General features: G+C 48.8%; 3 protein-coding genes across 4 annotated transcripts in view; all 3 read right to left on the bottom strand.

The window, feature by feature from the left end:
* Positions 1–53795: 53795 nt before the first annotated feature.
* Positions 53796–56574, bottom strand: TTC32 (tetratricopeptide repeat domain 32). The gene is made up of 3 exons (XM_036748211.1): positions 56345–56574; positions 55037–55203; positions 53796–54540 (listed from the first exon to the last, which is right to left on the bottom strand). The coding sequence occupies exons 1-3, from the start codon at positions 56491–56493 to the stop codon at positions 54413–54415; spliced, it is 444 nt and encodes a 147-aa protein (XP_036604106.1). The 5' UTR covers positions 56494–56574; the 3' UTR covers positions 53796–54412.
* A 1761-nt stretch (positions 56575–58335) lies between these two features.
* On the bottom strand, positions 58336–121786 carry WDR35 (WD repeat domain 35). Of its 2 annotated transcripts, XM_036751346.1 has the most exons (28): positions 121629–121786; positions 114427–114544; positions 112521–112592; positions 106951–107043; positions 104978–105106; positions 103861–103994; positions 99185–99350; positions 97054–97199; positions 93358–93483; positions 90851–91036; positions 89745–89805; positions 81820–81964; positions 79876–79945; positions 78817–78870; positions 76164–76273; positions 75409–75619; positions 71285–71365; positions 70625–70761; positions 70044–70247; positions 69369–69578; positions 68064–68210; positions 67304–67436; positions 66229–66339; positions 64575–64739; positions 64120–64260; positions 62773–62929; positions 59170–59410; positions 58336–58986 (listed from the first exon to the last, which is right to left on the bottom strand). In XM_036751346.1, the coding sequence occupies exons 1-28, from the start codon at positions 121650–121652 to the stop codon at positions 58836–58838; spliced, it is 3723 nt and encodes a 1240-aa protein (XP_036607241.1). In that variant the 5' UTR covers positions 121653–121786; the 3' UTR covers positions 58336–58835. The 2 variants fall into 2 exon arrangements, with proteins under 2 accessions (XP_036607241.1, XP_036607242.1); XM_036751347.1 differs by lacking the exon at positions 69369–69578.
* A 6052-nt stretch (positions 121787–127838) lies between these two features.
* Positions 127839–143034, bottom strand: part of MATN3 (matrilin 3) — a 16276-nt gene continuing 1080 nt past the window's right edge. Inside the window, exons 2-8 of the mRNA XM_036750121.1 lie at positions 141536–142102; positions 135544–135669; positions 134772–134897; positions 133216–133341; positions 131684–131809; positions 130547–130657; positions 127839–128337 (exon numbers count right to left, since the gene is read on the bottom strand). Coding sequence (XP_036606016.1) covers positions 128282–128337; positions 130547–130657; positions 131684–131809; positions 133216–133341; positions 134772–134897; positions 135544–135669; positions 141536–142102 — 1238 coding nt within the window. The 3' untranslated portion in view covers positions 127839–128281. The remainder of the gene's footprint in view (positions 128338–130546; positions 130658–131683; positions 131810–133215; positions 133342–134771; positions 134898–135543; positions 135670–141535; positions 142103–143034) is intronic.

The following is a 143034-nucleotide window of genomic DNA, read 5'->3' as shown; positions in this document are numbered from 1 at the left end:
CAGAAAAAGAAGTCTGCGAGCGCATTAAGACCACAGACCTTAGAGCTGGCCTTCAGTTTCTTCCTTTGTACAAGAAACTAATCATGAAGATTTAAAATTCACCATTTCAAGCAATTTTGAATCCATCTAACTATATATCTGGCCCCCTATCATATCACCATCTGACCCAGTCAGCCAAGCAATATGCTACTAATTCTAGGCACCATGACAAGTGTTACAGATACAAAGAAAGGCAAAAGACCTGCTCTCAGGGAGCTCACAGTCTAACAGTGGGAGATGACATGCAAAAACTATTTACATACAAGATGCATACAGAGTAGATTGAGGGTGATCTCAGAGAGAAGCAGTAATAGCCAGAGGAAGGCAGGGTGGGGTGGAGGGAGATGACCAGAAAAGCCTCCTGCAAAATAAAACATTGAAGGAAGCTAAGAGAGCAAAGTATAGAGAGAGAAAGGCTTCTAGGCATGGGAAAGGGGGGCAGCTGGAAATGAAGTGATGCGTATGAGAAACAACAAAGGAGACATGGAGTACATGGAGAGAAATAAAGTCTAAGAAAACTGGAAAGGTAGGAAGGGCTTTAAAGGCCAAACTAAGCATTTCATATTTGGTCCTGGAGGCTGTAGGGAGCCACTGGAGTTTATTGAGCAGGGAATGATATGGTCAGACTCCAGAGTTAGAAAAATCACTTTGGTGGCAGGATGGAGGATGGACTAGAGTGGGGAGAGACCAGAGGCAGGTAGATCCCCACTCCCAGCATCTGCTGCCATAGTCTAGGCCTGAGGTGATGAGGGCCTGCAGCAGGGTGGGAGCCATGTTGGAGGAGAAGAGGGTGTTGCAGAGGTGAAGGCAGCAAGAAAATGCTGCAAAGGTGAAATCAACAAGAGATGCTGCAAGAGGTGAAAATCAACAAGAGGTGGTGAAAAAGTGAAATCAACTCGCAAATGCCAGCAGAGGTGAAATCAACAAGATATGTTGCATGGGTGAAATCAGCAGGTCCTGGCACCATATTGGATGTGGTAGGGTGAGAGAGAATGAGAAGCTCAGTATTCCTCCTAGGTTGAGAGTCTGGAGGACCAGGAGAATGCTGGTACCCTCAACAGTAATAGGGAAAATCAGTAGAGGAGAGGGTTTGAGGGAACAAGAAGCCTCAGATACTGTGAGATACTTTGCTAAAATGTAAGTATGCAATGCCTGACAGCATCCCTTTGACATACCAGGTGAATAATCTCATTTCACTTCCATTCTACAAATGGAGATCAAGTGAAAACTGTCTTGCCAAATACTGTACAGCTTGGAGGTGGTGGGTTTTGAGGGGGGAGAGAAAATACAAAGAGGAAGCCGTTCACGGCTGGCTCTCAAGAATCTTTTCTATTCTGGGATACAATATGAACACAGGCAAGGAGGATGGAATGCTGTGACCTAAGCTTAAAGGAGGGGGCCAGTCAGGGGTTCTGAGGAGCTGTGGTGGGAGTCACCTGAGGAAAGGGAAAGTCAGGGAACATTTCCTAGAGGAGGCAGCCCTGGAGTTGAGCCCCAGGGGGAAGGGGTGAGAACAGCCCAGGGGAGTCTTCTCTTAGTGTGAAAGTCAGTGTGAGGACAAGCCTGGAGCTGGGAGAAGGAGGGAGAGTAGTCCAGGTTGGCTGAAATCCAGACAACATAAATCCAGAGATCTCTGAGGCTTCTCCTCCCACCCAGCAAATGGACAAAAATGACAGAAGATGAGAATGGTCAGTAAGGATGGGGCTGCAGGAGAGCTCCTTTCCTCCCTCTCTTCCTTGAGGCAGCTCTGCCCTGCCCCATAGGCTGGCTGGTCTAAGCCTGGGACACAGTGAAATACTTAAGCATTTGAGCAATCTGTTCCCACTTTTAGGGCTCTGTTTGGCCTTGTTTTGTTGGCTCGGAGACCAGAGGGCAACTGACCAAGACAGGGATGTAATGGGGACCCAGCCACCAGCAGGGGCTGGGCTTCCAAGGACACATTCTTAGCCTTTGGAAAGCCTGGTGGGATTTCTCCAAAGTGAGTGACCAAAGACACCTGGACAGACTATAGTGAGGGCAGTTTGGGGAGTTGCCCCTTCAGGTACTGAACCAACCTTCAAAGAGGGACCCAGGAGCAGCTGGTTTGCATTGGGGTGCCTACAGATGCTTAGGACCCTGACAAAGTATGTCAGTTATTCATTCCACTAACTAGATTGCCTAATCCTGGAAAGAGGCAGGAGACAGGTCCAACTTCAGACTCTCCAGTAATTTGTGTGTGACCTTGGACCAGTCATTTCTCCCCTTGTGGCCTCAGTTCCCTCATCTTTAAATAAGGAGCCTGAACAAAATGATGCCTCTGTGCCTTCCAACTCTGCCAGCCAGAGGGCCAAGGTGTCTGGAGCACTTCAGGGAGTTTAGCTGGGGAAGAGAAGACTGGGGGTGGGGGCGAGGAGGTGAGGCATGAGAGCTATGGTCACATACCTGAAGGGACATCATGCTAAGGAGGGGGATTAGCCTTGGTCTGCCTGGCCCTGGGAGCAGAACCAGGAAGAACAGTTGCAAATTATAAAGAGACTGATTTAGACTCAGTGTCAAAGGATCTCAGCCACAGCCTCAGTCTGCTCAATCCTCCCTCCCCATCTGGTGGTGGAACCATTCCTCCCCCACACAGCTGGCACACGCAGAGCCACAAGAGCTTCCTACTGGGTCCAGCACCATCCATTCTCTGGTCTTCAATCCCTCCACTCCACAGAGTGGTATTCCCAAAGCACAGGTCCAGCTGTGTCCCTCTCCAGCTTCCTATTAAGGTGTGGTATCAACTCAAAACACCTGCTTGGCCATTACAGCCTGTACAACCTGCACCCCTCCTAGCCTTCTAACTCCCTTAGCTGTGACTGGCCTCTGTGCAATTCCCCACCCACAACGCTCCATCTCCCATCTACACCCAATTCTCTGAATCCACACCCTCCTCACCTGTCATCTTAAAATCCCTGATTCTCTTCAAGGCTCTCCTCAGACCCCACTTCCTCAAGCCACATGGGCCTCTTCTAGAAAAGCGGTCTTGGGTCTGCTGCCTATGTATCTTGCATCTTCCTGTTTCATAGATTGTGGATGCCTATACGTGCATGTGTAAATTCCACAAAGGCAGGAAGTTTCATCTTTGTCCTTGCCTACCCACATCGGCCCAGAGCTGGCCCTTCCTACAAGTGTGTGAGGTAATTTACTGACCTATTGATTGGGCATTGGAGTGAAGCCCATTCTCACATGGAGACTCTGAAATGATCACTTTAGACTGCAAAATGGGCTGAATTGTAACCCAAGTCTTCCTGACTCCAGGTCCACAGCTCTATTCCCAGGGCCTCTTCATTCCCTTCAGATTGGGCCATCATACTATGACCTCTATGGGAGGAATGGCAGGATTCTTTTGTTGTTCCAGTAAGCTAATTATCTCAGCTAATTACCAGGATGATGACATTGCCAGACAGTCTTTATCTGGATAAAGTCTTTGGAATGCTTCCATCCATGTTACCAGCTTCCCTGGCCTGCCCGGGACTCCCTGGTCCCCCAAGAGGTAGTCACCAGGTGAAGGAGGGAGGAGTAGTCTCAGAATGTGCAGTCCAGGCTCCAAAGATGGGGACAGGGCATTAGATGAAATAATCCATTGCATCCTTTGCCAAAGAAAAAGGAAGAAAATGGTTTTCAGCAGGAAGGCCAGGCCCAGGCCCTCTGGAGGTGCCGTGTTTCCCCAGTATTTGGCTTGTCCAGGAGTGTTTTGTCTGCAAAAGGCCTTGGCCCCATAAACATGCATAGATGAGGTAACCAGAAGAGACCTGGGGGGCTGCAGCCCCAGGCCTCTAAGGCAGCCAGGCAGTCCATCCCTCCCATCCCAGCCATGGGAGGAGAGCCTGGGCCAGACAGGCCAGGGCCCCGCCAGCCAGCAGGCCGAGCTGGAACCTGGAGAGTCTCAGCAGGGTGGACCGCCAAGTCCCACATCTAGCTGGCTCCAGGATGGAGACCCTCCAGGGCTGGTGGAGAAGGAGAGTCATGGTGTCCGGGGAAGCATAGAACAGAGGGGAGCCTTCCACTGGGGATGGTGTTGGAGTGCTACCTGCTCTTGGGCAACCTTGGGCACATCCTTGAGCTGCTATCAGATGGGGCTGGGCGTCCTCAAGCCACCTGCCTCCCAGGACTGTGCAAAAGAAAATGTTCTACAAACTCTCAAGTGTCCCAGAAACAGCAGCTGCTTCTACGGAAGGGACAGAATTATCCCCAAGATCCTTGAGTCCAAACCCCCTCCCCAGCCAGAGGGGGAAATGACACTGAAGTATTCTTCTGATCAAGGACTCGGTATCCAGGCCCCCATCCAAAGGTGCTTCAGGGAACCCTCAAGCCTGATCTGTCGTATAGGACACAAACACCTCTCCCCAAGAGTCCTTGGGGGAAGAGCATAAAGTCCTGCCAGAGCTCCCTGGGAGGCTCTGGCATGAGGCTGCAGCCCAGGAGGTCACCCAGAGACCCAGGCCACTGTGCCCTCTCAAATATTCCACTGTCCCAGCCCAGGGACCCATCATTTATCTGCCAGGTGCTTCACAATCTGACATTCCTGCAAATGTCCCAAGCCAGGGCTCAGCTAAGAACCCTGTGAAAAGCTCTCTTCAGAGGATCTGACCACAGAAGAGGTAGATTGTAGGGAGCGTGGTGGACATTACCAAGGACCCTGGGGTAGCCACACACCATGGAGTGCCAAGAGAAAGAAAAGACAGAACCACAGAGAGAAAAGAGAACTCAGAATAGGCAATGTCTGAGCCAGGAGGGCCTTTAGAAGGCAGAGGGTATGGTGATTGTGCCAGTGAGATTTTGTGAGCCACCTTCAGGACCCAAGGCTGGCACCTGTTCCTCAGCCTCCCCCACCAGTCAGCCAGCCTCAGTTTCCACATCTATAAAATGTGTGAAGTGCTGTCCATGGTTCTGGAAGCAGTCCCTGAAGAGCCCATCAGGGGTTCACATTCTAATTGGAGACACAACCTGTGCAGGTTGTGGAGCCATGTAAGATAGACAGACCAAACATGATGATTTCACTGGCTTAGAGAATTCTCAGATGAGGACATTCAATCCCTCTGTAGCTTCTAGTCTTAGGGAGCTGCGGGCACACCTAGTGGTGCAGTGTTTACCCAGGGTCAACCTACCAACCATGTGTCAGAGGTGAGACTTGAACTCAGACCTTCCTCATCTAAGGTTAGACTTCCTCTCAGCCTACAAAAGACACACACAAATCAAGCACAAGGAATCCTTGGAGGGGAAGGCAATAATTAGTACAGGGGTGTCCTTGGGTAAGTCATTTCCCCAAATCCAGACCTTAGTTAACTCACTCATAAAATGAGCCAGATGGGTCAAATCAGATGGGAATCTTCACTATTCTTGTGTCCTGGAACCCTTCAGCCCTGTCTGGGGGAGCCTATGGGCCCCTTCCCAGAATATTGTTTAAATAAATAAAATACCTAGGATTACAAAAGAAAAATTTTATAAAATAGTTATCAAAATTTTTTTTTAAAAAAAAGCTAAGTTCTCAGATACCCATTTAAGAGCCCTGGACTAGACATCTCTGGAATCCTATGGTCCTCTGAATTTGCCCCAAGAAAACACCAGCTCTCAATTGTTCTCAGCCCCTGACAACTCAGTGCGAATGAAGCCTAGAGCTCCCCATGAGATCTATTTCTAACTGGGAAGGGGAAATGAGGAGGACTCTAAGGGGCACAGCCAGGGACCCTGAGGGGGCAAACTGGAGACCCTAAGGGGCACAAGCCAGAGCTATTGGTGACCCAGCATCCACCCAGCATTCACAAATCTATCAACCTCCCTGTGACTTTCTGAGGCTTTCTCTCTCTCTCCCCTGTGACCAGATTGTGTGCACTCACTTCCCATTCTTGGATGGGCTCTCATGGCAGAGAATAGAAAGAAACACACCCTCCATCCAGCCAACAAGTCCTGTGGGAACTCTCAAGAAGGTGGTGGGTAAATAGCCCATAAAACACTTTGTGGGTCCCCACCCTTTGCTCGTATAAGACTTTACAGCACCCAAATGGAAAGATTTCATCCAGCACCACACACTGGAAGGAAAGACCCCCACTTAATTGTCCCCCAAGACACATCTCCAGCACCCACAGGCTAGAGCACAGACATGTTCACAGCTCTCCCTCCCCAAAACAAATGAGTCACCAATGTAGAAATGGCCCCAAGCACCAGAGCCAACATTTCCTTCTCAGTCTTGGTGCAGAGGGGCCTCATCCGGGCTCCCAGGCAGGCTCCACATGGAGCGAAATAAAGGGGAGAAAGGCCCACACACAGGCACCAGAAAGCTCACCAGGACCCCCCCTAACACTCCCTGTTCACTCAGGCACATCCCTGCACAGGTGTGCTCCCAAGTATGGCCATCTTGTCTCCACAAAGGTAACAGGTGCCGAGATGGGATCATTGATTCAGAGCTGGAAAGGACTTTGGAGGTGTTCATCTAGTCAGAACCCTTTATGGAGGAGGAAACTGAGGCAGTCCCATAGGCTGTGAGTAGCAAAGCAATTAATTCAGGTCCTCTCAATCCAAGTCCAGACCCTTATTCCACAACCCCATGATGCCTCCTAAGGGACTTTGGGTCATTTCTATGCGGCCAGTGGAATCCTGGGGGCTACAGAGGAAGACAAGAGGACAAGTAGTGTTTTGTTCTATCTACAAGAGAATCTCCTTGGGCATTCCCACCATGAGGAGGTCCTGAGAAGCAAAAGCAGAGCAGGCCATCTCCCGAAGCACCTAAGGGTGCAGGTCATGAATGCTGGAGTCCCTTAGATCAGCTTGCTAGAGAGTGACAAGGGATCCAGGCAAAAGGCCAATGTGGCTCCAGGGCCCACCATGGTCAGTTCTGTATTTTCTCCCCTCAAATCATCAAGAGTGGTGCATAGAGGTGTTTACAGACACAGTCTCTGTCCATCTGAGGTCTCCATCTGCTCCATAGCCCAGGCATGGTGGGAGCCACCACAGTAGAAGAGGACAGTGATAGCCCAGGGAAGATATGACCTGAGCTAGCCAGCCAAGGAAAGGAGAGACTCGTCCATCAATAACATCACACTCATTGTAGTTATTGTACCCATCATGCCCATCATGCCCATCATACTCATCATAGCCATCATACCCAACATACCCAACCTGGGTAGGCAAAAGGGAAAAAAAGGATTCCCTGGGCCAGGAGGGGAGAGGTCTTTTTTGGTCCCATGTGTTCTCAGCAACATGTGCCCGAGTACTTTCATTCTTAAGCCCAAGTTCACTCTCCACAGCGACCAGACCAGCGTGTGCAGAGGGAAGATTGTGCTCCTGGTGGGGGGTGTTTCTGTTACCTCTGACTTTGCTATACCTCTTCAGGAAATGTCCCTTTGCCAAAGCTCATTGATAACAATGGGCTAATTGATTTCAGGGGGAGCATGCCAAATGGGGGCTCATAAGCTTTTTGGAAGTCACAACCCTTCAGGGCTACCCCAAGAACCATGATAGGGGGAGCAGTCATTGCTTTCCAGGAACCCAATCTTCCAGTTTGAGGGGGGAGTGGCTAGGAGAATGGACAGGAGGAAAAGGAGGCCTAGGAGAGAGGAGGGGTGTGGCACCTTGAGAACCTGTTCCAGAGTAAGGTGACCCTTGGCATCAGGAAACACCTCCTAGCACCTAACCTTATGTTTTGAGCAGGAGCCCCACAGAGGAGGACCTCTAGGCTTAAAGATGGCCTTCAGACACCTCTTTGTCGTCAATCATGCCCTTATCTGGGTCATCAACAAGCATTTGTGGAATGGGTTCTCCATCCAGCCCTGGGGTACAGAGATAAAAGTGAAAACAGCCCCTGCCCCAAGAAAAGAAGCTCATTGGACAGCTACTGGGTACAATTGATAGGTGGTGGTGGTGTTGTCTCTCCTTCATTCTCAAAGAGGACCATTTAATCAGGGAGGTGATGCCATGACATGCAAGTGAATTGGATCTAAGTGAGGGAGGGCTGTGCAAAATCACCAGCCTCATTCTCTCCTCTGGAGCCATCTGGGTCCAGTGGCCAGATATCCATCAGGACAACTAGAGATGGCCCAGGATGCAGTGGGTACCTGAAATGAATGAAAGGTGATTTAGGGAGGAAGGCACTGGCAATCAGGGGAAGGAGGGGAAAGGCTGAAAGGCCTCTTTAAAAGATAGTTTCACCTTGAAGAAAACTAGGGATTCTGAGAGATGCAGGGAAGGAGAGAGTGTGCACCAAGCAGGGGATACAAGCAGAGCAAAGGCTTGGAGGTGGTAGACAAGCAAAAGCCATGGAGGAGGAGCAAGGACAGACTGATTGGACTCCAGCAGAGGGGAGCCATGGGTAATAAACTGGAAAGGTAGGTCAGGTCCATGTTGGGAAGGGCTTTAAAGGCTAAACAGAAGCATTTCTGTTTGATCCTGGAGGTAAGAGTGGGGCACCAAAGTTTATTGGGTAGAGGAGAGACTTGCGCACCTCTTTCTGAACACTTCTCAACCTTTCAGCCCAGGACTTTCACCACTGGGAAGCTGCTCTGGTCCATTAGCTGAAAGTATCCTCTCCCTCCTCAGATTTTCCTGGAGAGCTTAGTCCTCTCTCCCCTTTGCCACACACCCCTCCAGTCTCCCCTGGATTTACTCATCTGTGTACATGTTGTCTCTTCCCACTCCAACTAGAATGTCGGCTCCTTGAGGTCAGGCTTTATCTCCTCTTGGTCTCTAGCAGCTAGTGTCACAGCACATAGAGCGCCAGACCTACAGTCAGGAAGCCCCAAGTGTGAGTCCTTCCCCAGATATCTACTCACAGTGTGACTCTGGGCGAGACCTCACTGCATGCCTCAGTTTCCTTATCTGTCAAATGAGGAAGATAACAGGTGTGAGGATCCAAAAAGGCCATGTTTGTAAAGCACTTTGCACACCTCAAAGCCCTGTAGACAGGCTTGCTCTGGTGGCTGCGCTGATTACTGTCCATCAGTGTACAGACCAGAACCGGTGACTAATGCCTGGAGAACTCTCATTTGCTAAGCTGCCTGTGTCCTTCAAGGCTCCGCTCAAAGGCAGGAGAAGCTACAAGAAGCCTTTGGTGATTAGCCACATAATATCAATGAATCAACAGATAAATAAATGAACAAACAAACGAATGAATAAGTAAATGGATGAAAAAATAAGTAAATGAATGAGCGAAGCTTAATTACTTAATGCAACAGTATCCACTTAAATAATACTATGGAATTCTGCTTTGTTCATTCACACACATACCCATCACCTTAGATTTATTTTATTGATATGTGACATTTACTTCTCTGGGAACACAGTGCTTCTCCAGGAGAATGTCAGCTCCTTGAAAGTAGGGCTGTTCCATTTTAATTGTTATCCCCAAGACCTCAAACACTGTTTGGCACATAGTAGGTACTTAATAAATGCTTGCTGAGTAGGATCGAAGAGGGTTTCTTGGGTATCCAAAGGAGTCACCTGGCAGCCTGACAATTTGCAGGGGGTTGAGGGCCCTCAAATTCTCACTGCAGTTGCCCCCAGGGCAAGGAAGGCAAACTTTCACCTTCCAGGAAGGAGAGAGGGCCTGGACCATGTAGCCCAGAACCTCCTAGAAGGCTGGATTTGGGAATACAGCAGGTATGGACAGTGGACCTCAAATCCCCAAAGGTCCCATTCAGAAAGGTCCTTCTGACTCTTCTAATGCAACTTCCCACATCCTAAAGGAGGCCCCTCTATAGTCAACCTGGCTCATCCCTGCTCTGAATATTCTCTGGGATGGAGAGCTCACTATGTGACAAGGCATTCTATCCCATTACTGGGCAGCAGCTGTGATGATTTTCAAAATCTTAATCACTCAAACACAGACGCTCAGAGCTGGGAGGACCCTAAGAACCTAGAACAGAGAACAGCAAAGCTAAGAAGAGAGATCTTAGAACATAGACATGGAATATCAGAGCTGGGAGGACTCTGAGAACCTAGAACAGAGAACAGCAGATCTGAAAAGAGTTCTTAGAACATAGACATGAAATGTCAGAACTGGGAGGACCCTAAGAACCTAGAACAGAGAGAAGCAAAACTGAAGAGATATCTTAGAACATAGACATGAAATGTCAGAGCTGAGAGGACTCTAAGAACCTAGAACAGAGAGGACAGCAGAGCTGAGGAGAGATCTTAGAACATAGACATGGAATGTCAGAGCCGGGAGGAACCTAAGAACTTAGAACAGAGAGGACAGCAGAGCTGAGGAGAGATATTAAGACATCGACATGGAATGTCAGAGCCAGGAGGACTTTAGAACCTAGAACATGGAATATTAGAAACAGGAGGCCCCTCAGAACACCTGAGATTTCCTAATAACAATAACTTAGCTAGCACTTCCTATGTACCAGGCACTGTGCCAAACATCGGACTGCTATTGTCTCATTTGCGCCTCTGCTCAGGTCCCTTCCTACTCCTTGATCTCACAATTCTATGTCTTTGTTTTATAGACACTGGGGGCCACAGGAGAACAAGGTCAGACCTGTGCCTTAAGGAGATTGATCTGGCGATGTGCCACGGTCTTTTCTCCCTAAAGTAGGAGCCAGTGGTCATTTGCTGGGATGAAGGATGCAATCGAGGAACACAAGAAACATCTGGAATACAGGAGCTTTGGAGAATGTGGGAGTAGGAGGGATTAAGAAGAGAAAGATAAAAGAAACACTCGGTCGTAGTGAAGGTCCAGGTGAGGCTGGGTAACAGCAGCGACGAGTTTTATACAGTACTTTTATACAGTACTTTTTTCCTGACTCAGCCTGGAGTCAGGAATCCTGAATTCAAATCTGGCCTCAGACACTAGCTGTGGGACCCTGGGCAAGTCACTTAACCCTGTTTGCCTGTTTCCTCATCTGCAAAGTGAGTTGGAGACAGAAATGGCAAATCACTCCAGTATCTCTGCCAAGAAGATGCCAAATGGGGTCATGGAGAGTCAGACACGACTGAAACAACTGAACAAAAAAAAGCGTGGGAGGGAAGCAAGAGGATGATGGTGGCTTGCTGGGGGTGGGGATCTACAAGGCAAGTGGGGGGGAGCAAAAGGCCCTAGGTACTAAAAGAGCATCATTGAAATGACACTCCTCCCCAGTAGCTGGTACCCTCTCCTCCCCCCCCCCAAAAAAAGGTTTCTTTGTCCGTCTTTCATCCTCACTTGTCTGTGTCCTATGGTCCCCCCCACCCCCAGTTCTGTGAGGGTAGGGATCATGTTTCTGCCTTTCTTTATGTCCCTAGTGTTTAGCTCACTGGCTACACAGAGTAGGTTTTTAATAATGCTTATTGATTGTCCTGTACATACCAATATATACATAATCTCTCCTGATAGGATATGGGGAAGGAAAAGAGAGAAGCATTTATTAAGTGCTTGCTGTATGAAGGGCTAAGTGCTTTACAAAGATGATCTCTGATTCTCACGACCCTGGAAGGTAGGTGCTACTACAGACGATAAAATTGAGGAAAACTGAGGTTAACTGACTTGCCCAGAGCGACACAGCTAGGAAGCATCTGAGGCCAAATTTGAACTCGGGTCTTCCAGACTCCAGCTGCCAAGAAGTGTAAGCACCTTGAGGTCAGGGATTGTTTCATTTGTTGTCTTTGCATCCCTAGCACCTAGTACTATGCCTTGTATACAGTAAGTGCTTAATAAGTATTTGTTAAAGGAAGGAATGAGTAACCACCGGGTGTGGGTGGTAAGTTCTGAAGAACAAGGACAATAGGACTGATGGATGGAGAGTGGTAGGCCAGTACAGGGAGAGACAAAGGCCAGAGAGAGAGGGTCAGGGTTCAAGATCCTTCCAAAGGAGAGCTGTCCCTTCTCTGAGCTTCCTCCACTCTAGTTCTGCCCCCAGAGCAACATGGCATCCATAACCCAAGCCCTTCCTCCCCCTGAAGGGCCTCTTTCAAAACTGGAGGGCACCATGGCCCAGGAAGTCCTCTTGGCCAGCTCCACATCCAACCAGGTCTCCAGTCCCACCCGATCCTAGGGGCTCCTCTGGACCTGCTCCAGGTTGTCAAACCCAATTGATTTTCTCACCATTTTTTCTTAAAGATCATGACATTGAAAGATTAAGGAAAGGTGTGGCTCAAACAGAAACAAGCTTCCTTAGCCAAGACAGCTGACCTCCCAGGGCAAGCTCACTGCCTGGCCCCTCTCTCCTTCACAGTCGGGTCACCCTTCATTCCACTAACATGAATGGCCTAGGTCGCTTTAAAAAAAAAAGTTACCAGGGAAATCTGTATTTAATTTATGGGCAATTTATAAGGAACTCAACCATAGAAAATGTATACAAGTGCATGAGCCTGCGTGTCGGACCAGGGGAGACAGGCGAGCTCAGCAATAATTAACATGGACTGTCTCGTCCTTTGCCAGGTAGACATTTCGATGGCCCAGACTTTCATTAACGTCGACCCCAAAAGGGATCGAGGCACGGGGCCAAACATTCTTCAATTCTACAGAGTATGTCAGGGCGCTGGCCGATGACAGTGGATTTCGCCCCAGATTGCCAAAAACTTGTTTAAGTTTGGATGACGCCTGGGTTTCATTACTCGGACACCCCAGGCCAGCCGCCCAGCATGGGCAAGCCTGTCCCTTTCATTTACCCTGACCTGTCCCGCCACTCCCCACTTCGTTTGTAAAGCTGGGGATCAACGGGACACCTTTGTCTCCCAACCCCTCCATCCCAGCCTCCCCCCCAAACCAACTGCCTTCCCCCAGGTCCCCATCAGTGCCTGGAGCCAAGGAAGAGTTAGGGAACCTGAGCCCAGCCAAAAGCTATTTCCAGGGGACTTTGATCAAGTGATGCTGTAATCTCTGAAGGGAAGCATACTTCATTCCGAAGGTATTCTCTGGTGTTATTCCCAAGGAGGAGGCAGGCTTGTTTTCTGAATAGCAGACCTTTTTGCTGCTATTAGCTGTGTCGTTGGGATAGTTCCCCATTACCCCATTCAGCCCGGCCAGGGAACACGCTGGTGCTTGGATGAGGGAGGGGGCTTTACACAATAGTCACGTATGTGCTTCCAGACCCTTGATCCTGGATGAGGGTCTGGCCTTGGGACCAGAGAGCCAGCCCCACAGCTGTCCTTCCCGCCTAGTCTGCTGGCTCTAGGGTCCCTGACCTCGCTGAGGTTGCTTCTCTCCCACCTCAGCCCCGAGGGGAGCTGCAGACAAGCCCGGACAATGGGGGAGTTTTGTTTTCCTGAACTCCCCAACCAAGGGCACGTTGAAACATGTTTTTTCCTGGCATATTTTGACATGGTTCAGGTCAATTACCTCATTTTTCAACAATGGCGTGATTAAGCTGTTGTGCGGGTTATAAAATGATTTAATATGTTATTAACTGAAGATATAAACTATCAAAGTTTCAGTTTCCAGAGAGGGACTTAAAATATCAATTATGCTCAAGTCCAATTTGTATCCAGACCAGGGCCTCCCCCCACCAAAAGAAAACAAAAGGCCGGACGGTCAGCCTTGTTCCCAGGACTCCGGGAGAGCGCCCAGTCAGGCAGCCAGCTCACAAATTTCCTTTCTTTTGGCCAGTGGATTGAGTGGATTTGCCATCGCCAGAAAAACCAGACTCGGCCGGCTCGGGGACTGCCCCCCTCCCCTAAAAATGGAGAACAAACCCAAAGTGGAGACCGAGGCTGGCCTTCATGTTGAACGATGAGGAGTGCACCCTCTGAAACTAGAAAGGATGCCAACCCTTCCTGCTTCCGGCTTGTCTGCCGCTGGACCCATGCAGAGGGCAGCCCTGAGAAGGCAGCCAGACAGGGCTCGCCATTCGAGACAAAATGGAAAGAAGAAAAAGGCAGAAAAGATCATCTTTCGAAGTCCCCTGCCTCCACACCTATGACTGACTGTGAAAAACATTGGTTCCTCAGTCTCCCCTTAAGCCCTAAACAACTCAGGCTGGCAAACTCAACTCTCCATCCCTGGTGTGTACGTTGCCCATGAATCGCAGAAAACCCCGTATCGCGCACATGTTTGGTCACCCCTCAGTAGCCTCCTCCCCACCCCCAATGTCCAGCATCCAGGGGCAGCCTGTCCTGGCCAGCCATGGAGAAGGACACACACTGGGAGAATGGGCCTCCACTCGGGTCATGACACAGTCCTATCCTCCAGCGAGGCCACCCCTGCTATACCCCCTCTGGCTGCAGAAGAGCCGGAGGGGATGGATAGAGTTGGGGTCGGGACAGGTTTGTGTAAACCTCCCCAGACTTAGAGGATCTCTGCTCCAAAGCTGGCTAGGCAGGTCTGGAGGGCTTTCCAAGGCAGGCATCCATCTGTCACGACAGCAGGGTTGGCCCTCTGAGATGCTGAGCTCAGAGACCTAAGCCTGTCTGGCCCCTCCAAGAGCCCCTGCTCCAACCCTCCCATTTATACAGATGAGGAAACTGAGGCCCAGGGAAGAGAGGTGGCATGTCCAAGGCAACACAGGTAGCAGAGCCAGAACTCTAACCCCCACCACATCTCACACCCCCACCCCCCCATCCCCGCCCAGTCTAGATCATGAGAGAACAGAGAGGAAAAAAACCTCTCAAAGGAGCCAGCAGCACAAGCGAATTCAAACCCGGCTCTTTTGGCTCCTTCAGCCGTGGCCCACCCCAAGCCCCTGCTTTCTTGTCCTCATTCCTGAAGAGGGCTTTGACATCCCAGTGACCGCTGGGGCCATAGTGGGATCCCCTGTGCTGACAGGTGGGAAAGCCAAGGGAGTTCAGCCTGGTGGAGCAGGGGAGCCCTAGACTCAAGCCAAGTTTTAGGGCAGCCTTGCTGTGTGACCCCAGGCAGGTCCCTTAACCTCTCAGAGGTCCAGGCAACTCTCTAAGACTCCTGAGGCTCCGAGAAGGTATTAACCTGCTTCTGCAGAGGAAATTTCCTCCCCAGGAGTCCTCATAACAGAGAAATCATATGCCTAGTCCTGCACCCCATCTGGCGCCAAGTCCTCTGGTGGGCTTTTCAGCCCTTTCCCAGTCTGGTTCCTCCCTACCTTTCCTGTCCTATGCATTCTCCCCTCCATGCGCCCTAAGGTCCAGTTACCGTGGCCTACTCCCTGGCTTCCTGCAAGACCCAGCACAGGGTGACCTTCGAGAGAAGGCCTCTGCACCACTCCCCTTTGGAAAGGTGCCTGGTGCCTGCCTATCCTAGCTTACTTTGTTCATGTGTGGTTTGTATCATGCATAGACCCATACATGTACATGGATCATGCATGTACTCACATGTACATGTGTATCGTGTGTGCCCGTATATGTCTATGTGCATTACCATGTCTATGCATGTGCATTGTGTGTCCATATATGTATGTTGTGTGTGCCCATGTGCACATGTAACGTGTGTGCCCACGTTTGTTCTTATATGCCCACAGGTGCGTGTGTGCATCATGCCTGTGCCCACATGTGTATGCATATTTCCCCCTTAGAACAGAAGCTCTTGAGGGCACTTTTTCCCTGTCTCTCCACAGTTTGGTACAGTCCTAGTCCCTGTCAGACACATAACAAATGCTTATTAATTGACTGGGCATGTTGGTATGTGTGTGTATAATGGCTGCACGGAAATGTATATGCACCCCAACATAACGGTGCTATTGTCGTCAGTTAGGAAAGGTGCCGAGTCTAGATGTTTTCAAAGAGCTTTATTAGGTATTATCTCATGTGGACCTCACAATGCCCTGAGGGTAAGGGTCATCATTATCCCCTTTTCATAGAGAAAAAACTGAGACTGGGAAAAGTAAATCAACTTGCCCACCACCAGTAAGGGCTCTCTCAGCTGCCTGCAGCACAAAGTGACCAGTAGGACCACCTGGGCATCAGGGACCCAGACCCCAGGCACGAGCCGACTCCATCGGCAACTTACATAATAGGACCAGGCAATCGTACACACACATGCACACACGCACGCACGCACACACACACATGCACAAATGTGCACACACAGAGATATGCACACACAGACACACATACAGGCACACACATATGCACGCACACACATGCACAAGCGTGCACACGTGCACATGCGCACAAACATGCACACACAGACACACAGAGATATGCACACACATACACTCAGGCACACACATGCACATGTGTACGAACACGCATGCACATACACATAGACAGAGGCATGCACACACAGACACACATGCACACGCATGTGCATATATGCATACACACGCACACATGTACACACATGAACACATGCACATACATACACATGCACAGCATGCACATACACTCCTACCTAGTGTGACCAGTGCAGCATTTGGGCAGGCTATAAACAGCCCCAGACTACCTGCCAGTAAAACCATCTTTGTTGCTGCCAGCCCTCTTGGCCAAAAGCACCTGTTTCAAACAAAGCTGCCTGACACTCAGAGGGGCCAGGACAGGCAGGCTTAGGGCATCTGGGACTTCTGGCATGGCTCCGGCTGAGGTCTTCCTAGCGGGGCACGTAGGGTTTGGGCACAGGACTAATGTTACACTTGATCTTAGTTTTTTATTTCAATGTGCTCATTTCACATCTGTAAGAGTGATAGGGCTTTGAATGGCAGATGCAGCTTGCCAGACACCCCCAGGGCAGTGTTGTCCTGGTCTAAAGCTGAGGAACCGCTCCAGAGAGAAGGGGAGAATGTGGTCCATCCTATGAGGGTGGAGATGATGCCTCAGGGGCCAGAAGCTCAGAGGATTGAATCCCAGCTCTGTCTCTTCCCTGCCTCGAGCAGGTTGAATAAAGAGGGGACCAAAGCTCGACCCAATCCAGCTCTGCCTTGGGCAGGTTTCAAGGACAGGCCCCTGAGTTTGCCCCAGGCTCAGCTCCCCAACGGCAGGGAGGTGACAATGTAGAATTCTCAACCACAGAATTAAAAATTCAGAGACTTGATTTGGGTGTTTTTTTCCTTTATAGAGGAAAAAAGCAGAATTTCTGGCATTTCCAAGCAAAGCTGGTAGGAGGCACAGCCTAATCCTTCATTTCTGCTGCTTTGTGACCACACTGGCCTGGGAGCCGAAGGTGGGGGGGGGGGGGGGGGGCGGCGCGCAACGCCAAGTTCTCAAATCTCAATGCTCTGGAGCCTAATTCTGAGTGGAAGGAGAACCAGTCCCCACCAAACCATGCTCCTTATTCCGAGGTGTTTTGTCTTATTTAAGGAACCAACAATCTCTGATAGACGGGCCCCAGTTTTAAAGGTTCTCCCTCCAAAGCAAGGTGGCCCAGCATAGGGGAAGCTGGATTGAGCATCTTCATGGTGGCTCCTGGCCCAGGGTTACTTCTGGAGTCTCCCCTGTGAGCTACGAGGGCCATGTCCTGGTTGCCTGGTTGCCTGATCAGGCCACTGGGTTGGGCTGGGGCGGGGGGTTGGCACCTGGGCCCGGGTTCTGGGGGGCAGCTTTTCAATAGAGGTTTGTTGTAAAGAAAAGAAGAGAAAGGCAACTCAGAGAGGTTCTTTGTTCCTCCAGCTGCTTATTTTATGGTCCCGAAAGATTCTGGGGAAAGCCGTCAAGACAAAAATGTTTTGTCTGGTGAGCAGAGCTCCAAGTTGCTCAGGAAGGGCCCAGGGGTTTCCTCCTGGTTGGAGCAGAGCCGTTCCTGGGGTCACGGGGGCCCGGAGCTGGCCAAGGATTCCCAAGGGGCCCCCCAGCCCCAGCCTGGAGACCCTCAAGAATGGCAGGCCCACACCTCGCCTAGCCTGAAGCTGGCTAAGGAGCCCCGAATGACCCCCCAGCCCCAGCCCGGAGACCCCCAAGGACAGCAGGCCCACCCCTCTCCAAGCCGGGAGCTGCTTCTTGGAAACTCCCTACTAGCCCTGCTCCTGACTCTGCATTCTGGGGCCAAAGAGGACAGGTCTGGTGGCTCTCCTCCAGGCATCCCTTTGCAGACCCAAAGGCAGTTCTCAGGACCCCAGCCTTCCCTTGTCACTTCTCAATGTCCCCAGCACCTTTGGCAGATTCTCCAAGGACACGAACTCAGGGCCCTTCTTCCTCCCTTTCCTCTCCCCGGGATGCCCCCAGCCATTGATGACCTTCCAGAACTCTGTCAGCCAGGCTTGAAAATGCTGCCCCAGGGGAGAACTGGGGGACTGGAGGGCTTTTGATGGCCCCCACAGAAGGCTGTGTCTTAGGCTAATCTGAGGGTCTCCACCGTTTTAGTATCATGGACCTATTGCACAGTCTAGTGTATCCTATTCTATTTAAAAACAATCACACAGGATTCTAAAGGAAAACAATGGTATTTACATATAGTTATCCAAATGCCAGACTAAAGCCCCGACCTAGAGACAGTGAGGCTCAGAAGTTTCCTGACCCACAAAACAATCCACAAGCATTTATTAGGCACCTATTGTGTGCTGGGCAGGTCCTAAGCTACTACAATCCAATATCCATTTGACTGCTGTTTGGAGAATTGATGAAAGAGGAGAGCCGGCTGGTGCTGAGCTGGGGGGCCCTCGAGGTCCCTCCCAACGCCTGGTTCTGGGATCTCCAAGGACCCTCCCAGCTCTAATGCCTAACACCCCTCCTCTGGGCAGACACAGAGACAGGAAACTCCCACCCCAAATTCTTCTGTGACTCCTCATCACCTACCAAATCAAATTCTTGGCATTCAAGGCTCTTCCCAGATTGGCCCCAATCTGCTCCATCCTCCTGTACTTTGTGGAAATGGGCTCAATGGAAGTGGCTGCCCAGGTGGGCTGAGCTGGGAGAGATTGTGGGGACGAACCTGGCCCTCAATGGAGGCCAATTATTCAGTGGGCCAACAAGCATTGTGAAGTGCTTACTAGGTGTTGAATGGGATGGATAATTGTGAAGACTTCACAGGGTATGTCTAAGGAAGTAGGAGGGGTTTGGGATTTGGCCTTGTGATTCTGGAAGGTCAGGGCCTGGAGCTGTGGGCATGCCCTTCCCCCTCTCTCTCTCAGATGTTAGAAGATAGTGAACTTCCTGTGAGCTATCTGTTCTCTGCTCCAGGAAGGTCTCTCCTCCCCCCCCCCCCACCCCATCTCTTCTCCTAGACTTTCAGGCGCCACCCTGGCAGTTGAGTTCTGATAGGGAAAAACCTGAATGGACCAGATCAACCTTGGTCCTCTGCCTAGTTTTCGGGCCTAGACTGTAAGCCCACCTTTCAGCCAATGGTGAGAAGGGATAGAGGTGGGTAAGGATCTTTTTCATTAAGAGTATAAATTAAGTCAGGTTCCCTTTTACCTAGACTCCTCCATTATGGAGGTGTGCCCAAATCTTGCAAGGTTTGTAAAATAAATTTACTTTATTTCTTCTAAAGATGTCTCTCCTATTATTTAAAAATCCTGTCCCAAACAGTGTCAATCTCCCTTCTGGTCTCCCAAACCCCTAGGCCTAATTTCCTGCCACCAAGCCACTGCTGACACTGTCCTGTTGCCTGGAGCACCCGCCCTACTCCTTTCCACCATGCACCACTTCTCCCACCCCCAAGGCCCAAACCAAATCCCACCAGCTCCTTGAAGGACTCTCTGACTCCCCCAGCATGAGGGACGCCCCTTCTTCTGACAGACAGTACTTCTGAAGTGTCTTCAATGTGAATGAACATGTGACCGTAGAGAAAGTATCAGTCAAGGACCCCGATGCGTGCCAGCCACTGGGGGAGGGGCTGGGGGTACAAAGACAAAAATGGCACCCGAATTCTACAGCCCCAGGATCTTCTGTTTGTGACTTATTGTCCAGGACCCAGCAGGACCTTGAGGAATGCTCGCTGAATGGGTTTGATTTGCAGAAGGCTCTCCAGAGTCTTTCCAAGTGCCCTCAGCTCACAGGGCAGACACCAGACCTTGGCACCGGCCATACTTCCATCCAAGAGGCCTACCCGGCCTCCAGAGGGACAGCCCTGCATCCTTCCTCCATAAAAAAGAAAGAGCTGGAGCCAGGTAACAACCAATGCTCCATCTAATGCTAAAGTCCTTGACCCCACTTGGTGTGAGAAGGATGCCCAGTGGGTACTACCCTCCCTCCACCCCAAACACTCTCTGAAACCCGAGGGTCCACTTCCCCCTGTAAGAGCTGGTGGTGCAGCAGACAGAACCCTGGGCCTAGAGTCAGGAAGACCTGAGCTCAAATCTGGCCTTGGACACTGGCCAGCTGTGGAATTACTTAACTGCTCTCAGCCTCAGTTTCCACATCTGTAAGATGGGGAAAATAACAGCCCCCACATCCCAGGGTTATTGTGAGGAATAAATGAGATAATGATTGTAAAGTGATTAGCACGAAGCCTGGCACACAGTAGGTGCTGTATGAAAGCTGGTTGCTGCTGCTGCTGCTCCCCTCCAGGACCATGAGTGTGACTCCTCCTCCCACCCCTCCCAGGGAGAGGGGCCTCTTTATCTCAATCTCCCTCCTGAACCCCACAGGCTGCCCAGAGGTAAAATCTCAAAGTAGCATCTGGGGTGAGGGGGGCAGAAGGGGCAGTCACAGAGCAGCACCTGGGGGGGGGGCAGGAGGGGATCCCAGAGCAGCACTGGGGGGGGGGGGTAGGAGGAGGTCCCAGAGAAGCCCCTGGAGGGGCAGTCCCAGAGCAGCACCTGGGGTGGGGGGGCAGGAGGGACAGTTACAGAGCAGCACCTGGGGGGCAGGAGGGGATCCCAGAGCAGCACTGGGGGGGGGGGGTAGGAGGAGGTCCCAGAGAAGCCCCTGGAGGGGCAGTCCCAGAGCAGCACCTGGGGTGGGGGGGGGGCAGGAGGGACAGTTACAGAGCAGCACCTGGGGGGCCAGGAGGGGATCCCAAAGCAGCCCCTGAGGGAGGACGTGGGTAGGAAGGATAGTCCCATTCTGGGGTTCCCAGACTCCCCGAGTCTCAGCAAGATCTAGGGCAACCCCAGGTCCTCTAGCTCACAGAGAGAGAGGTCCAGGCTCTCCCTCCCTAAGTTTGATTCAAAAGGATTTTTTTAAACTTGCAGAGCAGATAATCTGGGGTACAGCTTCCTATTCCAGGAACATCCTCCTTTCACACAGGGTTCTCAGCAGCTGGATCCCTTTCAGCAGCAAATTCCTGGGACAGAACTTCCCCAGCTCTGCCCTGGGGAGCCCCGGCATTCCAAGAGATCCGGCAGAACACAAGGGAAGAGGCCCCCAGCTCTGTAGTCAGAAGACCTGGGTTCAAAACCCACATCTGAGGCAGACTGCTTACATACTCTTGGGCAAGCTACCCTGTGTGGGCCTTGGTTTCTTGTCTGTGAAATTAGGGAGTTGGATTCTGACCTCTAAACAATCACAACCACGATGACGATAGCTAGCATGGGTATATGGCTTTAAGGTGGCAAGGCACTTTACACAGAGTGTGTCATTTGGATCCTCACAACCACCCTGGGAAATAGGTGCCATGATCATCCCTGTTTTACAGATGAGAAAGCTGAGGCAGACAGAAATTAAGTGACTCACCCAAGGTCACACAGCTTGTTAATGACCTTGGCCAGATCTTAAATCAGAGCTCCCTGACTACATCCAGCCTTAGAAAGGAAATTAAACTATCTCCATATTCAAGTAAAATGATCCTGAACCTAGAAAAAACAAGAGAATCAACAAATAAGTTGCCAATGGTGATAAATGATTTCAGTAAAACAGCAGGACACAAGATAAAAATTATAAAATCATCTTTCTGTGTAGCACCACCAAGAAATGAGAGTCTGGAAGAGAGAGAACCTTTCCTAATGAGAGCCGAATAGCAGGGTATCGACTTAGCCAGCCGTCCAGTCAGTCCAGGCCCAGGCCCTTCTGAATGACTGAGGCAGAAATCCAGGCCCAATGGGCCAAATGGAAAGACGTCCTCAGCGGGGGCTGACGTCAAGCAAGTGACCTATTCAAATGTCCACAAAGCCCAGCTCAGCTCACAGACTTCACAGAAATGAATCCAAAAGCAAATAGGAGATTTCAGGAGATTGAAGTCATTGTCAAGGATCAAGAAATCCTGAGAGGGATGAAGAAGAAAGCTGCCACAGGTCCTAGCAAATGCCCCCTAGAACAACTGGGACACATTTCGTTCCTTCTCACTTAAATCTGTCTCCCCCGGGTCTGAGCAAACAGCCCAGGGGAAGACAGCCAGGAGGGCTCCCAGAGTCTGATGTTGACTAACCACCTACTGTGTAAGAGGCCGTGTGGTACCCTGGATAGTGAGCCAGCCTTGGAATCACCAAGATCCGGGTTCCAGTCCTACCCTGACACAGGGGTGTCCTGGAGCCAGAGCCTTTGGCCAGGCTGTTAGATTGTCAATGGGAACATTGACACCTCAGAAATACACACAGACACACACACATTCACACAAACACACATACACATACACACACATTCACATAAACACACACATCTACTCACACACTCATTCAAACACATATTCACACACACGCACACGCCCCTAGGCTTTCTCCTGCTTAGAACAGGTGTGCTCCAAGGCCCTCCCAGCAGTCAAGCCCACATTCCTAAGGGGTCAGACAGACCATCCCTAAGGCCCTGCCTGGCTCTCATGACCCACAATCTCTGTTTCTCTCCTCCACACCGATATTTAGTTATTTTTTACTTAGAGGACCATTGTCTAATAAAAAATAAAAATAAAGATAACCTATATTCTAAGCAGAAACGAAAAGCCTTGGACCTGACTGCTCTTGTTGAGACAAAGGAGGGCTCCGGGAACAAGGCCATGCCCAGGCCCACAGCCTTTGGCAGCTCTCTCTGCTGCTGGCCTTTCCCACTGACCAGGAAACAAACTCCTAGGAAAGCTCTCCCCACTCACAGAGGAAGAGAGACACCCACTGGACAAGTCAGAAAGTATAGCTCCAGGACTGAGCAGCTTCACTGCCCCACACTCCAGAAACCATAGGGCCAGATCCTGGTATGTAGGGGAAGGGGCATGTCAGGGTGAAACCAGTGACATCTGCCTCCCGGGACCAACCCCAATCAGAAGCCAAGCCATGGGTCACAGAGCCCTCATGTGAAAAGTCAGAGCTACCAAACCCCCTCATTGGACATGTGGGGAAACTGAGACTCAGAGGGGTGAAGAGATTTAGCTATAGTCACACAGCAAGTCAGCAGCAGGCCTGAGATTGGACCCCAGTCCTCCCGACCCCCAATCCCACGGCCAACACAAGAGATCAATCAGCAGAAATGAATGACCCAGGGAGGGAGGAAGGGTCAGAGCACATAGTCCTGACTATGCATGCTAGACTTCCCAACAAAGCAAGACAAGCTCACCTGCCAACACTTGCTTGTTAAGACCTGTCAGTGGACTTGACCACTGTTTGGTTATAACTTGCATTTTGTGCATTTATTTGGAAAAATAACTCTGTTCTGTTACACAACAGATGAAATACATACAAATGGTTTTTCAGAATTTTCTTCTCCTCTCCTTATGCTTCCACTGCCCTCTTATTTTTATTCAGTGGCCCACAATTGCACTCAAGGCTACTACCACCCACTGGATCATTACAGCATCCCCCAGGGGGCAGTGTTGCCTACTCTGGGAACCTGTGCAATACTCTGATGTCCCACCCAGATCTAGCTGTCAGTGATTCAGGCTTCCCTCAGAGCACTCTCGGAAACTCTATGACATGGCAGAGAGAGCCCTGAGCTGTGCATCCAGTCTGGTTTATAATCCTAGCTCTGACAGTGTGACCCTGGGCAAGTCTTTTTCCCTTCTAAGTCTCAGTCTTATCCTAAATCCCGTAAGAGGCTAAACAAGACAATCTCAAAGATCCCTCCCAATTCTAACAACCCATGTTCTTATATCCTTCCAGCTCCAACATTCTGTGTCCTCTGTTTTAAAGTCCCTCCCAGCCCTGACACTCTCTGTTCTAAGGACCTGACATCCCAGGTTCTGTGTTCTAAGGCCCCTCCCAGCCCTGACACTCTCTGCTCTAAGGACCTGACATCCCAGGTTCTGTGTTCTAAGGTCCCTCCCGGCTCTGACATTCTCTGTTCTAAGGACCTGACATCCCAGGTTCTGTGTTCTAAGGTCCCTCCTGGCTCTGACATTCTCTGTTCTAAGGACCTGACATCCCAGGTTCTGTGTTCTAAGGTCCCTCCCGGCTCTGACATTCTCTGTTCTATAGCCTAAAATCCTTCCCACTTGTAGTTCTGTGACCACTTTCCAATCTCTCTCCGAGAGAGATCACTACACTGGCAGGGAAAGACAGGCTGTCATGTTCCATCGCCCTGCTGCCTCCCCTAGACACTGACTGCGCAGGTGGTCCACATGATTACTACAGGCAGTCTCTGGGGATCCTCCAAACCGCCCCCCCACAACAGCCCAGGTGAGATGGAGGCCGCTGGACTGGGTGGGAGGAAGTATAGAATGCAGTTCTGGTCAATGTAGGAGCTCAGGAGGCCAGTGCCATCTGGTTGGGGTGTGCAGGCGACTCCTCAGCCCCTCCCAGTCTGGCCTCACCTCTCTTATCTGCAGGAATTTGTCACCACTCCCTAGCATCTTAGGTGGAGCTGCTGCTTTGGGGTGAATGCCTGCCTGAGTGCCACTGATGTGCTGTGTGACCCTCAGCAAGGCCCTTCCCCTCTCTGGGCCCAGTTTGCCTCTCCATGATGTAAAAGGGCTGGATGACACCATCCCAAGGTCCCCCCCAAGTCTCAGACATGACAATTCTACAATGATTCTAACCCCAGTCTGTCCTCTGCTCCCCCATCCCCAGAACCCCAGTGCAGAATTCAGAAGCCCGGGGTCCCAGGATGCCTGGAAGCCACCATACCCTCTCCACCCTACTTGAGCACAAGAAGAAGGGAACCTTGCCACCCATAGGGCACAGAGGTTTTCCTGCTGCTGCTTGCCAGCCTTCTAAGATACAGCAAATGAAGCAGCAAGGGCAGAGCCTGGGAGGTCTCCACGCCAGCCCCAGGGGGACTGTGGGGCAGGCCAGCCCAGAGGAGTGCAGGGCCTCATCTGGAAATCCTGTCACATTGGTGGGCACTGCTTGGGACCAACCCCAAGAGCAGCGGGTCTGAGGATGAAGCGTGATGTTCTGTGACTGCAATATGCTCTCTCCCTAGGATTCCCCCAGATCTCAACAATCAGTGGCTGCCAAGAGGGGCCCAGACAGAAGGCACCAGCTGCAGGTGCTAGCCAAGGCCAGACACTAATACCCAGGACCAGAGAGACCCCACTCATGCCTCCTAGGGGCTCCAACCAGCTCATTGCAAAGAGACAAACATTTCAGATCAACAGCACAGATGGTTCTCATTTTCACAAAAGTACAAATAAGCCTGATTGTTTAGATTGAATGCAAACAAATTTTCAGAAATTCCCCATTAATAGAATGATGGAATCATGGAATGTCAGAGCTGGAAGAAGAGAGCTGAGAGCAGAGAACAGGGAATATAAAAGCCAGGAGGGTTCTTAGAACATGGAAAAGAGATCATCAGCACCGGAAGGAACCTTAGAACACGAAAGAGAATGTGCAAACTGGGAGGGAGGGAGGGACCTCAGAACAGAGAACATGAGAGATCAGAGCTGGCATGGACCTGGGATTCATTCAATTCCACAATCCAACAAGGACTTTTAAGTGTCTAAAATGTGTCGATGCCTGGGCTACAAAGACAAAAGCCAGATGGCTCATCCTCCCTCCCTCTAGTCTTTACGGACCTTGTCTGCGAGCCAGGGACCCTGGCCTCTGCTTACAGCCCGAGGGGGCTCCCCAACAGGCCCATTGAAGAAATCCCTAAAGCCAAAGAGAAATGAAGAACATGCCCCACTCAGTGATTGCTCTCTGGTGCCCCTTAGGGCTAGGCTGGGGCTGGCCTAAGCGCTCTTGCCCAGGCCCAACTGCTCTTCCCAACTTCACAGTAGTCCAGTGGGGTCAGGGTGGCTCCTCTGAATCAGCAGGCCAGAGGGCAATGAGAAGGAACCTGTGAGGCCCAATGCCACTGCCCACCTCCCCCAGGACAGACATGGTAGGGAGTGGAGGGCTGTGGGGAAGAGAGGAAATGGAGGGGTGTATAATGGGGCACCAAGGCACAGAGTCCCTTACTCCTCCACACAGCAGATTCCACAGGTGAGGGCTCTCAGCTCCCTGGGCTCTGCTCAGCTGAACTGGGCGTGACCATACCCCCAGCTGTTCCCAATGGCCCCCTGAGGACGCCCTCTTGTTGGAAGCCTTGAAAAGCCAGGCTCACTGAGCGTGGGGCTCCTACTCTGTCCCAGAACGTCCCTGGATGCCCCACAGATGCCATGCTCCCCAGGTGAGGCAGCAGCCCTGGGGTGTGCTGGACCCTCTGTCTTCTCTTCCTTTCCTCCCATCCTCCCAACCCAAGCCTGTTCTTCTCTTGCAGAATCTCACCCTTGCCACCTCCCCTGCTAATCTTGCTGCTGCTCTTGCCATGGTCAGGCTTGGAGGGGAGCCCCCAGCAGCCTCTCATGCTCCCCCCAGGTGGGTAAGAGGGAAGGCACCCCTGCCGCTGACCTGCACTTAGGCACATCCTGACCCCTGATGGCCCCCTCCTCCAGGATGCCTTCCCCGATTTCTCTCTTCCCAGTTGGCTGTGACCTCCCCCCCTCACCTGTGCTTGCCCCAAAATGTGCGTTATTGGTGGGGAGGGAAGGCAGTATAGGTGTGTGTCTTACTCCACAGTAGACCAGGAGGTTCCTAAGAGCGGAGCCTGGCCTTATCTCCTTTCTGTATCTTCCCCAGGGCCCAGCCCTGGCCTCTGCTCCCACCTGGAGGCAGTCTGGTACAGAGGGGTGAGCCCTGGATCCCACACCCACCTAGAATATAAGCCCCTAGAGGGCAGGAGCTATGCTCCCTTCCCCAAGGCCCAGGCCCCAGGTGCCAACCTAGGGCCTGAGGACTTGTGGATAAGGAAGTGATTCCAGTCTGGGCTACCCAGAGACTCACTTTACCCAAGGGCTGGACAGATTCCTAGGGGTGCTGAGGGAACAGAAGTGATCCATGCCCTCTCTGTCTCCCCAGGATCCGTGGAGAGCCGCTGCCTCCCCAGGATGTTTTGGCTAAAACTAAACCACACCTTCCTCGGAGGGAAAGACTTCAGTCTGCAGCTGGTTGGTGAGTTTTAAGCTGCCTCATCGTCCTCTCTAAATAGAGTCCTAGCTGGGGAGGCAGGGAGGGGCCTAGGGCCTAGGACCTTAGCCATACCCTGCTGGGTAAGTTCTCTTCTCTGAGGTTGATGGCCAGAATCCCAGAGCTGGTAGGGCCCTTGGGCATCTGGTCCAATTCCCTGACAAGAGGACATCTAGACTGAGCTTGCAGACTGCAGGTAGGAAGCAGAAAGATTACTATACCCCACCCCCCCTCCAGCTTTCAAATCAGTCCATCCCACCATGGGATTTCCCTGAGGGTTACAGAATGCTTCAGCCTAACAGCCTGTCTCTGAGGCTGCTGGACAGTGTTCTTAGACCATAAAGGACCCAAGGGGAAACTTGGGTATATCTTAACCTCCCTCTAAAAGGGTGTGGTGTAAGGGGCAGAGCCAGATGGCCTCCTTCAGGCTGGCCAGGGAGCCTCCCGCACAGATGACTGTGGCCCCTTCCTAAGGAAGGGCCTGGGATTGAATCTGTGATTCCCAAATGCCCCTCCTTTTGGGGAGGCTGGTATAAAAGGTTATAAGCCTAGCTTTAAAAGAGCATTGGACTGTTGCCATTAGTTGGCTCTCCCCAAATTCTCGGCCCCAGCACCTGCCTCGGCAGGGTAGCATGTTGGGGCGTGGGACTTTGGAGGGCCCCACACCGAGCACAGCTTCCCTTTCAGATCCTAACACTTGGGCAGCTGTCCCTTTGGAGGATGAGATGGCCTCCCGCTGTGGCTACGTCCTGTCCTCAGATGTCTGGGGGAATCCTGTGTTCCGGGCATCTCTGCTCAGCTGTCATGTGATCAATTGGGTGAGACATTCGGGGGCTCACCTTCTGAGTTCACAGCAGCCATCCTTGAGTATGAGAGTATGGGCCCAGATGGGAGAAAGGGGATGGGGGCTTCAGAAAAGCAGACAAGAGGAAACACTCTGTAAGAAGCAGGCCTGCCCAAAAGGGTATTACCTCAGGGTAATAGAGAGAAGTACAAATGTCCCAGGACCGGGGGGCTCAGAGATAGGTGGTGGGGGAAGAAGGTGGAGCCCCAAGGGAGCACCTGGAGCACCAGGCTGATGAGTCAATGCAGCAGGAAGCAGTTCTACGTTCTTGAGCAGGGAAGTAAATGGCACAGTGGGATCGTAAGATACCCCTTAAGCATTTTCCATGGCTTCCTTCCACTTCTCTATTCCCAGGACCCTGAGCCTCCACCCAACCCCTGACGCCAGCCAAATCCTACTAAGTATAAGGGCACAAACGTTGTCTATTCTCAAACTTCCTTCTTGATAACAAGAAGTGCTCATGAAGGCCCCTTCTCTTCTAGGAGAATGAATGGTTTTCCCTGAGTGTCAATATAAATGTGTCCAGGCCGTCTGACCCCCTGATGATGACCACCTATGTCCACACTATGCACTGTACCTCCGGCCTCTGGGTCCCCAGAGAGATTCTGTGCGAGGAAAACTACATGGAGGTAACAAGCCAGAAAGTGCTGGGGGGGGGGAGGGGGTGGCGGGCGGTGATGGTAGGAGGCTTCCTAGGAGTGGGTGGAGTCAGAAAATCCATCCCTCTTCCCCAAGGCCAGTGGTAGCTTTGCCCAGTCCGTTCCCAATACTCCTGGACAAGACCACTTTAAGCTGCACTGGCCGAGTCTGTCTCGGTGGTACAGTAATGGGAAGGGGTTATGGGGAAAGAAATGGAAAGGATGTTGTGGGTTGGGGGTGGGAGGAGGGGGAGAGAACAGGGAGAAGCATGATAAACTTGGCCCTGGTGTGGGGTGGTAGGACTGAATAATATGTGCTCCACAGTGCTCTGGTTTTTTAACTCCTTTTAAAAGGCCTCTAGGCAATTCTCTACAGTCCCACAAGGTAGATAACACAAGCACTAGTATTTCCATTCTACAGATGAGGAAACAGAGGCTGAGAAGTAGCCCTGGCTACTTGAGCCTGGACATGAGAATCAGAGACAAGAGTCAAGCCCAGATCCTCCTGTCCTCTAGCGAAGCTCTCTGGCGGCTATGCTACCCCAGCACTCTGCACGGCTACGAGTGGTGCCCTGATCCTTCACTTGGGTTTGCCTCTGCTGGGGGGAACTAAATGAGGATTCTATGTGCCCAGGATCCCAGCTAGTAAAGAGCCACCGAGAGCAGCCTCTGTCTGTGGAGTCCAACTCCCAAGCCTATTCCTTCAAGATCCACTGTCCCCAGGAAAGCAATAACCAGATTTCTTGGCAGGTCTCAGTGAAGATCGACGTACCCATAGTCTCTGAAGCCAAAGTTCCGGAGCAATGGATCTCAAGGCAATGGATGAATGCGCTGCCTGGGGTATGAAGCAGAGAACCTTCAATACACCCTTCATCCCTCCCCTCCAACAGGCCCCACACGGGGCCTCAATGCTTCCTGATCCTTTGTACCAAGATCATAAAAGCCAACATTTGTTGGGGACTCCAAGGTTTGCAAAAAGCTTTTGCATAGTAGATGCAACATTGCATCTTATTTCAACAATGCAATATGTAAAGATCATAGATTCTCTCTCTGGTCTTCACAACAATCTTATGAGGTGTTGCTATTATTCCCACCCCACCCCACTTTTTAACAGATGATGAAACTGGGGATGAACAGGGAAGGAGCTTGTGGAGGGTCACACAATTAATAAGTGTCTGAGGCCAGATTTGAACACTGGTCTCCCCACTGCATGGTCTAGCTACCCCACCTTTCTTACAACTCTTATGGCTCAAAGGGCTCTCATGTGCCTCCCATACCACGAGGACTGAATGCTTAAACTCTGGTTGTGTATACAGCTGTGAGAATTCCGCCTTCCCTTCTCCTTTGGCCTGGGTATTGATAATCCCTAGTATGGCTAGGTTGCCATAACCTAACTCACCAGTAGGTGGCACCACTCAAGCCCAATTTCAAGACCCATGGTCAACATTCATTAAATGCCTAAGAGATGCTGGGCATACAAGGACAAATGAAACCATTCCTGCCCTTGAGGAGCTTCTAGTCTAGAAAGCTGTGCCTCATTGGAAAAGGAACATTTCTATGTCCAGTAGGGGAAGGTTTGGGTTTGTTTGGGTCTTCTGGGAGCAGAGGGAGAAGATAAGTCAGGGTCATTTCCTACATAGAAAAGGATCCTCTCTTAAAGATGGTGAATAAAGCCCCTCATTCAGCAGCGGCCCAAGAGTCCCCGTCTGGGGTGAAGGACTGAAGCTCTCACCTCACTCTTTGGCAGGCCCAGGAAGCTGCCTATAAAACCTGGCAGATGGTCTTTGACCAGCCCACGGGCAGAAAGATCATGGCCGTGAGCAACGCCTCCAAGCTTGGCTACGGCTTCAACAATACTGGCACCAGGGTTTTCCTGCGATCACCATATTCGGCCCATGAGTCCGAGACCACTCTGGTGAGCCCCTCCCCAGGGTCCGTCAGGCCGGGTGGGACGCTTCCGTGGGCTCTCCCCCTGACTCTGCCTCTCCTCGGGCAGGTAGAAGGCGTGTCCGTCACCACAGTCCGCTCCACAGCCTTGTACAAGCGGAGATGGCTGCTGCTTCTGATTGACACAACTGTCTCCTGTCCGGTCGGCAAGTGCCCAGCCTTGAGCCCTGGTCCCTAAAGTGAGAGGGAAGGCAGGGCAGGCTCCTACCTCCTAGGAAATGCCAACCCTGTTTGCCTCAGTCTCTTCCTCTAGACAATGAGGATGATAACAGCCATCTCACAGGGATGTTGTGAGAATCAAACGAGATAAAATCAAAACGCTAATTGTTATTAATATTCCTGACTCAGAAATCACCTCTGTGTCAGGCCTGCCTTCCTAGAAAGCTATGCCAAGCACAGTAACCACCCCTTAGGAGTGGTCAGTGATAAAGGTTGAAGCAAATGGACTTTCTAAGCGCAGCCGTTTGGGGATGTTGCTGAGGGGATTCTCGGCAGCATGTGGATGGCCAAATGGTCTGAGTCCTCTCCATCCCTGGATCCTGGTTAACTGCAGCTAACTAGAGAAAAGAGTTAACTAGAACTCCTCGTCCCCTGAATAGTCTGGCTCCTTGGACAGAAAGTGCCAAGCAGATCCAGATGATGGGAGTAGAAGATAGGAGTTTGGGGGGCTGCCCCCAGCAACCCAGATCTCTGGGCAGCTTGGGTACAGACTTCCTGTAACCCAACAGGGAGAGAGCTCTTAGCCCTATCTGATGACTGAGGAAATCATGGTGGGCCAGAGGGGCGGAATTGCTGGTCCCAGGCCTTCTGGCTCCTTCTCTTCTCCCTTCTCTGCCCCTGAGTAAGACGTCTTTTCTGATCTGCAGGTGGTCTCAGCTTCACCCCCAGCTGCATTACCTGGGTCATCCCAAGCATCCTTCCCTCACTGACCCTTCAGCCAAGTGCCTTCAGGTCAGAAAACATCTCCCTAGGGGTTGACGGCCAAAGGGTAGCTGACCCCCCATCCCATAGCTATGGGCTCAGCTCCAATACGACTCACATTGAAGTGACCATCCCTGTGGGTGCCAGAGCGGGGCGGTTACAGGTGAGTATCCAGCAGCAGCAGAGCCTAGGTCAGCAGCTGGGCATGGGGGCCATCTGCAGGGATGACCATGAAGACTTGCAATGGTGGGGCTCCCGGGATGATTCTCCTGCCTGTTCTAGGGATGGCCTTCCTGGGATCACAACCTGCCTTGGCTCCCTTAAAACCTTAGCTGGGCTGCAGGTACCTTTGGCTCCCCCTATAAAGCATGTTGAGGGCAGCTAGGAGGCCCAATGCATAGAGCTTTGGGTCTGGGGTCGGTTCAAATCTGGCCTCAGACTCTAGATATATGACCCTGGGCATGTCACTTAACCCTGTTTCCCTCAGTTTCTTCATCTGTAAAATCAGATGGAGAAGGAAATGGCAAACTACTCTAGTATCAAATGCAGCCTCAGACACTCACTAGCTGGGTGACTCTGGGCAAGTCACTTTAACATGTTTGCCTCAGTTTCCTCATCTGTAAAACGAGCTAGAGAAGGAAATGGCAAACCAGTCCAGTATCTTTGCCAAGAAAACCCCAAAAGGGGTCACAAAGAGTAAGAGGTGTCTAAAACCATGGAATAACACCACCATGGCATGTTGTGCTGGGCTGATGAGACCTCTGGGTGCCCCACACAAATACTTGGTTGTGTAGGAGGCATACTCGGTAACTCGCCCTTACCTGGCCCCTTGTATTCTCATTAGATCCCCAACTCTGAGGAAGGTAGTACCAATATTTTCTTGACCCCATTTCACAGACGAGGAAGCTAAAGTTAAATGATTTGTTACCGGTCACAGCTAGCAGGTGCCAGAAGCAGGGTTCCATGTCAGAATGTTGGCCCACAATAAGCCCTGTCCCAGAGTAAGAGCAAGTCCCAGGACTACATGGGTCCTAAGCCCACACTGGGCACAAAGGGCCAGAGATGTGGGGATCAGGAAGGAAGCTGGGGATTCATCCCCACTGCAGAGAGTGACTCTATAAATATTTGCATGGATGTCTGTACTAGGCTTTGAAGGACGGTGGGAATTTACTGGCAATCCGGGGGTGGGGAGCGGGGGAAAAAGCCTCAGTGGCAAGGACAGAAAAAGACAAGGAGAGAAAAGGAATAGAAAGGATTTCTCTCCCTCCCTGCCTCCCATTTGGATCCAGTGTCCCTAAGACCAGAGCCCTCTCACTGCAGGACTGATGGACAGCTCAGGCTTCTGAGATGCTCTAGATCTTCAGTCTGTCTTCTAGGGGTCACACCAATGGGGCTTGACCCTCTGGTCTCTCCTGTGTGTCCCCTAAAGCACTGCTTTAGACCCTGGGGAGTGGCAGAATACAGGGAACAGCCACACCCGGGAGCTTGGTCTGGGGGGAAGGAAGCTTCTGTAACTGTGGGTGTGAGGGGGCAGGGAGGTACCACCCAAGGCAGGAGGCTGCCTGGAGCTCAGGAGGACAAGAAGAGGCCAAGTCACTCACAGGAGACCCTGTAATTGGAGTCACAAGGTGAGCAAAGGGACCATTGGTAGAGATGGAATGAAAAGGGGCATAATGAAGCTTTTCCAAGGCAGGCAACAGCCCTGAGTGCCAAATGAAGGAGTCTAAGCTTTCCTTTGGTAGAGCAGGTGCCAAACTTACCATCATCTGTGGGAAGAAAGCTACCAGCATAGATGCCATTTGGAGAGGGCAATGATGAAGCCCGGGTATCAGAGGGGGCTTGAGCCGTCCAGGGTCCCAGCGAGGCTATGGGCTCCCTCTTATTCAGTGGGCTCTCCTTCCTCCTAGAGCGACGTCTGTCATGGCCGCTATGGGACCACCTACAGCATTGACCTGTTCCTGGAGCATACGTGGACTGACAGCGACTGGCACCTGACCAAACTTCTCATGATCAAACCCATCACCACCCCGTTCATGGCCCAGACACTCATGGTCACTGACAGTAAGTAAAGCCCCAGTGGGGGGCCTCGGGCCCTCCAGGAGAGCTGGTCCCAAGTCCCAGACAGGGGGAAAAGAGCTCTCCACAGCTCTGTGCAGTGATGATGAGGGGCTCAAGCCTTATCTCTATAGCCTCCTAACAGCTCCAGGCACGTTATTGTGCTCTAAAAGCCTAGGGCCCTTTCTCTATAAGATGAGGGCACTGGACTGGACCAGACAGGCTCCAGGTTCTTTCCATCAGACCACTCTCTGAAGTATAAATGGGTCTGTTGGAAGTGTCCAGTGTGGGAATTTGCATAAAACCATGACCCAGGAAATAAGACCCAGTTTCTGCCCTCAAGACCCTTGACCCTATTGCTGAGAGAGACAAGATCATGGCCAGTGTTCAGCCCTGGCTCTGACAGGCTGAAGGTAGATCCAAAGCACACTAGACACAAACATCACGGCTGTGCCCTGGTCTAGGAACAGATGGAGTGTTTCCTCCTGGCCCATGGTGGTCACACTGGCATGGGATGTCATGGCCCTAGAGGCCAGTCAGGAAGAAAGCATTGGCCTCCAGGCAAAATAAGCTGACTCCTAAAGACCAGGGCAGCTAGGGGGCACCGCAGAGCACTGGGCCCAGAGTCAGGAAGACCTGAGTTCAAATATGACCTCAGACACTCACTAGCTGTGTGACCCTGGGCAAGTCACATCACCCTGTTTGCCTCCGTTTCCTCATCTGTAAAATGAGCTGGAAAAGGAAATGGCAAACCACTCTAGTATCTTTGCCAAGAAAACCCCAAATGGGGTCATGGAGAATCAAACATGATTGAAAAATGATCGAACAACCCAAAAAAAAAAAAAAAACTTCTCTGGCTTTTCATTGATGCCACCTCCCCATAAGCACTTTAAAAATCCTACTGTTTGTCAATTATGTTTAGCCCTGGGGTCCCAAAGAAGTGACCAGACCCTGCTGAGGAAATTGGCCTCTACATAATAACTAGGATTAAGGTCAAGAGGACCAGAGGGTTTCCTCCCATCTGTACTCACATCTCCTCTAAAAGGCCAGAGCCCAACGCGAACTACCATGTCTTCTAGCTCCTGACTCTGTCAGCTGGACAAGGGGAGGAAACCTAGAAAGTCTTTAGAATCTGCATAAGCCCCATGAAGCTTCTGCCATCAGCTTCTTCCCTTCTAAGATTCTGGCCCTTGGTTAGTGGCCAATCCAACCTAGAGCTATAGAAATTCTAGACCTTAGCATGTGGGTAAGCTTGGGAAGACCTGTGAGTCATAATCCTATTCTATAGCCTACAAAGGTGGTAGCTTCTAGGGACTTGGGCTCAATCAAGGGAGTTCAGAGAAACTCTATTCCTGCATGGTTTTGTCTTGGTTTTTAAACTGATGCTAACCCTCCCAACAGGCACCATTCCAGACACAAGACTCTTCAAGGTCTTGCTGGGCTCCGTCCTTCCACATGACCAGTTGGTGGCAGTAGTGATCGGGTGCATGTCCTATGCTGTCACTGACTCAGAACATCCAGGCTACATTGTGTCAGAGATCCCTTTCCCTAATGGAACCAAAGGATTTTTGCTGCAAGTGCCTTTTGATGACCCACACGTGCTGAAAGAGGTGAGCGGGTCCAGTTGTTATGAGGATTCCCTAAAAACTGCTTCTCAATGAGAACTGGGAACAATACAGATTCCTTCTTCTCTCTAGCAGGATGTGGGAGAGATGGCCTCCAAGCAAAATGAGATTTGGCAGGTTCACAAGCAGGAGGAGTCTGCTGCTCAGTCATTCCCTATTAGGTCAACCTCACCCCCCCCCCAAAAAAATTAGGGAATGGATAAGCATTAAGTCATCAACTGTTTACTAAAATCAAAAATAGTGCTTTAATGGAGATGAGCATCTAAGAGGGATGACCTATTATAAAAAGGCCAAAAATAAAATAATAAAAATGCCAAGCTGTGTGGGCTACAAGAGTTATAGCCCAGCCACCTCATTGACACATAGGGCTAGGGAAGACTCGAAGCCCATGGAAAGGGAAGAGCTCGGCCACAGTCACAGGGAAGAGTCTGGCCTCAAGGGCTTCGTTGACTGGTTCCCCTAAACTGGGCTCCCCCCATAAGCTTCATCCTAAAATTCTTCCTGAGAAGGAAGATGCCCATCTCCTCAGTGTTGGTGGGAAGGCCCTGGATGGCTTCTGTAGCCTGCTCAGATCCACACTAGCACCCTCCGAAGCATCTCTGTGTGGCCTAAACTCGGCCCGTGTGAAAGGGAACTCACGTGGACCTGGGAAGATGAGGAAATTGGGGCAAACAAACTGCCCAGGGTCAGACAGCCACTAAGCCTCATGACTTGTCCAGAGTCACATGGCTAGTAAGAGTCTGAGGCCAAATTTGAACTCGGATCTTCCTGACTCCTGGCCCAGTACTCTATCCGCAGCACTGCCTTGCTGCCTTCTTTCTGCCATACCTGGCTAGGATGGTAGACGTTAGAAGAGCCTGGATCCCCAGGCTGGAAACACCAAAGAAATGTGGCACTTTTCTAAGCCGGTCCTGATTTCACCAATATCAGTCTCAAAAATTCTTCCTTTGCCAAATTTATAGCAATACAAGTCATTCCCCAATTGAGAAACAGTCAAAGGATATGAACAGGCAGTTTTCAGAGGAAGAAATTAAAGCTATCTATAGGCATATGAAAAAATGCTTGAAATCACTACTGATTAGAGAAATGCAAATCAAAACAACTCTTAGATACCACATCTCTCCTGTCAGATTGGCTAAAATAACAAAACAGGAAAATGATAAATGCTGGAGAGGATGTGGGAAAACTGGAACATTGTTACATTGCTGGTGGAGTTGTGAGATGATCCAGCCATTTTGGAGAGCAATTTGGAACTATGCCCAAAGGGCCACAGGAATGTTCATACCTTTTGACCCAGCAATACCACTCCTAGGGCTGTAACTCAAAGAGATCACACAAGTGGGAAAAGGGCCCATATGTACAAAAATATTTATAGCAGCTCTTTTTGTGGTAGCTAAGAATTGGAAATCAAAGGGATGCCCATCAATTGGGGAATGGCTGAACAAGCCGTGGTATATGAAGGTAATGGAATACTATTGTGCCATAAGAAATGGGGATGATACAGACTTCATAACAACCTGGAAAAACCTACACGACATAATGCTGAGTGAGCGGAGCAGAGCCAGGAGAACATTATAGACAACCACAGATACAGGGATTCTATGAGGACCAACCCTGACAGACTTTGCTCTTCTCAGCAACACAAGGTGCAAAGACAACTCCAAAGGACTTACGAAAATGCTATCTACATCCAGAGAAAGAACTATGAAGTATGAATGCAGATTGAGGCACACTTCATGCTCGCCTTCCCCCCCCCCTTTTTTTCTCTTTTGTTTTTGGGGTTTTTTTTTGGTTCTGTTTCTTCTTTCTCATGATTCATTCCATTGGTCATAATTCTTCTCTACAGCTTGACTAGTGCGTAAATTAATTCAATGCGAAGTTATACGTGGAAGTTACATGGGATTCCATGCCGTCTTGGGGAGGGAGGGGGTAGGGAGAGAAGAAAATCTGGAACTCAAAATTATGTAGAACCATGTTTTGTAAACTAAAAAGAAAAAAAAGGAAAAAAATGAATTTTAATCCTGACATTTACCGCCACTGTGGAAAAAAAAAAAAGTTCTTCCTTTGTGTCTTCCAGTATGTGAATAGAAATGAAACCAAATATACCCTCCTGGTAAACTTCACCTTGAGTGTGGGTCCTCAGAAGAAGCCAATCCATCAGGCCGCAGAGGTAGAATGCATCCTGGAGGATGTTGGTAAGTGTCAGCAGAGAGCATGGTGCGTGCCCTCCTTGCTCCAGATACTCCAGGGAGTGAGGGAGCATGTGTTCTCACAGGCTTGTAAGGAGGCCATGGGCGGTTTAGAAAGCACAAGCTCTAACTTCACCTCAAGCCACTGCCTGCACAGATAGCCCGCAGTGGACATGACCGTATCTTCAGCCATTCCTCTAGGCACAATGCCTAGAATTCTACACCTCTGGGCTGATTTTTGCTACCCTAGAGAGAGAGCTGGCCTTGGAGCTGGTGACTGAACCCAGGCCTCCCTATGGCAGCCTTGTGAAGGGGTCCTCCATTCTACCTTTCCAGGCCCTGGTTTCCTTATCTGTTGCAAAATACTCTACCTTCTTACCTAATGTGGCTGGAGGGAAGGAACAGGAGAGATGCTTAAGCATTGTATAAGTGGAAGCTTGTCTGAGCAACAGATGTATCAGCTTCCAGACCCAGCCCAAAGCAATCCCACATGACTAACCCCATTTTAGTGGGAGTATTGAGGGGTCTTAACTGCTCTGCCTTCTTCCCAGAGCTTCCACAAGCTACTGGCACCTGTGACGGGGAAAACATGGCCCTTACCATCCCCGTGGATGGACTGCAACAGTACTGGCATCTCTGTGTGGGCAACCAGCTCCTGAGTCCCACCTCAACCCTGCCCAAGGGCTATCTCCTGACCACCAATGCCACTCACCTGCTGCTGAAGGTAGCCCTCTTCTCTAAGGGGGTTACATATGAGGTAGGTGTGTTACAGGCCAGGTAAGCTGGTTAAGAAGCCCTGAGACACCAATCTTGTACCAATGGGTACTTAGGAATCAGTCGTGTGTATGCGCCTCCACCTGGATGGTTACCATTTTTTAGAAGGCCACAAATCTTACACATCTGGGGTATCTCCTGGATCTCCCCCTATGCCAGGATGAACACCTCCAGCTGTGGAAGTGATGTGAGGTCTCAGAGGCTGTGGCAATAAATAGCATGTGTTTTAGATGGTCCTTGGTAATAGGAGGAGAGGGAGGAGGTGAGTGTTTGTGGAGTGTCTGGAACTTTGCAGAGTGCTTTACAAATACCTCATGTGATCCTCACAACCCTCAGGGTATTCCCTTTGGACAGATGAGGAGCCTGAGGTAGAGGTTAAGTGACTTGCCCAGGGTCACACAGATAGTGCCTGAGGCATTTGAACTTGGGTCTTCCTGACTTTCGGTCCACCGTTCTATCCACTGCCCTACCTGGCTGCTTCTAGAATAGACATGAAGAGCTGGAGCTTGGGCTCTCCTGCGCTGTGTGGCCCTGGGCAGTCCATGGAGCCCCTCTGTGCTTTGGCTTCCTTGGTGTTAGCAGCAGTGTCTACCTCAGCCTGAAAGAACTTTGGGCCACCTGGATACTTCTAGACGATCACGTCTCAGAAGGCCCGACTGAGGCCCAAAGAAGGAAAGACGTGTCTAATCTAATACTCCAGACTCGTCATGAGGGAAGCTCTTCAGAGAACTAGCTCAGATAGTCAGAGGAGGCCGGCTTGAGTCTGAGCTGTCTGGGGAACCTCGGGCAAGTCACCTAATGTTCCATGACTTCCATTTTCTCCACCATAAATTGAGGAAGCTGGATGAAATGGCCTCAAAAGTCTGTCTCAGACTGATTTCCAGGATCCTAAGTCTTATAATCAATCAACCAAACATTTATTAAGTGTCTACTGCATGCCAGGCACTGCCTCAAGGCACTTACAATTGATCTAATAAAAGCCTTTATCTAGGATAAATAAGAGATAATTAACCGAGGGAAGTCACTGGAATGAAGAGCATTGGGAAAGGCTTCTGGTAGAAGGTGAGGGTTTAGTGATGACTTAAAGGAAGCCAGGGAGCTCAGTAGTTAGGGCAGAGGACGAAGAGGCTTGAGGAAAAATCAGAAAAAATGCCCAGACCCAAGAGACAGAGGTTCTTGTTTGAAGAATGGCCAGAAGATTAGAGACCATGCTGGGGAGTGAGATGAGAAAAGACTGGGAAGGGGAGGAGGGAGCAGGTTGTGAAGAGCTTGGAACGCCAAACAGCATTTTGTAGTGATCCTGGAGGCAACAGGGAGCCCCTGCAGTTGGAGTAGGGGGTGACATGATCATGCCCACATCTCAGGAAGATCACTTTAGTGACCGAATAGAGGGTGGACTAGAGTGGGGAAGAGAACTGAGGCAGACAGACCCACCCCGCCCCCCAGCAGCTATTGCCTTAGTCCAGGTGTGAGGGGATAGGGGTCTGCACCAGGGTGGGGGCAGCCTCAGAGGAGAGGAGGGGGCCTGTTCAAAATTTGTGGCAAGGGTGAAATTGACAAGCCTTGGCAATAGCCTTGATAAAGTATTAAGCCATGGGAGGAGGAGGACCTGAACTGATGGAGCCCACGCTGATTAAAGCACAGGGCTTTAATGGGATGCTCCCAGACATCCTCGTGGTGACACCAAGGGCCCTTATGGGGTCTGTCCACTCTCTGCCTGTCTGGGAGGTACAGAGATCCCAAAGTCATGCATGGGCAGCATGATATGATGACTAGCACAGAGCATCAGAAGGGGTATTTAGTCAATGAAGAGGTAGAAAAGGGGAATCACAGTCATGATGAGCAGCACCATTTTAGCAGAAAGGGTCATGCTAGACACTTCCTTTTTTTTTTCTTTTTCTTTTTTTTTTTTTAGTTACCAGATGAGTTTCAGGGGATGTTAATAAATTTGCCTAATTTCTAGCTAAACATGATTAAAATCTTCTGTTAACCTTTTGGATGAGGTGGAAAGATGTGAGCTAAGGGAGAGTATGTTGAAGCTTTATTTGACGTTGACCGAATGGCCGAACCCAGAGTCATAGCTGATGGTTTGCCACGTTGGAAGAAGGTCCCTAGCATCCCCGAGCTTCAGGTCTTTTCCTATTTTTTTCTCAGTGACTTGGAGAAAGGAACACATGGCATGCTAAATAACTCTACAGGTGATTCAAAGCTTGAAGGACTAACTATAAAACACTGACCCTTATTTTAAAAAGGGGGGAAAGGAAAAGGAAACTCTTAACAAGCTAGAACATCGGGCCAAATCAAGAAAGGCAAAACTTCATCGGGCTCACTGAGCCATGTGCTTGGAATCCCAAACCTTTACTTCCTCCATACAGGATAGCACATGTAAGAACAGAAAGCAGCTAGCTGGTCTGGAAAAGGTCTTGGCGTTAGTGGGCACCAAGCTCTGAGAAAGTGAAGGTGGTCCTGGGCTGCACCGCAGAGTCCCAGAAGGGGGCGCCAGGCACACGTCTTGTCTACCCTGATCAGACTGCATCTAAGGGTTGGATGCAGCTCTAGACATCCCACTTTCAGGACTGGAGAGCACCTGGGAAGACAGGATGCCCAGCAGCTTCAAGCTCATGCTATATGTGGGTTGGTTGAAGGAATTAGGGAAGTGTGGCCATGAAAAGAGTTGGAGGAGACACTGGCTGTCTTCAGATGTGTAAAGGACTGTCCTATAGAAGGAAGAACTAGGAAAAATGGGTAGAAGATGCAGGGAGGAAAATTAAGATGTAAAGGGAAATGATTGAGAAGTAGAGGAGGCAGTGTTGGACGGTAGTGAGCTCCCTGTCTTCCAGGAAGGGCTGGATATCAACTTGTCAGATGTTGTAGAGGGAATTTTCATTCTGATATAAGATGAATTGGGAGGGACCTGTGAGCCCGGCATCCCTGGGCCTCGGGGCTCAGAGGGATTGATGAGTCTGTGAAGCCTTCCTAGGAAATGCTGCCTCTGCTGCCCCATAGTCCTCAGCTATGCAGACACAGGACCAGGTAAGCACACCTGCCCTTCACTGTCCCCCACAAACATTCTGCTATGACCACCTTCTGTGGTGACTTTCAGGATGTCAGCTTTGAGGGCATACAGGCAAGGCTTGATGTTGCATTGAAGAAAGCAGACACATTGGAGACCTTGGATATCTTTTCAGTCAGCTGTGACTACCAAGTGTCTTCAGACTTCATTGGTAAGTAGGCAAGACTTGGGCCCAGCTTGCTTTCTTCTCCACGCACCAAGCTAGACTCATCCCCTCAAGTTCCCTGGGCAGGTGAATGGTTCAGGTCCCTGCTTTTTCCTGCTTCTCTTCCCTTCAAGGGCCTTAGTCAGTGCCATCTTGGTTCTGTCATCTCTAAATTCACTCCATTTTCCGTCCAACCTGGCAGTAAACCTGCCTCTTCTGCGGCTAGATCATTCCTAGCCTGACCAAACTCTAGGAGAACTTGTCTCCATGGACTCTGGGGGTAATGTGGCAAGACTATGAACCGATTTAGTTTTGGCTCCAACCCTCAAGTGCAGCCCTGGGTCATCAAGACCCTTTAAAATTAGCTTTGCAGCTACGATCCCCGCTTATACACACAGGCCAAAATTGTAAATACAGTTGTAAATATACCAGGTCTGAGTGGGCAGAGGTTGGAGTAGGGATGCCAGCTCCGTCACAGGAGCAACATAAATCAAAACCAGTCCTGGTCCATAGGTCCCCCCAGGTATAAGCACATGCACCAGCCCATGGACCCAGCATGAGACATAAAGGGATGATTCTTTTTATATTTAGTATGTTTCCCCAATGGGACCATAGCTGTGTCTGCCTCGATGGGGACTGACCCTTCCATTGACATGGGCAAGGCCACACTCAAAGACCGTACTTGCAAGCCCCGAGAATTTAGCCAGGACCGGTCCTTCTTCTGGTTTCACATCACCAACTGCGGGACCTCTGTGAGGGTAAGGCTGATGGTTCTGCCATCTTTCCCACCTTATGCCTCCTCCATTTTGACTCTGTTACTGCTGGCATAGTGCAACAGAAAAAGCCTTGAACTGGAGTGGGGCCTGGTTCTGGAACCAGCTGGGCCCCCTTCGGTTCTTGTTTCCCCACATCTCAAATAATGGGATTAGATTTGATGTCCCTAAGGGTTCTTCCAATCTGATCTCATCCTAAGCTAACTCTGGTCATTCAGATTGAAGGTGGCCATCTGGTCTATGAAAATGAGATCATCTATGAGAGAGAGGCCCTGCCTCGAAGAGGCGAGCCCACCATTACCAGAGATCCGGAGTACAGGTAAGACAGAGGCCTCCTGGCTCAGGCTTGGGGCCTCCCTTTAGGCACCACAGGGACACTCGTGGCAAAGCTAGTCTGCTCCCAGGTCCTTGTGTCCAGGACCTGTGGGGTCCATCTGCAAAAGAGAACCATCTGCTGCCCCTTTCCTTGTCATCCGAGACACAAAGTTTGGAAAAGTGGACTTTGAGGCTTGGGCAAAGCTGGTTCTCAAGTCACTGATGGAACTCCCAGCTTCTCTCCTGTTTGGGCACTTTGTCTCCCTTCTGCAGAGCAGGAGACCCAGGACTCTGGCCTGGGCTTTGAGGGGACCTGAGTTCTAATACTAGCCTGCTGGGTGACCATGGGCAGGTGCCCCAGGTACCTCTTAGAGGTCTGGAAGACCCCTCTAAGAATAGCCAAACTATTCTGGGAGGAGGCTTCACCCTGGGAGTACCTTTATACTAATGAAATTATACTGTTTTTTTTCCCTCTCCTATTTGGTGGGGGGTGAGGAGACAGCAATCCTAAGAGCTTCCCTGCTAGGGCAGCTCAGTGGACAGAGCTTTCAATTGGGAAGACCTGAGTTCCAATCCTGCCCCAGACACTTACCAGCTGTGTGACTCTGGGCAGGCTTTTAGCCTTTCAGCCCTTTCCCCATATGCAAAATGCACTTTGTAGACCCTTCAAGTATAACAAATACACGCTTTGCTGTCCCCGTCACCATGAGGCGGGAGCTCCTGTAAGGAAACGTCCCCCATCCTTTCTCACCCTGGGGTCTGCTTTAGCTTAGCCCAGGATGGGCACAATTAAAACAAAGGCAGAGATCACACCCAGCGTGATTGAGGCAGAGGTAAATATTCTACCGCCAAGCCTGCTGGCTTCATCAGCCAGTCCACAACCTTATCTCCAGAGGTCTAGAGTGTGTAATGTCCCAGAGCATGGGGATAGATCTAAGGAGAGCTCTGCAGACTCTGGCTGCTGAACTCTCGTAGAGGGGAGCAGAGTGACCTGGGGTGCCCGGGACCAACACCGGCCTGGCTCACGGTCCCCCTCCAGGTGCCCCAGGTGTGGGGAGACCAGCACAGCACACAAGTAACCCCAAGGGCCTCTCCCTTCCTGTCCCAGGCTAACGCTGCTCTGCTACTACCACGCTGAGGAGACAGTGACCCAGGTGGTGAGGCTGGGGAGCCAGCCCCGGGGCAGGCCCCTTCTCCCCTACGGCAATGGGACAATGGTACAGCAGGCTCACATGCGAGGTGGGTGACCAGGGAGGAGTGGGCATCTTCTTGTTACTCTGTTCTGGCCCTGGAGCTGGCAGCCCTCCTTCCCTCTCTCTCCATAGGGCCCAGGCGAGCCAGACAAATGCTGGAGATACAGTCAAGGGTATCGAAAGGTAAGATTGTGCCACGGGAGCCAGGGTGGTAAGGGCCAGGGCACCCTTAGCTTGGTGTTGGGGGCTGGGTTCAAACTCCAGCTCTCATTTACTCCAGCTCCCAGTCCCCAGCACTCACTCTCTGATGGGTGGCTTTCCCTCTCCAAGGTCCCACATTCTCAGAATTCTATGAGGGAGACGCCATTGCTATCAAACAGTTGTCCGAGCCCCTGTTCTTTGAGGTGGAATTGATGAACTCTGAGGGTGCCCCCATGGAGCTCCTTCTGGAAAAGTGCTGGATGTCGGGGTCTCCGGAATTCGACAGCCAGCCTCAGTGGAACGTGGTCGTCAACAGGCAGGTCCTTTGACTGGTCCTGGGTGGGAGGAGGATGCTGCGCTTCCAGCTCTGAATCCCTGCCCTCTCTGAGGACAGGAGACGGAGGTGACCATCCCCAACCAGCAGCTACAGACCCACTCGCTGATTTTAACCTTCGCAGGAGTACACACACACACACACACACACACACACACACACACACACACACACACGCGCGCGCGCGCCAGCTGCTCCCTACACAGGAATTTGAGCAGGGAGGGTCACTCCTCCAGTCCATCTCTATCTAAACTTCAGGAGGTTAAATACCTGTTCCCTACCCAGGTTTCCTATAGACTTTTTTTGGCCTGTTTCCCGATTTATAAAATGAAATTAGTCTCTGCCTTCCCTCTTTCTCATAATAGTTAACAGACTCTCAAACTCAGAGCTGGAAGGGGCTTGGAAACCGAATGGTCCAAGTCGCCTTGAACAAAATGCCCTTGTCCTACATGGCCAAAGGGGCGATGTGTAGGCTCTGTGTGAAGCCTGTCAGAGAAGGGAAGCTCATGTTGGGCAGCCTGTTCCACGCTGGAAGAGCTCTGCCTGTGGGGAGGTTTTGGCTGATGTCAAATCTGAATCTGGTTCTAGCTGCTCCTACCAGTTCCTACCAGGCCAGGGTCTAAGCCCCCTCCCCCTCAACTGTCTGCGTTACCAGACAAGATGGATGACGGGGGGAAGGAAGCTCCCTGTGCCAGGTGTGTCTGGGGCACACATCCCCATCAATTGGTCTGCTTTCTTTCCCAGGTGTGGGGAAAAGAACAGTGAGATTACTGCAGACTTCTGCCCAGTGGACAAGAGCGAGCGGGTCAGGAGTCCTAGCCTTGTCAAGAGGTTGATGGTGAGACACATGAGGCCTGCGCCTGGGGAGGTAAGCGGCAGACTCTGCCCTAGCCCCGGCCTGCGGGCAGCTCAGAGCCAAGGTTCTAGGCTGGTGCCACTTGGTAGGAGCCGTCAGATCCCCAGACACACACGCTTGAGTGCCTGCTGGATTCTGGGGCATGCGAAGCTGGGGCCTGGCCCTACCGGGTTCCGGGGCATGTGAGGCCAGGACTCTGCCCTGCTGGGTGCTGGGACACATGAGGCTTGGGCCCAGCCATACTGGAAGCCTCTCTTGTAGACACCAGGTCACCTTCTGGAAAGGTCAAGGCAGGCTGCTTCCTCCATGAAGGAACAAATACACGGCAGCCCCATCTCCCAAGACCTCCCAGTGTCTCCTGGCGCCAGGCACCCCTCCCTCAGGGTTGGGCAGCTTTGAGGAGCCAGACCAGCCGACTCTGAGGTTGACATATGGGGAAGTCAGCGAGGAGGCCCAGCGCAGAGAGGGCAAGAGTGACAGACGGGAAGAGCCGAATTCAAATCCTGCCTCAGACAGCTGTGATCATGAGCAAGCCCCTCTGTGCCTCAACGAGGACAGTAACACCCCTTCCCTCCCAGGGTGGTGGAGGCTCAAACAAGAATGGGAAGTTCTTGCAAATCTTAAAGATCTATCTATCTAAACGCTTCCGTTAGGAGGACGCCATCCCTCTATCCTTCTTCCCATCCGTCCAACCCAGCCCAACTCTGTTAGAGGGCACAGTGCTGGAGGACAGAACGCTCCTCAGTCTGCGTCAGTGTCCCCAGCACTGAGCATGGCGCCCGGTCCAGGCAAACAGTGGTAGCATACTGTGTGCATCAGGCACCAATGGCACCCCAAGAGTGCACGTTTAGTGAGATGAGCCTTGCCTAGAAGGGCTCCAGACCAGGAACTTTCTCACTAGTTAAAGCCCGAGGCAATGTCTCAGAGGAGCTGGGACAACATTGGATACCTGGGAGGGAGGGAGGGGAACGGGTGGGGATGACCAGGAGGAGAGGGGCCGGAGCCGTGTGAGGGCAGAGCCGCTGGGACAAGATCAAAGGACGCCTGGAATGCCAACCCAACTCTGAAGAGGCTGGCTTCTGACAAATAGTAGTTGCATTTACAGAACTCTTGAAGTTTGCAAAGCACTTTATAGATGATGTTTGGTTCTTACCAAAACCCCACGAGATGGACATCCTTCTCCTCACTTTTGCAGATGAGGAAACTGAGGCACAGACTTCTCCAGGATTGCACAGCTAGTCTGGGTCTGGGGCAGGATTCTAACTCAGGTCTCCCTCACTCCCAAGGCCAGCACTCAGGCAGTGGGAAGGTTTCTGCCCCCAGGTGGAAGCAGAGCAGCAGGAGCAGGGGAGACCTTGTGGTTGCAGGGAAGGGAGGGGGCCAGGCTGGGAGTTGGGACCTGGCTGGGCCTCGGGTTCTTCAAAGGGAAGCTTGGCTGGAATGGATGGCAGCTGAGGCCCTGCCCTGGGGCACACTGCAGAAGAGCTGCTGGGGCTCCCGTATCTCCCTCAGAGGTTCAGGCTTGAGGCCATCTCTGCATTTGTCTGTTCTTCAGGTATATCTACACTGCCTGATCCTCGTGTGCCCTGGAACTTCTGCCCACCGCGACCAGCCTCCTTGTGGAGGCCAGTGTCCCCCTGGACAGGAGGAAGTGGGTAAGTGACTGTGTTGCGGAAAAATGTGGAGGGCTAATATGTAGGCTGGGGAGTCCTAAGGGGCAATGTGGCCTAATGAGCAGGGAGCTAGCCTTTTCAAGCCCTGCCTCTGGTCCAGCTCTAAACAACTCTGATACTGTAAGTGGCAGAGAAGGTGCCACCTTGCACTGGGAGAAAGAGTCCCCTCTCCTGGGAGGTTCCTACACCAATAAAATCACAGATTCAGGCCCCATCCCTCCCAGAGTGACATGTCCTTTCTCCCTCTGCCCTTCAATTCTGGCTATGTCACCTCAAGCAAGACTCAGTCTGAGGTCTGGAAAATGGGGACAATTTAACTCCTCCTAGGACCCATGTGGAGGAAAGCTTTGCTTTTTGTGTGTGGGGAGCGCTGACATCTCTGAACTGTGCTTGTCCCTTTAGATGGGCTTTCTGAACTAGGCTACACAGCCATCGGCCCCATCGTGTTCAAGGCTCCTGAAGGGCTTCCTGCTGGGGAGGGGGCACCTGCAAGGCAAGGTGAGCATTAAAGCATGCCCCAAAAGACTGCTCTGTCAGGCCTCACATGGGCAGGGGCAGCCAGCAGCTTGGCTCCCTAAAGGATAAGGAACTTTGTCAGCTGTCCAGAGGGGCCCGTGATCTGGCATCTGGTGTTCTTCCTTTCTTCCTGAGTGGTCCGGTTAGGAACCAGGAAATGGCACCCAAGCTTGGGTCCAGTGGCCCAGAGTCAGGGAGGCTGACCACAAGCTGTAAAGAGCAGGCAGTGCCCTGCTGGGGAGAGGAAGACAGGCCCTAAGTAGTGCTCCAAGCCTGGGACAGGGCTAAGCAGAGATGCTGGAGTCCAGGGATGGGCGAGAGATGAGGCTGTCCTTTTCTTGCAGAGAACAGCTTCTTCTACCAGACCTGGGTCTGGCTGGCTATCGGAATCCTTGTCACGATGCTGGCCTTCCTTATCCTCCACAAAGGGAGGAGGATGCCTGTAATGACAATGACTGTCAGAAGGAAAAAATAAAACCTTTTTAATCCAAGTGTCAGCTCTGCTTTCCCAGATGTCCATGCCTCGGTCCCTCTCTCCTGGCCCTTAGGGCTGCCCCTTGCTGTAAAAGCTGCGCCAATCCCCTCAATCAGGAGCACCTGTGGGAAATGGAGGCAAAGGGCTGAAGTGCAGGCAATTTTCTCACGGGAGGCAGACGGGGATGCTACCACCCAACTACCAACCTGCTGGTGCCCAAAGACAGTGGGTGAGAAGATCAGAACAAGTCAGCCCTTCTCGTGGCAGGAAGGCAGTGGGCCCAGACCACCATTGGTTTATGTGTCTTGAGGCAACATGGTTTAGAGGAAGAGGAACCAAAGCAGGTAGGTACAGTAGCTGGCCCAAAGCCAGGAAGACTGCCACACACTGGCTGTGTCACCCTGGGCAAGTCATTTACACAGTCTAACCCTGATGGGGATTGCGTGGAATTAGAGAGATCGTTTCTGGCCTGAAATAAAATCAGGAGAGCAGCTTTGGGGCACAGGAGCTGATGAGGTTTGCGCCAGGCCTGGGGAGCAGTTGAGGCTTAGACTGTGGGGCAGGAGAGATAGGAATACATCGGGTTCTTGAAACCACCCTAAACAAAGCGGCATTTCTCAGCTGCTCGAGCTGGGAAAAGTGAATTAAAACTCACTAGCTGCTTGGTTTTTGACTAATCCAACCTCTCAAAGGACAGCAAGACTCAGCTACAGCTTGTTCAAAAGCATGGGCCAAGAGTGGCCATCCTTGGGGGCCAGAGCTAGTGCTCCCCTCCCCCCCTCTCTAAACAAACCTGGCAGCCCTCCCTTCTATAACCTAGGAGTAGGAGGAGACAGAACCCAGGTCCTTTCCTTCCCGCCCTGCTATGGATGGCTCTTGTCATCAAGTCCCCATCCCATCCATTCCTCTGAGTAGCAGTGATGGCTGCCTGCCTCCCTGTTGCTCACCTGGGGAGGGAGCCAGACAGGGTGGGGGGGAGAGAAGCAGTGGATGCGGGGGTGGAGCCAGTTCCTTCCCTTCTTTGGGACCCTAAAACACAAGAGAACAAGAATAGAGGGGGCTCCTCTATATTAAGTGAGGCTGGCTGTCATAAGGCAGTGGGGTCCTTGTGGTGTAAACCTGAGTGGGGGCAGCAGTGGGGAGAGAACACTTGGGCCCAAGTCTGGGTGACCCTGAGATGACTCCCTTCCCCCCTATTCAATGTCCTCAACCGTAATGTAAGAGGCTTGGACATGGTCTCTGAGGTGCCTCTGACCCAGCTTCCCTAGCAGTCAGGGCCCTGGGCCCTTCCTGCACTCCCCACCCCCCCCACACACACACACCCCCTATCCCAGATGGATAAGACCTTTTCGTGTAACAATGGGGGGGGATGTCCTATAAATGATGAGAGGTGTTGGGTTTAAACCCTGGTTTCACAGGCCATGGCAGGGCTGCCGAGGATGCTGGTGGGCTAGCTTCCTTCTGCTGCACTGAAATGATGAGCCCAGAGCCCAGACCCCGAACCCCTGTAGGCCAGCCTCAGACCCTGGGGCTCCCAAAGCTGCTTGAAGCTGGGAGTGGGGGAAACAGGAAGTGGAGAGAGAGAGCTTTAAGGAAAAATAATGCAGATCAAGGACAGATGTGCCTGGTGTCCACTGGGACCTAGAGAAGAGAAATGTAGGAAGCTGTGGCCCCTGCCTCCAGGCAGCTGGTGAAAGATGTGGGAAGGAGGGGGTGGTCTAGCTGGGCAGACTCAGTCTTGCTGCCACCCCCTCCTTGGAGCAGCCTCAAGACAGCATCTTTGCCATCATTTAGCATTAGCTGGGCTTCATCAGCACTTTTTCCTTCGTTGAAAGTCTTTCCTCATCTCTGCCTCCTGGCCTCCCTGGCTTCCTTCATGTCCCAACTAAAACCCCACCTTCCACAGGACACCTCCCCCAGCCCCTCTTCATTCCAGTGCCTTCACTGTGTTCACTTCCTATTCATCCTGTACATGACTTACTTTGTATATACTTGTTTGCACGGTCTCCCTCATTAGATTCTAAACCCCTTGAGGGCAGGGACTTTTGCCAGCGCTTAGCACAGCACCCAGCATATAGTAGGCACTTAATAAATGCTTATTAACTAACTGGCTGAGACTCTGCTGACATAGCCAGACTGGTCCTCAGTGCAGGCTCAAGACTCTTCAAGCCTAGCCGGGTCTTCTGGAGGGGACAAGCAGCTGGCCCAATGGAGGGGTCCATGATGTAATGGCAAGCAAAGTGGGACCTTTTGCTGTTTTTCCTTTTGGAGCGCTTCTCAGCACTAAGGCAATCAAGTGCCTTTCATTGAGTCTTTGATTGAATCACGAGTCTTTGATGACCTGCTTAAGTCACAAGAAAGCCTAAGTCACATGAGACTGAGTCACATGGCTGTGATACCCTCCGACCCTGAAGAAATGTGTACATATACACTGTGAAGTTAGCATTTTGCTTTGGGGACTTGCTCAGGGGAAGAGCATTCATGTGATTTGGCCAGATGAGACCCTGGGTAGCCATTAAGGAGACCCCCACCCACCCACCTTGAAAACCCAGATGTTGGTGTTTCTCTCTCTGATAACTATATATGTATGTATTGCTATGGACAGTTAGAAGCTCTATCTACTGCTTTGCGTCATTTGCTCTGTTTATATAATTCCTACTTGTAATTTCTGTTTGTGTTTTCTCTGAAGTTCAGGGGCTGACTTTTTCCCCTGAACTAAGTGAATGATATATGTATGTGTAATTAAAGTGAGATTGTAAACCCCTTAAAGTTGCTTTCCTTAGAAAAGCAGATCAAAGAACCTGTGCTAGCAGCCCTCCTGTGTGCTGGTGTTATTGGCCTTACACAACCACAGTGACTGAAAGTAACACTATTACACATGAGGAAGGGACGCAGAGACCATGTGTATCCAGGATACATGCGGCAAGGAGGTGGGATGATAATGGGTGGGGAGATAACTGCAGACAGCCCACGGGATGCACTCAGGTTACTCCAAGGGCCAGAGAAGGAAGAGTGGGCCAAGGGCTGACCTCAAGAGGCCTGGCCCTGTGACTCCCCCCAGTCCAGGCAGCTCTCTGCCTGAAGAAATCACAGGCCATGGAGCTGCGCTACCTCCTCCTGTGGGCCACCGAGAGCCCCAACTGCTATCTGCCTCAGCTTCCTCATCTGCAAAATGGCAGACAAGATAACCACTACAGTCCCTCTGGTCCTGCCTCAGACCCTTACCAAGTCACTTAACACTTCTGGGCCTGTTTCCTTCTCCATAAATTATGGGGTTGGCACTGAGGCCCCTTCCGGCCCCAAGTCTGTTATCATATGAGAGACAGCTGGGGGATTTCAGCAAAGCCTCTGACAGTTTCTTCTGCAGCTTTCATGTATGAGAGGCAGGGCTGACCACAAATTCAGACCCCCCGGCCACTGTTCTAAGCCCCAAGATTAGCCCTTGGCAGGTGCCGTTCTCTCATCTAACCTGCCCCTCACTACCTCTCATCCTTGGTGAATGATAAATCATTATAGAAGATCCTCCATATTATAGTGTAAGCCTGGCTTTTCTTCCTTCCCACCCCCGCCCCACATCCCCCAGCTCTTGCAAGATCTTTAAACTCTCGGGCTTGGAATAAAGAATCAGACACTCCTTTCTGGCTAGGAGACTGAGAAGCCCCTCTCTGAGAATGCACTTCTCAGACATTCTTCTCTGGCTGATAGGCCCAAACAAAGAATGGAATACACTTCCACTAGGAGACAGATAGGCCTGAACAAAGAACAGGTAACTCTTAAGACAAAGGATAGGAAATAACTCCTCTCCCACTTGGAGAAACACTCCTGAGATTGCCTAGCCAGTTTTTAGGAATGGGGGGGGGGGGAGGGTGGCACCCCTCTCTGGCGGAAAAAACTTTCTTTGTTCAGCTCCTTATGAAAGTCACCATGTTGGACATTCACATTGGAACCTCACCCATGGGGAAGACGCTTTGCCTGGGGCTACGTTCAGAAGGAACTCACCAAGATGGCTGTAAAAGACGGGGTTCTCCAGCTTAGGAAAAGCCTTCGTGTAGGTGGTGAACGTATGTATGTTGTATGTTGTGTGTGTGTCCTTTGTTGGTGTCTCTGCGTTTGGAGAGGAGAGGGATTCCCCAGCTTGGAGAAACCTAGGGCGGGCGGTTTGCCTCTGAACAGGTGTTGCCTCTGTGTGTCTGTGCCTCTGTCTTTGTCACTGCGTTAACTGTGTGGTAGGAATTGTTGTGATTAATGTGGTTGCGGGGTTAATAGAGTATTTCCCCTGTCTTTCAATAAAGAACTCTGTTCCGTTGGGAGTGTGCTTTATTGCCAGTGCGAATCTGAATCCAAACCTAACTTAGCTTAACTGGCATGGCCAGGCAGGAAGGAAATGGGCCAATAAGCAATCCTGGGAAGATGAAGCAACTCTGCTCCAAGCCCAATGCAGATGGCTGTCCCCTTGGCTGTTCCAAGATTTAATGCAGTCAGCTGTCCTGGGGTGAAGCAAGGAGATCTTTCCTCCTGCCATGAGAAAGGTCTTTCATTGGCTCACGGAGGGCCAGTTCTGTGGTCACCACCAGACTCAACAGGTGCTTGATAACATCAATTATGAGCCAGGCACTGGAATGGGCATGAGGGGCAAGGGGGGCAGCCCCTGCAGGGCAGCAAGTTCCATTCCAGATCCTACCAGCCTGGTTCTTTGCAGTTGTTAACTGACAAACAGCCTCCCATCTGCCATAAGTCACCCAGGGTTGGCTTTACACCTCCCTTATTATATACCTACTACTGCATCTCAGTCACCAATCCCCCCAAGGCCTGGTCTGGAACTGAGCTAGGTGAAGCACTGGGGATGGGGAAGGGGGAATGTCCTGGGGCTCAGCCCTAGAGAAACTGAAATCTATCCAGTCAGACATATTTGCTTTTAGCTTTTTTTTAATTTGTTTTCTGGAGCTCAAATAAGAGATATTTAACATATCTTGTATTTGTTTCCCTTGTAATTAAAAGATATTCTGGATATAAAATGCTAAAAGTCAACCCATGAGCAACAGAATTTGAATTTGTGAGGTTTAACATTTTGAAAGAAGTAAAAGAGAAAACTGTCCCATCCTTTCACATTTCCAGTAAGTGCTAGCACTGATGAAAACTGTTTGTTCATTAAAACAGCTTCAAGCATTTCTTTCTGGAAAAACTTTAGGCAGAAACAACCCCCAACCTAACGTTTTGTTTTTAAACCCTGCTGTTACATCTGATCTCTGCCTAGAGTAAAGACAGGAGCCAGAACGAGGCCATCTAAGTGTTCAGTTTTATGTGTGGAAGGGACTTTGAGCTTGCCCAAGGCCTAAGAGCTTAAATAAATGACATCTGAAAAAATAAAAATAGTTTGTCAAATGGGTTTTTTTTCCTAAACTCCTAATGCAACTTAAAAATATCTTCCCCAACATGGAACCTGGAAAGACATCATCCCGGAAAAACGAGTAATTCTAAAAATATACACACCCAAACACAGCTTTGTAGATCATCAAACTTAATTTCCTCTTCCTCGACACACACCTGCTGACTTTGCCAGTCCTTAGTCGTGAACCACAATCAAGGCCACTGCTCTCTCTTCCCCGTGAGGTCACTCACTTGGACAACCACTGCTTCCATCAAATGAGTCTCCCGTATGAAAGTGGACAGTTCCTGCGTCTGAGGGGGCCAGCCGATGGCCATCTTCCCTCTCAGGCTTCGAGCGCACACGGAAAACCATTTAGCTAACTTTCCCAGCTCTTCTGAAGGCTCAGAGCTGTGCCCATCAGTGGCCAGGTTCACACAATGGAGTTTAATGTGACTTCCTGGAGGTCTCCAAAGGCCTCCACTGCTTGGGAAGGTACCTAGATCCCCACAAAGCATCAAAGACCCCAAAACACCAGACGGGGAGGCTTCAGTTGTGGGATGGAGCCCTCTGGCAATCTGGGGAAGGCCTGCAGCCCTTTCTTAAAATCTCATTTGTAAATTATTGAGGATTACAAAGTAGACCTACGCTATTAAAATAATCATCAAAAATCATTAAAAACCCACACAAATCCACGGATCCCACATTAAGAAGCTCTGCTCAGTCTGTTTCCCTTAAATGCCCAACACAAATTCAGGGCAGGGCCTCACCCCTCCTGTTTTCAGGGAAACACAAGGGTACCAATTCCCTACAGAACCGAGAGTCAGACAGGAGACTGTATTTTTAGGTTTATTTTCTGTCATTAGCACGTCATCAATATTTCTCACCAGAAAAATCAAACTGTCCTCTGACAGGAACCTTTGTACAGTGTTTGTAGAGAGTAAATCTCGACCACAACCAGACATTATCGGGGCACAACAGCTGCCCCCTCATCTCTGCAGGCGGTGAAGGTGTGCAAAGGACCTTCTGACAACAGCCATGTAAGGAATGTGCAATTTCAAATTATCCTTCCTTGAAAGTAGAATTCTTTTCTTTTATTCCAATAATTTGTTTTATCATAGACCTACTAAAATAGGATTACTAAAGAAAAACTGCACGTCTGTAAATCTCAACTACAATAATACACATTTTTACCAATTCAAATATTTGAACACTGAAAAATTATCATTCAACACAAGCCTTAAAAATGCTCATCCATTTGGTCACCCTGAAACCATTGGAAGGCCCAGGCCACCCGCCCATCCTTGCTCCCCCTGCTTATCAAGCATCCCTTTATCTTAAAGGGGAATGGAAGCATCTCCAAGGATTCTTCTGCGTTAGCTGACAACAAACACAATCCAGGCTGTCGGGTGAAGGAGCAGTAAATGCTTTCATCAGGGCAGGATTCTTAGTAACTTCTCTTCTGTTTTTCTTCTCTATCTAAGATGGTCTGCTTCAAGCTCAGCGAGGCATCCTGGAAGGCAGGATTCAAGTCTAACACCTTCCTGAAATCTTCCAAAGCTTCCTCGAACTGTCCTGCAGCACAGCCGACAAGGAGAGAAGCAGGGCGCCCTGAAACCTCCTCAGCAGCAGGTTCCAAACCCTGACCCTAAGCCTGCTTTTGGCTCTTCCGTCTGCTGGGGGTTTGTTTTGTTTAATCTTCCCAGTAAAGATGCATTCTCTTAAAAACACCGCTAGAAAGTTACGGCCCAGCCACGCTTCTCCTGCCTAGGCAGGGCAGGGAGTCTGCTTCCTACAGGCCGGGGCATCGCCAACCTTGAAACCCCTGGTCCCGTCCCGTCCCTCCCCTCCCCCCACCTCGGAAGCTGCTCTGCCTCCGAAAGGCCAAGCGGCGCCTGCTGCACCCGCCCCGTCCATGGGCTGGGGGTCTGTTCTGTCACTGCCGGCTGTGCCCTCTCCCAGACCCGAGCTCCCGCGGACCGCTCTTCGGGTGCGGCCCCCATCCCCACCTTTACAGGACCCTCAGAGGCCGGGGTCGGTCGGCTGCCCCGAGTGACCAAAGCCTCCTCACCCATCCTGTAGAATATCAAGCCTCGGTTGTAGTAGGGGACCTCGAAGCGGGGCAGCGCCTCAATGGCCGCACTGTAGTCCTCCACGGCCTCGTAGAAGTCCACCCGAAGATACTTGATCTGACCCCGGTTGTTGTAGGCGGTGGCCAGGTCCCGGGGGGAGCAGCGGCTGAAAGAAGGGGACGTGCAGCTGCACAAGCCCATCTGGCCGCTCGTCCCCGCTCTTGTAGCTGCGGGCCCAGGGCTCACGTGGAGCCCCCCACCCCCCAAATCTGCCCACAGCCCTAAACCTCCCCACGAAGGACCGCAGAGACACCCTGAAACGAGGCTGGAAGATGAGGAAGGTCGTGGGCCTTGGTGGGGTCTGGCGGAAGCAGAGACGCTAGGAGGGGGAGATGAGGTGAGGTGGAGGAGGTGAGGGGGACGAGATGAAGGAGGGAGATGGGGGGGAAGAGAGGGGGAAGAGGGGAGAAGGCGGTGAGGAGGGAGTAAAGGATGGGGGAGGGGAGGAAGGGGAGAGAAGGGGAGGGGCAGGTGACCAGGAGAACCCCGGAGCTTACTGAGTAGAAGGGAGAAGCCCCCTCCCCTCTGGCTTGGGGGAGGGGCGGACACCTGGGAGGCCAGACCTTGCTCACTGCCCAGGCCTTGCCTTCACGGCCTCTGGGCTTGAAGGGGGGGAGGGTGTCCCTTGAGGTGGGGGCCAGGAGCACGTGATGAGACCCCGCATGCTTCTATTTTTTGGGGCAGGCAGAACCCCCCTCAAAGTTGAGGTCCCCGAACCCCAGGAAAGACCCGCAGCCTGTCAGGGCCTCGGACAACACTGGGGGGTAGACTGACTGTCCCCATTCTACAAAAGAGGAAACTGAGGCAGGCAGGCGATGGGCACGGGGCCTGCTGGCTCCAGGGCCTGTTAGACCGAGGGCCCTGAGGGTGTCTTCCCCTCTATCTGCCACAGTTTCCCCGTAAAGCGAGGAACTGGCCGCTGGTTCCAGGCCCATGATCGGATCTTAACCCCCCGCGGGCACCTGCCACTCTCGCCTTAGTTTCCCTACGTGTAAAACGGAAACAGCTCTCTGACCGAGGCCCAGCCTGCCTCAGTTTCCTCCCAGTACGGGACAGAGCCTTTCACAGACGGGAAAACTGAGGCCCAGAGAGGCCGACCGCGCCGCCACGGTCTCACTAGTGGTGGTGAGGGGTGACTAGGAAAAGCCCCACAAGGCCAGGCCTCAGTTTCCCCACCAGTCTCGCAAATCCTCGATAACAACTCCACGACACCGGCCCCCAACGCGCGCAGCTCTCGCGAGACTCACGGGTCAGCGCGCGCTCCCCCGTCTGCGCAGGCGCACTGGCGAATGTAGGCCGAATAGAGTGCCTCGGCTTCATCGTGTTCGCCCCTCCGGAAGTGCGCGTGGGCCTCGGCCAGGGGCCCGTCGCCGACGCGGGGAGGCTGCCCATCCATGGCCGCCAAGCTCCTTCTCCCTTGGGGGTGGGGCCGGGCCAGGGTCGGGGCTGGGGTGCGTCCGGTAGGAGGAACTCCGTTCTTCTCGCGATATTTGGCGGAACATCATCCCGGCCACCATAGGCATCCCCGCGCGCGGGGCCCTGGGTATTGAGGCCGCCGTGCGGTGGGGGGTGGGGGGGAGGCGGGCTTAGCACTGCCTCGGTGCTCGATTGGTCGTTCATCCAGGTTTGGGACTGCGACCGATAGGCGGATTCCCGATGGGGGCGCGTCCAATCGGCGCCTGGCTCGGCCGGGATTGTAGCTGAAGAGAACCAGGCTTCCAGATGGGAGGGTCACGTGAGGGGAGGCAAAGGAAGGAAAACCTCCCGCTCCTCGCGTGACGTGGTGACCGGCCCCGCGACATAGGAGCGGCGGTGGGTCGCGTGGGAATCCCAGTCATGCTCCACCCCCCGCCCCCCATGACCTCGGATCCTGCGGGGGGAAGCTGTGATTGCATCAGAGGATGTACTGACATGTGTGGATGACCGGCCAGCAGGGGGCGACGTCCCACCCGCAGAAGCCCGTTACCCACTGCCCTCCCTAGGATAAGCATGGTAGGGGCCGTCGAGGCTGACCTCCTCCCATTCTAAAGAGGAGAAGCCCCCACGACAGACCGAGGACACGAAGGGACCGCACCCATGATGCTGCTCCCCCCTCCCACACATTTTTAGGAGGCTCTTCAGAAGACCAGAGGATAGAGCATCAGGAGCCTGCCACTCCACTCCCGACCGAAGGGGGCGCTGCCCGCAGCCACAGGGAGGAGGGCCGTGCACGGACTACAGAGGTGCTCCTGGCGCCCGCCAGCGGGGGGCGCCATTACCCAGCCGCTCAGAGGGGGCCGGACGAAGGAAAGAAGCGCTTCTTGGCAAAGGTCGCCGTAGGGGAAGGACTGACTGGCGGTGCAGCCGAGGAAGGAAAACCAGCCCTGCCCCCACACACCGTGACACACCCTCTCCTGGAAAGCCCAGAGTTTGGGACGTGTCCCTGCAGGAAGCTGAAATCCGTCCCTCTGCCGCTGCCTCACCCGCAACCCTCCACCCGTGCCTTGTGCCTGGAGTGCTCTTCACCTCCACCTCTTAGTCCTTCAAGGATGAGCAATAGCCTCTGAGGCTGCCCCCACCCCGAGGGGGCCTTCCTCTTACTCTGCATAAGCCCTTTTTGAATCTGGGCTTTCACACTTCCTACATGTGCCCATCAGCAAGTGCCTCAACTTCTCAGTTTGCCCATCTCTACGATGGGGAAACGGAGCACAGAGTGCCCACCTCGCAGAGTCGTTCCAGGGACCAAATGTGTCTGTAAAGTGCTTCATAATCCTTATCAGGCCTGTGCAAATGCCACTTAATGCCATTATGAGGCTATTAGTGCACTGAACAGTCCTGGCCTCCAGCGTCTGCTCTGAGATCCAGGGCCCTCACAGTGGCCAAAGTGACCCCCAAACTCAGATTGCTCCCCCTCCTCCTGCCTCCTGCCTTCCTTCAAGACCCAGCACCTTGTGCTGCAGATCCGTCCCCTACCCTGTCCCAGGGCCTGCCCTCCCAAAGTGCTGCCCGTTTGTTCTGCAAATCTCTTGGGGGCACAGAGTTACTGACACGTTGTGACCTTCCTGAGGACCGGGATATGTTTGTGCCTTTCTCTGTAATGATGACAGGGAGGCATTGTCAGAGGGCAATTCTTGGCTGCCCCTCCATCTGTCAGAGGCGTAGAAGAGACCTGGACTCATGATGCCCCCCCTCCCTCTCCTCACCCCCAAAGGGAAGCGTCACACAAGGGGATACAGAGCTTCACACAAAGTCAAGTCACTTAAGCGACAAGATAGTTTATTGTTTTCTCCATAAAAGAGGAACTGTCAAAAATCCAAGATCTCTGATCTTAGAACGTAACTAAAGAACTGCTGTCCTCCCTCTGAGTTGGCCTCTTTGCTCCGAAGCATAGTGGTCAGTCCAGAGGACACGATCTCCCGAGAAGGGCCTCACCCCTTCTAGGGGGCCACCTTTGCCTCACTGAGACTACAGCTCAGACACTGACCCAGACCGAGAAAGATAAGCTGGCCCCAGAGTTTTGTATCTGTATCTGTACAAGGAGAGCTGCATTTCTGCTCAGCATTTCAAGCATGACCTCATCTAACCTAGACTGGATGCATCTTCCCCCAGTCATATTCCTAAAACAAGACAGAGAGACACCTAGGCCCCGGAGGAGAGTGTATTTCCTTTTTGAGTCATGGTAGAAGTTCATGCCCATGCACATGTGTCTGCCTGACTCAGGACTGTGGCCCCTGAGCATCCCTGCTCCTGCCCCAGCTGCTACCCCACTGAGCTGTGGCACAGGGGGCAGAAGTTATAGTTGCTGATCTCTTGGGCCAGGACACAGTGTTTGCACACGTTACACATCCAGAACTGGTACTCCATGATGGGGCTTCCCGTTGCCACACACGTCGGAAGCTTCCCTTCTCCACTGCAATAAGGAGAGATAAAAGTCAGTCCCAGTTCTGAGAAACTGAACCAACCCCCTCCCCTTGGACCAGCGAATGATACAAAAGAACTCTGGAGATGAATTCTGGAGGAAGTGCCTCCAACTCCTGGGGTCAGCTGGGGCTCTGGGCAGCTAGGGGTGGGGGCTGGAGGAGGCCCCACTCACCCCTCCAAGAGACTGTCCAGCTCTGACTTGCGGTTATCCTTTGGGGTGTGCTTGGTGAAGATCTCCAGAGCCAGGTCCTCATACTGTTGCTTCTGCTCTGTGCTCAGGGTCTCCAAGGACTCCAGCTTAATGAAGGCTTTGGAGCAGGTCCCAAAGGCCCGGCTAGCACAGCCACACAGAGCCAGCAGGGAGTAGATCTCCACAGCAGGGATGATGTCCTCGTAGTCCCGCAGGTGGAGAGCTAGGAAGCCAATGCAGGTCTTTATGTGGTTGGTCTTTACAAGTATGGCCCTGTTGTGGGGCCCAAGGAAAGGCTGTGGAGGGACAGAGGTTGTGCTACTCTTTTTTAAAGACACTTAGAGATGTGCATAAGGATGGAGGTGTACCAAGGGAGAAGTGTATGGGAGCACATGTACACATACACACACACACACACACACACACACACACACACACACACACGTACACATACACACACACACACACACACACAACAAATGTATGTTAGCGTTCTTCATGCTGCTTAACCTTTCACTGGAACAAAGGGAAACTTGGTATATTTAACATGCAATTCTGTATCACTGTGTTTGCCTGCAGTTGGAGGCCCCCCTACCCAGCTGTTAAAGTGCCAACAGACTCATCCCTGCTAGGGCAGGCACCAAGGAACCGATTCTTTGGCCATGGTGGTGACCCTTTAGGAAGCAAAGGAGAATTCAAAATGGCTCCCAGTCCTGTCCCTCTGTACCTCTCTAAGGACAGGAGCAGGCAAGCCACCCACAAACTATGATCAAACTGGTGTCATTCCAGATATGTAGCTACTGGACAGAAGGAAGGAAGGATGTTCATAACTGATATTCTTGCCATAAAAGAAACGTGGAATGTGAGGAAGGTGTGGCCAAATAGGACAGTTCATGGCATCTCCTTGGAGGGGCAAATTAAGCAGCTGGTTTCATCACCCACCCAAAGGCCACAAGAACAGTCATTTCACTGAGCCCTTGTTCCCCTCACCTTGTAGGGTCCATAAGGGGCCAAAACATAAAGGGTCCCCATGAGCAGAAATGCCAGGGATCGAGAAGCCGAGAAAAGTTCACCAAGAACATGGCCAGAGCCCCTGACCCGTCCACATCAACCCTGAATGGAAGAGGAGGAATGGGAAAAACATCCTGCAATGCAGACAGCCAGAGAAGCCTCCTCATGCATCACAAATAGCCTCCATTCAACCCAGCATTTCTTGAGCAGTTCCTGTGAGGGAGGAGCTGGGGACACAAGCCACAAACAAGAGGGAGAGGGACAATAACAGGCTCAGGACCCCCAACCATCCTGAAAGGGTAGAACGTGGGGCTGAAGTGAGTCGGAGACAACTGAACTGGGGTCAAGGTCAAACTTTAGATTTCAGAGATTCAGTGCACACATAAAACGAGGTGGACACATCTTGAAGACAACAGAATGTCAGCTCGGTATGAGACCGTTGTGGGCTGGAGACCCCACAAAGAAAGGCCGAGTGTCCAAGAGCAAGGTGGGGCTGGGACAGCCTGGCCTGTGCAGGCGTTCCTTGGGTGGTTCTCGGTGCCATGTTTTAAAAGGACACCAACAAACTGGAATGCAAGCAGGCCCTAGGCACCTAAGAATGCGATCAAAGGAGCCAAAAGCACAAGCACACCATGGGGACATGACAGCTATTATTACATGGAAGAGATACTGGCCATGTTCTGCTTGGCCCCAAAGGGCAGAATCAGGAGCTATGGGGGGTAGCTGCAAAGAGGCCCATTGAGGCAGGATGTCAGGAAAGTGTCCCAACCATGATAGCTGTCCCAGAGATGGGCTGGGCTGCCTGCAGAGGGAGTGAGCTCCTCATCACAAGCTAGGGATTCCTTGTGGAGATGACCAGGGAGGCCCCTTCCAACTCTCAAATCCTGTGATTCTGAATCCAAGGTCAGCTTAGCTTAAATATACTGAGGATCATGCTAGAAAATAAACAATAAGGGAATATTGGGGGTGGGGACTGAAATTACCAAAAACCTGAAGAGGAAGAAAACTTAGTTAAAGACCCTGAGTACAAGGAAAGAAACCAACAAGAAGGATGTTATTAAGAGACAGGAAGATGGCCCCCACACCTATGTAAATGAGTCCAGACATCTATGAATAAATACTGCCAGACAAAGGAAAACTAAGGAACCCCTGATGAGGCCAAGGACCCTATGGATTCCCAAGAGCACATGGAAGCCCAGGGTGCTGTCCCTGAATGAATTAGGAGGGAAAGGAGACTGGTGAGAGCAGAATTTATGGGCAGCACAGCCAAAGTAACTGGTGAAATAAAAAAATTAAATCCACGTTGGCAAACCTCACAAAAGAAATGAGAGAGAAAACAACAGATCAGGAATGCAAATACACAGAAGTGATGGACAATCTGGAACTTTTAAATGCAAATGTGATCTCCATATAAGCAAAACATAATTGATCTCAGAGACACGACATGTACAGACAATCTAAGGATTGCAAGTCTCCCAAAAGAACATGACAAGTAAAAAACCCTAAATAACCAAGATGCAAGAAATGATCTAAGAAAACCGTACAAAAATTCTGAACACACACACACACACACACACACACACCACTACCACCACTACTACCACCACCACCCCACCACCACCACCACCACCAACAACAACAAAGCATCAACTGAAAAGACCCACAGATCACCTCCAGAAAAAAACCTATGCAAGACACATTGTAGTTACACTTAGCAATTCCAGCGACAATAAATTCTGCAACTGACCAGGAGAAAAAACTTTAAATATAAATAAGAAATGAAGCCCAAATAACATGAGACTACTTAGTATCTGCCAAAAAGCAAAGAAGGTAATGGAATACATGCTTTGAAGATTCCACACTGCAACCCAGAGGGACCTACCTTACAAACTTGAGCCTAACAATCAATGAAAAAAAGATGGATTTTTAAATAAAAAAGAGGGATTTGAAGTATTCTTTTGAAGAAAACCAGATGTGAACAGATTATTTGCTTTGTGAACACCCCAGAGAACAGACATCCAAGAAGGAACAAACACAGCAATCAAGAAAGGCACAGATTAAGTTGTCAGTAGAAGGGAATTAGTCAATGGTAGGTACTAAGCTGATGTTGAATTGCTCGGCTGCAGAGATGAGCTCTATGAAGCTGCCCTGCATCAGAAAGGCCTCGTTCAGAGCCCATTCTCTTACTTAGGCAGGCCTTGGCGATTCACCTACAGTATATTATGGTACAATCAAATTACTTATTTCACCAAATAAGATAAATAAGCCCAAGGAGAATGAATACATCGTATTTCACAGTCAGATGACCATCAGTCATCTTCTTTTCTTTTGTCTGGCTGCCCACACAAGACAAGGTCTCACTAGGCCACTCCTGTTGTCTGTCCTTGTCCCTGCCTGGCCCTCCCTCACCACCAAGTCCACAGAATGGGGGTTCACAGGATCACAGACAAGGGCTTCCTAAGCACACGTTGCCCCCTTCCATTTTTTGCGAATAAAACAGTCACTGTAACAGAGCCCTGCCTCAGCGAGTCCTAGATTGAAGCCAATCCCAAACTTGCCCTGAGGCATGCTCACCTGTTTTCAGAGCAGTGTCAACATAGCCTTCATACAGCTGCCTCTGAGCCAGGATGAAGAAGTGGTAGGCTTCAGCCCCTCTCCAGGCATTGTCTGTGAACCGATTAGCTGAAGACAGGACCTCCTCCTCAAGCAAGCCGGCTAAGGCCGAGGTGGCCTGTGAACAGAGGACCTGACATTCACCTCCAGGAACTAACCCAGCCCCTTCCAAAGGCAGCACATAGACTTTTCTGGAATGAGCTGATCAGAAGTCCCTAAGTACTGGCCAAATTTTTTAATGGTAACAATGGTGAAGCCTCCTAGGCATACTAATAAATGGAATTTTTAGCAGCAGGACATCAGCCAGAAAGCCCCCTGGTGAACCAAAACACACTGTTGTGGTTCTAATACAAGTCACAGTCTCTGAGGACCCTGACACAGAGACCAGCTGACCTGTTCCCACAACAGTGGGGCCAGTAGAGTTAGGTCATCTCAATTCTGAAACCAGGTTTCCATCCCCAAGGATGAGGCTCAGCTGAGGTTTCCCAGAACTTAGGTTCACAGGGCCAGACCCTGTCCAGAGTGGGACCTCCTGGCAGGTTGAGAACGAAGAAAGGGAATAAAGATTTACTCTGCGCCAGGCACTGGCCTAAGCTTTTTACAAATATGACCTCATTTGATTCTCGCAACAACCCTCTGAAGTAGCTACTACCATTCACAGAGGAAACTGAGGCAAAAAGAAGTTAAGTGACTCAGAGTCGCAGAGTTTAAGAGTGTCTGAGGCTGGATTTGAATTCAGGTCTCCTAACTCCAGGCCCAGCACTCTGGGGACTATGGCGCCACCAGCTACCCCCATTTCCAAGGTGAATTGTCTTCCTCACCTACTCATCTGTGCTAAGCAGTTGTGGTTTGGACTTAGTTTTGTTTTTAGTTTATTTTTTTTTGAGGGGAAGGGGACATTGCTAAAACAACATCTTGGGGGGTTGTATCTGAGGGGTCACATTAGCAACATGCTGGGCACCAAGGGGAGAGAACATATCATTTCAGAAACTTTCCATTAAAAATAAAGTTTTTCCATTATAACAAATATTATGGTCAATTGGTGTTAATTTTTAAAAACTTAAATACATGTCTCAAAGGGATTTATTTACCAAGATACAGTGTTTACACCCATGAAAATCAGATATTCATTCTAAGAAAATCTAATTAAACTCCATTTAAAAAGCACACCCATTTCATCAATGATATTTGCAAAGACAATAAAGCAATGAGGCAAGATGGGGCTCTTCCCTCTGTCTCAGTCCAAAGCCCAACATTGATAACAGGAGACGCCAGGATGAGAGCCCAGAAGAGGGTGTAACCTCTTACCTCCGAACTCTTCCCTTTAACCTTTCCCCTCTGGGCATTCTTCATCTGCTCGTGGTACTGCTCAATGAGTAAAGCCGACAACACGTAGAGCTTCTTCACTCGCAAAGGCTTGGTCCTTTTCTTGGCCTCTTCGTCTGCAATCTTAGAACAAACAACCAGGGCAGCAGCCCGCCCCCGGCCCCCCCACACATACAAGGCTCCACCCTATGTCAGCTGTACAGTGAGAGCTCCTGCCCCATGACTGAGCCCGAAGAAAGCCTCCGCGGGGTGACAGGAGCTTCCTCTTCCTGCCAAGTCCTACCAAGTGTTGGCCAGGGCCCACAGCGATGCCCTGTCCAGCCTCCTCTTCCTACGGATGAGGCAGGCAGGTTTGGAGGGCCCTCTGACCAGCTGGTCCCCCCTGTCCTCAGCCCGCCATGACCCAGGACACGCTCCCTGAGCATGACCAGCCATACCTTGAACATGAGCTTAGCAGCATCAAAGAAGTAGTTGGCTTTCCGGTAGAGCTCGATGGCATCCAAAGTTTTGTTCTTTTCCAGCAGATGAGATGCATAGCGAGCCAGCAAGGATCCGATTTCCTTCATGCTGTGATTTTTAGCCAGCTCAACAGCTTTGTTCCACTGAGGGGACACGAGAGAACCCGCAACATTCGTTTTCCAGTCAAGTATAGAAAACAAACACAGACTTTCAAGAAGGCTTTAAAGAGATGCTGGGCTATGATGCCAGCCCCGTGCTAAAACAGGCAACAGGAGAAATACAGACCAAAGTGTCTGACGGAGACAGACTATACTCCAAGGAGCTCACAGGAGACATTTTTGGTTTTTTGCCATACCTACAAAAGTACAGTGTGTCCTGCAGATTAAAGCTGCACTAAGACCATGGAACACCTTGTGTGTGTAAAAGAGGAGGTTCCACACTGACGGCCACACTCAACTCTTCTTTCTCAATCAGCACCAAGCACAAGAAAACAAAAATGCGTTTTCACACAGTCAGGCAAAAGGTGCTACTTCAGGTGAGAACTGTTTGTAGTTCATCAACTTTGTTCTTATAAAGGCAGCAGCACTTTGTTCTTCACAAAAATGTATTAAATTGCACATTCCTACCCTGTAGGCTGATAACAGGCCCCTCCTATCATAACTGAGCATTTTCATTTATCTCAACTTTAAATCTTTCTACAATATCAAACAGACACACTAGAAAGGGAAAAGAAACAGCTAAGTCAAAAGAAATCTAAGGTAAGTCCACGCAGTTCCTTCCCCTGGATGTGACCAAAGAAAAAGACAAACTCCTAATAAAATGTAGAAAATGATGGAGTGATTTCTGGGCACAAAGCTTCCAGATTAACATTCAGTCCAATTCAACAAGTGCCTTCTCTGTGTCAGGAACCTGGCTAGGAGCCAGAGACCCAGGACCTGCCCTTGGGGTGCTTACATTCTAGGTGGGAGAAGCAATATGTATCAAGAAGCAATGTGGAGGAAATAAGCATGAAATGTCTCAGAGCTGAGGACAGGACGCCTGTGGGAGTAAGAACAGGCTCCTCAGAACAGAGAGGACAAGGCTACACATGCCGCCTGGTGGCCTCCTGAGCCCCAGGCACACCCCTCCCCACACACCTCATGTACACACACACACACAGCTCAGGGGGGATGGGAAAGAACAAAGAACCTCCTGGATCCTATTTGGAGAAAGGGGAGAATGGCCCTGTAAGAGTCCCCCAACTGATAAAGGCCTCTCCCTACCACCTCCTGGGGTTGCTGCTCAAGGACCAAACAGATGGTCTTTGTAAAGTTCCTACTGAGCAAGGTGCCTGGCACACAGCAGGTACTTAATAAAGGGGTATTCCTTTTCCCTGCCCCCCCAGATGACTCCCCCTGGACCACATACACACACACAAATACACTCTGGCCCTGCACACCATCCTGCCATCTAACTCCCTCCAAATCTTCCACAGACTCTTCACAACCAAACCAGACAACCAATGGCTGCCCTCCTAAGACCCGCCTGCTCCACTGTCAGAACCAGTCTGTTTTAACCTGGGGCCGCAGTAGAAACGTGGATGGCAAGCAGCATGCAGCGCTAAGGGCAATCCACAGGCAGCTCATGCCTCACCTGGTTCAGGTGCACACAGGTATCCACAGCTGCTTTGGGTTGGTTGCACTTCAAAAAGGCGGCCACAGCCTGCTCACACATGCCGACCCTCACAAACATCTGGGCAATCTCCTGTAACAACACGACAAACAGATGCCACAAACCTGTTGAAACTGGGATCCAATCAAGAGTCATCTGACTGGGTCACTGAGTACTTTTCTGCCAAATGAAGGAGGAGGGGCTGAGCTGCCATCCTTCTATCACACTGAAACGGAGCTCGCCAATGCTGCAGCTCCATCCTTAAGCAGAACCGGGAGTGTTCTTCTCTCATTCACTCTGTGGACACGTCTATACAGCTCAGGGATTGGATTTAGAGGTAGAAGTGGTCCTACCCTCTAGTGATCTCCCATTTTACAGAAGAAGAAACAGGAAAAAGGTGAGGCACTTTGTGCAAGGCCCACAGGTTGAAGACGCAGGATTTGAAGCCAGGACCCCTCTAGGTCCACTGTAGATGCCACCCTCTCTTCCCATTTGCAGGGCATGGTAGCTGGGTCTCCTCACTTACTCTTGATGGTCAATAACTGGAAGGGGGAGGCTGTTTAGGGTTAATATTGAGCCTTGAAGGCACACTCTGGAGAGGTTAGGCACACTGACCAGCCACCTGTGGCAAGCACAAAGGTCTAGATTACAAGGGGAAAAGATGACCATTCCAACAGCTTGGCCAACCTCTCTATTTCCAAGACAAGTATCCAGGATGACTTCATGATGCCCCCCCTCAAACCACCCTGCTTCAAATACATACACCTGCCAGATCCCCAGATCCAGACAAAGATCCCAGAGGTCAAGAGGTCATGGATGGACTGTGACCCCCACAGCTGCAAGCAATGGCTCCCTCAAAGAAACGCCTGCCCTCTGAAGTCTTGGTGTATGCTCTGACCCCAGGTGTCCTCTGCCAGCAGTGCTGCCTGACCCCTGGAACAAGAGGTTCTGGGCCTTCCTCAGGGCCAGAGTCAAGGCTCGAAGGTTTTTCTACCCGTCAAAGTGCCCTTCTCCCAGGGCAAGGATATTAGTGCCCAAACCCTATCTGAAAACTCACAGGAAGTAGCTTATTGTTTTCCGGCAGAGAGTTGGCCAGGTTCTCGAGACCCTCATAGTCTTCCAACATGTAGTAACACTCAGCCAAGCGCTCCTGGTTCCGACCTTGTACATAATACTGTACAGCATTCACCCTGTGCAGACAAAGGGTGCAAAGGTTTGGCTGATGGACCAAGGCAGGGCACTACCACCCTCCATGCTAGAATGACCAGCTCTCAATAATCAGAGTGGGTCATCTGCCTCGTTCCACCACAACTGTGACTGCGGTCCTCTCTTCATCTCTGCTCTCCACACCAGCCCCTAAAGAGAAGTATGTGGCACAAAAGAAGTCCTTAAAAAGGAAATGGATGGTGATTTCTAGAAGGAAAACCAACCTCTTCCTCATTAAAAGTGAATCCCACAGGTAAACATTGCTCTGAGGTATCAAGGGTCTCAGAGCAGGGGAAAGAAGGGAGAAGCGACCAGAACCTCAGCCCACCAGTCTTTCTACATGTTCCCAAGGCACACAGCTGCTTCCCCTGTGCTGTGTCACATGCAAACACTGGGTTTGTCAAAGGACTTGGGGAGACAGGGAAAAGCCTCACTTTATGGATGAGGACACTGAGGCAGGAAGCAGGTCAGGTTTTCCTGCCTCCAGGCCCGGCACTCTGTGCCCCGTGGCACCACGCCCTAGCAGCCTTGCCACATCCTCTGAAGATGGCAGCAGCCATCACCTAGACTTTGGGCATTGTACACACACATGGGCAGGTCTAGACAGATACCATTTTTGTCGATCAGCAAAGTAGTCACCGATGGCGTTGTGGGCTTGTTCGAGGAGGCTGTCGTCAGCGTCACCAGATCCCGTCTTCAGTAACTGGAGTACTCGGAACCAGTCTCCCAATTTCAGTCGAAGGCCGATGGCCAGGTCCCTACAAACGACAGCAAGACCTGGACCATAGTACAGCTGAGAAGACACTAGAACATCACCATCTTGCTTAACCTGGGTGCGGGGCGGGGGGCGGGGGTGGGGGGGAGGAGGGAGGGAGGGAGGAGGGGAAGGGCAGGTGGGCGGATTCTGCCTCTGAATGGGGTTATAACAGGCTTTCTAATTCTGCTCAGTTGGGTACCTAGAAAGCCAAATTTTTCTGTCACTTCTTGGTAATGGTCTGCGATATTAATTTGGCAAAGATAAGTCAATTCCATGGACTAACGTTCAGTGTACTTTCTGTCTACTCTCTACAGAGGATGTGGCTGTGTCTGGTGATTTAAACGAGGTCTCCCCACTAGATTATGAGCATGAGGACCAAGCTGGTTTTACCTTTCTTTGTATCTTCAGTACCTGGCACATAGTAGGTGCTTACTAAATGCATTTTGATTGACTATCAGACATCCCTCTTTCTGGATTTCAAACAATACCGGTTAAGGATAAGGAGAGTTTACAACCATAAAGATATCAATTTCATGAAACTGATGTATTAATGGTCAAATCCAACCTGAGCTATAGAAATATAGTCTAGCACAGGGGTGGGGAACCTGTGGTCTCGAGGCCACACATAGCTTTCTAGGTCCTTGGGTGCGGCCTTTTGACCAAGTCCATGTTTCACAGAACAAATCCCCTTCATAAAAGGATTTGTTCTTGGAAGTCTGGGTTCAGTCAAAGGGCCACACTCAAGGACCTAGAGGGCCACATGCAGCCACATGCAGTTCGTGGGTTCCCCACCTCTGATCAGGACAAGAAATATGCTTGATTCTTGTTTGTTTGGGGGTTCTTTTTTGCCCTACATGGATAAGAAAAAGAAACATAGGCCAGAACCAAGAAATACAATAATCACTCCATCCAACTGACCAAAATGGAATTTAAAAAAAAATGAATGAAAAAAAAAATGCAGTCTCTTTGACTTTGCAGCAATTCTTTTTTTTTTTTTAACTGTGTGCAGACATAAATGAGACCCAAGACTTTGCATGGTCTACCAAGGTAGATAAAGCTTGCTCAGAATGGCAGCCTCAGGGCAAGGTCACTTAACACTGAGTAGAGCATACAGCAAGCATTCAGTAAATACTCAATACAGGAACAGAATTCCGCCTACAGCAACTCTGATCGCCAGTCATCCAGCCTCTGGTGGCAGCTCTCCATGATGGAGGAAGGCCCTTCCTGACACCAAGCCTCCTGGCTCCTGGTTCTGCCTTCTTTGGACAGGCAGGACATGTGAATGCTTCCTCCACACAAGAAGCTGCCGCTCCTGTGAACGCCGATTCTGTGACTGCAGGATGGGCGTGACCTGGGATCACATTCGTTCCTGTGGACATGTCGGCTGGCTGGTACTGATGGAGGCCACTAACCCCAGAGATCTTTCCAGACAAACTTCTATTAAACTGATTCCACCCATCAAAGGGAAAACAAACCCCAAGAGGTACAGAGTTGCAATCTCATAGACCACTCTTTTCTTCTGTCCTGCTTTGTCTATGGAGATGACCTTCTAATTAAATGTTGAGTCCAAACTTTTTAAAAAGTTAATTTTAAAAAAAGGTAGGTTAGCCCAAGGCCTCTGGTGGTCTTGAATGTCAGCCTACAGGGCAGGCTTTATCCGTAGGCCTGGCCAAGCCAGAGACCTGCCTGAAGGCTCCACAGGAAAGGGAAGGGGGCACAGGCAGGGAGAGCAGTTGATAATTAGAAAAGGGCCTCTGCTGCACAGACTGGCCCCAATGTGGCCTCGTCACGGGCATCTCTGCCTCAGTGCCTGCCAGCCCGACATCCAGCTCACCTTCTATCCATATCCAGGTACATTCTCTCCGCTTCCTCAAACTGGCCGAAGTAGGCAGCCACCTCGCACTGCTTCATGGACTCGCTCTGAAGGTTGCCAAGTCGTTTCACAAACTTGATGCCCTGGTAATCCTTGCAGCGCACAAAGGCCTGCTCCGCTGTCTGCAGGTCTAGCTTCTGAAGGGCGGCTTCTGCCAGCAGGCGCCTATTCAGAAACACAGAAAGGGGGGCCTGACCCATTTACTTCTGATGGTTGGAGGCAGAGGAGGCTTTGCCCCATCTCAGTATTTCCTAAATGGAGTCTGGCATGGACGGAGCTTGGGCTTGGAACCTCAATCTCCTCTTCTTATCTCTAACACTGTGGGATGCCCATCCTCCCAGGACCTCCCCCCGACCCAGGCTGTTGGGAGGCTTGAATGAGATGACACATGATGGGGGTTAACTGTAACCACCCTCGTGCTGCCCAAAGAAGGAAGGAGAGTCAAGAACCAAAGATCTCTTCCCACACAACCAAGCCAAGGCCCTCGGCAGACATTGTCCCCCTCCTCACTGAAGAAGCCACAGGCTGGACTGAGTTTTTACCAAAGCCGGGGATGGGGATTGTCCTCGATGAACTGGGAAGCGTCATCAATGCCGACCTTCTCAATCAATGCTCGACTGTCTCGCAGGGATCGGATCTCAAAGTTAATGATGTAATCCTTATTAGGGTGTTCAGGATTCTAAAATGAAAAATGAAATCAGAAATTTCCAAGTGATTCCTTAAAACATACCTATATCTGGTAACAAGGAAAGGTGATCCCTGCAGGGGCCCAGGGAAGGAGAAGGAATGGCCTGCTCAGCCAGTGGCCCTCGGGGTGGGAGAAGGGGGTTCAGCCCTGCAGCAAGATCATTGGTCCTCTTGACCCCCACCCAGCAACAGCCACCAGGGACCAAAGGTCCCCTAGAGACCCTTCTGCTAGCAGAAGTGACAGTCCCCAGGGTCAGAGCCAGGGGGAGGGTTCTGAAGGCAAACCCTGCAGCAATAAGCAGCCCTCCCCACACCCTGGCATCTGGAGAGCCCACACTGAGGCACCCTGAGTGGTGCTAGGGGCCTCCAAGAGTGCCCAGAAGTCAAAGGGGGTAGCTCAATGGTACTGGAAGGGAACCAAGCCATCATTCACTACATCTCAGAACCAGGAAAGCAGACTCCAATTCCTTCAGCCAAACAGTGAGCTGAGAACTAAAATAAGAAAAATTCATTACCTTCAATATTTCATCCAAGAGAACCGATTTAATTTCCAAATCTTCAAAGTTACAAATGTATCCAGAAGTCTGAATAGGTTCCTTTGAAAGACAAACAAATCTTATTCTTAATTTATCCAAGGTTTTCCTTGTGTTTAACGTCTAAGCTTCCTCTGCTTAAAAGAGCAATTTGGAGGCTTTTCACTGAATCTCCCTCTAACAGAAGGGATATCTGCTTTGCATGAGGAAATGTCTACCAACCAAAGATATCAGATGTAGCTCTCGAGTGAGACAAAACTCAATATGTAAGAGAAAGACTTGAAAATACAAAAGCTATGTGACTGACCACAAATGTGGTTTCAAAAATATGTCCTGTACTAAGAACTAAGGCTGAGAATCAAAATGATGTGGGCCCTGGGGGTAACAGCTTCCTCAACCTAGTAGCCAATACAACATCAAGACACGTTCAGATGATCAAAATCAAGTTAGAAAATAGCAGTAGTAAGAAAGAAAGGTAGAATAAGCTTATCTCTGAAAGTCAGGGAATGTTCAGAATGAACAAAGATAAAAACTTGCCTGAGTCATGATGAAAAAAGACATAAAACCTAATCAAAGCTAAGTGGCCCAAGAGAGTGATAGCGTGGCTTGGGCTCTGTGTTCTGGTAGGCTCTGGGGGCCACTCGAAGTGAGGAGAACAGCAACATCTTAGCTTTGCTGGGTCTGAACTCTGCACCAAAGTTTTAAAACTCACTCAAGTGGCTAAATTCCTTGAGGAATTAGTACCAAATCCCATTATTTCTCCTAAAAGTGACTACACAGAAATGTGTGACGAGGAATGAACCTCCTTCAGAGACAATGGAAAAGAAAACATTACAAGGCAGGGAGCAGCTCTCCTGGGGCCTGTCACACTGTACCCGTACCCATCCCCTGCCCATTTTTATTCTGGGTTCATCGCTGGCAAAGGAAGCAGATAAGCAGGAGACAACAAACCTAAAAACTTGGGCAAGCCCAAAGGGGGGAAGCTCAGAGTCAGCAGATTCACAGACATTTCACTGAGCCTGGGAGGAAAGGGAGGACTAACGGAAGACGAACTCCAAGGCAGCCACCGCAGACCAGGCTCTACCTGACGTCAGTGAGTCCTCACCTGTGATGGCTGAGCCTTGTGAGCCCCATCCAAGTGGTGCTAGACAATGACGTGCAAGCCTGAACTGATCACCCCAGCTTCCCTGGCTCTCCCTCCCAGAAACATGGGAGCACCAGAAACATAGCCTGCCCCACCCTGGATTCAAGAACTAAGTCCGGATCCAAGAGCAGCAGCAGGAGGGACCAGGGAAACCCAAGAAAGACCCTGCAGCCAGAGCAGCCCCTGCAAGGGACCCAGAGAAGGAACAGGCTGAGCAGAAGCAATGAGGGGAGATTTCAATGTGACATCAGAAAGTCTACAATGTCCTCACAATTCCTTCAAAAATGAATACCATTCCCTCAATCCTCAATGGAAATTTTCCTTGTTAGTGAAAAAAAGATGGGGACAGAGTGCCACCCACCTCACCTATTTATTCCTAGGAAAAGTTTCATGGGCAAATCAAAGAAAAAAGTGAGCCTGGAATTTATGGCTAACCTCTAAAAGAGTCAAGAAAAAATACTTCATCTCGTGGTCAGAAGGGGCACAGCACGAGCCTTCACAGGCCACTGATGAAAACAGGCCTGTTTAAAAGCATGTCCTTAAAATGTCAACAAGGAGGTAGGGGGATGGATTCCAGAGGATGCAGGCAAGCCCTGCCCACTGAGAGCCCACAGCCTCATACTGCGCTAAGGAACAGCAGGCTTCAGAGAGAAGTCCAGACAGTGGTCAGGCTACAGGAAATCCACCTCCCTCTAAAACTAACTGAAACCAAACACTAACGGAGCCAGCGCCTGAACAGAAACTCAGGCCCCCAAAAGCGGCCCTTTCTAGTAAAGTTTCCTGAGAAACAGTCTTCTGCCAGGAGAACGTTTCACTTAGCACTGACTGTTCCTCTGGCACACCCATGAGCATCTGACCACACCAACTAGAAGATGGGGTGCAGAGCCTACCCTACCAAAAAGGACACAGGAAGTACAACTCCATCTCCAGAGTCAAATCACCCGCCTTTGCCCTGATTTCTCTGTCATGTGTCTCCAGGAGGTGGCATCATGTCTACCAGCCCCATGGTACGTCTACCCTCGGACCTTCCTGTTCCTGATTCAGCTGGGGTGAGGCTATTCGAGGTCTAAGCAGTACAGAGACACATAGGCTGGCTTCAAGCTTAAAACAAGCCTTAGAGGGAAATCACAACACGAGGCCATTTTCCAAGCTCCAAATCCCTCTGACCCAAGCAGGTCTCAGTGGGATTACAAGAAAAGAGGCAGTGTGTAAGAAAGGTAAGGGCATTCCTGCTCACTACTAGAGATTATTATTTACTTACTAGAGATTGGGTCTGGCAGCAGAGAGAGCAGAGAAGACCCAAGAGCCCAAGGCCTGCCCCGGGGGCTCCTGCCTCCAGGCATCCCGTATTTTTGCTGCTGGGGCAGGAGCTGAGGAGAGCATCCCGACTGGCCATCATTCAGTCATTCCTAGCTCACCTGTGTCCCATGGGCTGGGGGGTGGGGCAAGTCCTCACTTTCTGCATTCTCAGCAGGGGAGCTGACAGGGTGACCTGAGTCATGCTGGGGACAGGAGAATCCACTGCACGATTAAAAAGCAGCTGCAGACAATCGACCCAGTGGGCCTCCCACACGCAATAACTACAAGATGGCTACAAATGTGCTTTAATAACAAGAGCTTTTGTGGACAGACACTAAGCCCTTAAACCCCCTCCCCCAACCCCAGAGGAAGCGGCAGAGCCAGATGCCCAGACCAGATCTTCCCACTGCACCTTGGCACCAATGTCCACCTGCCAGCACCCACATCACCAACCTCAGAAGACAGGCCATCCTACCCGACGGATCCCAACAGGAATCCCTTCAGACCACACTGCCTACAAAGGGTCATACAGCCCCAAGTCGGAAGACCCCCAGGATGGGGAGCCCTCTCTGTCCCATTATCAGGAAGCTCTTCCTCACAGCTGACCTGGATTGGCCTCACAGAGCCCAAGCACAATGGGTCTGGATGGCTCCTGAGGGCCTGGGGGAGATAAGGTGGCCCTGCCCTCCAAGGGGCAGTAGCCCACTGTGCCAGTGGTGATTAGCCTGGCTAGGCCTGCTCTGCTCAAGTGTTCAACAAACAGGGAAGGAATGCGAGACTGAGAAGGGCAGGATGGACAAGCAGAGCTGAGAATGCTGTCAATCAAACAATCCACAAGCTTTGGTTAAGCGCCAACGAGGGGCCAGGCAAGGCTAGACAGCCAGAGGGTGAAAGTCTAAATGTACCAGTGTCTCTTGATGACAGTTTAATAAGGATGCTTAATTCACCAAGATGGCTGATCTCTCATCACAGCCACATCAGTGCCTACTCCATCTTCGGAGCTCCTCTCTTTTCTTCATTTTTAATTTAAATTCTCTGCAATTAACAAAAACCTATTTTCTCTACCTCCCACCTCCCCTAACATTGGAAGGAAAAGGACCAAAACCAAAACTCGGGACAAATACTCAGTCAAACAAAACAAATTTCCTCCATTGACCATCTCCAAAACATGTTGGTCTCAGCCTGCCCTGAGGCCCATCGTTTCTCTGTCAGGACAGGGACAGCACATTTATTGTAGGTCCTTTCAGAGACCTTTTCAGAGAAAGTCAGGAATGTCTGAAGGAACCAAAAATAGGTGTCCCCCTGCCAAAAAATAACATACAGGATGACAACATAAAGGGAAAGAACTGCCTGTGTTGTGAATAAACACAGCCCTGGGGAGGAGTTGTACCCTCCCTTCACTGACGTGGCAGGGGGCCAGAGGTGTGGAATACTGTATACCACCTCAGATTCAGTGATGTCTCATGGGCTTGCTGGGAAGGGGAGGAGGAAGAGACAGTGTCAGAAGGAAATGCCATTTTAAAACAACATAACAGGGACATGCTCTCCATCTGTGCTCAGGAACCCCCCCCCCACCCCCCACCTTGGAGCACCTGGCAACCTCCAGCCAAATAACAAGGAGACATCCAGGCTCCAACCTCCTCCCCCCAGTCCTTGTTTTTACCTCAGGATCCAAGTTTCTGAAAACATACATTCTTGTTTTCTCCATCATTGCAAACAAATCTGGATTGTCTTTGGCCCATTTCATATCCCAGACATCTTTGCGCTCTAGCTTCAAGAGCTCACCGATCGTCTGCTGCCCTGTACTGTCTGTCACTCGAGCGTCCAAGTCAAAGAAAGTGAGGACACCAGAAATATCTATGATAGCGAGACGGCTGAGAATGTGGGAAGGAAAGGAAAACACCGTTGGAAAATGATCATCAGTGCTTACAAGAGCATCAGCCATCATTCTCCAGAAAAGCACACAAGCAGAAAACTCAAGGAAGAAGGCGAAGGGCTCTGCCCTCATTAGTGGCTTTCCCAACACCAACTTTCATCAGCTAGTTAGAGAACTTGGCTAAATGCTGTTCAAAGTTCACAATTATTCCACCTATAAAACCAAACTCCTTTAGTGATAGAATTATACAGAGACAAGCACAACGAACACAAGAAGTCAAAAGTTATCTTGTAATTCTTGAAATAATGTTTAGAGTACAAAATGTATATCAGAGTATACATCTGAAACAAAAGAGATCTATCCAAAATGCAGTATGGACCCACCCTGTACATTAGCACTAGGCTAAAATGTATATTATTTGCATAATTACATGTGCCTATACATGTGAATGTTCAAATCCTTTAAAGTGACCCCAAGTATCTTCAATGACAGGGTTCTTTCCAAGTCAGTATTTTTTTTTTGAAATGGCTAAAAATACTTACCTGGAGTTGCAATTCAAAGATAACTGGTAAGCTCGACAGGGGAGGGAATATTTTTGAATCAAACCAACGTTAGGAAGACTGTATCTCTGAATGGTGCCAGATTCACGACCCTGAAAAATTACGTAGAGAGACATTTTGTTTACTAATCACCATGATCTGCAGTGTCTCATCTACATCTTTTTCTATGTTTCCATAATTAAAAGTGTCTCGACTTCGAAGACCTGAATGAGTGAAAAGCAGCTCCCACCAACTAAATGTTCTCCGGTGAGATAGGGAGGACATTAGGAAAGGTCTCATGCAGTGAGTGGCGCGCGAACCCTGCGAAGGGACCAGCCTCGGCCAGAGATGGAGCCCCGGGGGCGGCAAAACCAGTCTGATGCAATGATGGAGAAAACAAGAATGTATGTTTTCAGAAACTTGGATCCTGAGGTTAAAACCAGGAGGGAAGCTGGAAAGAGAGCGTGGATCCAGGCAGCAAAGGGCTTCACGAGCCAAGGTGCGGATTTCAGATTGATTGGAGAGGTAATAGGGAGCCACTGGAGTTTAATGAGCAAGGAAGTGTAACGGTCAGACCTACGCTTTAAGATCTCTGGTTTATTTCTTATCATTGTTGCTGTGTGGCTTCACACAGTAGTTTCAGTCATGTCCGACTCTCCGTGACATTTGGGGTCTTCTTGGCTGAGATACTGGAGTGGTTTGCCATTTCCTTTTCCAGCTCATTTTACAGATGAGAAAACTGAGGCAAACCGGGTTGAGTGACTTATCCAGGGTCACATAGCTAGTAAGTGTCCAAGGGCATATGTGAACGCAGACCCAGATCTCTATCCCCTGTGCCACCTGGCTGCCCCCTTGGTTTACTTGACAGATAGCTAATTCTGCCCAAATGTCCAGAGGAGACAGCAAACTCATTGGGTTATGAAGATTAAATCACATTACCCTAAGACTTTTTAAAAGTTAAGAAAGCCTAACTGTACTTGAACTACTCTGCACCTGAGTTCCACACATGTAAAAAATTCATATTCAGTCAACTCCAAGGGCACTAAAGCATTGGGGAAACACTCATTTCTAAAGTTAATGTGTCAAATACAACAGCCCAAGGTCACTGAGATCATTTCAAAGATCAGACAAAGGGGAATGCTAATTTGCCAATGGTCTCCCGACCTTGCTGAGTGACATGATGTAATTTCCTCTGTCATGACAGAATTAATCATAACAGCTGCCACTCAGGCAGCACTTCACAAAGTTGACAAAGCCCTTTATGCAGATCGCTTCAAGCAGTGACAGTGAGTTTGTTGCCTTTACATGAATGACTCCATCTTGTATTCAGCTGCCATTTGGGGCTGAAGCATTTTGATGTTAATTTTTCATAATTTGTTTTTCAATATTAAGATAAGCACCGGTGTGGTATGATTTGGCAAACAGCATGTGTGTTCATAACTGAAGGGACCCTCAGGACATACCATCAGTGGGAAAATTTGGGAAATCGTCTTGTTATTAGCTTGGATCATCAGGTACCAATCAAATTAATTGGTAAACAAATCACTAGTCACCCCTCAGAACCAGGGTGTAACCAGTACTTGGGTGTAACCAAAACTTGGGTATAAAAGCAACGTCTGTAGCAAAAGCTATAAAAACCCACCACAGGCACTGATCTTCAGCCCATTCCTAGGCAGGACGAGGACCGGCTCCTGCGTTCCCGCACCTCACACTTGATGACTTGTGGGCAGAGCTGACTCTCAGTGACCTTGGGCTGTTGGGCTGTTGGGCTGTTGTGATGGGACTCGCCAACTTGTCAGAACACTACCTCAGTGGGCAGAGGGAACCCTGCCATTGAGCACTGGATGGAGAGCCACTTACCCGGAACCCTCAGAACCAGATTGGCAGTGTGTTCCTAGAGGAGGTGATGCCTGTATTGTCTACTAGAGGATTACAAACTAATGTTTGTACATTCTTGATCAATAAAGTTTGATTGCATTGCACGATGACTGTAAATCTGATTCAGTGTTTTCCATCATCCCATTAGTTGCATTAGTCAGCAAATATAACAGTAAATTGGTTTAGCACGTGCCATGAGGCGCATGCCACACCTCACTCCCAATAGGTTTGTTACATCTCCCTTGACCCACAATATCCCAGTGAGGGAGGTGCTATAGGTATTATAATCCCTCTTTTACAGAAAGGGAAACAGAGGCACTTCTCAGTGCCTGTCACTTGACTGCAATGAAACCAACTGTAGGTGCCAGAGGCAGAATTCAAATGCAGGTCTTTCCTAACTGTTCTCCCTACAGCACAGGGACTGACTGAGCCTGGACGAGCAGCTGGGCCAGGGTCTCCAGTATAATGCAGCCGCCTCCGGTGGGGAAGCAAGCAGTCTTTGCAAACTCCTCTCCTTCCTAGCTTCTTTGAGCCACCTGAAGGGGCCATCTATACTCATAAGAGATTGAAGGGCAGCAGACTCAGAGGCAGCTGTTTTGGTAACCAAACTAATCTATAAGACACATTTTCAAGCTTTCATTCTTCCCATTTTTCCAGGGATAATAATTTGTGTTACACATAAGGACATATTAAGGTGCTAGGTTTTTGGCTGGGATGATTTTTTCTTTTCTCTACTTTTATGATTGAACCAATTATTCACAAAATGCCCGTCACTTACCACAATCAACGTCTTATCAGATGCTGTTATAGCACAAATGGGATCCTCAGTCCCCTAAAATCCACAAAAATGTGATTATTCATTTATCCAACCAACAAATATTTATCCAGCACTTACAAGGACAAATAGAACATAATCTTTGCCCCCAAGGAGATTATAATCTAAAAGGGAAGAAGCACTTAGAGCAAGAGCTAACTGGAAGAGAGCGGGTGGTGAGTATTCTCATCGCCAGCAGTGTTGAGGGCATTTGGAGGAGGAGGCCTCCGCTTCTGTGGGAATGCTCTAAGGGATGATTTCCAGGGGAGATGGGAGAAAGGTAGAGGGGACGGGGGAATAAAAAAGCTCTATTTCGCCGGAGGTAATACCCAGGTAAAGCAGTAATGGGTATGGAAGGCTTGGGATCTCCATGGCAGTAGACAGCTAGGTGGCGCCACAGTGCACAGAGTGCTGAGTTCAAATTCAGCTCCACTTTCTGCTCTGCAGCCCTGGCCAGGTTACTTAACCTCGCCTGCCTCCAGTCTCAACTGTAAAATGGGGCCGCTAATAACACCTGTCTCCCAGGTTGTTGTGAGGATCAAATGAGAGGATATTTGTAAAGTGCGTCACACCTGGCACACAGTAGGCACTATATATACAAAGACCGATTCCCTTCCCTCCCCTTGTTCTGACCCTCTGGTGAAATCACTGCTGAAGCAGTCTACAATGATGTCAGCTCCGTAAGGCCCGGGAGGGCCTTGAATGCCAGAGAAGGCAGGCAAGCCACAGTTCCAAGGGATGGCTGCTCAGCGTGAGGGGGCAGGGAGCTTCGAGGGCTTCGCGACTGATCTAATCGATCCTCACAACAACCCTGAAGGACTGGTCCGTTCTACAGATGGTGAGACTGAGGCTGACAGAGGACAAGTGACTCATGCAGGATCCCACAGCTGGGGAGCATTGGCAGGTTCTGAACTCAGGCCCAGCTCTCTCTCCACTGCAGCCTGGAGCTGACTCTACAGAGCATCAAACCCTTCTGTGGATATCAAGACTGATTTTAAACCCAAGTAAACAGAGGTCACCTACTTGTGAGGCCTTGCTGTAGTCCAGCGCTCCATCGATGGCTCCAGAAGGAGCGTCATCAACATGATATATTCTGGGGGAAATCAATTCATCAGTCAATGGATAGACACCAATTAAGCACCTACTGTGTGCCAGAGGGGTTCCCTGCCCTCCAGGAGCTCCCACTCTCACAGAGGAGCCAACGAGCAGACAAGCTGGACCCCGAGGGAGCTCTAGCCAGCATGAGTGGGACACAGTGACCGAGGGAAGGCTGCTCAGGGCTGGGAAGGCTCCAGGGAGACAGCAAGACCTGAGCTGGGACCCAAAAGGAGCCCGGGAAGAGAGAAGGCGGAGTGGAGGCTGGGGAGTGCGCCGGGCTCAGGGGACAGACGGGGAGAGATCAGGGCTTCCCAGTAAGCATCAAGTCAAGATTCCAGCATTTCACAGTCTGACAGAAGGCTTGAAGTAGATAAAGCACCTACTATGTGCTGAGCCCTGAGCTAAGTCCCTTACAAATACCATCTCACCGACAACCCTGGGAGGTAGGTGATCTTATCCTTCTCATTCTACAATCAAGGGAACTGAGACAGACAGTAGTTAAGTGACTTCTCCAGGGGCACAGGTCTACACAGCATCTCAGGCTGGATCCGAAGTTGGGTCTTCCTGGCTCCAGGATCAGAGCTCTCTCTACATGCTCCCAAGCCGCCTCCAATATTCAGTAAGTCGTATTCAGGTATAAGCCCAAACTTACTGAAGATAACTACATGCTACAAGCGTGCCTCACATTGTGCACGACACTGGCAAAGGAGCCAATGTGTGTCCGCTGAGTCACCTCCTCAGTCCTGGAGCACACCTGAAGGATGACTGGAAATAACCACTCCCCTACCTCTCTGCCATCCACTGGTTAACAATCTATAAACACCCCAGAGCTGGGCAGAGGAGGAGGAGGAGGCGGCCAGTCAGAAGTCGAGAAGTCTCTCAGTTCAGCGAAGAGGCCTCTTCTCACCCATTCTGAGCCCCAGCTGATGCGCTCTTAGGACACGTCTCCATTTAGGGAGAGTTTCTCTGTTTCCAGAGTCCTGGCCTTTTGAAAGCCTGAAGCCCTGGGTTCAAATCCTGCCTCTGATACAAGCAATGTGCTGGGGGGGGTAGGGGGAGGAGGGGTGTCTTTGACCCACTCTGAGCCTGTAACATGGAGATAATAAAGGCACCAAGCTCACGGGACTGCTAGGGGGGCAAATGAGGAGACAGATGTAAAGTGCCTTTTGAGCTCACGATTACCTAGTGAAGATAATTTGGCTTTCAGTAACAGCAAGTCAAGCAAGATGAAAATGGGACACTCAATTTTGCACATGCGTACATATGCATAAGCTCTCCGGAGGCAGGACCTTCCCATCCTTGCATCCCCAGCACCTGGGATGCTGAGAACACAGGAGGCATTTCATAAGTGCTTGCCGAGTAATTAACTTTTTCTAAAAAACACATCTCCAGATTTCAGAGGAAACTGTTCTAATTTTTCCAAAGTGAATGGCCATTCTCCATTACTTATCACGACTCTTGGAATCACGGTTCCCCTAAGGTCGCCTGCCTGGCCCGTCCAATGCCCCCGCCTCAGGGCTGCGTCTCCATCCCAGCTTTCTGACAAGGTGCTCAGACCTAAAGGGATGACCAGTGAGGCAGGGGAGGTCCCTACAGGACTGTCATGATGTCCTTTCACTAGACTCACCCAGAGCTGCTTCCTCAAATGTCAAAGGAAGAACAGTGCTTCCCAGAGCTATCTCAAAGAGTCCATGAGCCCCCATGAGCACCATCATTCTGCAGACCCAATGTGGAAGGTCCCATGGCACCCCTCAACTCCCAGGCTGCACCGCTTTCAGGTGGGACAAGGGGACACTGCATCAGAACGCAGAGAGAGGAGGCTCCTCCAGACCCCCAAGTGACACAGCTAAAGCAGCAGGCATCACCCACCTTTCTCGCCCTTCTTTTCTGGACCTCGCCACCTGGTTGATTTCCAAGGCTGTCAGCTTCTTGGCCACACGATACTGCCACGTGTAAAAGGCTTCTCTGGAAGCCGCAATCACATGCGTTTTGGTCATGGCGACAAATAGTGGCACTGTTTGTTTTCAAAAAGGAGCAAATTAATTAATTAATAATGTCCACACTGACATACGAATATATGCATGCAGTTCCTAAATGTGTGGGAAAGAAAAACGCCTCCGTCCTAGGCTTGCACTCCAGGTCTCTTTAAAGCCACGGAATCCAGCTGGAGCACGTAGATGCTCCTACCGTCCATGCTCACGTCACAGTCCTATCCCTGCACCCACAATGACTGTGGCCAATCTTGGCCGTGAGCCAGGTCCTCCTGAATCCCTGGGACCAACAGTGTACACATTCCCACCTGGGAAGAGCCCAAGAGTCATCTCTACCCCACTGGGAGGCCACAGAAGGACATAGGCAGCCAGTAAGGTGGTGTGGGCAGTCTTATAGGATGTGCAGGTAAAAACGTGTCACCCCCCCCCCCCCATGCAATAAACTCCAGAGGCCTCCAATCACCTCCAGGATCAAATACAAAATCTTCCTTCCATTATCAAGTGCCCTCCTACCTTTCCCATCCCTCCCTCACACCCACTCTTCAAGGCAAGGACACTGGCTGGTCTATAAAGAAGACCCTCCACTTCTGGGCTCCAGGCGCTCGCTCTGGCCATCCCTCATGCCTGCAAGGCTCGCTCTCCTTCCCCATCTCTGCCTCCTGGCCTCCCCCTAAAGTCCCACGTTCAGATTCCTCTACAGCTCATCCTCACATGTCCCGTTTATAAACAGGGTTTGCAAGTTGTCTGCCCCCAGACAGGGGCCATATTGTGCCCTTCTTGTTACCCCCCGCACTTAGCACAGCGCCCAGCACAGAGTTCTTAACAGATGCTCACTGATTGACTGACTTTGGCCAAGGTTAGCTGGATAATTAAAAGAAGAAGAAAAAAGAATTTGTTCCTTTTGGACAGGATGGTTCTACTTAGCTTGTTCCCTTCCCAGAATTAGCCAGAAGGTCCACTTTGTCCCAGCAAGTGACCAGCTCCCTCTCCCTCTTTTTTCAGTAGTTTTTTATTAATGTTTTCTGTTTCTTACATCATCATAGCTATCCCCAGGACCCCTGCCCCTCCCCCTGTAACAAATAGGATTTTTTAAAGAGGGGGAAAAGAAACTCAGCACAATGAATGGATATATAAAAAGTCCAAACGCTGTGCCGCCATGTGTGACACCTGGAGAGGGCAGGCTGGGGTATATAATCCTCTCATCTTTCCTCACCTGACCCTGCTGGAGCTTGGCAATTTTGTCACAATCACTCTGGATTTTTTGGTGCATGGTTGTTATTCAAGCATTTACATGGTTGTAGTCACTGCATCCAATGTCTTCTTGGTTCTGCTGACTTCCCTCTGCATCCATTCATACAGCTCTTCCCAGGCTTCTCTGACTTCATCATATGTATTGTTTCTTAGAGCACAGGAGTATTCCACAACATGCACATGCCACAGTCTGTTCAGCCATTTCCCAACCCATGGTCATCTCTTTGTTTCCAAGTCTTTGCTACCACAAAAAGGGCTGCTATAAATATTTTGGTGCATGTGGAAACTTTTTTCTTATCGATGGATTCCTCTGCACAGTAATGAAGTCACTGACTCAAAGGGTATGGACATTGAAGTCACTTTGTTTACATAATTTTAAATTGTTTTCCAAGATGGTTGTACCATTTCACAGCTTCACCAACAATGTGTAGGTGTGCCCACATGCATTGGTAATTAAGATGGGCTTTTAACACTTATTCAATCAAGTGCCCTTGAAGAGTTTGGCCTTTGTTTCCTTGATTAAATTAGGAGTCCTTGACGACCTCCTTGCCTCAAGGGAAAGCCTAGTTTACATGGGTTTGAGTGACATGTTTGTGACATCAGAGGCTTTTAGACCACATGGGTTTAAGTCACATTTTTTCAACACTTTTAGGTCATGTGGGTGAGTCGCATGTGTGACTCACCTTTGACCCTGAACAAGATATATAAACCCAGAGGTTGGCGTTCTCCCTTGGGGCTCTGAGCCACAGGAGGAGGGGCGCATGACTCTGGGCCAGCCATTGTTATGAGCTCCCCGGCTCCTGAACTTAGGTGATCAATAAACCTGAAAGTTTGGTTAAAGAAGGCAAACAAGCTAGGTGACAGAAATTTTATATTACTTATTCATTTATTCCCTTAAAGCCAGTGAATACATACACGTATGGAGCCAGACAAAATCTGACTGCCTGAAGAAAGGAATGAGAAGGCTTAAATACATTTTTTAGTCCCAACTTAGCATGCCTGCATTACTTCACTTTTATGATCCCCGTGTATATTTAACCGTGACACAAGACAAGGATTTTCCTTAATGGAACAGGTTGTAAATACAATAAGATAAGAGAGTTGACAAAGTGTCAATTGAAATTACAACCCAGGATCTCTGTGTTTAATTTACCATTAACATGCCATAACACAGTATATGCCCATAAAATACTAAGATAAGAAAAAGTCACATTATTCAAGATAGTTTCTCAGGTTAAAGGTCTCATCCTTAATGGCCTTAGACAGAGGAGGAAAGAATGCCCTTAAGTCAGCCTGATCAGGCCTTGTCGACATAAGAAGATGTATTCTCTAAGTTACTCAGAGAACAAAGAAGCTTAGGTCCAGCTGGTTAATCAGTTCAGTCTCTTCCTCTGGTTAATCAGTTCAGGCTCTGGTTCTCATTGGGGCTACTAATTTAATATAAGATGATTGTCACTATGAATTGTATTTGGTCTGTTTATAATGTATCCCTGTAATTTGTTTGTATTTGCTCTGAAGTTCAGTGTGCTGGCTTTTCCCCCTGAACTAAGTAAATGATATTTGTATGTTGGATTGAAATAAGATTGTTAATCCCTTAACGTTGCTTTCCTTAGTAAAGAAGATCAAAAGAACCTGTGCTGGCAGCATCCTTATTGTTGGGCTTGTGTTGGTCTTTCACCCCCACAACCGCTCTTAGCCGAATTGTTGCAACACCACATTGACTACTGACATCATTTGTCTTCTTTGACAATTCGCAGAGTGTGAGGTTAAACCTCCAGGTTGTTTTCATTTGCATTTCTCTTATTATAGTGATTTGAAGTATTCTTCCCTGTGATTATGAATACTTTGCAACTCTTCTTTTGAAAACTATTTCTAGCCATTAACCAGTGATCTATTGGGGAATTGTTTTTAGTTTATATACATCTATGTGTGTATGTGTAAGTATGCTTATGTATATATGTTGTATATGTACACAACAGATACATATACATCATTTCTATGTCTTAGATGCCAAATCCTTAGAGAAATCTGATACAAAGACTATTCTCCCCCATTCGACCACGAGTTTTCTTATCCTAGAGGTATTCGTTTTTTCTATGGAGTTTCTATTTCAGTTTCATGTATTCAAAGTGATCTGTTTTATCCAATTACTTCTATCATTTGCCTGCTTATGTGGATCTGTGGATCTGTTTCTCTTCTCATTGTTTAACGTTAGTAAATTACTCAAGGCAGCATCTTTAATATTACGGTCATGTACCCATTGCAGAGTGTGGTATAAAGGAATGCTCTAAGCCTAATTTCTGTCGGACTGCTTTTCAATTTTCCCAGTAGTTTTTACCAAATAAGGAGTTATTTTCCAGGTAATTTACGTTTTGTACTTTATCAGGTAGGAGACACGCATGGCTAATAAGGTGGCACGGAAAGTTCAATCCTTCAAGAATCACCGGAACCTATCATGCCCCAGCATCACCACCACCATCCAATAAATTGCAGGGACTCTGATCACCTCCAAGAAGAAAATCCCTCAAGGATTAGAAAAAGAATATATTTAAAAATTTAAAAAATGCTAAAGATATGTTATCTGGGAAAATTAAAGGGGGAAATGTTAATGGAGAACTTAATAATGTTTGTCGAACTGAATTTGGAAAAGACACGATAAAAGAGAGGGAAAGAAACTTTGATTAGATCAATGAAACAAAGAACGGGAACAACTCGACCTCGTGTGATTAAAGTATTAACAGAACAATATTATGTCTGTTCACTTTTGTAACATAAGGAGGTCATTATTACTAACAATACAAAAATGTAAACTAGGTTTGGCAATCTAAATGTAGACCAAACCAGCACCTATTTACAGTATCTGTGTCTGGCTGTGAAGGCCTCGCCCACAGGCCCAGGGATAGAGCTGCTGGGCCTGGGGTCAGGAAGCCCTGAGTTCAAATCCAGCCTCAGACACTCACTAGCCATGTGGCCCTGGGCACGGCACTTCACCCTGTCAGCCTCAGTTTCCTAATCTCTTAAAATAGGGCTAGGGCAGCCAAGGGGTGCCACAGTGCACAGAGCACCTGGCCTCAAGTCAGGAGAACTCCTCTTCCTGAGTTCAAATCTGGCCTCAGATACTTCCTGTTGTGTGACGCTGGTCCAGTCACTTCACCTTGTTTGCCTCAGTTTCCCCATTTGTAAAATGAGCTGGAGAAGAAGATGGCAAACCGCTCAAGTATCTCTGCCAAGAAAACCCTAAATGGAGTCACAGATAGCCAGATATAAGTCTACAACAACAAAACAGGGATAAAAATAATAGCCCCTGCCCCCCAGTCTGCTGTATGGATCAAAGGAGACCTCTGCATAGGCCTGAGCACCTGAGGCTCTCTGTGAAGCCCAGCTCTCCTCATCCATCCCACTCACCGGCTTTTCTATCATTTTTAGTAAAAACAGCTTATCCCAGATCCCACTGAAGGCTGTGGCTCCCATGCCCCACACAAGGGTCCCCAGCTGCCAGTCAGGCCATCTCCTCCGCATCCCTGCCCCAGGTGGTCTCATCAGCTCCAGAGACTTCCTCAATGGCCCTGTCCATCCAGAGCTCCAGTCTCATGTCACCCACGGCAGACGCCATGCTCTCGAGCCATCTCAGGCTCAGCCTGTCCAAAGCCCCCATGACCCTCCTCCTGATGTCCATCCCCATTTCTGCTGGGGGGCCAGGCACGTGACCTGGGCATCCTCTTCTTATCTCCCCTTCTCTCCTCTCTTCCCAAGGGAAGGAAGCTGGTGTTTCATGGACCTCACTACACAAAAGGGGCTGAATGAGAAGAGGCTGAACCACCTCCCACCACCCTGGCTAAGCCCTCTGTCAGGCACCAGTTGGCTGGCCACGTGCCTGGCCTTGGGCCGAGCCTCCCTTCATGCCATGAGCGCTGGTCTCTTTGACCTTGGGCCAAGCTGACCTTCACACCATCAGCCCCAGTCTCTGCAGCCTTGATCTCTGTAGTCTTGTCTGCTGGAAGCTAGGCTGCTCCCACCTGGGTGAAGTGTCTTCTCCTGGTCAGGGAGCTGCTTCTGCCTCTGGCTCAGGGCCTGAAGAGCAGCATAGTCTTCTTATCGTCCCAGGGCTTCTGCTCAGCCAACCTCCTCCCTCCTTGGGATCCAGGCCTGTCCCCCACCCAAACTCCATCAGCTGGCAGGGAGGGGAGGGAGAGGCCAAAGAAGCGCATCCCCCATCTTTCTCTTCCCTCCTCCACCACATTCCCCACACGGGCTCCCTTCTCTCCACTCACACAGCCGTGCCCTGCCCCCAGGCCTGGGCCCCATAAGTACAGCAGGGAAGTTCCACTAGAATTAGATTCCGTGTCCTACCCACATAATGATATGTTGGAGAGACAGTCCTGGCTCAGAGAGCCCTGGTCTTCCAAGGCAAAAGCCCCAAGTTCAAGTCTGTCCCCTGGCCCCTCCTGGGCAAGAGATGTGCCCTCTTAGGATCTCAGTGCCCACATATGCTCTACATGAGCTCTTGTCTTCTGATGTCCTAGGACTCTGCAGCTGTGGCTCCATCCTTGGAATCGCCTTCTTAAAAAGCCTTTTCATCATCTTTTCAATTGTCCAGTCACATTGTCTGCTTCCACCGGCATATGCAAGCCAGACACAGGCGTGTACACGCACACACACACGTACACACCCGCACACACACCCCTACATCCCACCCACTGAACACCTACTGACCATGAAAGACGTTATTTCAGAAAGTACAGAAAGGCCAACAGTCAGAACAACAACAGGGTGCAAACCCCGAATAAGGCTTCCCAGAATTAGGCAAGGACATGTGGGCTAGGCTTTTTGTCTTTCCAGTCTCCAGTCCTTTCTGAGATTTGGCAAAGAAGCGTAAAAAGGAATTTTACAGGATACGTGTGCCACAAAACGGCTGCACCTTTGGCCGTGTTTCCTAGAGGCCAGTGAAAGGCCCGTTTGTTAAAGATTTACCCAGGGACACTGTAAAAAAGCCTCCAGAGATCAAGAATGCCATGAGTCTGGCTGCCAAGAACCAGCCAGGCCTGGGAGACTAGAGGACACTCTGAGCCAGCTGCCCCAGCCGCCTGCCTCCATCAGCTTTCAAGGACAAAGGTACAGCACAGGCTGACAAAAACAGCTCTTGAGATGAAGGATCCACGTGTTTTTAATAAATAAAAGGAAAAGGAAATCCAAGTAACAACACTAAGGAGAGCTTAGTAAAAGAGCCATAAAGGCCAATTTCTGTCTTCCTTCCATTTGTCTGACCTGCATGTTGGGCCTTTTAGCCTCAGGTATCACAGACACTGATGGATGAGATCAATTAAAGAGAGCCAAGAAGAGAACACAGCATTTTTTAAGCACCTACCATGTGCCTGGGGCTAAGCACTATACAAACATTATCTTGTGCTCTCCTCAGGACAACCACTCTTGTCCCATTTTACAGTTCAGGAAACTGAGGCAGGTGCAGATGAAGTGACTTGCCCAGGGTCACACATCTAGTCAGTGCCTGAAGCTGGATTTGCACTCAGGCCCTCCAGGCCAGCAAACAGTTATAAGGACCTACTGAGGAAGGGGCTAAGTTTGTTTTCTCTGCCCAAAGCTCTCTCTTTAGGGGCTGCCACACTTCCAGAACATTCCCTCACTGCCCCTCCAATGACTAAGCAACACAAATCTCCAAACCAAGGGGTCCACCTAGACCATGAGCTCTCTCTCTTCTCTCTGTTGGTAAGCACGAATCATTTAATGATGAATGAGCCACTTCCACTCAGCCTCCAGATGAAGTCTTCTACATTTTAATCTACCCAACGTTTTCATACTGTGGCTATTCTTAAGACTACTAGAAGAAGTCCAAGCCATGTTTTTGGGAAGCGACAGCCCCAAACCACATGAGAGTTTGGTTAATGACTGTGAAAATGACCCACTGTCCAATACTAAGTTGGGAGAAGACAATCTTTTTCTTTTGCAATGATGAAGATGCTCCAAACCCCAAAATTTGAAGACCTGTCCCAATCACATACAGTATTCGGGGGAAATCTGGGAAGATTTGGCTCATTTTTATGAAGACTGGAAATGTTTTTATTAAACAGAACTATTACAACTAGGTCATTAAAAATAAAGGGGTTTAAAGGCAAATTCTCTCATATCGTGGTCATGTCACTGCTCCCAGCCTGCCTCACAAATACATGATCATGATGCAAAAAAAAAAAAAAATAAAGGATGCAAGGTGGCTAGGTGAGGGGCACAGTGGAAAACACATGGGACAGCAAAACAAAACATTTCCAACTGAGACAAAAGTGGATGCTGAAACTAGCCAGGGTGCGGACCTGAGGCCCCACGGCCACATATGGCCCTCTGAGTCCTCAAGTGTGGCCCTTTGACCAAATCCAAACTTCACATGTTTGGAGACCACAGGTCCCCACCCCTGAACAATAAAGCTGGATAACAAGTGTCAGGAAACACATTTCTCTCGAATCACACTATTATAAAATTCAAAATTAGAAGTACAACCAAGTACCTGATTTATATAAAGATTCAGCTGTCGAATCTGCTTACCGATATCAATGTATTTGGGATCCAAGGGGGTACCAATAGAGTTGCAAAGGACCAGCACAAACTGTCAGAAAAGAAAACACAATCAGACCGTGTGTGTGTCTGTGGTTCAAACCCACACAGCCTCAGTCTTGTAATTTGCAGGGAATGTTGATTTTTTTTAATTATGGCCAAGCTAAGAAAAAGGTCTGAGGTTAAAATCACTGAAGAAATGGTTCAGTCAATCCAGAAATGATGCAACCCCCAACTAACGTTAAAGTGATTGAAACAGCCAGGGGGGCAGGGCTGCACAATCAGCAAAGACGCTGAGAGCCCCAGCCACGAGCAATCCACATCGTTTTATTTCAGAGGAGTAAGCAGGCTTCCCAGCTGCTCACTGTCCTTGCTCCACATTCCCGCAGGATAATTTACTTAGCTTTTACTCTTAGAGCAAGGCTTAACTGACATTGACATCTCTCTAGTGGTATGTGCAGACAGGTAGATTTTATCACCATTTAGGCCTAACAAACATTTTTTTACTTTCTTTTACATAGACACTGATGTTTGCAAAGGTACAATTCACTTTTCTATTGTTTAAAATAGTCTTGTCGAAGTCACAAAGTATCCTTCCCACACCAGACTTCCTAATCGTGTAAAATAATTTCTACGACTACATAAGCCACTGCGGGCTTCTGTATTTTCATCTCTAATTTGCTATCACAATGTCACTGTGATGCAGTTATCAGCTGAACTCACAGGGGAAGCCTTTGCCACTGTTGAAAGCTGAGCTCACATTATCGAAAGGCTGAGATGTGCCCACAGGCACCCAGCCCTCAATTAAACTTGCACCTGACATCTGGAGATCTCATCTACAAAAGGAATTCTAGCCTGGAAAAGGATCTTGGTATTTCAAGTATACTTTGGAGGCTAAAAGCTTTAGGATGGGGAGACCATCCCCTTCAAAGTGCCAGCAGGGAAGATGTTCAGGACAGCTGGCAGCACCCAAGACCCGGAGAGCCAGCAGGAGACACCGATGCTTTCTGTCTGCCAGTGTGGGAGGACAACGTGGCCCCAACCCACAGAATGGTCACTTTAGTAAAATGATGTCAGGTTTCAGGGGAAACACTTACCTGGGGATGGTTCTCATCCGCCTTGGTTGCCAAAATGCAGAAGTCGCCACAGGTGGTGATGGAAATCAGGCTTTTCACATACTTAACATATTTCTCATTGTTCTTTGTATCCCAAAAAACCACACAATACTCAGGGCGATCGGGCCTGGTATATGCATAAACAACCGTGTTGGAACAGTAACCCCACTGGAAAAATGGAAAACAACCTGATAAGAAAAGGAGGAGTCACGGCACAGGCTATGAATCTGGCCCAGAAGAGCTCTGGATGTCTCTCTAGGGTTGGGGGAGGCGGGGTGGTGGACACAAAAGATACCCTTCTTTAGGGACTAATGAGGGACTCAGGCTTCCAGCACTTCTCTCAAAAAAAAATACTACAGTCAAGAGAAGTTATTATGTTGACACACATACAGGGGAAATTCCGAGATGAAAAGCTACAAATGCCAACTAAATAAAAACATTTTAGTGAAATTTCTCAATTTTGTATTTGTCAGAGAGAAGTTTCAATGGTCAAAGCCTCATCCCAAGCAGCAGAACTTGGCTGGGGGAAAGGGGTTCAGAAAAGTGGAGGTCAGCAGGACCATGTGATGCAAAAATGCCACCAACACCCATTAAGTACCCCCCACATTCAAGGCCCAGCACTGAGCGCTGGAAATATGAAGGTGAAAAAGACATAGTTCCTGACCTCCAGTAACCAACAGACTGCTAACAAAGGGACACAGCATGTAATGGGGCAGCACGTGACAGGCCAGAGAAAATGTCCTGGGAAAATTTAAGGGCCCCCAATCAAAAAGGGCAGAAATCATCCATTCACCCTTTGTTACATTAAAAAGTTACAGGTAAGCAGATCTGGAAGCCTTAAGCTATCCACACAAACCTCCTCAAAATGATGACTCAGAAACAGCTGTACTTACACCCAGAAAAAAGAAAACCTTGACACTAGGGGAGAAACAGATCAAACTGAAAAGAGAGAATGATAAAAGTGAATGCCTCTTCTTCGAAAAGACTAACAAAATGGATAAACTTTGGCTACCCTGATTAAAAGGAAAAGGGAGGAAAATCAGACTAACAAAATTTTTAAATGAACAAGGCTTAGGCACAACAGAGAAGAATTTTTTTTTAATTATCAGAACCTACAATACACAGTTCTATACCAGCAAAACTGAGGACATAAAAGCAATAGAAGCTTAGTCACAAAAAATATAAAATGACCAAATTAACAGAGCACCAAACAGATATTAAACAACCTAATTTCAGAAAAGGGAAAAAAATATGTGGTCCATATGAATTCAAAGGTTAATTCTATCAAACTTTTAAAAGACAATATCCATACTACGCAAATTATTCTAAAAATTGATAAAGAAAACACTCCATCACATTGCTTTTATAAGACAAATATAGTCCTAGTAGCTAAACCAGGAAAAGGATAAAACAAAGAAAGAGAACTATATACCAGTACAACTAGTGAATATTATCTGAAATTTTAAAAATAAAATCCTGGCCAAAAAAAGATCTACCATAATAGATACAAAAATGATTTTTTTTTAAAAAAGTATGTATCTAAAATCAAAAGCTAACATTATACGGGAATAGGAAACACTCTGAGTTTTCTGAATAATTATAGGATTAAAGCTGTCTCCCCTTTGCATAGCTGTAGAAATGCTAGCAAAAATAAGTAAAAACATAAATATAGGCCAAGAGGAGACAACATGATGCTTTACTTAGAAAACCCCAGAGAATCAGAAAACCGAGAAATTTTTTTAAAAGCAATAGAAGAGTTCAGTAACAGCTTGAGTAAAGTGGGTTACGAAATAAAACCACAAAGAAGGGATTGTTGTACATGAGCTTCTGAACTTGTGAAACTGTAACAAGGATAACGGAATAATAGCATCACATTTTCATTTTCCAAGTGAGTTTTTTATTGCAAATACTGTTGGCTTCTGGAGTAGCATAAGTATAATAACCAGATAGGCCAGGGCCCTAGGCTGTCTAAATCAGGTACCAAAGCTTTGGATCTGAACTTGGCTGGCCTATGAATCACACTGAGTACTCTAAGAGTCTCGCTACTGAATCTGCCTCCAATGTGTCTTTGTAGAGACAAGGCTAACCCAGTGGGACACAAGATCCGAGAGGCTCCACGCACAGGCCCCACACCAAGTGGTCTGTCTGGCATAAGAGCATGGGCATGGCTAAATTCAAAAGGCCCCTCTTCACATAATGCTGCCACCTGAGAAAGTCATATGGCCCTAGCAAGTCAATGACTTCCATCTCCTGGGGGGGTGGAAGTTTTCAATGGTAAAGGCCTATACTCACCTAAATAGCCCCAGAGAGTCTTAAAGTACTCAAGTTAGGGTTCTAGAAAAAGTATCCTGAGATTCATCCTCAAACGTCCCTTTCCTGGCTAGTTTCAAAAATTAAACTTGCTCTGAATAAGTAAGGAGAGAAATACTCTAAGTTGTGACAAAATACCTATTTTTAAAGTTCTTGTGATAACCATTCTTTGTACTCACCTTGTAATCGGGTCTGATATTTGCAAAATAGATGAAAGAATCAACAGCAAGACCAATCTTTAATCCACCTCCTTCCCAAGATAGTGCAGACATCTGCTTTCCAGGAACCTTCAATGTTCGCAAATGCTTGAAGAACAAATCAACAATATTTTAGACTGATATGTACCAATAAACCCCAATACAAATGAATACCTACAGTTTAATGGAAGTTAAAGTAATTGTTAAAAAATATATTTTGTTCTAACTGATTTTACAATTGGTTTACTAAGATTTTCCTTAAGGAAAAAAACTTGTGTCAATACAGAAAAAGTGTGTGTCTGTGGGAAAAGAGGAAATGAATTCACCATTCATTGCTCTGTGAACTGGTCCAGCCATTAGGGAAAACAACTGGCAACCATGCCTGAATGGCCCCTGAACTATGACCCAGGAAGTAATACAACTACCCCTAGACCCCAAAGAGATCAAAGAAGAGGAAAAGAACATCTCTGGACAAAACCTTGTGGAGCAGCAGCTCCTTCTGTAGGAGCAAAGAACTGGAAAGGCCAGGGTGCCCATCAGCTGGGGAATGGATGAGTAAGAAAAGCCTATGAATGCCACAGCATTACTGCACCCTAACAAACCACAAAGGGTCCAGTTCCCAAAACACCTGGGAAGACCTGGAGGAACAGAGGCAGTGTGACAGGAGCAGAACCAGAACACCATCACTCTACGGAGAAGCATCTTTGAAAGGCTTCAAGACTCTGATCAAGCCATGGCTATGCCTGACTCCAAAGGATCGATGATGGAGGATGCTGCCTGGCTCTCCACTAAAGGCAGAGAAGGACACCCACATTTTTGCCCAGATCCAATGGAGGAGTTTGTTCTGCTTGACTATGCGCATGCTACAAGTGTCTTCCTTTTTTCCCATTGGGGGTGGGGTTGGAAGAGAGTGGGGAGCCAGCAATAAAGTTAACAAAAAGGAGAAAGAAAAGAGAGGCATTAAAGCCTTTTCTTCAATGCATAGAAAAGAACAGAAAAAAGACCAACAGGAAACACAGACAATCAGGGCAGCTTTGAAAGTTACATGTTGAGAGCTTGCCAGCTGGCTGATAAGGGCAGAGTCTAACTCCTCTTGCTCAGCCCCAGACTCAGGTCAGGAACTTGCAGAGCTCATATCAGGGGACAGCAATCAGACTTTGCCCTGATCCAACCTCCTTTGGGAGCAGGGAAAGCTTGCAGGTCCCCAGCCTGTCCCTAAGGTCCTTGAACAACACAACACTCATCACCCCAAGAAAGCAGCAGCAGGACCAGCCCAGAACTTCTCTCCAGAAGCATTCCAGAGCCCAGTCCTAACATCAAGTCTAAAGTTGGCAAGTAGGCTGGAAGAAGGGGCAAACTAAGAAGAAGCCCACCAGAAAGAGCCATTATGGCAGTCGGGAAGCTTGAGACACAAATCCAGAAGAAGAGAATGACTCCAAACATCTTCAAGCAAAACTTCAAGAAAAACCAGCTTAGGCACAAATTCAACTAGAATTATTGAAAGAGATGAAGGGAGTTTTTTTTTAAGAGTTTAAAATGTTATCATAAATGAAATGAAAGTGCTGGAGAAAAAAGTGGAAAAGCAATGAGAATTACTGAAGAAATAACTGGAAAGGAAATTAATTAGCAGGTGGCAACAAGAGGCACCAAACCTGCCCAAGCTACAAACTCCCTGAAAAATCAGACGGGGCCAAATAGAAGCCAATGGCTCCAAGAGGCAACAACAAAGGGGAAAACAAAATCAAGAGACCGAAAAAACTTGAAGAAAATGTAAAGAATCTTATAGCAAAAACCACCGACTGGAAAATAGGTCCAGGAGAAAAAATTGAGAATCACTGAATCTGAATGCCATGTCCAAAAAAGGCACCTTTTTGAAAAACTGCCCAGAGCTCTTAGAACCACACACACACACACACACACACACACATACACACACACACATACACACACACATACACACACACATACATACACACATATAAACACACACATACACACACATACATATACACACACATATAAACACACACACATACACACACACACACATACACACACATACATTTCACTCAACAGCAAAATAGGAGGGAAAGAGGAGAAGGTAGTGGGCAGATCAAGGGAGGGATTAGTCCTAAGCAAAACTTCAACTCTAAAGATGTATAAAAACATTTCTAGCTCTCTCCTGTGGTGGCAAAGAATTGGAAACCAATGGAGATGCCCATCAGTTGTGTAACAGCTGAACCACTGCTATAAGAAATTATATAGAGGTTTTCAGAGAAACCTGGGAAGACTTACATGAACTGATGTAGACTGAAGTGAGCAGAACTAGGAGAACCACTTTTACACACAATATGGTAAAGGCAAACAACTTTGAAAGACTTAAGAGCTCCACTCTGTTTAAGGAACAAGCATGACTCCAGAGGACTCACCCCCTAGGAGAGAGGTGAAGAGCTCAGATTGCAGAATCAGACACATGTTTTCTTGGATATATCCAATGTGGAAATATGTTTTAATATGACTATGCCTGTTTATAACAGGTTTTGTTTTCCTTTCTGCTCTCAACTGCAGGAGGGGGGAGATGGGGTTTTGCCAATTGAAAAAATATAATATTTAAAAAGAAGTTACATAAAGAATTTATTATATGCTTAAGAATAAGTGAACTATACATAATAAAGACTGCAATCCTCTTTTTCTGATCTCTTTTCTATATGAAATGCCTGTTTAATTTGGTGTTTGTTAAGTTCAGAGATCCAAAGTCCTCAAAATCAATTCCAATGCAAACTACACATTCTATACATTCCAAAGATTTTCCTTAATCTACCACTGCCTGGCCTAAAAGGGCAACTGAAACAAAGCCCGACATGATGGCCATCTGGGTGTGCAGCAGGGACAAGTCAGTAATTACACTGGTCATAACAACAGCTGACACCCAGCTACAAATCACTTCCTGTGGGTCCCCATTTCCCAGAGGAGCAAACAGGCCCACAGCGTCTGAGGCCACATTCAAATCCAGGTGTTCGTAATCTCCTCACTTCAGCTCTGCTGCCCCTTGGAAAGGCAGGAACAGAGCCGTGGGGCACAGCAAGGTCATGGGAAAGAATTGGAGAATACCAGAACACGACACTTCAGAAAGCTATTTAAACAGTTAGTCCGTGTTACTCCAAAAGATCTTTTGCCAAGAGCTGCTCTTCCCAACGTCAATCAGATTTTAAAGTAAAATTGACACATACCAAATGTTTTCATTAGTATTATTTATTCCATTATTAAGATTATCGCAGAGAGGTGGGGTGGGAGAAGAGAACAAACAAGAATGTGGGGTCAGAAGACCAGCCTTCACTACCTGTTCTGTCACTCAGTCCCCTCAGCCATAAATGGGGTAGATGGTTCCAAGCACTATCCAGCTCAGCAGTGCTTGTAAGCTAACAGGCAGTGTAGCCCAGTGAAAAGGCTCCTGCCATCACATGTCAAGAAGCCCCAAGGGCAAATACTATCTGTGACCCAGGCCAATAGTGGAACCTCTTGGGGAGTCAGTTCTCCAGGCACTCCCACACAAGGAGTTGCCTCTGCGGACAACCACAGAACTTTCACGTACTATGGATCTCCTTTCTCCCTCCCTCCCCCACCTCAATGTACATTTGAAAGCTTAAGGAAAAATGGGTGAAAACTAAAATATTTTACCTCCCCAAATGGAGTATAAAACTGCACCATGTTGATATCTTTATCCTGAGAGATGGCCTTCTGGGAGCCAGCCACAGCCAAGACACTCCCAATGTGGTTCCACTGGATACTAACAACATTCATTCCAGTATCGATCAAAACAGGATCTAGTCAGAAAAAAATCAAAAAAGACAATGCAAAGAATTTGAGCTGGAAGGTGCTTAAAACTCATCTATTCAACCCCTCCCCCTGTTTTTTAAAAGAATAGGTTATTTTCCCCCAATTATATGTAAAAACAATTTTAACATTGGTTTAAAATTTTGAGTCCCAAATTCTCTCCCTCCCCTGATCCCTCACTGAGATGGTAAGCAATCCGATATAGGTTATACATGTGCAATCATGTAAAACATATTTCCACATTAGTCATTTTGTTCAAGAAAACTCAAACCAAAAAAAAAAAGAAAGTGAAAGATGGTATGCTTCAGTCTGTACTCAGACATCATCTGATCTTTGGAGGTGGATGGCATTTTTCATCATGAGTCCTTTGGGACTGTCTTGGATCATTGTATTGCTGAGAACAGCTAAGTCATTCAGAGTTGACCAATGTGCAATGTTGCTATGTACAATGTTCTTCTGGTTCTATTTATATCACTCAGCCTCAGTTCATCTAAGTCTTTCCAGGTTTTTCTGAAAGCATCCTGCTTGTCATTTCTTAAAACACAACAACATTCCAAACACAATCATATACCACAGCTTGTCCAGCCATTCCCCAATTGATGGGCATCCCCTCAACTTCCAATTCTTGGCCACCACAAAAAGAGCTGCCAGAAATACTCATACAAATAGTTCTTTTTTCCTTTTTTTTAATCTCTGTGGGATACAGACCTAGCAGTGATAAGGTCATAGGGCAAGCAGAGTTTTATATCCCTTTGCCCATATTTCCAAATTGCTCTCCAGAATAGTTGAATGAGTTCATAGTTCCACAATGTATTAGTGCCCCAATTTCCTACCTCCCCTCCAACATTTATCATTTTCCTTTTCTGGCATATTAGCCAATCTGATAGGTATGAGATGGTATGTCAGAGTTGTTTTAATTTCCATTTCTCTAATCAACAGTGATTTAGAGCATTTTTTCATATGACTACAGATAGCTTTGATTTCTTCATCTGAAAACTGCCCGGTCATATCCTTTGATCATTTGTCAATTGGAAAATGACTCATATTCTTATAAATTGGACTCCATTCTCTATATATTTGAGAAAGGAGGGCTTTATCAGAGACACTTCCTGCAAAATTTTTTCCCAGTTTTCTGCTTTTCTTCTAATCTTGGCAGCACTGGTTTTGTTTGTGCAAAACCTTTTTAATTTAATATAATCTAAGTCATCCATTTTACATTTCATAATGCTCTCTATCTCTTGTTTCATCCTAAATTCTTCTCTTATTCACAGATCTGACAGGCAATTTGCTTATGGCATCACCCTTTACGTGTAAATCATGTACCCATTTTGACTTTATCTGAGTATGTGGTGTGAGATGTTGGTCTATGCCTAGTTTCCACCATATTGCTTTTTCAGTTTTCCCAACAATTTTTGTCAAACAGTGAGTTCTTATCCCAGAAGCCGAGGTCTTGGGGTTTAACGAACACGAAATTATAACATCATTTACTACTATATATATTGTATATCTAATCTATACCACTGACCCACCACTCTTTTTTAGTCAGTACCAGATTGTTTTCACAATCACCGCTTTGTAATCTAGTTTGTGATTTGGTACTGCTAGGCCACTTTCCTTCACATTTTTTTCACCAATTCTCTTGATATTCTTGACCTTTTGTTCTTCCAGATGAATTTGTCATTATTTTTTCTAGCTCTGTAAAATAATTTTTGGGTGGTTCAATTGGTATGACACTAAATAAGTAAACTAATTTAGTCACTGATTTAGAATTGTCATTTTTATTATATTGGCTCGGCTCAGGCCTCTCATTTTGCAGAGAAAGAAACTAAAGCCTCAGGCAGGGGCTGATTTTCCAAGGTCAAATGCTGGTTTCAGTTGCAAATCCCTCTAATACATGGCCTCAAAAACTTTTCCTCAAATCACGAGTAATTCTAAGACCCCAATCCCCAGCACCATCAAAAGAAAATTCCCTTACTTTGGTCACTCTCCTGTCTCATTATCTGGCATCTTCCATTGTCAAAGCAGATGGCAAGGCAAGGGCAGTCTGGCTCCACATAGCCTTCTGTGCCGTGGTACCAATGGATCCCAGCAATGCTGATGGCTCCAGTTACATTCACCAAACAGTTGAGCTTCATTTTCATCTAAAATAAAAGTTTAGATAGTTTGAGAAACGTCATGATTGTGCATGTTTGAGGCTATGAATCATGGAAGACCGCCCTCTCAGAGAGGCTACAACTGCAGAGGACAGGCAGCCATTAGCAGGCCCAAGGGGACTCCAAAAGGACACACACAACTGACAAAGGAGACGGCCCTCACATGATCGACCTGAGCCAAAATGGCCCGGGCAGCTCCAGCACTGCCCTCTACCTGTGGGATCCCAGGATGGATCTGGGCAAAAACCTGAGGCATTGGGACAAGGCAGGTTTCTACCCAAACGATTCACTGAAGAAGGACAAAGGCAAAAATAATTAAAACATTAGTATTTCATTGTCAGAATATTAATAATGCTTCTAGTCCAGGAATAAGAAATGAGAGAGGCCACAGAGAACCTGGGCCAACGCGGAAGCACAAAACAGCACCCAAATAGTCCAACCAAAGAAATCACAGACAGGAAATGACTCATCAGCCCTTTGTGGTCAGACCAGTAACCTGTGACGGCAAACATCAACGTGAACCAAGAAGAATGATTTTGAGGAGATGGGCACATGATAATGGTAACTCCAACACAACCTGTCTAAAAACAGATAAAAGAACAAATGTTGACACAGACTGGCATCATCCCTGGTCACATCACTGGTCACCACCATGAGGAGCACAATCTCTGCCAGCAAACACTCACTGCCCTTGCCAAGCAGCCCCGGGAACCCCCAGATCCAACCTCACCCACACTGGAAGAAAGAAGACGAGCAGCAAGAAGCGACAAGGAAGGATTCAGCCCTACTCAACATCATACAAAACAGGGAGGCCCATGCTAGCAGCAAAACAGTGTTTAGGGTACTAAATGAGCAACAATACAATCAATGTATCTAAATAAGGAAAAATGCCACGGCTTGGAAAAAATCTCAAGGCTGATTATTAACCCTGAAAGCAAGCAAAACTACGTGAATGATTACCAATCCATTTGCCCATTTTCCTGCCTACCTGCACAGTGAGGGCCTCCTCAATGAAGGACTGAGAAGGGCGCAGGTCGGCTTTCACTAACAATATTTCCATGGAAGACCACACCATCACAGCTGATGACCAGAAGGTGCAGACAACACAAGACCCCAATACACATCGTTAAAGGCTTCCCTCTAGCAGGATGTTTCCCATGCATATATCAAAATTATACAAGATTTCTTAAAAGACAAAAAAACTTTGTTCAAAAAAGGCATCAAACAGGGACTTGTATGCTGGCCAAAGGTATCCACCACCATGACTGATGTCCAATGTAAAGTCCAAATGGGAGAGGGATGCCTCATAAAGACTGAGATCCTCCACAGGCTCCTCACTACAGATGACCATAGGCTTACTGCATCAAGCCCCAGGACATAGCAGAAGCTCCTTAGTGAAATCCACAGTCACTCAAAGGAGCCTGGCCAGATGAACCACCAAGGAAAAACCAAGGAGCGGAAGAACATCCATTGACCATGTCATGATGCCCACACAACTGCTCCAACCAACAATGGGCCATAACTAGAATCCAACCAGAGGAGGGCATGCTGGGTGGGGAGGACCAGCTCAAGGAAACTGTATAGTGCTTATAACACCAATACCCTTTCTGTGGTACTGTGTGGCTGTGAATCAAGGAATACCTCAGTCTCTTAAGAATTACAATTGGGAGTCACTGAACAAGCAATGGATAGGCATACAATGGGCATGAGTAGTCTGTAACTAATGAAGAACTATACGAGAGAAGTGGCGCCAAAACTGGTATCAGAGATTTGTGACCAGAAAAGATGAGAGGGCCAGTCAATAGACAGCCCACAACCTCAAGAGATACAGAGGATGGATGCTGGCACCTTGGATGGACTCCTGCACAGGACGAGGAAGAGTCACACAGGATGGGAAAGCATAGATAGATTGAGTGCCCACCTTAAAGAAACCTCAACAACTACTCAGTGGATCTCAGATGTCCCTGAGGTAGCTCTTCCCACCAAAGCTGGCAGACCAATCTGTCGTTCCATGCCTGCCCATCCTGGAAACTACTGTCCCTGTGGCATTCCAAAACTCTCCACAGGAACTGTCCACTGTTCCAGGGCCTTTCATCACTGCCTGTGGACACTACAAGGATCCTAACGGAACACAGAGGCCATCCAAGGGCTATCCTTCCTTCTCATACACAGCCGGCCCATCTTCTTTTTAATCACACATTTCTGGTGTAACGTCACTCACTCTGGTTCTCCATATTTCCTTACTGGTCACACGCACTCACCTTCTCTCACTGTCATGCTCCCTGTGAGTGATACTCAATATTAACCCTTTGGAGGTGGCCATGTTCCATGACTCAGAGCCCTGCAACATTAGTATGATGCTGAGTGGCCTCTGGTCTAGGGAGAAGACTGGAGTCATGAAAGGCGCCTTGCAGTCTCCCCAAGTAACCTAGTCTTTCTTCTTGTTGCATTCTGGCCTCCATGCATTGTCCATCTACCATGTCTGTCCAAAGCACATGTGTGTGTGTGCATGGTGCATGTGTGAGTGAGTGTGTGTGTGTGTGTGTGTGAGAGAGAGAGAGAGAGAGACAGAGAGAGAGAGAGAGAGAGAGACAGAGAGAGAGAGAGACAGAGAGAGAGAGAGCGATATGAGCCCTGAAGGCTGTCCATCCAATTGCACATCTCAGTCTACACAATATGCATTCTCCATCCATGTCTCTGAGTGGACAGCAGCTAGGCCAAACTCTTTTGACCAGTTATAGCCAGAAAGCTCAGCAATGCTGGGCCCCCAGATCCAGCTAAGAGTCCAAACAAAAAATACAAAAGTTATTGAAAAGGAGCTCACATGAGGAATGGGATACTCAATTAAAATGCCTAAATCAATGTTATTCTCCAGAGCATCTCATGCCAATGCTAATCATGACAAATGCCCAATCACTACCAACAGGTAGTTGCCAATGACAACTACCAATGCCCAAACTGCACTGTCTAAAACCAAACATTCTCTGTAGATAAAAGCATCAATGTCTTCAGAGTGAAAGCTCCACAAGACAACACATATTTCCTGTCATTCTATCTTGGCCTGTTCCATCTCATATTTAACCCAAATAAACAAGCATGGACGACCCTGGTTCAGGCCTCCAACATCCGCTTTGCAGAAGGACCCTCACTGATCTCCCTGCAATCCTGCATTCATGAAGCCCCCAAATAACCTTATTAAGACACAGCCCTGATCAGAAACAGTCAGGGGCTCACCCAGTTAACAACAGGCCTCTGTTATTTGTTAAGAGCTGAAGATATTCCAGGCACCAGACCCAGCAATGAGGATGCAACATCACATATAAGACTGCTTCTAGGATAAAATTTTTTTAAAAGCCTAGTATTTTTAAGTTCCCGACAATCTGGTCGTCTGGTTGCTGTCTCCCCTTATTCCCTTTCACACACTCCATATTGGAGTCAAACTGAACTACTAAGGAACCCCCAAAATGCCGTGGATCTCCCACCTCTGCCCAGGGCCAGAAGCTGCCTCCAGCCTGGAATGTGCCTGCTGTGAGGTGGTCTCGCAGAAGCCTCTCCTTCCTGACCTCAGCAGCCTCCGGCTCCCCCACATACCTTCTCCCTATATCCCCCCTCATGTTTTCCCACGGCATTCTGGATATCACCCTCACCTCCCTGTCCTCTTGTACTGACATGTGTTGAAGTCACAACCTCCCTAAGAAGGGAAGCAAGCTCCCGAGGATGGATGCTGGGATTGTCACTTCTGAATCCTTGGACTCCCAGGCCCGAGGAGAGGATCTACCATGGAGCAGGCATGTGAATCACAACATCTAGGAAGCCACCTACTCCAAAGGGTCTCTGAGCATCCCTAACACTGCAGTGAAAGCAAACGCCAGGCTGCTGGGTCACCTGGGAGGGGGGCAGGCGAGGAGCTTTCTGAGGCCTGAGAAGTCCCCAACCAAAGGCGAGTGACCACTTGTCTGCCAGGTTGTTGAGAGGTCTCTACCTCGGGTCCTCTGCAAGCCCTTCTAACCTTAAAACTCTGAGAGATGGGGCAGTCCATTCCATTTGGCCTAGCTCCCTGGCCTCGCCCCTTACACCTGGCCTGAGTCCACCTGGCTGTATCCTCCCCCTTTCTGTCCACTGGGACTAAGCAAAATAGTTCAATGAGGTGTGGCCCCTGCCCTCAGGGAGTTTCAAAACAGCTACACCACACACAGCTTCCACAGGGCCTCCTCCTACCTCTGCTCACAACCCACCAGGCCAAGGCACTAAGATGCACTTCCACGGCCCAGAAAGACTTTGGCTAAAAACCCCTTCAGGGTGTGTTCCATTTATTCATTTGTGACTGCCTCATTTTTTTTAAAAATCCCATTTCCAACTAATTAAAAAATGTTTAACAGAAAATATTCTGAGTAAAGCACTTCTAACCAACTGTTTAATCTTTTTATATGAAAGAAGAAGAGCGGGCATCGGCTGTCACAAATCGACAGTGTCCCACCACCCTGAGATGGAAACTCACAATGAAATTCCCCTGGTTGTCGTAGATGTGGATCTCCCCGTTGGCCATTCCAAAGAGCAGCGTCTTACTGTCAGAGGACCATGCCACGTGGCACAGCTGGATGGCTTTCAGGTCCTTGCCCCAAATACGATTTCCTGAAACAAAAACACAAGCAAAATGTGGGCTCAGGTGACTCGGTTCCTCAGCACCAAGTATCCAGGGGTCATTTTGAGCCCCACTGACTTTGGCACCCCATGTCTGAATGGTTCAACTCAATCCAAGACATGTTTATAAAGCAACTACAAGACTGTGGACCCCACAGACAGGCAACCTGGCATAGGAAAGAGAACATGGGTCTGGGAGACAAGAATTCCTGGGTTCACACCAGCCTCACCACTGATTAGCTGTGTGACCCCCGGGCAAGTCACTTAACCTTTGTGACCCAAGCAACTATCTAAAATCACAAATTAAAGACAACTTTCCAATGTGCAAAAGGGGAGAAAGTTTTCATCCCAAAAGTTCTCTAAAGTAATAATAGACGTTTCTTTATTTTAAAAAGTGTTCCACCCCGAGAGATACAAAGATGAGTAAGGCACAGTGCTGTGCCCTGCCCTACATGAAGCAAGGTTGTAGTTTTTGAGTTCATAAAACATGATTAACGTGTAAACTTGTGTTAAAAAGTTTCCATGGATAAACCTCCAACAATGTCATATCCCCTGTAAACCCAACATTGAAGTTTCATGCCATCTAACACCTGAAAAGCTCAGACTCACAAACTATTCCAAGGAACCCATTTGTCTGTTTTCCGTCCAGCCCCAGGAACTGGATTACCTGAAACTGAAGTGGTGGCAGAGTATGGTTCAGAGGAGAAGGTGCCGGACTTGAGAGGCCAGAGGACCAGGGTTCTAATCCTCCCTCAGACAATGACTATCTGGGTGACAAGCCTCCGCTTCTTCATTGGTAAAGTGGAGGCAGCATCCCCACCTCACAAGGTCCTGAGGATCGAGGGAGCGGATCCCCTCAAGTCCTTTGTAAATCATCCGTGCTGGGATTACTCAGTGGTACCAGATTCATGCAGCTGGAGCCTGGACATGACAGGCTCAGTAAGAGAAAACCACCCATGATTTTGGGGCCTTACCGTCCACAGAGCCGACAATCACAGCGCCATCTTCATACACAATACAGATTTTCTGTCCATCAGCATTCCAGCTCATACTCCGAACCACAGACTTATTTCTGTTGTTGATCATCTCCTCGTACCAAGAGCCTGGGGTCACAAACAGAACGGGTGACATGGCACAGCGTGACTGTCATGTCACATACCCTTTCCACGATGCTGAACTTGGGACATGAAAGGTGTCCCACAAAACCCTCATCGATGGATGGGCCACACCCAAGAAGGGGAGGCTTCCTAGTCATTATAATTTTACAAAACATCAAACAGGACAACTACAGTAAAAAGCAACTTACGATTTCTGCAATTATAATAACCTCAAAGACTAACAAAGAAAACAACATGAATGATTTCTGGTTTTCATTAAAAACACAAGCTAGCTTGCTTTTGCAGAGGTAACAGCTGATTTATTTATTATGAACAGCCTCTGAAATGTTTCTTCTTAATGGTTCAAGAGAAGTTAGAAAGGACAAGAACCATCTTCATGCTGGTGGGGGTAGAGTGGCAGGGGGAGATGCACTCTCATTACTGTAATGCAGGGCAAATAGTCCTGACCACAACAGAACGGAGGGGGCTGCCATACTGCATACTGGGCTCCGTGGAGAAATGCACCAGATGTCATATACGGACAATGGAGGCCTGCTTTGTCCCATAAGGTTAGAAAGTGTTTTTAATGTATTACTCCTCTTCCTGGAGGTTTTCAGAAGAGACTGGGAGGAGAGAGGTGAACTAAGGGACCTCACTGATCCCTTCCAATTTCCTAAGTCCAGGAAGAGAAGATGGCCTAGAGAACTCCACAACCTGAGAGTAGTGAGACCAAAGACCATGCATCTGGCTCTCTCCAGTCCCCAACAAGATGTCCCCAATTCAAAAAGTACATACAGACATGTAACGCTTTACATAAACTTGCATTACGCAACCTCGACTTTATGTAAAGAATTCTGAAAGAAGTCCTCGTCCCAACAGACACCCACGTGGACTTTACTGAGCAGTACTGTGCTCTCTGCCTGCTCCGGCTCCTCGGCTCCACACTCCATGGCCTCCCACCCCCGAACTAAAGAAAAATCTAAGGAAAAAACCTTCCAAATGAAAGCTGAAGAGCGGACACACAGAGACCACACAGAAAGGCCAAGTCAGGGGCTTGGCTTGGGACCTCTGGCACCTAGAGAGACCTGCGCCCTGCTCTGCCCACCCACCTGTGTGTCAGCCTGTGCCCTTCTTCCATCTGTCCACACTGGGTTACCATTTTGTCTGTGCCCCATCCTCTCCTGTCTCCACGTCTGCCCCACGGTGTTCTTCCCCTCAGTTCCAAGTAGGCCTCCACAGCACACAGCCTCCTTCCTGCCTCTCCCCTTCCCTTTTCCACGCCTGTGGGCAAATCTGCATTACATAAAAATCCCTTTCCACGTACAGAAAGTGAGACCTGTCTATATTCTGTGTCTACAACTTGTCCAATGTGACCTTCAGAGAAAAGATCTCAGGGGATTCAAGTATCCTCAACATTCCTTGTCTTAAAGAAGTGGGACATTCATCCAAGCCACTTCTCACCCAGACCTCCAAGAGATGAAAGTACACGTCTGTAAGGACACCAGTGGGAATTCCACTCCAGGTCCAGGCAGCAATCATGGGGGAGCCACAGAAGTAAACTTCAGACACTGCCTTAATCTGAGCTGCTCTCTCACCCCCTGAGCGAGCCCCAACTACCTCACAGATCTAGGGTTCAAACAGCCCCCTGCTCACTCTCTTAACTTGTATAAAAACAGAGTAGAAACACTGGCGATGGCCAGTGACTACCACCATCTAGTCATTCTCCAAGGGCACAGCAGGCAGCGATCAATAAGGAATCCTGCTCTTGGTTAAGGGAACAACTTGGGAGGGAATCATCAATCTCCAGCCAAGCAGCCCCCTCCACCCTCCAGCCTCTTTCCTTAACGTACCTTTATATAACATCCACACGATGATCAGTCCATTTTGGTCACTGGTTGTTAACTTCTGGTACTGCTCATTCCAAGTGACAACTTGAACAGATCCTAGAAAATACAGTTTATAAACTACAATTAACACTACGTGAATACCGCCCAGCCCACTGAGAGTGGCATCATCACACATCCCCTAGTACCCACCCCTGCCCACCTCCACCTCATCTGAATGCTGCAGGGGCTAATGAACCCTGTCATTGGGCTGACGACAAAAAGAGGCTCTTCTGCAAAACACTGGCTTCAGAGGGGGTCGAGCCCCAGCTGGCTGAGGAGAATCTCTCAAACTGCTTCCCTTGTGCCAGGAACGCCTAAACTCCAAACTAACGCAGATACCAGAGTGGACCCAAGATCTCCAGGGTGAGGCTCAAAGGGCTGCCATCTGAGAGGGCGTCTCAGTGGCCCACCCACCTTCTCCTGGGGAAGGCTCACTCCTCCAGACTCTCCCCTTAATCCTCCACATCAATGCCAGTGGCTTCCATTCCCTGGTCTCTCTTCCATGGGCACTGGGGCAGCCCTCAGGCTCTCTGTTGAGCCCACACCTGGTGACACAACTCTCCTCAGCCCTCTGGGTCAAGCACAATTTTGACCCTGCCAGGATTGTGATGTGGCACGATTCATAGCCATGAGGCATCACGGAGAGGACACAGGTATTATAAAGATGGCTCTGGAGACAGAGGAGCTCCTGGATCACTGAAAGCAGGGAAATGTCCTGAATGCAATCTCGCCAATTCTCATCCTCATCAGATCTGAGCCCAGCTCACTGTCCATCCAAGACACCAGGACCGATGCCCACCACACCAGCATCGTGGTCCAGAAGAGAAGCACTCTGCAACCATCTCCGCTTTATTTTGTTCTCTGATGGCTGGTTGTGGTGCATTTAGGGGCCCCTGAAGGACTCTGGAACGAGAACCAATCAGAAGCATCGGAGCACTGGTCCCATGTCCCCATAGACTCTGCAGGACATTCTTTGTGACACCAGCAATAGCCCTTAGTAAGCGCATCCCTCGTGTTTTAGGTCTAACTTGATATCAATGAGAGGATTGTGAACAACAGTTTATGTACAGATACATTGATCAAAGTCAGTCTTAAAATATTCAAGGGAAATCTCTTGTACGATAGGAGCCTCTGAGTTTGTATTTTGCCAATAGAAAATACTCAATATCAACATTTATTAAGTGTATACTATGCACCAGGCACTGTACCAAGTATTGGGGATACAAACAAAAGCCAAAAAAAAAAAAGCCCCTGCCTGCACAATGCTTACACTCTAATGAGGGAGAAAACATGTACAAAAGTGGGTACAGATAAGATATGGACAAGCAGACAAGGAGTATTTTTAAAAGGTATTCTACAATTTACTTTTTTAATTTATATTTTAAATTAACAAAAATCTACTTTCTCTACTCTCTGTCTCTGTCTGTCTCTCTGTCTCTCTGTCTCTTTGTCTCTCTCTCTCTCTCTCTCTCTCTCTCTCCCTCTCTCTCTCTCTCTCTCACACACACACACACACACACACACACACACACACACACACACACACACACTCTCTCTCTCTCTCTCTCTCTCTCTCTCTCTCCACACCCTGCTTGACACCCTGGGGAGGGGGGGGAAGAAAAAGAACCCTGATAAAAAATCTGTATAATCAAGTAAAATAAACTCCCCCAAAAAACAAGCCTCAGTCAGCCCCCTGCGTCCATCCCTCTGTCAGGAGGTGGGCTGTGGGCTTCATCAAGAATTTTCTGGAATCACAGACATATTGCTTCTGTGATGACTAACTTTGATAGACTTGGCTCTTCTCAGCAATACAAGGTCCAAAGACAACTCCAAAGGACTCATGATGGAGAGAGCTGTCTACATCCAGATAAAGAACTACAGAGTCTGAATGCAGACTGAGGCACACTATTTGCTCTCTCTTTTTTTCTCTTCTTTTTTGGTTTTATTTCTTCTTTCTCATGATTCATTCCATCGGTCATAATTCTTCTTTACAACTTGACTATTGTGTAAATAAGTTTAATGTGAAGGTATATGTAGAACATATACTTGGGGGGAGGGAGGGAAGGAAAATTTGGAACTCAAAAACTTGTGGAACTGAGTGTTGTAAACTAAACATAAAAAAATCAAATAAATAAACAAGCAAATAAATGAATGAACAAATAAATAAATAAATAAATAAGAATTCTCTGGAATCATAGTTGGTCACTGAATTGCTCAGAGTCAAGGCTTTCCAGGTTGTTTGTCTTTACAATACAGAAAAGGTACCTGATGAAAAGCTGCTGATTGTGGACTGACTCTCCCTAGTTCCTTCTTTCAGAGCCTCTCCTGCACTCTCGCCCTTCGCTTCAGTCTCTGTTGAAGAGGTGGCACTGTCCTCGACAAAGTCAAGCCACAACCAGACCCGATTCAACCTCCTTCTAGCTACTCTGGGGCCTGACCCTTGCTCATCCTTCTCCTCCCTCTTCAATCTCCCACTCTCTGGGGCCAGTCAGTCAACAAGCATTTATTAAGAGCCTACTATGTGCCAGGCACTGTGCTAAGTGCTGGGATACAAAAAAGGCAAAAGACAACTCCTGCCCTCAAGGCGGTCCCAGTTTACGGTAGGGGGTGGGGGGTGGGGGAACCACATGCAGACATCTATGTAGAAAGAAGCTGCATACAGGATAAAGCAGAGATGCTCACCAGATAGAGGGAAGGTGCCACAGTTAGGAGGGAGCACATTCCATAACTAGCTCCTTCCCCACGACCTCTGAAAACATCCAGGTCTCCCTATCCTTATAAAAACTTTGCCTGGATTTGAGCATCTGCCAGCATCAAGGAGAACCATTCCAGGCAAGGCCCAGAAAGAGAATCCTCGGAGGAGAGGAGAAGATGATGCCTGGCCTCCTACTGCTGGCAGCGCCCAGCAGAGCTGTCCCAGTTGCCCACAGGTGCACACTGAGGACAGGCAGGTCCAAGAGGGGACCTGGGATTAACTGAGTTGTGGTTAAGGAGAGCTTCCAGGATGGCCCAGGAAGGGCAGGCACTGAATATCAGAGAAAGAATAAATTGGGTCACACTGTGGGAGCTTCAAAAGGGAGATGCCCCCCCACCCCAGCCAAGCATGGTGCAGAGCTGGCCCCGGAGAACGCCCAAGACCAGGGGCCAAACACCCCAGTGGCCCAGATGCAGCTCAGGCACTGCAGCCCCTCCACCAGCTCTGCCCCGCGGGGGTGAAGTGGGTTGTCCACTTCCTGGTACTTTTGTATCAGTCTGGCCCCACCTAGAGTCAGAGCTCGCTCTCCCCAGGGATTGAAGTGGTGAGGGAAAGCCTGCACCTGGCTGTACCTTCCCAGTCAACATATCTTTGTAAATGATATGAGGGGTAATGCCCCATGGGGCTCAGACTTTCCAAGCACCTACCAAACCCCTCAGGGTTACCCCTAGAGCCCAGGGAAGCATCCAAGTCCTGTCAATCCAACTGTGGGTTGGGAGGGTGAGCCCAGAGCTTGGACTCAACAATATTGTAGAATATTTTGGGTCTTTGAGGGTAGAGGGTTGGTTCTATCACCTGTCAGGGGAGCCTCCCTGAGGTGTGCCCATGTATATGGGGATGGTGAGTGGCATTCTCTCTTTTCAGCATCTTCCACTACCTCTGCCACCTATCAATTCTATGCTATTCACAGTTTCTCATCCAAATGATCACAGGACCCAGTTGTCTTAGTGTCTTGTGTCAGTGTGATAGCTGCATAAGTTTCCAGCAAATCTCCTGAAAGTGCAGGGATTATATTTGAGCTTACAAAATGTGGAAGTCCAGGCTTTATCTGCCAAGCTGACTTTACCCTTTATGGGCTTGGGGCTTTATTAAAGCAGTTTTAATAAAGGCTGAGTCCATTATTAGAAAAGATACATACTTGACTAAGAACTGTAAATTGAGGAGATGCCCATCAATTGGGGAATAGCTAAATTAGCTGTGGTATGAGATTGTGATAGAACACTGTAAGAAATGACAAGCAGGATGATTTCAGAAAAACCTGGAAAGACTTACATGAACTGATGCAAAGTGAAGTGAGCAGAACCAGAAGAACATTGTACACAGTAACAGGAATGTTGTTCAGTGAAGAACTGTGAAGGACTTAGGTACTCTCAGTAATACAATGATCCAAGACAATCCCAAAGGACTCATGATGAAAAATGCTATCCATCCCCAGAGAAAGAACTAACAGCGCCTAAATACAGACTGCAGTACACTACTTTTCTCTTTTTCTTTCTTTCTTCTTCCTTTTGTTCAAGTTTTCTTGAACAAAATGACTAATATAGAAGTATCTTTTATATAATTGTACATGTATAACCTATATCAGATTTCTTACCATCTTAGGGAGGGGGGAAGAGAGTTTGGAACTCAAAGCTTAAAAGAAAAAAAATGTTAAAAATTGTTTTTACATATAATTGAGGAAAAATATTAAAAAAAAAGAAAAGATACCCACTGTCCCTAACATTTTTGTGTATCGTTCTAGAAATGCTGATAACAGCAACAAGGCAAGAAAAAGAAGTAAAAAGTATAAATGTCAGTGAAGTTAAGGCTACAAAATAAACTTCAAGAACTGACAGCATTTCTGCATTCAGTAATTAAAAAAAACCCAAGGTGCAATAATATAAAGGGGAATCCTTTTCCAAAGAACTACGAAATAAATACAATATCTGGGAATTCATTTCCCCAAGCACACACCAGACTGGACTCAAGTCACTGCCAAGTGTTCCTTAGAAATGGCTGGAGCTGGCGCATGTGGCTGGGCTACTCCCTGCATGGTGTTCTAATCCGACTGTCCCAGGGATGCCATCCCGCTGCCAAAGTTCCCCGGGAGGGGGCTCTCTCCGTATTGGTGGCAATGAAGGTCCAGCCCAGAGGCAGGGGCAGGGCAGAGCTGGAAAGAGAGGAGATCTCCTCAGTCTCTCCAGCCTTTGAGGCCATGTCAAGGCTCCAGAGCCTTCTCTGAGTTTTCTTTCAAGTGCTTTGGGCTCTGCAGGCACTTCTGGTTTCCAGCTTAGAGAGGGAAAATGGATGAATCCAACCCTTCTTTAGGAGGCCAAACAAAAAGGCCCTGGGAAGACACGAGGGGAGATGGTAGTCTCCATCTTGTCCCTGTCCCCAGCCTGCTACATGAGAGACTGTGGGGATCTTCCCCTTGGGTGAGATCTAGGACCCTCTCATGGCTAAACTGACTTACTTCCCTCTCAGTGGGAGACAGCCTTCATTCTGCATTGCCTGGTCTATATTGTCCCATGTATACCATCACTCATTTTCACTCTTGCTACCCATCTGGATAAATGGGTTTCTTTAATAAAGTGAAAAGAAAACACCTTTACCTAATTCTACCATTCTGACAATAATATGGCTTGACTGAATCTACTTCATTAGTTATTTCTTGATGAAAATGGTTACCATTCCCTCCTCTAAGAGAACAGTATCACAATTCACAAGTGCGCCCTTCTTTCGCTAAGGGGCAGGGTTCCTCTGACTAAAGATGCCCCAGGAGTGACATGCCATGACTCACCGCTGTGGCCTTCCAGAGTCTGGTTCATGGAAAGGTTGCTGGGAGCTGCCAGGCCCCTGAGCTTGGCATCATCTAGGGAAAATGAACAGACATTCGAGGAATTATAAAATCCATCAAATTTATCACAAAAGTCATTTCAGAGGAAGGGAAAATGGCCTTAAATGGTTTTTTCTTTTCCTGAAAAAAACCCATCATGTGGCACTTTCCATTCCCAAAACCAAGATTTACCAAGCACCTACTATGTGCCAGGCACTGGACTAAACACAAAGTCCTGGCCCTCTCCTCTGTAGAGGGGGACAAAATCATACACAGCTAAGTCACACCCACCATGTCTGCGCCATCAAGGAACCTGAAGATTCCAAGAAATGAAGTTGCAGAGGGAGGGCACAAAAGACATGGAGACCCCCCCCCATAAAAGTCTTGAAACTGGAGACAGAACAACATATATGTATGGGAGACACCAGAGTATGAAGGGGAGTCCTGGGAAATCTAGCTGAAGAAACGGCAGAAGCTCGACCTTAAAGGACTTTCAAGGCCCTGTACATTCACACATAGAGATAGTTACATACAGAGTATCCCGAAAGTCTTAGTGCAATGTTAAGCTTTAATAACTTGAAAAATATAAACTTATGAAAAACAGGCTTTAAAAGATGAATTATTTCAATTTTTAAATACTGATGTTTCTTAGAGAAATTCAATATAATTACTATCTTGTGCTAAACATCGCTGGAGTCAATTTTTTAATTTTATAAAAACTTTCATCAGCTGCTGCTCAGTGACTATAAAATCTGAATTTATAATCCTAGTCTTAAGAACATCCAAGGAACATGGTTTAGATCCCTCCTCCACAGACAGACTCCATAAAAAAACCAAATCTAATGGAGATCAGTCAAGTGACTGAGGGGGCCAACAAGAGGATCTTCTCCACTGATTCACCAGCTTGAGGAATAAAAATTTTAAACTGATTATTCAAAAATTCACAAAGCTAAATAAGCACAAATAAATTTAAATAATTACACTTTTAAATGGCATTTTTGCCAGTTTACAGCATCTATACTTCTGAGGCTTTGGGAACACCTGGCATACCTGGGCATGTCTCCCGGAGTTTCCCAGGCAGAAATACAGATCTAGTGACAGACCATGCATCTATGCCTGAGGTCAGCACAGCAAAAACAGAGGCCCACTGCTCACCTGCCTTGGGACAAAGTGCCCTACCTCAGTAGGGGGGTGGGAGCACTCAGACTGACCCAGCCATAGGAGCCAAGACTCTTGACACCAAGCTTCCCAATGGCCACCATGGAGAGGAAGGATTCAACTTTTCCACCTGGCCCCAAAGGGGAGAACCAGAAGCCACAAAACGGCCAATGTCAGTTTGATGTTGGGAAAGTCTTCCCAGCAATCGAAGCCATCCAAAGTGGGTGGGCTGCCTCAGAAGAGCAGTCTCTGTCACCGGGGAGAGGGAGGGGTGGTGTCCAGTCAGAGACTGAATCCAGGACTGTCAGAGAAGCAGCAGACTTGGGGGCAGGGTGGAGGGCAGAGTCACAGCCAGGCATAGCCTACCTTGACAGTTAACATCTGTCCCCACTTTGACATTCTCTAACTTAACAGAAAAATTAAGTGCTTTTGAAAAGTCTCATTTTTTTCCTTTGAAAATAAGTGCTTATATATTGTTGGATTCACTTGATATGATGGTTGTCTTGCTGAATCTTTTTTTATTTTTTCTGTTTTGTTTCTAAGGCTTGGCTCGCTGGGGTGGAGAAGGAAGGGTAGATGTGGACACAAAGGTTATGTCAAAACAGATATCATGAACACTTTTTAAGAGGAAAAGCAAAACCAAAGGTGTAATGGACAAAGGGTATGAATAGGTCTCATGTCAAAAACAATTCTTGGACTAAATACAATTTACCTGTTTGTGTCTCTAATTTTAAGACTTTCAGAAGTCCATCTTCTCCACCACAAGCTATGAATCCTTGGTCCTTGTTCCAGGAAATACATTTCAATTTAACATTATTGGGAATGGCGATCTGAAAGCCACAGAGAGAAAGCATGGTAAATTGGGGACCACTTTTCAGAAAATATATCCCATGGAAGGGAATGGGAAATGAAGGGCAAAGTCTTCGCAGAAGAAGGAACATTGGTGGATATGGAGGAATATGAATAGCTGACTCTAGAGTGGGCAGAGTCTGCAGGGCCCCAGAATTCTACCCACTGCCAGCGGAAAGGCAGAGAGACATATCGCTGCCAAATCCTAGAACCAAGTATGGAAGGAAGATGTTCGGGATTCAAATTTATAAATAAATGAAATTAATAATACCTAATTATCTAAAAATAGCTAAAGCTGATCAGGGCTTTACATTTAAACACTACTAGCTGATAAAACAAAATAGTCTGTGAGAATTCTATCATACACCACATGTGTATATGCATGGATATCACAAGAAATTCACAGTTTATATACACGTTAAGCTAGAATTTAGTTTATTCTCACAAAACTTACTACTGAAATCTTGTGACCTGTAGAATCTCTGTCTCCTCTTTGAGAGCTGCTGGATCTAACATCACCAAATGTAACTGTGATCTGTTTTCCTTTTCTGTGTAATGGACACTCTGCTCCTAACACGGTAATTGTGCCCGTGTAATCTATTTTGGCAATGATGGATCATCTTTTTATAGTGCCAAACAGTGGTCTTGAACCCATATTCGATTCAATTCAATAAAACCATCGGTGGGAGGGAGGTCAGTGCTAGGACCTCCCACAAACATCTCCACGTCTAAGACCAAAAGCCTTGGACCAGACTGGGATGCCTGTCACTAAAGACAGGTCATGGTCACACAACTGTCCTCCAAACTGAAGGTCAAACTGTTATTTGCTAATTCTTTCCTCTCATAAAATATTGTTTTTAATAGATATCATCACTAAAAACAATTCATAGTTTATCTTATTTAGCACACAGAATCACTGAATATCAAAGCTGGCAGGTTCCTTAGAAATCACAGAATTGAGAGGCAGAGACAAAATGGTAGAGTATCAGGAAGATGTACAATCAAGCTTCCCAATACAACTCTTCCACAGAGATCCAGAAAATGTCCCAGACCAAGTCCTAACTGGGAAATCCAAGGGAAAAACCCCACAGTGAGTCCTATTTCCATATCAGGCCAGCATAGGGTGACAGCAAAAAGAGTCTGGGGACACTAGGGATGAGGTCTGGACATGAGGGCACCAGATGGAGCATTCTAGAGGGCTCAGGACCAGAAGGGGCACTGATGCTGTGCAACAGGGCCAGAAGAGGTCCCAGACCCACACAAAGGGACCCTGGCCTGGTACAGAGCTGTTGTTCACCACCCAGTTCCAAGGTGGACTGAGGAAAGGACCTGTGTTCAGGGGCGGCATTGCTGAGGGGTGGTCAGAGGCCTCAGCAAGGTCAGAAGGAAACAGCCCCTGAGTAGCTCCCAGGAGTAGAGGAGGATTTTTGTTTCTGTATGTAGCCCTATCTGAAGCTGACAGGCCAATAACCAGGGCAAGAATCCCAAAACAAAGGAGAGCCTACAGTTCCATCCCTCTAAACCGCAGAGCTTTCCACAAGGCTGAAAGTGGCTGAGACCAGGACCATTCTCCTAGAACTCCAACCAGGGCAAGCACACAGGTGTGTTACACACACTCAAACCCAGGTGAGGAACTTGCAGAGCTCAGACCAGAAGGGCAAAAATCAGACTTTGTCCTTAATCAGACCACTTTGGGAGCAATGAAAGCTTGCAGGTTCCCAATCTTAGCTATCCCTGAGATCCTCAAAAATACAAGACTCAATACCCTAAGAAAGCATCCGAAAGACCAAAAAGGACAAAAATTCTGCCCAGATATTCTTTTCAGCTGTGTAGAGAGCATAGCCCTAATACAAAGTGCAAAGTCAGAAAGTAAAATGGAAGAATGAACAAATCAATAAAGAATATCACAACAAAGAGCTATCGTGGTGACAGTGATGCTCAAGAAACAAACCTAGAATTAAGAAAGACTCTAAAACATCTGAAAGCAAACCATCAAAGAAAAACACAGCTTAAGTACATTTTCAACTGGAATTCCTGAAAGAGACAAAGGCTTTTAAAAAGAGCTAAAAATTATTTTAAAAATCAAATGAGATCAATAGAAGAAGAAAAAAGAAAAGGGATGAGAGCTATGGAAGAAAGATTTTGAGGGGAAATTAACATACTTTATTTTTCTTGCTCTTTTGCAACATGGTTGCTGGGGAAATACGTTTTGAATAACTTCATATGTATAATGGGTATTGTATTTCTTACCTTCTCAACGGGTTGTGGGGGGCGGGGATAAAGGAAGGCAGAGAATTTGCAACTAAAATTTAAAAATTTAAGAAATCTTTAAAATTATTTTCCAATAAAACTAACTATCTAAATTAAATGGACAGATATTTGATTGGTTGTTGTTCTTCATGCTCAAAGGTGACCAAAATAACATCACTCTGTTAAGGTCAAGGTACAGTGTAGTGTATCTGCCTGTGGCTGATCAGACCAATATGAGCTCTGAAGGCTCTCTCACAAATTGGGCACAAATAGTGCATCTGAGCATTTGGAGTGGAGATGGCTCTAAATCTGTGAATCTCACTTTCCTTTTGAGCTATTGCAATTCTGCTTTGCTCAGACAGCACAGCGCCTTCTTTGAGGCAGACATACCATGCTGGGCGGTCCTGTGCCAGTGTCTCCCATGTCTCACAATTGATTCCAAAGTTCTTCAGAGAGATTGTGAAAGTGTTCTTGTATCGCTTCTTCTGACCACCATGTGAGTGCTTGCCCTGTGTGAGTTCTCTGTAAAGCAGTCTTTCAGAGAAGTGTACATTTGGCATTCGAACAATGTGGCTAGCCCATCAGAGTTGTGTTCTCTGTAGCAGAGCTTGAGTGCTTGGCAGTTTGGCTTAAAAAAGGTTCTCAGTGAAGGGTCCTCAAAAAAGATCCTCAGGGAAAGAACCAGTACTTTATCTTGTTAGATTATCTTCAGCATCTTCCTAAGACAATTCAGATGGAAGCGACTCAGTTTCCTGGCACGGCACATGGTAGACTGCCCAGGTTTCACAGGCATACAACGATGAGGTCAATTCAACAGCTCTGTAGACCTTCAGTGTGGTAGAAAGTGTAATAGCTCTTCTCTCCCATGCTCTCCTTCAGAGTCTCCCAAACACTGAGCTGGTTCTGACAATGTATGCATCAACCTCATCATCTAGGCTGACATCCCTGGAACATATGGTGCCAAGTAAGTGACCTTATCTACAGCATTCAAAATCTCTCCATTTGTTGTAACTGATGGTTCCACATATGGATGGCATGGTGCTGGCTGGTGGAGAATCGCTGTTGTCTTTGTGTGAAATGTCAAGCCAAAACTGGCACAAGTGGCAGAGAATCAATCCATACTCTGCTTCTTCTCAGCCCCAGAGGCTGTGCAGGCTGAGTGTACAATCATCTTTGAACAAAAAGTCGCACACCAACTCTCCCTCTACTTTATTCTTGGCTTGTAGTCTTTTACATATGTGTGTGTGTGTGTATGTATAGATGTGGGTATGTATATGTGTATATGTATATACGTGTATATGTATATACATGTATATGTATATATGTGTATATGTATATATGGAGGTATACGTACAGATGGAGGTATATAATATATATTTACAAAAATAAAGAATATATATTATTTACAAAAATATAGGCTAACAGAACAAGAAATAGAGGCCTTAAATAAACCAGTCTTAGAAAAAGAAACTTGGATAAGCCATAAGTGAATTCCCAAAGGATAAAATCCTAGAACCAGAGAGACTTACAAGCAAATTTTACCAAACACTTAAAGAATAAGTAACGCCTACTTGACTACTGTGAAAATATGTATATGCAGAGCCGATATCGGATTGCATGCCATCTTGTGTGGGGAGAGGAGATGAGAGGGAGGGGGAGAAAATTTGAAACTCAGAAACTTGAGGAATTGAATGTTGTAAACTAAAACTAAAAATGAATTAATTAATTTAAAAAAATAAATAATGCCTGTATTATACGAACTGCTGGGGAAAAAAATTTAAGGGAAAAGAAGAGGGTCTTACCAAATTCCTTCTATCATACAAATATGGTCAAAACAGGGAAAGGAAATTACAGTCCAGCATCCCTAACCAATATTAATTCAAACATTTTAAATAAAACTTTAACAAGGAGACCAAAGCCACAACATAGCACAAAGATTATCTACCATAACCACATTAGATTTGTGCACAGGATGCAGGGCTGATTCAAAATTAGGGAAACTATAAACATAGTTGACCCATTAACAACAAAAACAAAAATCGTATGGTTTTGTCAATAGATGTTGGAAAATCTTCTGACAAGATACAATACCCATCCCTGTTAAAAACTCTAGAAAGCACAGAAATAAACAGATTTATTCTTAATATAATGAGCAGTATCTATCTAAAACTAATAACCAACATTACTTATAATGAGGATAAACAAAAGAGATTTCCAATAAGATCAGGGATAATAAAAGCAAGGCAGCCCATTACCACCATTTCTATTCAACACAACACTAAATACATGTTAGCTATAGCTATAAAACAAGAAAAAGAAATTAAGGCATAACTATAGACAAAGAGGAATAGTTATTACTTTTTGCAGATGATGCAATGATTTACTTAAAGAACTCCAGAGAGTCAACTAAGAAAGTAATTGAGATGACAAAATTGTAGGACATTAAATAATGGCACATAAATTATCAGTATTTTTATATTTTACCACAATAATATATATGGTAATATATACTATATATTTTATATATTACCCCCAAAAAACCAGTAGGAAGAGATAAAAGAGAAATTTCATTTAAAATATCTACAGGAAATATAAAATAACTGATAATCTCACCTGCCCAAACACACATGGGACTATACTATAAAACACAAAAACCTCTAAATAACTGGAGAAATATTCACTGCTCATGGGTAGGCCAACCCATAATAAAAATGACAATACACGCCTAATACTAATTAACCTAATTTACTTATTCAGTGCTTTACCAATCAAACTTCCAAAGAACTACTTTATAGGGCTAGGGGAAAAAAATAACAAAATTCGTGTGGAGGAAGAAAAGGTCAAGAATTTCCGTAAGCAGGAGTTTGCGTTAATGAGCTCCAACTAGCTTCCTAGAGTGGACTGTTAAATTTTCAGTGAAAGCATTCACATAAATTTCTTCCCTGCTTTTGAGCCTAATGTACCCAACACATTCCACTGATGGACCTCCGTAGCAAATGAGCCCAGTGGCCAAGTGTTTGATAAAGCCAAAGATGCCAGCTACTGGGGCAAGGACTCACTATCTGACAAAAACTTTGGAGAAAACTGGGAAGTAGTCCAGCAGAAACGAGGTATAAGCCAACCTGCCTCAAAGTACCCCCAAATTACCATAAAGATAATGATGTCATAAACAAATCAGAGGAGCAGGGAAGAAATTACCTGTCAGAACAATAGAAGAGTTTGTGACCAAACGAAGAGGAATCCAAAAGGTAAGGTGGATAATTTTGATTACATAAAATTTATGTTTTTTTCACCAACAAAAACAATGCAGCTAAAATTAGAAAAGAAGTAGATAAATAGGGGGGAAAGTTTTTGCTGGAGGATTCTGATAAAGGTCTCACTTCTAAGATATACAAGGAACTGATTCAAATGTATAAAATAATAAGAGGCATTCCCCAACTGATAAATGGCTAAAGGTAATGAACAGGCAATCTTCAGAGGAAAAAATCCAAGCTATCAAGAGCCATGTGAACAGAATGCTCCAAATGACTAATAATTTAAGAAATGCAAATTCAAACGACCCTGAGGCTCCACCTGGCAACCATAATATTATAGAAGCTGACAAAAACAGAGAATGACAAACGCTGGCGGGGAAGCGGGTGCCGTGCTGGTGACCTGGTGCAACCATTCTGGAGGCGGACAGAACCCCTCCCCCGCCTCCTCCAGCAGCTCCTGCCATAGTCCAGGCGTGAAGTGATGAAGGTCTGCATCAGGGTGGGGCTGCATAAGAGGAGGGAAGCGGCCTGTCCAAGACATGCTGCGGAGAAGAAACTGACCAGCCTTGGTACCATACTGGATGAAGGGGGTGGGGGAAGAGTGAGGAGCCCAGGATGGCTCCTAGGGTGGAAACCCGGGGGCCTGGGAGGCTGGGGGATCCTCCACAGTAATAGAGATGGGGGGGGGTTGGGAGGAAGATGATGATGAGTTCTGTCCCAGACACGTGGAGTTGTCTAGAGAACATCCGGTTCAAGATGTAGAAGCAGCCGGGTATGAGAGGCTGGACACCAGGACATTGATGAGGTCTGGGGTCATCAACCCGGAGGCTGAATCCAGGGGAGCAGAGTGAAGGACAGAGCCCAGACCGACGCGCACGGTCAGCGGAGGTGACCGGAACAGGAGGAGCTGTCAGAGAGAGAGGAGGAGGACCGGGACGGGGCTGCGTCCAGGAGGGTGAACAGTAGGGTCGGGGGCCGCAGGGGCCTGGGGGTCGGAGCTGACATCACTGCTGGGGGCCCTCCAGGGAGCCCAGCACCCCAAAGGGGCCCCCGCTTCTGCAGCGGGCAGCTCGCCCTTCTCCCGCAGCTGAGGCCCCTTGGGTCCCCTTCATCCCCCCCGCAGGGCCACATGGGCCCTGTCTCTCCTCTCCCCCCACGGGGCTGTCCTTGCCCTTAGAGTGGAAGCGTGCCGAGGGCACACAGTGGGTGCTCAGGTAGTGGCCAGAGCAGCCCCACACCCTGGTGTTTCTCCCTTAGCCTACACTAGCCTCTCTGCCCCTCCAGAGTCACCTCCCAGCCCACCCCCACTGAGCTTCGGGTCCACTGAAACCCCCAGATCTTTTTCGGAACATTAAAGCGGGTTCCGGCCGCGAGCTAAGCAGCTGACCGTTTACGGCCAAACGGGAAGCTTCGAGTGAACCCCGACAGTCCCGGCGGGACCCTGACATCCGGGAGGGGTGATCCCCGGGGGCGCAGAGCCCCGTGAGGGCCCCGAGGCCGCGGGCTGGCCCAGGCTGCCTCAGTTTCCCCCCCGCGCCCCAGCCGCCCCTCGAGCCCCCACCTTTTTGCTGAGATAGATGAACATGGCGCTCGGGGGGCCCGGGGAGCCTCGGGGTGCGGCGGGGGACCAGCTTCCTCAGGTAGCTCAGGAGCTGCCGTCGCCCTGGCAACCGCTGTTGCCGGCCCCGCCCCTCCGCGAGATTTCCCGCGTCTCCACCCAGTCCGACAGAGCCTGCGCGTCCCTACGTACACGCTACGTGGGCGTGGCGGCGCAGGCGCAGAAGGGGGGAAGGAGGGAGGGGCGATAGCGAGGAGCAGGGGGAGGTGTAGGGGGCGGGGAGGGGCGGGGAGGGGCGGGGCCAGAACTGGGGCTGAAGCCGGGAGATTTCAGCCAGACCAGGAACTGGAGCAGAGGCAAGGACAGGAGGATACCTGCAGTCAGGACAAAGGCATGGAAGCGGGAGATGATGGAGTGGCCCCTTGCCACTTTGCCTGGACCACTGAGAGGGTGAAGGGGAGGTGTAAGGAATAATGAGTCTGGACGGATTGGAAAGGCTGCAGATGCCCAGCAGATGATTTCATCTTTGATCCCAGGAGGCACAGGGAGCCACCCAAGTTTTCTTGAGGACAGTGCTGGGAAACCTCACTTTGACAGCTGAGCCTCCAGGGGATAACCCAGAGTTGGGGAGAACCTGGGGCAGACCCCCTCCCCCAATCAGGCTATTGCCATGGTCCATGAAAGAAGATGAGGGTCAGCATCAGGGCCAGAGCAGAGAGGGGGGAGTATAAACATCTGTTAAGCACCTACTGTGTGCCAAGCCCTGCGCTGAGGACTGGGCTCCAGGAGATCCAGACAGGAGAGGCTGTGAGAGTGAGCACTTGATGAGATTCTGGGACTGAGAGGGAAGAGTCCAGAAGGTCCTCCAGCTTGTAGACACTGATCAGCATGCTCTGCACCAGGATGGCGAAGCTTTCTATGAAGTGAGAGAAGTTCAGAAGAGGCAGCCATTTGAGGGAGAAAGATAGCGACCCCGATTCTAGACAGGATGGATTTCAAATGTCCCGGGACATCAGAGTCGAAATGCCCAATACACAGCTGGTGATGCAGAGAAAATCCCGGATGCTTGGAGTTGGGAAGGGCTGATGAAATCTCCAAGATACAATGAGGAGAGAGGGCAGAAGAGGTCTCACTCAGCACAGAGCCTTGGGACACTAGGGAGCCAAGCAGAGATGCCAGTCCTTCAGAGGCGTCTTAGAAGGAACGACCAAGCAAGTAGGAGGCGAACCAAGAAAGTGATGTCATGCAAACCTGAGGACAGAAAGTGGCCAGGAGGAGAGGACCATCAGGAGGGTCTGAGGAGGCAGAGAAGCTCAGGAGGATGAGGGCTGAGATAAGATGGTCAGGTCTGGCAATGAAGTGATGAGGCACTCACTGCTACAGTGGAGAGTTTCCCATGAGTGATGAAGTCCAAGCCAGGAATGCGAAGGACTGGGGAGGGAAATCCCCTTTGACCATGATCCATTGCTTTCCACCTCGCCCTCTGCCTTCCCTTACATGCCCTCTTCTTCATCCACACTGCAATCTCCATTCCCCGACCCTCAGCTCTGTCCCTGGCCATCTCCCCTGCACTCGCTCCTCTTCTCCCCACCTTGACCCCTTGGTGAACCACTTTACCTCTACACTGGCCTCCTCTCTTGGATCTCTTGCTCACTTATTATATGGCTAATTATACCCAGCCAAGCATCAGCCTTGGGTAACTACCACCATTCTCCACCTTCACTCCTACACGTATGCTGCCGAACAAAGGGGGAGATATCATGCCACAGTTGTGACTGTGTCCATGACAAATTTGCTATGAAATCTCAACCGGGCTCTCCCTGCCGTCAGGCAATCCTTCTGTACATCCCACACGGGCTCACTCCCCCACCCTCCGAAGAGGCTCTTCCAGACCTCATCCCTTCTCAAGGCTCCTGTGGCTCCCCTAACCCTTACTCTCTCAGTTGAGAACCATAACCTTCACATGTTACAGAAAAAAACGGAGGCCATCCTTCATGAACTCCCTCTTCTTGCTTCCTCCTCATCTCCTGTCACTCAGGTGCCTTCTGCCCCTCTCTCCTCCTTCACTCCCGACCAGGGTTGACCCCTCCACCTTCAGGGGCGATCCGCTTCCGTCCTGTCTCCTGCAGCAGACTGCCCCCTCTCTCGCTAATCTTAAATCGCTCCCTCTGCACTGGCTCTTTCCCTCCTGCCTGCAGACACGCCCACCCCTCCCCCCATCCTCAAAAACCCTTCCATCCCCACTGACAACGGTCCTGCATGATCCTGTGGTCCTTCCGCCCTTCTTGGCTAAACTCTCCCGAAAGGCAGTAGCCCCACTTTCTGCTTCCAACCTGATCATTCCCCTGAAGCTGTTCTCCCCACAGTGACCCACGGTCTCAGTTGCCACGTCCAGTGGCCTTTCTCAGGCCTCATGCTCCTTGGCCTCTCTGCAGCCTTGGACACTGTCGGTCACTCTCTCCTCCTGGATCCTCTCTTCTCTCTAGGTTTTCAGGACACTACTGCTCCTTCCTGGTTCTCCTCCTACCTCCCTGACCCCTCCTGTGTCTCCTTTGCTGGGTCCTCATTATGGCCACAGCCTTTAACCACAGGTGTCCCTTGGGCTTCTATCCTGGGCCCCCTTCTCTTTTCCCTCTATACTACTTCACTTGGTGATCTCATCAGCTCCTGTGGATTTAATTACCGTCTCTGTAGGGCAGCTGGGTGGCACAGTGGTTAGAATGTTGGGTCTGAAGTCAGGAAGACTCATCATCCTGAGTTCAAATCCAGACATCAACTAGCTGTGTGACCCTGGGCAAGTTACTTAACTCCATTTGCCTCCATTTCTTTATCCGTAGAAATGAGCTGGAGAAGGAAATGGCAAACCACTCCAGTATCTTTCCCATAAAATCTCAAAAGGGTCACAAAGGGTTGGACATGACTGAAAACAACTGAACAACACAACAAAATGCTGATGGTTCACAAATCTACCCAACCTGTCCCAAACCCTCTGCTGACCTCCAGTCTTGCATTCCAAGTGCCTTTCAGACATCTTGAACTGGACATCCAGTAGATGTCTTAAACTCAACATGTCCAAAACTGAGCTCATGATCTTTCCCCTCAAGGAGGGCGAACCTGTGGCCTTGAGGCCACATATGGCCCTATAGGTCCTCAAGTGCAGCCTTTTGACTGAAACCAACTTCAGAGGACAAAACCTTTTATTGGAGATTTGTTCTGCAAAGTTTGGATTCAATCAAAGAGCCCCACTTGAGGACCTAGAGGACTACATGTGGCCTCAAGGCTGCAGGTTCCCCACACCTGGCCTAACTAGACTTTACTCCTCTCCAATCTTTCCTATTATTGTAGAAGGCAATATTGAGTATGTACTCAATGCAGCCTCTGAGGTTGAGATGCAACAGACTCTGGATTGTTCTCTGTTTCTTGCGCTAATTTTGGCTTGACAATTAACATCAAGAAAACAGAGGTTCTCCACCAGCCAGCACCATCAGGAACCATTGGTTCCAGCAAAAGGAGAAGTTTTGAATACTGTGGATAAGTTCACTTACCTTGGCAGTGTACTTTCCAGAAATGTCCACATAGATGATGAGGTTGACACACACATTGCCAGAGCCAACTCAGTGTTTGGGAGGCTCCAAAGGAAGTATGGGAGAGAAGAGGTATTAGACTGACTACCAAACTACAGAGCTGTGGTGCTGACCTCATTGTTGTATGCCTGTGAAACCTGGACACTCTACCAGCGCCATGCCAGGAAACTGAATCACTTCCATTTGAATTGTCTTAGGAAGATTCTGAAGATCACCTGGCAAGATAAGGTACCAGATACCGAGGTCCTTTCTTGAGCTGAACTGCCAAGCATTCAGACTCTGCTTCGGAGAGCGCAGCTCTGAGGGGCTGGCCACATTGTTTGAATGCCAAACATCTGTTAGCCTAAAAGACTATCTTATGGAGAACTCACACAGGGCAAGCGTTCACATGGTGATCAGAAGAAGCGATACAAGGACACTCTCAAGAACTTTGGAGTTGATTGTGTCACATAGGAGACACTGGCACAGGACCGCCCAGCATGGCATGCCCACATCAGAAAAGGTGTTGTGCTGTATGAGCAAAGCAGAATTGAAATGGCTCAAAAGAAACGTAAGGTGTATAGAGACTTCTCCACTCCAAATACCCATGTGGACTCTGTGCCTGACCTGGGATAGAGCCTGCTAAGCAAGTGCTGGTCTAATAGGCAGACACACCATACCTTGATGATATCATTTTGGTCCTCTTCAAGAACAAAGGACAACACCCAACCAAGAGGGCACCACCATCCTCATAATCCCCCAAGCTCCCAACCTGGGAGTCCTCATGGGCTCCTCACCCTGTAACCAAAATGGGGCCAAGACCTTTTCTCTGACCCTGCCCCAACCCTGGTGAACACCCTTGTCTCCTCACGCCTAGACTAGGAGCTGCCGGGGATCTGCCTGCCTCAAGTCCCTCCCCGCTCCCGTCTATCCTCCACTCAGCCACTAAAATGATTTTCCTAAAGCCCAGGTCTGACCATGTCCCTCCCTACTCAGTAAACTCCAGGGGCTCCCTGTGGCCTCCAGGAGAAAATACCAGATGCTCTGTTTGGCATCCAAAGCCCTTCTTAACCTGCCCCTTCCTACGTCTCCAGGCTTCTCACACCTCACCCCCTAACATGTCCTCTCTGATCTGGTGACACCAGCCTCCTGGCTGTCCCATGAACAAGCCCCTCCATCTCTCTGCTCCAGCCTGGAATGCTCATCCTCCTCAACTCTGTTTCCTGACTTCCTTGGCTTCTGTTAAGGCCCAACTAAGATCCCACCTTCCACAGGAAGCCTTTCCCAACCCCTCTTCATTCCAGTGCCTTCTGTCTGTTAATTACTTTCTATTTATCCTGTCAGTAACTTGTTTGTACATACTTGTTCGCATGTTGTCTCCTCCACTAGACTATAAGCTCCTTGAGGACAGGGGTTGACTTTTGCCTCTCTTTATATTCCCAGCACTTAGCACAGTGCCCCACACACAATAGGTGCTTAATAAAGGTTGATTGATTGATTGGAGTATCATAGGAGTTATGACTTGCTGCATCACCTTTTAGGTATTTTCCAGTGCATGTGTATGTGAGTGGTGGAGGAATAAAGAGCCATTTACTATCTGCTGGGCTCTGGGGTTGAAGCATAGTGATCCCTCAGGGAGTTTGAGGAGAGCCTGGTCCCCCCTCCCCTTTAGGGCCAGACTTCTCCAGAACTGGACCTCGTCTGCTTGGGGTGGGGGTGGGAGGAGCCATGCAGAGGGGAGGGTGCCTTTGGCCCACCCTGCCCCACCCCACCCCACCCCTTCAGTCTTTATATAGAGAATTCAGCCTGGTTCTCAGAGAATCCTCAAGTCACCACACTGTTGATGGTAGTACTAGGCATCATGAGAAAGCAGAAAGGACTTCCATGTCTCAGGTGACTAATATGTTTATTCTTCTAAAGGTCATATAAACTAGGGTGAGAATCCAACTCACCCTTTAAATATAACACAGACCAACTCATAAAACATGACTAAAAATGACCAGGAATACTTCACGGTATTCTGTATACAAAAGATGTGGTCCTAAAAATGCATTCAAGCCATCTTACATTAATAAATCATAGCGTAAAGGATTTCTTTTTTTAAATCATGTTTGCTTATTAAGTTACAAAAATGTTTATAAGAACAGGATTTTGCTAGTCTGTAGCCATGGGGCAAAGCCATAAAGAATCAGAGCTTCCATGATATTCTAATAACTAAAGTTTCTATCCAAGGAGTTTATGATTAGCTTTTTTTTTTTTGATACAAGGTTCGAGAGCCCCATATCGCAGCTGCACAGGTCTTACTGAGCCTCATGGTACAGGTAGGGTGCCTTATGGACCTCGAGAGTGACCTTGGCACAGAAGGAGAATCATCTGTGTGTCTTTAGAATGTGAACAACCCTAAACAATTACAGTAACAGACAGAAGGAAAGCCCAAACTGTGAGCTCAGCAAATAGTCTTAGTTCTCCGTTGGAGTCCCCTAAGTTATCTAGATGATGTAGACATTCAAATGTGGACACACACTTACAAAAGAAACACTTTAATAAGATAAGTGTATAGGATACACACTATAGAAACAAAAGAGATGAAAAGTTTCCGATGTCAATGAGGCCGCTGTCTTTTTTTTTTCGTCTTATTAGTCATTCCAGAATTAAACGTCTCAACTAATGATTCGAATCTGTAGAGGGAGCAGTGTCATTATACTTTTTTTGCAGCCTTTTCACTATTCCAATGCAGAGAGATGCAGTTCTGGGAGAGGGAAGCATTTGGTGCTTCTTTTCAAGGGACTCAGTGATCTAATTCTCGAGGAATGAAAAGGGAGCTTGCCCCGAGCTTGGGGTAAAACTGGAAAGCAATGTGGGCACCTTGCTGCTTTAAAAGCAGTGTTGCTATATAGTAAGCTCACAGTTATTCTCCATGGGTTGCTTTTTGCTTGAAGGGAAAAAAAAGAATTAGTTTCTGGAAATTCATCTTGCTATTTGCTCAGTGATGTTTTTGGTGGCTGGGAAGCAGCCCCTGGCAGGATGGTGACCAGGGCCCCATACACCCTGCAGGCACGCTGTCAGACTCCTGATGGGGCAAGGATGGCAGCTCTAGCGGCGGACCTGTCTCAAATCATTGACTTGTAACTTCTCCAAGATGTTGTCAAGTGACTCCTTGTTAAGGTCAAAATCGTTTATGGCAAGAGCTTTGGAAAAGCTGAATTTATTATCACATTTTCCCCATCGTTCAGTAACCCAAGTCTGCCTTGACAAACCACACTGGAAAGCCACGGTTATTTTTACGATTTGACACTTGAAGAGCGCCTTTCAGTGGAGGAATGCAGGCAGATTCGGGTACAGGCTGTCACCTCTGCTCTGCACGCGCCAGCCCTCCCAGCTCAGACACATGCCCTGAAGTCAAAGCCGAACTCCCTTCTCCTCTACCTGGAGGAGGAGAAGCATAGCATAACCAGCCAGAAGGAGAAAGCCCTGACCCCACAGATCTGGATATATAATCGAAATTGTGAAACCAGAGGGACTTTTTGTCTTTCAGAAAGCCTTAGATTCCACATTAATCTCTTATATCGACTTCCTATTAAACTCTCCTGAGGCAAGAGTGGGAAAAAAAAACAATAAATATCTACAGTGCCATCATGCTGTCCCCCATGTCAGGATACTTGCTGTGCTCAAATTCTAGGGTTTCTCCTAAGGGTGGGCTGTGGATTGAAGGCTAAGCTGGGGTGTTTTGTGGCATTCAGAAACAAACTTGGAGTGGGCTTTCTGGTCACACTGTGACTGGAGGTGCCAAGTCCCATCAGTACTGTCACTGTGGCTGGACATGGATGGAGCATTAACTATGCAATCCCTACTGAATAACTGATAGCTTCCTCCCAAAGGGAGTCCTCCTGAATAAGAACTGCAAATGAACAGGAAGAGGACCCATTCTCCTGGGAGGTAAGCCTTCCTGGGATAAGAGGACCATTGGTCTAGAGCTGGAAGGCACTTCAGAGGCCATAATGATCCAACCCTCTCATCTTACAGATGTGGAAACTGAGGGCCAGCAAACAGACAAGATTTGCCTAGTGGCAGGCAGACCCCGGGGGCCAGCCCACTCCTCTGACTCCAAACCCAGCCCCACTGGGTTCAGCTGCCCCACACTGCCCTAGTAAGGCAAGTTGGCTTCCTCTGAGACTACTATTCACATGCCACCTACACAGGAATATGCCAGAAAGCTGATGCTCAGGAGAAACCGAGTCAATGAGTTTCACCACCCTCTATACTAAGAACTTTGTAGCACAACAGTGCTGGCTCTATGGAATCTCTACAAAGAACAGAAAACTCTCTCCTCCCCTCTTCCTTGAAGGATCTATGGCTCCCTTCCATGGTCAGCTCATGAGCCACCTTCAACAGTTAGCCTGTCCCCACCCTCTCCCCATCCACAAGGGCTCTCCCTCTGGAAAATGACTTGGTATTTAATTTTCTAGGTATAGATTGTTTAGATCCCAAAGAATGTAAACTCCTCCAGGGCAGGGACTGTCTTGTGTCTGTCTTTGTTTCTCCATGGTGCCCAGCACGCAGAGTACCCACAAAATGCTAAACGAATGAATAAATGAAACTCCTTTGTTTGGCCTTTACAACATGGCACCAGCCTCCTGCCCCTCCAGCCTGATGGCACACCACTTCCCACTCACTAAAGTCCAGCCAAACTGGCCTTCTGCCAGCTCCCCATTCACTATGTGCCCTCTCCCATCTCTGGAAGCTGCGCCCTGCATAAAACCAATCAGCCAGCAAGCTTATAGTAAATACCTATGCAGGCCCTGCCCAGAACCAGTCAGCCAGCAAGCATGTAGTAAATACCTACACAGGCCAGGCGCTATGATAGACAAACAGGTCCTGCCCTCAGAGAGCTTCCAGTCTTCCATTCTGGGCCCATCCTTCCCCTCCCCTCCCCCTGCCTTGTAGAAAGCCTAGTTTCCATCCAGACTCAATGCCAGCTTCTATACACATCCTTTCTGGATCCTCTGGTACCTGGCCTCTCCTCCTCCACCTCCTCCTCCATCACCACCAAATGACCTTTCATCTCTGTCAGATCTACCTACTTGCACACCTGCCCTTTCCCTACCTAGCTCCTGGAGGGAGGGAAAGTTAAATCATTCTTGTTTTTCTATTTCTAGTACCTACCACAGTGCCTGGCACAGAGTACGTGTGCACCTACCAGCACAGAGTAGGTATTCACTACCACAGTGCCTGGCACAAAGTAATGCTTGTTGATCAATCAACTGACTAATTGGCCAATTGAATGGCTGGCCTAACCGCAGCCTGCGAATCCTCACTGAAGGCAGGCAAGGATGATAAAGAAGGTGAGGAAAAGGATATGCTTGGATGAAAGTCTCTGGAGGTAGGAGGTGACCTTCTCCTGAAAGGCCAGTGTGGCTTCACAGCCACAGGCATCCTCAGTCGAGATTAGTCTCCGGGCTTCTTCAATGGCTGCAGACAATGACATTGAGCATAGTTTTAGAATAATCAGGACTCGGGAAACCTGGGAGCCTGCAGTCTCACTTTTAAGAAGGGACTTTAAAAACCTATTGACTTGGGTGCCCCTGGAGGCAGGGAAAGGAGTGTGGAGAGGCAGCAGTCTCATACTTCAGGACCACCTCCACCAAGACACGCACTGAACCCTAGCACCTAACACCTCTGACTGATCAGCGGGTTAGTCTCTCCACTAATGCAGATTGCAACCCCTCTTACTTACTAGAACATCTTGGAGACCTGTTGGACCAGACAATGTCATCTTCCCACAATCAACCTGGGAAGAATACCCTCTGAACTTGGGAGGGCCCTTGAACGGTAGATGCAGGGTCTCTCACCCACTGGCCCTAACGCTTGAGAACCACGGGAGGGTTGCTGCTGTACCATGAAGACTATCACACAGTGATGCTCAACACAAATTTGCTAAATGAATGAATAGCTTGTCAGGGATACAGAGGAAATGCAAAGGGTGACCCGACTGGAATGATAATAATAATAATAATAATAATAACAATGATAATAATAATAGTGATAATGATAGCTAATAAAAGCTAACATTTATAAAGCACTTGCTATGTGCCGGGCACTGCACCAAGCACTTTACAGTTGCTTTCTCACTGCAGCGAGTAGGCACTGTTACTGTCCCCCTTTTACGGGTGAGAAAACTGAGACAAACAGGTAAAATGACTTGCCCAGGATCCCACAGCTAGTCAGTGTCTGGACTCAGGACTTCCCGATTTCAGGCCTTGGTCAGACTAGGTCCTCCACCTTTCTACATAGAGAACCACCTCAAGACCATTCATGAAGTTTCCCTAAGCGATGATTAGGCAGCGAGTCGGGGGTCCCCAGCCTTCTGGCAGGACCCATGGGTGAGGGAGCGTGTGTCTGTGCTGAACTGAAGCCTGCTGCATACACCTGGGAATCCCACAAAGGAAGGACTGCTCCTTGCTGGGCCTCCCTGCTCCCCCTGGCCCCAGGCCTCACCTGCGCAGGATCTCCCATCTTCATTCAAGCTGAACCACGGGCGGCACTCACAGTGGTAAGCCCCAGGTCCGTCACTCACGCAGAGGTGCTCACAGCGGTGGGTGCCCAGAGCACACTGATTCTGAGCTGCCCGGGGAAGCACAGGGGGTGTGGGAGGGGTGGGGGAAACATGTACAGATAAAACACAAAGGAAAAACCACATCCCCAAACATCAGTCTGCTCCCTTCCTAGACTAAAGATGGGCCCTGCCCTGAGCAGCCGCGGGACACACACACACACACACACACACACACACACACACACTCTGACCCTTCGAGATCGTCCAATCCAGCTCCCACCATTTTACAGCTTCAGAAACTGAGGCCCAGAGAAATACAGGAACTTGACCAAAATCACACAGCCAGGAAGTAGCCGAGACACGGCTCGCACCTGTGACCTCAATAGCAATGTTCCTTCTCTTTTCCCATCTCCTCCCTAGCTCCAGGCTGAGCTTTGGAGGACAAGGCTTGGCTCACCCCCTTCTCAGTGACTTTGCCAAGCACAGTCTGGGCACACAGTACATGCTCCATAAATGGGTGGCCAGCAACTCTAGCTTTCATTCTTTTCTTTCTTCTTTTTCCAGAAAAAAGTAGACGGGGTCACGTAGTGAGTGAGAGATACAGAAAGACAGCTGGAGGGCTACCCTGGTCCCAAGTGACTTTATGAGCCACAGGAAGGCCTCCCAGAGTGAAGGCAGATCCTCTGGGCAGGCCTTTTGGGAGGCCAAGGTTGGCACCGGATAGGTGGGCTGCAATCAGCACCAGTAGAAGGAATGCCCACACTCACCCACTTGATCACAGCTCTAGCAAAGTAAGGGGCAAGTGAGAAATTTTATGACCAAAAGGGAGAATTGGGAAGCGATCTTCTGGCCACTCAACTGCTCCCTCAGGAAAAGAGAGAATGCAAAAGTTGTGGAATGGAGTAGAGTGAGGAGGCCTGCCTTAGGCACGGTCCTTCCCTGCTCTGGGCCTCCAAGTATTTGCTGTGAAATGAGAAGTTGGACCCCAGGATGTCTGAGGTCCCACCATTGTCTGGGTTGGTAACAAAGGGGAGGCTGTGACTGGATGAGACCCTGCATCCCTCCATTCAAGGCTAAGGGGCCGCCCCCCAGTGCTTCCTAGGCCATTCTACCAGCAGCTCAACCCGTGGGGGAGGCCCCACCATCCTGGGAAGGCTCTTGAGCTAAGTCTCCCTCGACTTTCCAAATCCCTGAAGAATTCAGCCAGAGATGGACACTCCAGCCCATCATCCTGGAATCCTTCTCCGGCTGCTGTGTTTATTAACTCCTCAGTTCGGGGTTCTCCTGGAGCAGCCCCTCCTGAGCAGCTCTACTGTGGAGGCTGAGCCCTTATGCCTTCAGCAGCCTTTCTGTATCTCCTGAGGGCTTAGACCAGCGCCTAACATACAGTAGGTGCTTAAAAAAGCCTCTTCAGCCCAGCTGAGGGGCCCTCAGTGAAAAGCTCAGGAGAAGGAAGGTGCCAAGGGTCTCTTACCAGAACACGTCTTCTTATCCTGATTCAAGACATAACCTTCGTAGCATTCACAGTGGTGGGCACCAGCCCTGTCACTCACACAGATGTGCTCACACTCGTGGGTACCAAGGGCACACTTGTCCTGAGCTGCCAAATGGAGGGGCCAGGGCAGGGAAGAAAAACAAGAACAAAGGTGAACTGCAGAGGTTACAGCCAGGGGGAAAGACCCTGCCCTGGGCCTGGGTAAAGGCAAAAGACCACTGGAAACTGAGCAGGTCAGGAATTTGGCTCTGAGCACCGACAGACAGAGAAGAGCCCCCTGAACACAGCCACAGGCTGCATCCCCTAGGACCCTGTCCAAACAATCAGGGCAGCATTCAAAGCCTGGCTCTTTCTCCCCCAAGGACCCTCTGATTCTGATTCTCCTACACCACAAGGCCTCTGACACTGGCTGCCAAGGACCCTCCATCCAAGTAGCCCAAGACCCAGCAGGGTCTATCAAATAGTACACTGGGGTTGGAAGCAGGAAAACCTTGGTTCAAATCCCACCTGACATGGTCGTGAGCAAGCCCCTTCATCTCTAGGAGTCCCAGTGTCCTACAAAGGAGGACACTGGTTTCTGCACTGTCCACCTTGACATGGTTATACTGAGGTGCCAATGAGCTCATGGCTTTACAGCCTCAGAGGCCCCACAGAAACACCAGCAAGGATTATTCCTGGTGTGCAGGAAGGCAGTAGGATGCGGGGGCGGGGGGGTAGCCTGTTCTTCATGGGCACATCCCCAGCCTTTCTGGGGGAGCTGGATCCTGATACCCCCCCCAACCGTCTCTCCTAGACACACCAGAATGTTTGGGAAATTTCCCAGCCCCCAAATAACCAAGGCAGGCACGCCAGCCAGCTGCAGGACAGTGGGAAAGCCTAGCTGAAAGGTGTAGTAGTAAGCAGACAAACCAGTCACCCTGACCTTTAGCTGGAGCCCCAAGGCAGCAGCTCATCACTGGGGCTGGGGGGCTACACCCTCAAAGGATGGTTTCTAGGAACCTCCTCAAGGAGTCTCTAAGCCTGGCCCTAAGGTCCTCTGGGGCCATTTCCTCCTTCAGTTTAGACAGCATTGAGGGACAGCTCCAGCACACACTCGCACACACATATACACACACACAAACACACATGATAGCTGTCCTCTTCACAACATTTTTCTCTCCCCACAACCCTGCAAGGCAGGTAGGCAGCTACCATTATTCCACCATTAGCGCTGAGGCCCTCAGAGGTTAGATGGCCCCTCAGGCGGTCAGGGCAGAGCTGGATCCCAGCTGAGGTGTCCCAAGGCAAGGCCAAGATAGCCCAGGCAGGTGAGCTCCAGGAAATGTGTACATACCCAGGGCCAGGCCTGACCCCAGAGACAACACAGACCTCTCCCTGCCACCATGCAACATGAGGTCTCTTTTCTCATTTCTTAAATATATTGGGGGAGAACCCAACCTGAGGGTGAACAGCGATGACCAAAGGTCCCCCAGAGCCATCCCCCCAGCCACCTCGCTGAGCTTGGGCAGGTGCCAAGCTGCCACCCTGACCCTTACCTGAGCAGGTTTTCTTATCTTCATTCAGGATGTAGCCTTCATAGCACTCACAGTGGTAGGCACCTGCCCGGTCATTCACACAAATGTGCTCACACCCATGGGTGTTTAGGGCACACTTATCAACAGCTGCCAAAAGATGGGCACATGCAGGCACATAGATCAGTAGGGAGCCAATAAGGACACAGCACAGGGCGAGCAGAACACCCTGCCAGTCACTGACTAAGTCACCTCCCATCCTGGAGAGGGCTGGACAGGATAATCAAAGTCCCTCCCAGATATGCTGTTCTAGGTCCGGAATTCTAAGGTCCTTCTAATGCCTAGAGGCAGCCCGGCATCCACCTGGATGGAGGGTCCTTGGCAGCCAGTGTCAGAGGCCTCGTGGCGTAGGAGATAGCACCTGCCTCTCAGGGTTGTCGTGAGGTTTGAGAGAGATATTTGTAATGCACTTAGCCCAGTACCTGGCACACAGTAGGTGTTTAATAAATGCTTGTGGCCTCTCCCCTGCCAGTTCTGATCTCTGCTCTATGTTTGAAGGTCCCTCCCAGTTCTGACATTGTCTACTCAAGGTCCCTCTCTTCGTTGATATTCTGTGTCCTAGAATTGGAATGGACTGGATTATTCCCAGTCTCAGCCAATAGCATGTAGAATCCATCCATTTCCCAGGATTCCCACAGTGCTGCAGAGGGCAGGCCTGGCTGCAATGTGGACAAGTGGAATCCATGGGAATGTACCAGGAGCAGTGACCTCTCTTTTCCCTCCTGCTAAGCCTTACCTGAGCAAGTTTTCTGGTCTTCATTCAAGGTGTATCCTTGGCTGCATTCACAGTGATGGGCACCATCTCCATCGCTTATACAGACATGCTCACACTGATGGGTGCCTAGCACACACTGGTCCAAAGCTAGCCAGGAGAATTGGGGGGATAGTCTCTGTTAGGATGAATAAGCTAACAAGCAATTAGAAGTTTCTTTTTTTTTTTTCATTTAAGAGATGCTATTCAGATCATATGAGCAACAAAATGGCAGACTAGGTTTTTTCTCTGATCCCCATGACCTCTCAAACCTCTTCAAAACAGAAATTGTGCTCCAAAGATGAAGCAATTTCAACATCTCCATAGTCTAGGAAACCTAGAATTAAAAAAGTTAAAAAAACAAACCACAAACTGATGCTCATTTTCACTGAGCTCACTCTGCACTCCTCTCCCACCTCTCATGCTATCAGCATAGAGGTTACACTCGCATCCTAAGGACATGGCACAGGCTTACAACAAAAGATACCACCACACTCTGGTCCTCCCTCCCTCTATCTAGCCCCATGGAGACCTGGGCTCCAGGCTGTGGAAATTTGCTCTGGCTGTGAAAGCACCTTAGGAGCAAAACCTTGGTGGAGTTCACAACCCTGTAGCACCAATACTGCAAAGTTTTGAATTGCCAATGCCTGGACAGACAACTCTGTAGCACCAGCAGTGCCAGAGCCAGGCCAACAATCCCATAACACCAGCAGAACCTGCTCCAGGGCAGACAACCTTATAACATCAGAGCTGCAGAGCTCCAAACTGCTGGCACAGGTCTAAAACACTATGGAACAGAGGGAACAGGACAGTATACCAGGAAAGGACACTGTGTGGAGGGGAGGGAAGACCTGTGCAACTCTCTCCCAAGCCTGAGGGAAAGAGCAGAGCATCCATCTGGGCCAGTTCTGACCAGTCAGTTAAGTCAGTTAAGGAAGAAATACCTTTCGTGGTATCCCTAGCACATCGCACAGAAGTTGGTACATAGTAGGTGCTTAATAAGTGTTTGTTGACTTGGGAAAAAAAAATCTTATTTCTACAGTTGTTTGCATGCTGTCTTCCCTTTAGATAGCTGGTGAGCTCTGGGAGGACAGGGAATGGTTTTTACCTTCAGTCTCTGGCAAATCAGGTTGTTGTAGGCACTTAATAAATGCTTGTTGACTTGATAGCTTAGCACAGTGCCTGCCCCACTCAACTCCATGAAACTTTCCAAACTAAAGTCCCCTCACCCCCAGGTCCCACGTATGTTGTCTCTTTGTATTAGAATGTAAGCTACCTGAGGGTATGGACTGTCTTTGCTTGTTGTATTAGCATCCCCAGCACTTAGCATGGAAAGTGCTTAGGAAATGCTTTGTCGTTCATTCATTCATTCACTCACTCCATTCATTCATTCTTTCATTCATAGTAAGCATTTGATAAAATGCCTCTTAGATTCATTTGAACAGAATGAAAAGGTCTTTGAATTCAGAGCAGATGACTTCAGTCTTTTTCCCAGTCCAGCTCTGGCCTCCTTGGTGACCTGGTGATTTACTCATCTCTGCTGCTGGCCCAGGCCCAAGGATGCAGGGACACCTGCCCCACCTCTCAAGAGCAGCTTTGTGATCCCCACCAACTTTGGATCGGCTCTGAATGCTAGGCACATTCCACCAGAAACTGAATTTTGAAGACTCATGGATGACTTCCAGAAGATTTTTCACAGAAAAATCATTGAGTTGAAACTCTTGGCTCAGAGTGATGGACGTGTCCAAATGTGCAAACAGGAAAGGAAGTAAGACAAACTTTCTGACACGTACGTGTGAATGTTGCTGCTCAGACAGAGACACCTGTGTGTGGAGGAGTGTGTGGGAATGTGTGTTTGTGCGTGAGAGTATGTCTTGGGAGAGTTCATCAGTGTATGTATGCGAGTTTGTGTATGTGTGAATGTGTGTGTAGGAATCTATGTGTGTGTGAGCATATGTGTATGTGAGTATAGGTGTAGTACATTTAGTGTGTATATATGAATGGGTTTGAGTGTATGTGTATATTTAAGTGTGTGTGTGCATACTGTGAGTGTGTGTATGTGTGAGTGTATGATTATCTATGTGTGTGGTGTGTGAATGTGTGTATATATATGTAAGTGCATATGCCCGAGTATATGTATTGTGAGTGTGCGTAAGTAAATGAGTGTGTGTTAGTGTGTATATCTGAGTGAATGAGTATGAGTATATGTATTGTGAGTGTGAGTATATATGTGTGTGCGTATATATGTGAGTATGTGTATATGAGTATATGTATTGTGAGTGTGTGTGTCCAAGTGTATGACTGTGTGTGTATGTGTGTGTGTAAGTGTATTGTGTCCATGTGTGTGTGAGTGTGTGTGTGATTGTGTATGAGTGTGTATGTGAGTGTGAATGTGTGAGTGTAAGTATATGAACATGTGTGTAAATCTGTGAGTGTATATATATGTGAGTGTATGTATGTGAGTGTATGTGTGTGAGTATGTATTGTCAGTGTGTATATGTGTATGAGTGTGTGTGTATGTATATGTATGAGTGTGCATGTGAGTGTTCTCTGTGCATGTGTGTGTCTGTGTGTGCACGTGTGTGTGTATGTGCCAGGCTGCCAACTTGGCCCCATGAGCTTTCTGGGGGAATGAACTCATCACTGAGGGTGATCTGGAGGGGCAAACAGAAGGGAAGTCAGGACCTGAGGGGGAGGACAGCTACCTGACATCAGACTCTTCCTAAAGCCATCAGGCTTTTCCCAATGACATCTTTTTGTAAGCTGGATCTGTGATCTGAGCCCCTCCTGAGCAGCCGAGGAGGTCTGAGGCTGGAGGCTGACATGCCTGTGGTGGGCAGGCAGCCCCGCTCCTGCTGCCCTTGGCACCCAGACAAGGCTAATATTTGCCCAAGAAGGGCCTTTTCATTGAGCAGGATTTCCAGGGCATGGAGCACCACATGTTGTCCCAGGCAGTGGACAGCGATATCCTTTTCCCCCAGACAGAACTTCATTTTCTGTCCCTGAACAAATAGCCCTTTTGTGCCAGAGACGGAGATTCCCGCTCTGGACTGCTGACTTGAGGTGCTCCAGACCTGGTGCTGAGACCTTCAGTAGCAGAACACTGAGCCACAGAGAAGCTGGGACCAGAGTCTGATGCTGGCCTTCAGGGCTGCAGGGGCAGGGCTGTCTACCAGGCATGATACTACTAGATAAACAGAGAGCCCTTTTCTTCCTTGGTCCCCCAAGACCTTCTGTCCCACAGGCACCTGAGGGGCTAATGCTAGGGTGAGCATGTTTAGTGACTACAGCCCTGGACCTGGAGTCAGGAGACCCCACCTCAAACCTTTCTTGCCTCTGCAACCTGGGTGATCCTGGGCAAGTCTCTTAGCCCCATAAGCCTCAGTTTCCCATCTGTAAAATGGGAATAAGACTGACACTACTATACTCACAGGATTCACACACAGCCTTGGAAATCCTCAAACGCTCTAGAAACATGAACTATTGCTATTAATATTATTGCTATCACAATTCCACCAAACATCCATTTAGCTGTGGAAGAAAGAAAGGCAGGGTAGGACAGTGGAAAGTATGGTGGCTCTGGGGTCCGAGGACTTGGGTTCAAACCCTGCCTCTCACACCAGTCCTGTCAGGTATTACCATTCTCATTTTACAGATGAAGAAACTGAGGCCCAGAGAGGTTTCCTTGAACTATGGTCCTAAGAGCCTCTGATCAGCCCATGCCTCCTGAGGTCTCTCTCTCTGTCTCTGTCTCTGTCTCTCTGTCTCTCTCTCTCTCTCTCTCTCTCTCTCTCTCTGTGTCTCTGTCTCTCTCTCTCTCTCTCTCTCTCTCTCTCTCTCTCTCTCTCTCTCTCTCTCTCTGTGTGTGTATGGGTGTCTCTCTCTCTCTGTCCCCCTCTCCCTTGACTTCTTCCTCTCTTCTCCCTCTGTCTCTCTGTCTGTCTCTCTGTCCGAATCTCTCTCTCCCTCTTCCTCTCCCTCCCTCATCCTGAGTCTAAGAATCTATAAATAATATTCACTCCAGATAAGAGAAGACCCCCCCCCAAGATACACACACACACACACACACACACACACACACACACACACCCCTTTATAGAGATGGGGAGGCGGACAGCTATGGGGGCAGGGCACTTCCCATAACCCCAGACTTTTTCAATACATTGGTAAATTTTGCTGAACTTTCCCCCTTCGTTTCATTTTCTTCTCTAATGTAAGGGGCAGCTCTCTGGGAGGGGTCTGGGGAAGGGACAGTAACAAATGTTGGTGATATAAAAACAAGGTATCAATACAAATATATATTTTTCAAATGTTTTTAGCCACCCAGGGGATAAAATACAGAGCCTCCGACAGCCACAGTTGTTCCCCCTCCATGCCAGCCCTGCTTGAGATCAGTCATATTTCAGGGACAGGGCGGCTTTCCAGAGCCTCATTGCTCCTATGATTTCTAGCTCGTTCTCTTTGAGAGGGGACCCCCAACCAAAGTGGAGGCACTGATGGCAGGGATGATGGAAGCTGTTGGCTCACCAGGGCGGATGGAGGCTCCCACCTATCCCCAAGTCAAGGTGTTGCAGCCTGGGAGCCCTGCCCCTGGCTGCCCCTCTGTGGCTCATGGGAGCTGGATGGAGGCTCCCACCCCTCAGCCTAGTAGTTGCAGCCCGGGAGCCCTTCTCTCGCCTGAAGTCTCTTCTGGCTTACACTTGGTACCTCAGGTTCCCTACATCTTGCATGGTGTGGCTCTGATCTCACCTTCTGCAGGAAGCCTGTCTTGATCTCCCTGAATTCTAATGCCTTCCCTCTGAGATGATCAGCACTTCACTGGTCTGTATCTTATTTGCACATAGCCAGCTCCCAGACAGGGACCATGTTGCCTTTCTCTGCATCCCTGGTACTTAGCACAGTGCCTGGCCCATAGCAAATGCTTAATAAATGCTTGTTAACTAACTGATCAGTGAACTCCCTGGGGGAGGCCCTGATTCTCAGCTCAAAGAACCAACCTAGAAAAATTAGGAGTGCCTGACTAAAGCCCCACCAGGATTTCATGGGCTGAGAGGAGCCACATCCTTAGGGATACACACCTGAAGATGGGGAAGGAAGGTTTCACTTTTCCCCTCAAAATTTGGGTGGGGGGGAATAATAAAAGAAGTGCTGTTTCAGGGTTGCCCAGGCATCACTCCTACAAAGGGAGGTTCACTAAATATACAAAGGTGTTCACTCCCTGAACAAGTCTGGGGGGCAGCAAGAATTGTGCAGAATGTCAGAGCAGAGCTGCACGGGGAGCATGGATCCAACTTCCTCAGGGTGTCCTCAAGTGGGGACAATGAGCCCCACGGGAGTGGGGGGGGCATTGTAAGTGTCAGAGTCAGGACTCACACCCAGGTGATCTGCCTCCAGATCCAGTGATGTCCCATCACCTATGCAGGCACTAACCCTTTCTAAGCCTGTTCCCTCATGTGTAAAATGAGAGGGTTGGGTACTAGATGAGCCTTTCCACCTTCAAGTCCTCTGCTTGGTAAGGTAAGAGCCTTGAGACTGGAGTCAGGAGAGTTGAGTTCAAGTTCTCACCATGACTACCTAAGCTCTGTAGCCTTGGTTAAGCCCAGTAACATCTCTGGGCCTCTATCTTCCCATCTATAAAAATGGAACAAGATGATCTCTAAGAATGACAAAATGAATGGTTCCAGAAAAACCTTGGAAGATTTGTATGAACTGGTGCAGAGTGAAGGAGCAGAGCCAGGAGAACCACTGTTACAATATTGGAAAGATAAACAACCAGGAAACCCTTGAGAACTCTGGTGACCACAATAACCAACCACAAAGCCCAAAAAACAGATGACGAAACATACTACCCCAGTCTTGACTGAGCTGATGAACTCAAGATACAGAATGAAACAGACCTTTTTGGACATGGCCAATAGAAGAATTTACTTTGCTTAACAATGCCTTTTTGTTATGAGAGTTTGACCCTCTGTCTTACCACAGAAAGTTTCCCGGAATCTCGAGGTCACTTTCTCGATCACCCCATAGGTCTCCACATAAAACACGTGGTCATCGAGTGGCTCACTGGCAATTGTCCTCAATGACTGCATGTCTACCCGGTCCACGCCCACGGCATAGATCTCGATGCCAGCTGCTCGGGCCTGTGCCGCCACCTCCTCCACCTCGTCCTGCGGCCGTCCATCAGTCACTATAATGGCCACCTTGGGGATGTTGAAGGTGGCAGGGCGGGCTCCAGCCTCTGCAGTGAAGACTTCATCCATGGCTGTCTGGATAGCCAGGCCTGACATGGTACCTGTGGACAGAGGGATGACCCGGGACACTGCCTGCTTTACAGATGCCTTGTCAGAATAGGTCTGGAGATTGAACTCAATTTTCACGGTGCTGGCATAGTTCACCAGGGCCACCCGAGTGGCAGTCGCCCCAATGTCCAGGCTGTCAATAATCTTAGTGACGAAGCTTTTCACTTTGGTGAACTCCTGAGGCCTCACGCTGCGTGAGCTGTCAATGATAAACACCAGATCCAAGGGTTGGCTCCTGCATACATCTGCATGAGAAAAAAAGATGGAGCTAGAGAAAGATGACCGCCCATCAGCCAGCAATACAGTGCGATTTCAGAGGACCAGCCTCCCCACATGGTCTCCACCCTTCTGCCTGCCACTTTCTGGAGAGGCTTTTCCCAGGGTACACTATCTGGCCTGTATAATACTAGAAGTGAATCCCAAATGAGTAGAGCATTTATGAAGCACCTACTGAATACTCAGCCCCAGGTAAAGATAACTAAGATCATAGTGTTATAGATTTAGAACTGGAAGGTACCTTAGAGGGAATCAAGTACAATCCTGGCATTTGACAGATGAGAAAACAGAGGCAAACAGAGGGAAAGTGACTTGCCGAGGGTCACATGGCTAGCAGGAGTCAGAGGCAGGATCTGAATCCAGGTTTTCCTGGCTCCAGATCCAGACCTCTCCCACTATACCCCCAGAATGCCATGGCTGCCCTTGTGCCTCAGAGGAATTTCATGGGTCACTGTTCCAAAAGAGGGCTCTGGCTTGCCCTCGGAGATGTCTAAGTGAAAGCAGAATGATCTAGGGATGTGCTCTGCAGAGCCAGTGGTCTCAGCTCCTGCCAGCTCTCCAACACAAAGCCTGATGGGAGTAGCCTCTGGAGCAGCCAGTGGGGAGCTGAGGTCCTCACTGAGCATCCTCCCACACAGCTGCTTCACCAAGGGTTCCTCGGCCAGGGGAAAAGAGGTAGGTGGGGACAGTAATGGCAGCCAGCAGCAGCAGCTGTTGGGGGTCGGACCCACAGGTTGGGGCCAGCCTTGGCAGCCCTTGGAACCAAGAGACCTCAGAGCAGAAAAATGGAGAATCTCAGAATGTCTGATTTGGTGGGGTCCTCAGTGGCATCTCCTCCACTGCAACATCCCGATCACCTTTGGCTCAACCAGGACCCAGTAACTGAGGGTGAGTCCTCCCT

This window comes from Trichosurus vulpecula, chromosome 3 (genome assembly GCF_011100635.1).
Source record: "Trichosurus vulpecula isolate mTriVul1 chromosome 3, mTriVul1.pri, whole genome shotgun sequence".
NCBI lineage: Eukaryota > Metazoa > Chordata > Mammalia > Diprotodontia > Phalangeridae > Trichosurus > Trichosurus vulpecula.
This window is presented reverse-complemented; position numbering and strand designations above follow the sequence as displayed.

Excerpts from the sequence above, each read along its gene's own strand:
- TTC32 (XM_036748211.1), bottom strand. The coding sequence starts at position 56,493 with ATGGATGGGCAGCCTCCCCGCGTCGGCGACGGGCCCCTGGCCGAGGCC. Across the intron at positions 55,204-56,344 it reads GGGGGAGCGCGCGCTGACCC|CCGCTGCTCCCCCCGGGACC; the intron begins GTGAGTCTCGCG and ends CCCTTCTTTCAG. Across the intron at positions 54,541-55,036 it reads CTTGATATTCTACAGGATGG|GACAGTTCGAGGAAGCTTTG; the intron begins GTGAGGAGGCTT and ends GCTGTGCTGCAG.
- WDR35 (XM_036751346.1), bottom strand. The coding sequence starts at position 121,652 with ATGTTCATCTATCTCAGCAAAAAG. Across the intron at positions 76,274-78,816 it reads CTGATAAGACGTTGATTGTG|GGTCGTGAATCTGGCACCAT; the intron begins GTAAGTGACGGG and ends GTAATTTTTCAG. Across the intron at positions 75,620-76,163 it reads TCTTTGAATTGCAACTCCAG|CCGTCTCGCTATCATAGATA; the intron begins GTAAGTATTTTT and ends CCACATTCTCAG.